The following is a 144,179-nucleotide window of genomic DNA, read 5'->3' as shown; positions in this document are numbered from 1 at the left end:
GGGTTAGGAGGCTAAATTTATCCTAGCCTTTTTACTCGTGTCCTGGGCAGTAGAAGACAGCTGAGCCCAGCCAGGACAATGATTGGACTGTTCCCTCACCTTGGGCACTGCCCTTGGTGGCTGAGATTTGATTGTAGGTGAGGGAGAGAGAAGATGGAGACAGACAAGGCTAGAAATGCAAGATGGCACTCAGGGTATGTCTACACTGCAATGTAAGCCCAGAGTTCATGGAACTCATGGTAGAAGACCCTGGGTTTGTTAACCTAGAGCTTGACAGTCTACACTCAGTTGTAACCCCAAGTTAGGAATTGTTGAACCTTGGGTCCCAACCTGAGGCTCCAGTATCCACACTAAATTATGTGGGCCCAAGTCTAGTCACCCATATCCCAGACTTTCTAGTGCCCTCCCAAAATTTTGCCACTCTAGCCCTTTGTTCATGATACAGTGTGGGAAAATATGACAGTCCACCAAACTTGACTGTCCAGAGGACAAAGAAACTCAGAACATGGGATTGTGGGATACTTTTGACAGACCCCCAAAGCATGAGTTCAGTGGGGCTATGTCCACTTCATAAAGCAGTAGGGCTGGAACCTTGAGTCCCAGCTTGATTCATGCTCGGAGCCACCACTGCAGATGCCAACTATTTTAACATAGTCACTCATCAGCCAGCGGGTAGCATTTGCACTACCATGCTAGCTGGAGCCACAGATCTGCTTGTAGAAGAAGAAAGTGTTTATTATATAGAACAGCCACTAGCAACAGACAAACTAACAGGTTACCACAGAGATTGAGTTCCAGCTTTGTCTCCTTTGTTCACCAGGGAATACACCTCTCGATAGCACACAGTGACATCTAGTGGCAAAAATATATCATTACACTGATTAGTGGTGATCTCTATACATCTTCTTACCAGTCCTATAACTTTAGCCAGCCCCACCCCAGTAATCTCTTTAAAAGTCACCGAGAAGAGGATTAGGGAAGACAAGAAATGCATGGCAGATTCCTCAAAAGGCAAAGTGGAGAAACTGGGAGCATCTGCTCAAAGTATTATGCCACAGTTTAGTCCTGCAGCAGAGCACTTTCATAAACACATTTTGATATTGAGCAAGGAAAATGACTGACTGAGAAAAAAGTCCTGTAAAATCAAGGTATAGAGAGTTCTTGTGTGAAGTACAAACCTGCCTGGCTTGAGATCAGAGGTGGGGCTTGAGTAAATCTCTTCTCCTCTCTCCTCCCTCCCCCCCAAAAAGTCATGTGAATTTTTGATGACAGCTGCACAAACATGACCTCTTATCACAGATTTCTCAATTAAAATCAGGCGGCCCTAATTTGAGGGGGAAAGAAACACAGCCCTGATGCTATGCACCTTGTTTTCAAAAGGAAGCAGTGTGAAGAGACACAGCAGTGGCCTTTTCACTTGTTTAAGGCTCCTCAAGACACTGATTTCCTGGCATCAGTGAATAGCTACTGCCCCCTGATGCCGAAGCTAAGCGGAAATTTGGTTTGATACAAGCAGGGCCAGTGTGAAAGGCCAGAAGGGAAGGAAAGAAAAGATTGGTCTTTCCGTCCATGCCACAGTGGCTGAGTTGAACTAATTAATCAGTGAGATGAACTGTTTGATCTAAAACTGGTCTGTGTCATTGAAAACTGGGAGCAGATTTACCTTAAAATTAATGGTGAAATTCTTCCCAGTACTTTCCAAACATTGGGGCTGTTGCCAGGAACCCAAAGAATGACTCTAATTTGAACATACAAGTGCCTACTGTAGTGTCCCTCCTGGTACAGCAGAGACTGGAGAATGTTCAAATGATCGTAAATGGGAATCTGTATTGAGACCGGTGGACGCATACATATCCTGTGAGTCTCACTGGCTTTCAAAGTTGCAGTTTAACTAAACATAATCTGTGCTACATAGAGTCACTATGACAGGCCTCCCTAAACTGGTGCCTGGATTAAACAGCGATGGAATGGACAACTGCTACAGTCGAGCCACAGACATATTTGTGTATAATACAGCTTTGGTAATGGCTCAAGAGAATTTGGAGTTCAGTTCAACATTCTGCAGCTGATCAGCTTTCTTCTCATCCTGCCATTATCAGATGAGTGTGAAATACAGGATTACAATCTGGCTTTAATGTGAGGTGTTTAAGTTAAAAAAAAACAGCTAGAAATCATGGACCAAAAAAACAGCTTTGCACGCAACTTTAGTTCCAACTTTGACTGCCTTGTTTACCAGGGTTCACACTGGGTATGTCCATGCTACAGCTGGACACGTGCCTCTCAGCTTGGATAGACAGACATATGCTAAAAATAGCAGCGTGGAGGTTGTGGCACGGGCTAGCCACTCACATACAAGACCCTCTGACCCATTGGATCTGTTCTCAGGTGACTAGCCTGTGCCACTGCCAGTGCCATAATGTTCAGACTACTATATTTAGCTTGTGTCTGTCTACCCAGAGTGGGCGGCAGATGCCCAGCTGCAGTGTGAACATATCTAATGTGGCTGGAACTCCATATAGCACACAGTGACATCTAACGGCTGGAAAATGTCCTGCAAGTAAATGCATCATTACAACCATGGGCTGCAGTGCAGGAGTCCAGAGGCCACATATGGGCACATATGGGCTGTGATATGTTGGAAGAGAGTAGGAAGCATGATGGAAATACTAGGCTGTATTCCGTTCACAGATGTCTGCACACGGGGAATGTCCCAAGATCCAAGTGCTGGGACAAGGCAAATGGTATTTAAATGGGTGTTAGATGTAAAATGTGCATTTGCTGCACATGGAGAGCCTGTCATGAAGGCCCAGCAAAAAAAATATCTGGAGGGGGTTTTATTGTTATTGGTTTATTATTATTATTATTTTATTTTACATTGCAGCAGCAAAACCAGCAAACTCCACGGCCTTAGTTGTGGATTACAGCTCCTCAAGCGATCCAAGTGCTAGCAACTATAAGGGGCAAATCTGAGACCTCATTTAGATAAGAGTGAGTGATGAAAGCCTGTGGAACTGGTATTGGCTAATATGCTGCCTCAGTCTTTCTCTGGGACCCCATCAATTTCTCTCGCCACTTCTTTGTGAGTGACGTGATTCTGGAGCCAATATGGGATGATATGAGACACTCCAGCCCATAGGCATGGGAACTTAGGGTCGGGGGGTGCTGCAGCATCCCCAGGCTGGAGGGGGGTGTGGGTAGGGGAGAGGGATAGCTCAGTGGTTTGAGTACTATTCTGCTAAACCCAGGGTTGTGAGTTCAATCCTTGAGGGGACCACTCAGGGATCTGGGGCAAAATCTGGGGCAAAATCAGTACTTGGTCCTGCTAGTGAAGGCAGGGTCCCTTCCAGCTCTATGAGATAGGTATATCTCCATATATTATAAGGGGTCTGGCTTTCAGCACCTCCCCTAGAAAAAGGGTTCTAGCACCACTGCTCTAGTCCTCTTGGGAATTTGAGTCCTGCAGGGTTTAGCCAACTATCTAATCACACAAACCCCTTGCCCTGCTCCCTCCATCACTTGTTCTCCCCCACCTTCACTGGGTGGGGGTTGGAGTGCAGGAGGGATTATGGGCTCTGGCAGGGAGATGCTTACCTTGGGCAGTGGCGCAACACAGCTAAGGCTGGTTCCCTTCTTTTCTCTGGCCCTATGCCACTCCTGGAAGCAACCCACATGTTGCTCCCCACCAGAAGAGGGGGTGTTGCGTGCTTCCTCCTCCCACAGGCACTGCCCCTTCAGCTCCCATTGGCCAGAAACTGTGCCCAATGGGAGCTGTGGAGTTGGCACTGGGGGCTCATAGACTCATAGGCTCTAGGACTGGAAGGGACCTCGAGAGGTCATCGAGTCCAGTCCCCTGCCCTCATGGAGATCCCCTTCTGCCCCCAAGTGTGGCATGGGGCCATGGCAGGCAGGGAGTTAGGACCTTTGGTGGCCTAAAATCTCCCGGGTTCGCTTCAGTAACCTCCAGGAGATAGGACCTGATTCCCAGCAAAACTGGGAGGGTTGGCAACCTTATATGGGGGAATCTAATTGACTGCCTTCTTCATGTGCCTGTCCTCTGGGGAAGAGCAGCCAGTCAGGGTTGCTGCAGGAGGCAGGCAGAGCTCTCTCCCCCATCCTGTAGGGGCCAGAGGACTTTTTGGGGTTAGAATAGGGGGGCGAGGGAGCAGAAAGAACCCAGCAACTCAAGATCAGTCTGCTCCTTGCTCCTCCACTCCCCCTGCAGCCCCATACCTGGTAGCAGGAGGGTGGGGACAAATCCCTGCACATATTCCCCACACACACATCCCTGTCTAGGAAGAGAGAGAACAGGACCCCGTGGCAACTGCTCCTCCTCCAGGCCTGGGAGTGGGAGTATGAAGACATTTGGAGCTACAGAAGAAGGAGGAGGAGGAAAGACTCAACCCCACAGTTTCATCTTTTGTAACCATCTCATGATTTGGGGGATCACTTCTGAACTTTGGGGGGTTGGCCATATTGAAATCTCCACATGGATTTCCTCACTGAGCTCCCCTTGCACAGTACCAACCAGTCACAGCTGCACCGAGGCTCCCTGAGGGGGTGAGGAGGGCATATAGAAAAGACAGTCCAGCCTGGGGTTGACTGGCTTCCACAGGGACTGGAGAGGGGATGATGCTCATAGTGCGGCACTGGCCCTGAGAGGGTTAAAACCAGCCTAGGGAGTCTGAGTGACAGGCAGCCAAAGGAAGGGCAACCAGGGAAACAGCCAATTAGGCATCAGCTACAGATAATTAGGGCGGTGGCTGGAGCAGCCAATCAGGGCCCAGTCAGCCCTTATAAAAGGAAGCTGCAGACCAGAGTGAGTGAGTCTATTGCAGGGAGCCCTATGGAGAAGACTAGTGTCCTAGAGGGCTCCTGGTGTGTTGCCAGGACTTACAGGAAGAGGGCAAAGGAGCTGGAGCCAGCGGCAGGAGCAGGAGGAACTGAAGGTGTTGGGAAGTGGCCTAGGAATTAGAGACTGTGAAAGGGAAGGAAAAGGCAGCAGGAAGCTGCTGGTTGGAGGGTCCCTGGGCCAGGGCCCAGAGTAGAGGGCAGGCCTGGGCCCCTCCCCACCCAGCTACTGAAGGAATAGCCCGGCTGGGGACTGCCAAGCTGCTGTGAGGAGTGGCTGGACTCTTGTTGGAGAAGACCCCTGGAATGGGGGGGAAACCAGATGGGGACACAGCCAGAAGGCTGTGCCATGAAGCAGATGCTGAGAGAAAGGAGCCGTAACAGGCCTGCAGGCAGAGGCAAGGACGGGAGAGCCACCACCACCCAAGGGTGCACCCACTGGGACTGAGCTAATTCCTGAAATGCCCAGCAGGAGGTGCCAGTGTGGTGAGTGGCTCCGTGACACCCATCTAACCCCAACACGATCTACTCCTGCCTCTAAGAGCCAATGCGCTCCTGTGGCCCAGCCAGACAAGTTCTCCCACGCAAACCCAAGCAGGGACATCCATGGATAGAGGGGTTAGATAGAGGGGTTCCCTTCCCACTCCGCTTTGATCCAGGTCAGAATTTATACTGGAATACAAGACAGGCGCATGGGGGAGCAAACCTGGCATTTCTACTTTGCATTTATTGAAGAGGAACTTAATGAGCCAATACTGCCATCTGCTGTCAAATGTGGAGAGCAGGATTATTTCACTGACTGAGGTTTTGGGGCAGGGTGCATTCATATTTTGTCATATTCACATTCTGGCCACACACAAATCAGTTGGACACGGGTCAGCAAACACTCAGGATCTGGGTTCCAGGACCCTGCTGGGGAGGAGGTCCAAGTCCAAGTCCCACTGTTACTTGGGTCCAAGCCCTGTCATTTTGCAGAGTGGATGCAGCTCGAGCTCCAGTCCCACATCAGGAGGTGTGTGTCGTGCAGTGTGGACACGTTAGCACAGTTGTGAGACCCGGCTCCAGCAACTGTAAACCAAGGCTTGCAATGCAGTGTGGACGCTCAAGTGTGGGCTTAGAAACACCGAGTCCACAAGCCCAGGTTCCACAGAGCTGAGTTTACAGTGCATGATAGATATATGCTCCTAATTCAACCTAGAAATTAACCATGTGATTTGCCGAAGGAATCTAAATCATAATGGCAAGGGAGATTCCTGAAAAAGTCGAACAATTCTTAAGAAAGAAAACAGTTCCCAATCCTGTAAAGCACATGCTTCACTCTGAACACCTGAACAACTGCAATGACATCAAGGGGACCAATCTCATGTTTATAGTTGGCACACACTTAATAGCATTGCTGGACCGGGGCCAGCGATAGATAATGCAACTCCACTGGTCCCCTTAAAAATATGTTACTTGTCTTTCCAGACAGCTTAGATCTGAAAAGAAGTTAGAATCAAGTAAAATTGATATTAATATTGGTAGTATTTCTCCAGTGTTTTGTATTCAATTGTGCTTAGCTTTAAGCTTTCACTACTATGATCCTCCAGAGACCCTAAAACAAATACTAAAATATACCGCACAGCTGGCCACAAACAGCACTTTGATCTGTGATCTTGCTGCAGTGATGTTCAGCTGGCTTGGGTGAATTTCTCCAGTCTCCCATGATATTGTGTCTTGGATAGGGAAAGAAAAACGCAGGCCCTGCAAGGGCTGGCACTGGGGTTCATTGGGTGGCATTTTTCTCAAAGCCCTAGTATACTAGTACCATCATGGGTTTCCACAAGTTCTGTAGCTCTGTGAGCCAGCCATCAGGGTGGAGAGGGAGGACAAATTTATGTAACACATGCAAAACAGTGGGCTACATTAGCACAGCATTTGGAGGTGTTGTGTTGTAAGACGTGCCATCTTTCAGAGAAGCTCTGAAACTGAGTTCTGACCACTTGTGCTCATCAAAGTGTTAGTGTTGCATTTAGAAATTTATCACACATCTCGTGGTATTCAGTGTTTTTTCTTAACGCCTCAGCTCCTGGAATCAGGTGATAATGTGAGCTGCTCAGCTTGCATGAAAAAGAAAAGTAAATTTCTAGCCCTCGTGGTTATGGAGAATGGCTTAAAAATGTGCCCTGCGGGCCCACTAAAGGCACAGAAATCAGAAGACAAATAAAAAGACTCATCTTGCGATCTATCAGTATTTTCTTGGAGCCTGACCTGTGATTTTTTTGAATGCTTGGGTTGGCAGTACTGGAGCTCCCATGACACTTTGCCCAAGAGTAGAGTCCTGGCCAAATCCCAGTTTGGATGATCCGACTCTATTTATTTAAAATCCTCTCTGGACTTTCGATTGAATATGGCATTCTTGACCACTGTTGTAAATTTCTTCAATGATGCTGTGCACTAGGCCAGAGCTTCTGCAGCCTAGCCTAGATAGTTTTATACTTGAGTGGTGGAGCATCGTTGTGTATCAACTTTGAAAAGCAGTTTGACATATTCCTCTGGATTCAGGCGCTCTTTAGGAGTATTTATTATTATTACGATCGCAGTGCTGATTAGCATTCGGGGCTATTACTGGAGAATGCCAGAGAATTTTTTCCCAGGATTTAAACTCGGCCACGGGGCCATTTTTCTACAGAAATAGCACCCTGGAGGGGGCTGTCATTTCTGGATGCTGATTAGCTTTTGCAAGGTTACAGCGAGCAAGACTGATTACCCTGTAGTGAGCTTGAGTTCATTCACCTAATCAGGCCAGCCCAGCGGGCGGGTGGTGGGGAGGGGGAGAGAATGTAACCCTACCTCACAGTTTGACAACTTGGACTATTCCGGAGTTTTTCTCACACCCACAAGCTGTAACAATTCATTATGTTTGATTTTCATTCTTCCAGCACCAGCCTTGGCTGGTCCTTCATTCACAGCTTGTTCTAGTGACATGCAATTACTCCCAGGACTCTCTTGGCTTCAGCAGACTCTGAGAGTCTTTGAATTTATGTATGCACCTATTTTATTTACCAATTAATCCTAAGAAATTAAGGCTCCTTCAAAAGATCTCATGTTAAGTACATGAAGCCAAGCTAAGAAAGCAGGGTGTCTGATCTGCCCTGCCCACTTCACAGATTGTTTGAGTTGGGGATGGGCAAACCAGACTTACTGAAGGCCGAGGCTAGAAATAAAGCAATAATCTTGTAGCTAAGGAACTCACCTTAAGAGATGTGGATTCCATTCCCTGCTCTGCTACCGCCTTCCTGTGTGGCTATGGGCATGTCACTTGAGCTCTTTGTTATGATGGAAGTTGGGTGAAATCAACTGCAAGCTGGTGAGTGTAACAGCCAAACTTCATTTAGGATAAATGTAAGAAGCAATGAAGTTCCTTGATGGAATAGATAACTGAAACAATAGGAGACACCTCCTCCACCCCTAACCCCCCCCCCAAAAAATAACCCATAGGCCACATGCAAGGCTAGAGTCAGAGTTCCTCCAGCATGTGGTCTGAGAGGTTTTCCTTGGGATCTGAATGTAAACATGGGGGCTGGGTATTGTTTGGTGGAACTGTGGCGGGAGGGAAGGGCAGGGGCACGTAGAATAGGTGGTAAGGAAGCCCCAGAAAAGCACTTGCAATGTGACCTTGAGAAAAATCTAATAGAGAGCTTTGGGGCAGATTGCTGGCCAGAAAGAGGCTTTGAAGAGAGGAACTGTCTCCTGCTGTGTTCAGGAAAACAGCACTTTGTACATTCTTTGTAAATAGGAATGCAGCAAAGAAATACCTGACTCCATCGTCAATTTCTGTCTAACAGGAACAACGTCCAACCCTCCATATACTGACTAACTTCTTGAGCCAAAAGATATAACACCTTTCTTGATACCCCATTTATAAAATCAGGATCATAACCTTTCCTTTGTCTTGTCTATTTAGATTGTAAGCTACTTGGAGCAGGGACTGTGTCTCAGTACATGCTTGTACAGTGCCTGATGTAAGGAGGCCCTGACCTTGGTTGGGGCCCCAGGTGCTACTGTGATTTCCTCACAAGTATGGCTGGGGCTGGAGTCAGTCCGACCATGCACCAGGACGCTTGAGTCCTCTTGCAAATGTCACCTCTGCCCTGGGGGGAAAAAACACTCTCATTGGCTGCCTTCTGCCATCTATCTAAAAGTCCAAGGGGAATTTTAGATAGATGAACAAGAGAGTGTTGCTTTGCTCACAGTTCCAAGCCTCTTTCCAGCCAGCACTCTGACCAAAAGCTCTCACTTGCTCATGTCCTGGGGACGGACAGCCAGTCAGGACTGCTGCAGGAAGCAGGTAGAGCCCTGTCCTCAGGAGCCAGGGGTGAGGAGAGAGCAGAAAGTGCCCCACAGCTCAAGATGGCTCCCCTTTCCTCCAGGGAGCAATAGGGTGGCTTTTCTGCTCCTGCCTCCACCCTCCTGCAGCACCTGGCCTGGGAAGGGAGGGGGTAGGGAGATGAATCCCTGCAGCTGCCCCCCCCCTGCCCTGTGTGTGTGTGTGAAGAAATCCAGGAGGAGCAACTGTGAGGCTGGGGTAGGGAGCAGAACTGATGTGGAGGCTGGGAGGAGTGCGTAATTAATTGCTGGCCGGGGGGAGAGGTGGATGAGGGGCTGGGGGACACACACAGAGAGTTAGTTAATTAAAGTGTTGGGCTCTGGGGAGAAGCTGGAAGCTCAGCACCATCCGGCAGCTAGTGGGAGCTTTTGATCTGGGAGCCAGAACTGCTATATTCAATGCAGTCAGGAGGGTGGCCAATACGAAATCTCTTTCACACACAGACACACTGTATTGGGGGCAGGGGGTGTTGAAAAATCAAAAGTCAGCCCCAAAACACAACTTCATCTTTTCAAAATCACAAGGGGTGGGAGGGTTTGGAGACAATCTCATGATTTTTGAACTTTGGGGGTTGGCCATCCAGAATACAGTTGATAAGCCTGATCCCAAAGGTATCGGCAAGAACCAGGAAGTTCAGTTTAAACCAATTTTATCTGTTGCATGAACCCTGCTCTTCTCCCTCCCTCCCCTCGCCCCCAGCTCTGTAGAACTGGGACTGAAAGTAGAGTGACCAGACAGCAAGTGTGAAAAATCAGGACAGGGTGGGGGGTAATAGGAACCTATGTAAGAAAAAGACCCAAAAATCGGGACTGTCCCTATAAAATCGAGACATCTGTCACCCTAACTGAAAGTTTCTGCGGGCTCACAAGGGGAACGCCGTTGACCAGATCAGATATTCTCTCCAGTAGAGGGCAGTGGTGCCCAGGCACGCTGCCGGCTAACACCTTGTCAAATTCTTTATGTAGGCACTCCAGACACTTGAAGGATATGTTTCTGAGCTGCAAAGCAAAGAGCTGGCCCCAGTAATGGTTACACGCTACGGGATGCTGCTAATATGTCATCAGTGGAGACTGAAGTGTCCTTCAGAACAGATGCTGCTTGGTGCGCCTTGTCACAGGTGACTGGGGTGCTGCTTGACGTAAGCCTGCCTGTGGGGTTGAGAAATGTTCATTTAGCATTCACAGCCTGCCTGCAAGTCTCTCTCCCTAATTAGGGGTGACATAGGAAACAACACGAAGCGTGCAGCCCTTTCAGTCTGATCAGCGCCAGGTTGGGGCCCCAGGTGCTACTGTGATTTCCTCACAAGTGTGGCCAGGGCTGGAGTCAGTCCGGCCATGCACCAGGACGCTTGAGTCCTCTTGCAAATGTCACCTCTGCCCTGGGGGGAAAAACACTCTCATTGGCTGCCTTCTGCCATCTATCTAAAAGTCCAAGGGGAATTTTAGATAGATGAACAAGAGAGTGTTGCTTTGCTCACAGTTCCAAGCCTCTTTCCAGCCAGCACTCTGACCAAAAGCTCTCACTTGCTCATGTCCTGGGGACGGACAGCCAGTCAGGACTGCTGCAGGAAGCAGACAGAACCCTGTCCTCAGGAGCCAGGGATGAGGAGAGAGCAGAAAGTGCCCCACAGCTCACAGAGGAATATGACGGAAGCAGAGATTTCAGGATCGGGCTGTCAAGAATCATTCCGCTAAGCACAAAGCAGAAGAGGAAGACCTGTCAGAGGGGATGATTAGCCAAGCCCAGCCATGCTGCTGGAGTGAAAAAAGTGCTGACATGCATTCCCCACCCACCCACCCCTTTTCCTAATGGGGGTTGTTCCTAAGCCGTCCCTCAGCTGAAACCCGTTTCATCCTCCCACTTTTGGGCACGTGCCCTATGATGAATCATGGCTTTTGGATGCAGAGGCCCCAGGCACCCTGCTACTGACCCACCCGGGAGCATAGTAGTGCCTGAGCATGTGGGGTCCCATACCCAGGGGTTTACATTGCGATGTGGGTTCCAACAACTTGAGATGTACTAGGTAGGAGGAGAGTAGATTAGGTATTCGGTTGTCAGGCAATCAGTCATCTTTGGCTGGGCATTTATTCACTTGCAGTAATATAAAGCAGAGAAGCTTTGCTGATTCTCGTTAGCATCTCTCTGGATAGTGATCCAGCCGGGATCCCTGGGAACACCAGTGTCTCTTGTTTGTTCCCCACACGTTCCTGTCACAGTTCACTCTAGCCTGCCTCTCCCACTCCCTGGCTTTGTTTATCATTATTTAACATTGATATTGCGATAGTGCCTAAAGGCCACAGCAGCCGGGATGGATTGAGCCAGGAGCTCACTACAGGCTGACTGGCTCTTTAAGGGGAGAAGGGTCCAGCCCCACCTGTAACACACTTAGTTCATCTGCCCCGGTGGAGGAAATGATCCAAATCACATGAGAGACGTGCAGCTAAACCAGGCCTTTCCTGGTGGAGAGAAGGCAGAAGGGGAGACTCCAAGTTCAAAGCCCTTGGAGTTGGTGCTTGGTAGTGTGGAAGAAGAGAAAGAACTGACAGGGATTTATAGGGGATCTTAATGCATGGCAGTCTCTGTTAGCAAGAGTTAGGCTAACTGTAACCCTAATAACACGAGATTTGTAGAAGCGAGGATTGTGTGAGGCGAGTGGAAAAGAACTGTGTGAGAAGTTGTTTCGACCTTGTGTAGATAATACGAAATGTAGACTGGAGTCTCTTAAGTGAGAAAAACAAGATATCAGGATGACCTATGTATAAACAAAATGCAGCTGTTGTTTATTATTGTCTGTAACAAAAGTATAAATGCTGCTGTAATTGTTTACCTGTTGAGAGACCTGTCTGGGACTGGGGCGACCCTGTGTCCTAGGGCACTCCCTCCCTCAATTGCAATTGCTTGAGAAATAATAAAGTATCTGACTCTGCTGCACCCAAACAAAAAGTGAGAACTGAGTTTTTCTCCAACAGTAGAGAGCAGGGAGAGGCGAAAAGGGAGCCCGGGGATGGGGAAAGCTGAGCACTGAGGGTGGGCTGAACAGAAGACAGACTAAGAGGGAAGGGCAGGAGTGGAAGACTCTGTTTGTTTTAGCCTTGGATGCTCTGGAAAGAGTGGGCTTTTTTTAATGAATGATTTAGCTGGAGGGCCATGTCACTGCAGCAGGCAGGCCAGGCTGGCAGGTCAGGAGATCTGACCTGAATGAGGAGAGACAGAGGCAGCCGCTAGGTAAGCAGTGCTGGACAGGGACAGGGTAGGCAGTGCTGTGCAAGCCTATCGTTACCCCTTTTGATCTGAGTGGCTAGTCAGGGCCCTGGGGATTTTCCAGTTGGGAGTAGAAACTGACAGTGGACTCCATAGTTTCTCTGAGGCAGCCTTCTTTATTTACAAGGAATGTATGAAGTCCTGTCTCTGCGAACGCAGGGCCGAGCATCTTGGCTTATAGCCCCAAGCTGCTTCAGCCAGCACCAGACCCAGCTGCCTTCTCCCTAGCTTCTTCCAGGATCATGCAGTCTAAAAGACAAGGTGGGAAGACACAATCAAATGGGCCGGGGCAGAGTTGACACAATGAGACAACAAATACGTTAACATGTGCACATTTTTTAGTCAGCCTGTTGTAGTGACGCTAGCCTCCATCTTGTCTTAACTCAGGCCCTGATCCTGAATGAGCTCCACACTGATTGACCCCTGCATTCCCATAGGACCCTGTAGACTGTGGTGGGGTTCTCCCACAGAGATGGCAGGATTGGGACAACCGGTTATAAGCTCTTCAGGGCAAGGATGGTCTCTGATTGTGTTTGTGCCCAGGACAATGAGGCACCTGAGTGGATTCTCTGGAAAACGAATAGTAAGTTTCAACCAGTATTGAACAGTCTGACTAAAGATGCGTCCCAGCTGAGTTGCTCAACTTTCACTTTGTTCTTGGTACATGCGATCTCATAATCTCTCTAGTTCCAGAGTCATCCATAGTCTTCCAGGAAAAAACAGGATCTGAAATTCGAATGTTTAACGCAAGCAGTCTTTTTAATTAATCCACCCCCCCCCAAAGATCTTCTTTCTATATCATAAAAAAGAGCTACAAATGCATTGTTTTTCCTTTATAGATTTCCCATCTAGGAAAAACCAGCAAGGAGGTTGAGTAGTGGCTAGTTCTTCTGTTTGCCTTGTGACTTCTTGACATTGTGTAACCCATCTCTCGGTGCTGGCTCAGTCCCTGTATGATGTGTATACAGGAGAGAGATTCCTTGCAGTCTTTGGACAGTTCTAAAGTTTCTGTCACCTGCACTCATTTCATGGTGTTGCTGGTAGTTGACCCTTCCTGGTGTGCTAAAGAAAAAGGCTATTTTAGCAGTGCCTCCAGTGAGACAAGGGGATAACCACACTGAGGCCGTGGGCACCGGACAGGAACTCAGAAATCATTCAGACTCACCCATGCAAACAAATTAAAACAAGAACTATAAACTCCTTGTAAAGATTTGACCACAGACACCTAGACAATCAGTAAAAATACCCACTGGTTAAAATGATTAGAAATATTCATATTGCTTTTGAATGACTAAAGGATATGCTGGCAAGTGTACCAGGTCATGTGACACACCCCGGATGTTCCTAAACAAAAGTGTCTCCCCTCATCAGCAGCAAAGAATCCTGTGGCACCTTATAGACTAACAGATGTTTTGGAGCATGAGCTTTCGTGGGTGAATACCCACTTCGTCGGATGCATGTAGTGGAAATTTCCAGGAGCAGGTATATATAGTTAGAAACTGGTTTTGTAATTGGCAAGCCATTCACAGTCTTTGTTAAATTTCCAGGGGCAGGTATATATCCCCTCATCAGTTCTGTCTGCCCCTAATGTCTCAGGTATCCAGGTGGTGCGCATGGAGAGACGTTGCTGGCCTGTAAGGAAATGCTGTTAAAAACACACTTTGTTATACTGGGAATTTGCAAGCAGGTCCCCCCTGGGGATTGCTGGAGCAGGACTAACCATTTGCCCGCTTCTGGGACGATGCTGACTGTGAAACCCTGACCGTGTCCTTCCCCCTTCATCTGTCACCAGTAATGGGGAATGCTGCATGGGGAATGGGGCAGAGTAGAATCCAGTTTAGTCACCTGTAGCTGGGTTGGCTCAGCAGGGCTTTGTTTGTGTCACTAAGTGAGCAGATGGGAGTGGAAGTCACATGTTTGAGCCAGATTTCATTCTCTGTTACACCAACCTGTAGTGACTCAGTTGACATCCACAGTACCAATTGCATGACAATCAATGCACAGAGACTTCACGGAGGCAATGATCTTGGTAGTTACGTGAAGTCAGTCCAGGAAAACACCACTGCACTCAGCATGCTGAATTCTAGTCTCATGCCGAGTTTATGCCAGAGCACTCCTGTTGGCTTGATGGAGTTAGACCTGATTTACGCTGGTGCAAAGAAGACCAGAATCAACCCCGATCAAGTTACTTCATATTTACGCTGATGCACAATAACTGAGATCAGAATGAGGCTTGCAGAGAGCAGAAAGAGGACGTTTTAATTGCATTCACTTCTCTGACATCAATGGAGCTATGACAAATTACCCCAGCTCAGGTTCTGACCAAAAGTATCTAGTGGCATTTAGTTCCTCTCTGAGTTTTTTTGGCCGTGGATAGCATTTTGCTAGTGACCATGATGATCTCCTGCAGGAAACATGCTGACCTTGCACTGCATGTGCCAGATGGACATGTCTGCGGACACACGCACAGGATGGGCCTGGAAAGATTGTCTTGCGTGCTGACTGTGCTGGCATTGCCTCTGACAATTAGCATGCCCTGAAGGGAGAGAGAGATTCTGGATGTCTTACAGGCACTTTACAGCCAGAAACATGATGCCCAAAGTTTGGGAGACACGCTGTGTTTCCAGGAATAATACCCTGGCAGGCACTTTCTGATTTCAATACCGGGCCATCCTGTACAGTGAGACTCTGGAGAAAACTTTGGCTCCTCTATGTAATGAGGGGAAACTAAGTGCTAATGGTGCTGCAGCCTTAATACCATGAAGCTTGATTGCTGTAATGCTCTCTCAGCTGGAGCTCACAGCAGGGATTCTCCTTGGCTTGAGCTACTATGACCAGGAATCACCCCACTCCCCCCATTTGATGCTGACTGCTGAGGAGGAGATGGATTGACTTAGAGCTGGCCCTGTTTCTTTTCATGGCCTTTCCTGGTGTAGGAAGGACCTGCTAGGGCATGTCCACCCAGCCCACAGCAGCGAGTGTCTCAGTCCAGTTTGACAGACTGGGGCTCGCACTAGTGCTCTAAAAAGAGCTGTGAAAAAGACCATGCTTTGAAGTTGTGACTCGGAGTGGGGCTCGGCTGTCTGTAGCCTATGGGAGCAGTGGGCTTCAGAGCCCGAGCTGCAACCTCAAAGCACTGTCTACACAGCTATTTTTAGAGCACCAGCAGGAGCCCCACAATCCCAAGGCTGTTGACCCAGGCTGGGAAACTTTCTGCCACAGGCCGTGTAGCTGTACCCCTACAGCCTTGGCTCGATGGCCCAAGCACCACCTGCTATTTAAGGATCCTAATGTAACCCCTCTAGGATGGAAGGCGGGTTTTTGTTCTGCTCTCTGATGACCACCTCAAGAGGGGCTGTGAGATAACCATCCATCCGCTGGATCATGGTGTACACGCAAGAGGTGTAGCCAGTCATGTGATGAATCCACGTGTGACTGACAAGCCCAATTCAAGAGCAACACTGCTTGTTACAAGTTTCCCAGATCCATGTATTGTCTGAGTTGTCCAAGATTATAGCACGCGGCTTTTTTCTTTCTTGCCTGGCTTCCATCCTCCCGGTTGACCAGGATTCAGTGTGCTCCTCACAGCTTTCTACATTGGCTTTGTATCATTTTTACACACATCGTGAGACCACCATTAAGGGTGACCCCACTTTCTAGAGCTGTCACGAACCTCACTGTACAAAATATTCGTAGGGATACAGCCTCCTTCCATTCTTCTGGCGTGACCAAGGGTCTCATCCTGCTAAATTACTATCCATTAAGACTGAGCTAAATCAGGGCCAGATGCTAAACTCAGCTGCACTGATGTCATTTCAGTTGGATCGCTAGGGATGGAAACTAAATTTACACCAGATCGGAATTTGATTTTACTCAAGCTAAGCTCCCAATGAGCAAAAGACTAAGAAAAAATGAAGGGTCAGATGAACTGCCCAACACTCCAAAAAAAAAAAAAACAAAGGAAAGAATTAATAATAATGTCTTAGGTAGAAGGTTAGATGTGCGGTTGTCCTGTTGGATTGTCCTGGCTATGCTGTCATTTGTAGATATGTTAGTTCTCAATACATTTATAAAGCCACTAATTATCACTGGAGCTATTTGCTGACGGTTCTGAAGTAGCTCCATAAGGAAGAGAAAGCCCATGTATTTGTTAGCCTATGGAAAATAATTGCCAGTCACTTAACCAAACATCCTTTACCCTGAAACATTTGTTCTTTAGCACTTTTTTAGCTGCACTATTTGAAATGCCACTTGCAATTTCCATACCCTCAAAGGTCTCTTTCTCTGCTGCCATGACGTGAGCTGAAAACCATTCTCCTCAAGAGGAGACAAATGTCCTGCCAGTTTTGCTGCTGTGAAAGGAGAGCAAATAATATTAAACATAGTTGTATTGGTTTAGCAAGACCTCACAGGGGCAGATCCACTGAAGTCAGTAGAGTCGGGCTGATTTCACCACTCCCGTGCCGGCCCTGTAACATTTGTGGCAATGTCTCACACCGTTGCACTAGGTGATGGTAGTTACATTACCCCCTCGCATGCTAGCTCTGTTAAACTTTTACTGTTTCCGGTGCCTGTAGCATTAACACGGATCACCATTCTCAGCCTCTGTTGATGCGGGGTGGGGCCCATGCCTTTGCTCAGGTAATTGACTCAGATGGTAATTTAATGTCAAGGCGAGCCAGGGAACGTGAGATAAATACTACCGCTGGGAAAGCCAACCTGTCAGACATCCCAGGTTAAGGTTCGCTGCTCAGTGTGTGCACAATAAGCTGTCTTTCTGGATGGGTGGCTTGGAATGGATTGGCAAGGTGGATGTAAGCAGTCAGAGCCGAAGCAAATGTGGAGCAAAACAAGTTCATGTCACACGCCCGGTGCTGGAGGAGGAGGGAAACTGGATTGCCTCATGGGCGTGCCACTGTTTTGCCGTGCCTCCCTCAGGGCACTCCGCCTCTGCATCAGGAACCAAAAGGAAACTGAGGTTATGGGAATACACAGTCCCAGAAGGAAACTCACAGGAGACTGGCGCAAGGTATTGTACACTTTTGAGGCATATTAACAATTCCTCTCTGGCTCAGGAAGGAACTTTGTGCACCACAATGCTACTGTCTTTGCACCTTGTGCTCCCCTGTTAACTAGGGTGACAGACAGCAAATGTGAAAAATCGGGACGGGGGTAGGGTAATAGTAGCTCATATAAGAAGAAGACCCAAAAATCAGGACTGTCCCTATAAAATCGGGACATCTGGTCACCCTGCCTGTTAACAGTGTAGGGTAACAGACAGGCCAATGTAAATCACTGTAGCAATGCTGATGTCAACTGAGAGCTGCCAGTTTTCACCAGCGGAGGGTCTCAGCCCTGTATATGTAGTTGAAAGTCATTATACTTCAGTGGGTTGGAATCTTTTGTAGCCTCTTTTGGATAATGGATTTGGTTGACGGTTTGTTTGGTTTTTGTTTTGGTTTGGTTTTTTGGGGGTGGGGGGTCTTTTCCTAGAAAGCCTTATACAAATGAGGCTTATTGGGGAAAAGTAATTGATTAGCAGCCTGCATTTCCAAGAAAACTATCCTCAAATCTCTAAGGGATCTTGAGATGTTAGCATATTGGCACAGAGTGGAGTAGCTGTGAGTCAGCCCATGGTGTAATGGGGATTGGGGATGAGGGGGGAGACAGAGCAAAGATCTGAAGAACTAAAGTGCTGCCAAAAATGGCTCCTTGTAGGGAGGAGAAGAGCAGGCAAGCTCTGCCTTGGCACGGCTCAGCTTCCCGGCAAGAAACACTTCCTTGAAACAAGCAACGGACCCATTTGCAATCAGATGAAACGCATTTCAAATAGCAACCTGACATTTCAGTGGAAGAGCATAGATTCCAAGAGTGTGTTCTCATTCTTCGGGGAGGGATCCTTCCAGAGCTGAGGGTCCCTGCAGGGGGTTAGCAAGCCTGGCCTTGCATCCCATTCCTTGAGCCAGCAGACTGCCATTTGCAACGTTTGGCTTGGGAAAAGCGTGCCTTGCTCTAGGGCTTTGGGGGGGGGGGTGAGTGGGCTACCCTTAGAGAGGGGTCACACCTGTAATGGAGCAACAGAAGAACCTTTCTTTTTAGGAAAGGGCTGATCCTGAGAGATGCTGAGCAGCTGGGCCCCACTCTGGGCCAATTCCTGACGTCTGTTGATTTGAGGGAGACTCTTGTTTTTATTTTGTGGTTTCTGTAGTGCCTTGCAGCCCTGCTCATGTGCTAGGCGCTGTAGGTACAGAATTTAATTCAATGGAAGCTGCAGCTGCTTGGCATGTCTCCAGATTAGGCGCTGATGCACAGCATAAGATAAATGGACCCAAATCTCATGCACAAGCGTGCACTACAGTTACTTGCTGGGGCCAGGAAGGAAATCCACCCACTTGGTTGATTGTCTAGCGTTGCCCAGTTAGCAAAGTGCATTCTGGAGCTGGAATGCTGTGTATTCAATGGGTATTGGGGCCAGGATACTGGCTCTCAGTGGCCTGCTTGGCCATAGCAGAGTCTGTGTGCCTGAAGACTACAGGCACCGTCCAGCCCTGGTATCCTCAGGCACAACTGTGCCAAAGCCAATTGAATGGTACCCGCTTATGTCGAGGCTGGATTTTGCCCTATGTGCTGAGAGGCTGGTTCTTTGGCGTTTAGAGTTGCCCAGAGTGCCGGGATCGTTGTTACTCACCTGGGGACTCTGAGACAGGATTTCTAATGAGCGTGTGCACGTGCGTGTGTGTGTGAATGTGCCTGGCAAGCGTGTGCCCACTGCACAATGTGTAGACTCAAGCAGGGGCTCTGTATTCAGGTGTGCACAAAAGTGTGCAGGCTCTATTGAGAATCCAAGCCTCTGTAGCAGTCTCTCTAGAGTCCATGGCAGAGCCGAACCCAGGGACTTCAGCACAAGACTCTTCTGTCTGCCATAAGGGAGCAGCTGCACGGTCAGGAATTCTTCAACAAACATCTGTTAGTCAGAAAAGGGGCAATTTGTCGGAAAAGAATCTTTTCCTCAGCAAGGGTCAGCTTTGACCACTTCCCCAGTCTGATTTTTTTTTCAAGTTTCAAAATTGTTTTAAAACGTCCCCCTTTGAAACCAAAAATTTCATTTTCAGGATCCAAAATGAGGTGTTTTTTTGTCACAGTGAAATTTAATTTATAGTAAAAAAAATGGGAAAGGCTGAAATGGGAATTAAACACTTGGATTGAGATTTTGCGGGTTTTTGTTTTGGGATGGGAAACACTTTGAAATCTTGAAAATCCTCATGGGACAGGAACAGCATCTCCCCCTGCACTCTCCGTTACTGGGCCAGAGCAGTAGACCCTTCTCATTCTATGCAGGCAAACCCCTTGCTGGGATAGGGTAAGTTTCAGGTCATCTTTTCTGCTGGGAGGGAAGCTTCCAAATCTGGAATAGTAACCAACTGGACCTCTTATTATTAAAACCTGCTGGGGACTGAGCTTCTGAAAACAAAGGTTGAGTTTCTTTTGGCTACAACCCCGCATTAGTATGTGAGCTCTGGCAACACACCTGACCCAGCACACTGCCATTTTATCCAAATCCCCCTGACCAGTCACAACCCAGACATGGGTTAGGTGGTATCCGTGTTACGTGACTTTGGAAGGAGGAGAAGTAGCCACTGGAGACTGGACTGACAGAGGAGTTTGGAGATCTTTGAACACTGGCATTTCGGTCATGGAGCTAATTGGAGGTGCCGGTGTTCAAGCCGGGGTGCACTGCTCCAGTGCCGCTCCTTTCTGACGTAGATGCAGCCTCTATACACTGTGGGTTAGTCCAGTGATGAGCTGCCAAAATCTTAACAATGGGTTCCCTATAAAAAGTTCTGATTTAAGGGGAGGGAGAGGTCGGGGTGGGGAGAGACATACCCGTTGGGCCAGGGGGCCCTGCAGGGCCTGAGGCAAATTGCCCCACTTGCCCCCCCGGCAACCCTAGAACTTGCAGCCCCCTCCCCCCTTACCTTGCCAGCAGCTCAAAGCAGCAGAACGACTCAGGAGCTCAGCTGAGCTGCCCAGCTGCTGGCCATGCTGCGGCTCTTCAGGGTGGGGGAAGCAGGGGAGGGCCCAGGGGAGACATTCTCATGGGGCCAGGGGCCCCTGCAGGGCCTGGGCCAATTGCCCCATTTGCCCCCTCTCCTCCCTTCTGGCCAGCCCTGGAGCTTGCAGCAGGACCCCCACACACACACCCTGCCGGGCCTCTCAAAAAGCGGCAGCAGGACGACTCCAGAGCTCAGCCGGGCTGCCCGGCTGATGCTGGCGGCTGGCCACGCTGCAGCTGGAGGGAAGCGGATGAAGGGCTGGGGGAGCCTCAGCCTCCCCAGCTGGGAATCCTGGGAGCAACAGGATGGTTTCGCCCACGAACTGGAGTTCTTTGCCCACCCGCTGACCCTTTAACAACCGGTTCTCCACGGAGGTCTAATTTTAGCAACTGGTTCTTGAGAACCTGTGGGAACTGGCTCCAGCTCGCCACTGGGTTAGTCCAGGCATAGCTACAGTGATGCAACCTCCCCTGCTCACCCTCTGCAGACAAGACCTTATTCTTAGCCAGTGAGGTGCTTGGGAAGAGATTTTGTTGCACTTTGAATCACCGCAGTGAAAATCTTCTGTGCACATGTAACCCAGTCTTGAGTGCATGTTACCTGGTGGCCCCTCTGTGCCTCATTTGCAGAGTTTTTACTGCCCTCCTTTGAGCGGCTTGGCTCTTTAGCTCAAGCTGTAACAGCTCACACTGACGCTCGGGAGGTCCCTGGCTCGCTCCATGATGTGTCAGCAAGGAAAGTGGCCCGGCTGTCTCACCAGCCCATGATGGCCTGGAGACTTCCCCATTGTGAAAAATCAAGCCAACATCTATGATAATGTGAGAGGGACCCAACCAGCAATTTACTCCCACATCTTTATGGTCTCATACTCTGGGAACTCCCAGCCCTCTTCGCTTCCTCCCTCCACTTCGAACCAACAGCACTGGGCAGCTCTTAAAGGGCTTCAGCTACATTCCTTATTTCTCCCTCCATGCCTACAGCTGGTGAAACCGAGGCAACCCATTTATGTGTCTCCCCCTTTGTCAGTGGCACAGCTGTTAGGAATCAGGACTGCTGAGGGCTGGTTTCCTGCTCTAGCCACTAGCCCTGCTCCCTCCCTTCATTCTCCTTGTATTGTTTGAGCAGCAGGCAGGCTGCAGCAGATGTTCCAGGGCAGTTCCAGAAGCTGGAGGATCCCAGCTGCTCTTTGAATGTGTTGGATTCCTTTAGTTCCTTTCTCCAGCAAAGAGGGCTACCCTGAAGACAATGGGAGCAGGAACCAGGTCCTGCTTGGCTTGAGATTGACAGGATACAGGGCTGCACACTCATAAATGCAGAAGTCCCGCATGCCAGTCAGGGTCCTGAGCTGCACCAGGTGGCCAGTGGCACTGACAGGATGTAGTGAAGGAACTGGAGATACCAGCTTGCCACACCTTAGAGCAATTACAGCTCCCTGACAAACCCAGGGTGATCTATGCCTGCTCCCCCTACCAACACCCAGAGACAGCTGCTTTCCCAGGTTCATTCCCCAGATCTTTGCAAGTCAGGCGAGTTAACTCCGACAGTGCCAAATATGTATGTGACAGGCTCCCTAGATAAGGCGATACAAATGCTACTCCCTCTGCCTTGCTATCCGCATTTAATTTAATTGATGGGAATGGAATTTAGAAGCTCATATTGAGTGGTCCAGGGTCGCTATGTGCTGTTTGATTTGACGTCAGGTAGCAGAATACAATAATAATTAAGAGCTTATATTTATATATATATATATGTATAGCAATTTTCCTTCTGAAAGATCAGGAAGCACCTTGCAAACTGTACAGAAATCATTTGAATAATAAAGCGTCATAATAATACTTTTCCCGCTGTCGAAATGCAGCTAGTTCTGGCGTGGAACGCTGCAGCTTTTGGCAAAACATGAAAACAGCACACAGCAGTTTAAGGCAGGAAAGAAGGCTGAATCTCAAACCTAATTTGTACTGCAAGGTGGAAGCAGGGAAAAGTAAACATGCAAATTGGCCAGGACGTATGGCCCTGCTGTGGAGAACAATGCCAGAGGATCTTTAATGACTGCAGGTAGTTAGGCCCTCTGGTTTGTGTCTCATTAACTTGGGTGAATTTGCCAACAAGACTTTTTGCTTATAAAGGGCCTGAAAGAAATTTGTTTATCTAAATAACAGGTGCTGGACTCTCATTCAATTCTACTTTCTGTTCTCGTCTTCGTGCACCAGGTGGCACTGTGCCATGTATGAATACGTGCTGGCGGCACTCAGGTACGTTTTTGTTTCACCTTCCAGTTATTTTAAAAAAGAAGTTGATGGGGTTTGTGGGTTTTTGTTTTTTTTTAATGCTAAATGTAGGTCCTGGACCCTATGTCACTGTGTCGCCACCCAGGAGCCTCCCAATGTAAGCGCCTCCCTGCCAGAGCTCGCTCCCCGACCCCCCTGAGCCCCCTCCCACACCCAAATTCCCTCCCAGAGCCTGCACCCCACATCCCTCCTGCACGCCAACCCCCTGCCACAGCCCGGGGCCCCCTCCCACACCCAAATTCCCTCCCAGAGCCTGCACCCCACATCCCTCCTGCACGCCAACCCCCTGCCACAGCCCGGGGCCCCCTCCCGCACCCAAACTCCTTCCCAGAGCCTGCAACCCCGCAAACAACCGCAGCATGTTTGGGTTTGTGTGATTAGACAGTTGGCAACCCTAGTCAGAACAGGCCTTGTACAATTTATTCTTTGTATGGGATGGCACCTCAGAGTGCGGAAAGTTGGTCCCTGCCCCAATCTAAGTATGTTGTGGGACGATCTAGTCCCATCATGTTGTAGGTTCAATTATATTTCCTCAGCCCATATTCTAACAGTAATTCCTGTTTGGTACCCATCAAAATAAATGTGATGTCCTAAGCCCATTTATTTGTTAATTTGAGGTTTTTCAAGTCCCTTTAATCCTGATTCCCTGAACTCATTTATGTGAGCCACCTTCCAAACCCTGTGAGAGTTTGCCCATCCTTAGCTTGGCAGATTACGAGGCAGGGCTGAGATGACTGACTCAGTACAGGACGCCTATGCATGCTGCAGACGGGGATCCATCAATTGCCAGTGTGCCAACAGTGTTATCTGCCACCCTGTGTTTCTCAATTTCGCCCACTGACACTCTCCTACTAACCCTGTTAATTATTAAAGGAGAATAATGAAGGTAAACGTGCATCAAAGTACAGTGTGAGAGAGAGACAATCAGCAGTTCATTTGCGGCCATGAGCCAGCCCACCCCGGCCACCACAGAGCCACCTGGCCAGCCTGGACGGAGAAACTTTGCCTTCGAGGTTGTGGACATCGTGGTTGTCATTGTTTATTTTGTCTTCGTCCTTGCCGTTGGGATATGGGTGAGTCCAGGAGATCAATGATTTGCTTCCATTAGGGGGCAGAAGACAGGCAGGGTGTGTAATCAGCTATGGGTGCAAAAATATCTGCTCATAATCAGCCTGCTTTTTGATTTGTACATAGCACTTATGCAGGGCCAGACAGTAGCAGGCCTTGACTGGTATGCTTGGGGATTGAGAGTAGGAACATTTTCCCTCACACTCCCATGCAGCTTCGATTCCATTCCTTGCAATGCCCTGAACAGCACTGAGGGAAGGGTAGTGCCACCAGAATTGCTAAGTATCCCATAATGCACTGGGGAGAAGGGGTGAGGCTCCCTGTGAAATGGCTGCAGAAAGGCAAGCTGGGAGACTTTCTTGGCTTAAGAGGGCGGATGAAGAGAAAAGGACAGAATTGGGCATTGGAAAATTTGGAAAGACAATTATTATTTGATCCCTATTTCCTGTGACCCAGCCTATTTGGAAGAGTGGCGTAGCAGCCTGGCTGGGAAGTTGTTTTGTTCTCATAACATGTGCACTCACTGGGAGGTTGTTAAATGGATTCAGAAGCCCCATCACCCAATCATAGGGCAGCTTCTATCGAAGCCAGGCAGCCAACATAGGAATGGGGAGAAGGAAAATGGAAGAGCTAGGCCATCACTCCGCACCCCCAGTCTCCAGTGCCCCATGCATCTGCTGCAAGCATGGACCAAAGCTTTTGACTCCTCCAAGCAGCAGGGCTGCTCCGTATTCTGGGTACCAAGATGCAGATGAGAGTGCTGCACAAATCAGAACAGAGCAACAACTCACAGCTGGTTGGTAACTTCTGGGTACAATGTCCTGACAAACTGAGGAGCTTTCCGACTTGCAAAGTAACAACCAGGCCCCCAAATCAGAAACCAGAGAGGCTTGTTAGCTCAGCATAGTGTTAATAATGAGCTAACAAGAAACACTCCCCTTTTCACTGGCCAGAAGCGTTGGCTGGGAACATGCAGGGAACAAGCTGTGTGTTTCTCCCATGCAATGGGAAACTCAGGAAGGATTGGTCCTCCTAAGGCTCTGTTCCACTCATAGTTCCCCCTAGAATGGGGCAACTCTTCACTGACCCGGTGCAATCCCATGTGCACACTGTGGTACACAGTCTGGGGTCTCTGACAAGGTGAGCACTTTAACATCCCTGGAATGGATGGGCTACAGCCCGAGGTTTCACCCCGCTGGACTTGCTGGAGCACGGTGCATTATTTCCCTGTTTTAACTATTGTCGCTGCACCTTGAGCGTCTGCAAAATGGTTTATTGAATCCTCCAGAAAGCATTGGATGACCTGGATACAGGGAGTTAGCCAAGTCTAGCAGCAGCTGGGAGGGCAGAACTGGGATGACTCCCAGCATGTTGCTGGCAAGACAACTGAAGAGCGGGGCCAGTGTGATGGGCGGGAACTCTGTGGGGGGAAAGCAATTAATGTGTTTTTCTGTTTTTCAGTCATCCATACGGGCAAGCCGAGGGACAGTTGGAGGGTATTTCCTGGCTGGACGGTCCATGACATGGTTGCCAGTGAGTCTGATGCTTCCACTTATTACTTAAAAATTGGGTTTCAAGCAAATCCAGGTACCTAATTGAAAGGTCTGGGGACAGGCACAGCAAGGCGGTACCCACTCCACACAACTCTAGCCAGGAGCCTGAGTCCTGAGCTACAGGGACCCCCAACCACAGAGTACCCTCCCCCCACAGCTCTGCCCAGGAGCCTAAGCCCTGAGCTACAGAGACCCCTACCTGGAGGAGACGGACTGTTCAGTCTCCCTGGTCTTTTCAGTTCTTAGCTTTTTTTGCTCAGGTCAGAGGCAATGGGTTACCTGGTGCTGTGGCTTCTATGGTGCAGCCTCACCTGCCCATTCAGAGCTGGATTTAGATCCTCCCCCTGTTCCCAACTCATTTCACATACCGCTTCAGAACAGCCATGGGAGCATTAAATGACTCAAGTCTGCACAATGCCGTAAAAATCAGGTAGAGACGACAAAGAAAACGATCGTATGGCAGAGCCCTTTGCCTCTACCCTCTCTGGGTGGGGGAAAGTCTACGCTATTGACTGTGTGAGGACTAAAACTCGGCTCCAAACCCAAAAATATAAATCTTCAAAATGATTCATGAGAAAAGAATAAAGCTCTTAAAGGGCACGCTTTCGTGGGAGTGAAAGTCACACCTAAAGATGTTTTAAAAGAATAAAGGGGTCACAGGAATAAATAGCCTTTTCATCCAATTGCAAAATATACAGCCATCTCTCTCTCCAGTGAGTCGCTGGTAACAGAATACAGTTTTCAACCAAAAACTTCTTTCTCTGTCTACACAGTGCCCATAAATCCTCTAGGCTAAGTTTTCAACCTCTTCTGTTGGAGAGGCGCACATATATATAACAGCTGTTATTGCTTTAATGTGCTTTGTGCTCCAATTTCTCCCAGGTGACATTTAGGGAAAAGCATAGGGAGTGTTTCTGTAACTACAGCGTGGAAGGTTTAAAAGATGTTGAAAGGAAACTGGCTTTTCCCAGGATCCCTACTCTTCTTATTTTTCCTTGCGTCTGGTGGCTGAGCTACTCCAGGAGGTAATATGGCCGAGTGGTTAGAACACATGATTGGATGCTACGTTCCAGTCTTGGCTCTCCTACTGATTCACTATCTGGCAAGTTGCTTAGGTCAAAAGCAGCCTCTGAGTTTGCCTGCTTCTGTTTTCTGGGCCCAACCTGAGATACTTTGGGCTTGATTCTCAGAGGCGCGGAGCCCCACTTGAGTCTAGTTATGACTGTTTTAGCACTGACGCCTGAGGAAACATATGATGCAATATGGGAGGAGGTCTGCTCTGCTGCTGAAGGTGCCATCGTCGGATCACTTGTGATAACTGAAGTAGCCTGGCACTCTTTGCAGGAGTTGGGAGGTTAATCCCAGCGTCCCAGCTAAATTCCAGTTTGGGTGGAAACATTCTGGCAACTTCATAATTTCAGCTTCGAGCTATAACACCCTAACAGGTTTGGTCATGAGAGAGGGTCTCTAAGGCAGGCCTCTCATGTGATACCACAGCAGCTGAGGCGCCAATAGCTCCTCCAGTTTAACCAAAAGGGTTGGCCAAACAGCATTGCCAGCTAATGACCCCCCCAACTTTGGAACTAATCTCCCCTCCTGATCTGACAGAGCCCCATATATGTGTACAGTATTTCCATCCCATAGCCAACAGCCTGAAGGTGGAAGAAAAATGGCAAACAACCGAAGAGGGCTCCTGAATCCAGATTAAGGCATTTAAATCAACCTGGCCGACCTTTTTCAGAGACTTAGAGGCCCTGAAGTTCCCATTGATTGAGGTCCCTTCCAACTCTGTGATATTCTATGACTCTGTGACTGAGGTGAGAGCTTCAGGTACCCTGCAGGTCACGTCTCATTTATTTAGATGTCTAAATATGCTCTTAGGAGCCTGATGGTAGGCAGCGAGATTTGAAGATTTTGGCCTATAGCTTTTGTTCCCTTTCACCAATATAAATCAGGAGTAACCAACTCCTCTGAAGTCTGGAGTCCTCTCTGTGTAAAAACCATGCTCCGTGAAGACAGTCAGGCGTACAGAACCTGCCTTTCCTCTATCACTGATTCTCGTCCCCTGCCCCCTGACGTATCTCCATTGAGTTTGATGAAGTTACTCATGATTTTACATTAGTGTGTAACACAGGGCATGAGCTCTCTCCCACTGAAGTTTTTCTCCATTGACTTTAATGGGAGTTGGAGTGGGGTCTGAGGATAAACCAGAGATGAGCAAACTACAGCCCGCCGGCCACATCTGCCCCTCCAGCCAATTTAATCTGGCCCTCGAGTTCCCGCTGGGGAGCAGGATCTGGGGTTTGCTTCACTTCAGCCAGGAGCAGGGTCAGGGGCTGCTCCGCATACGCAAGCCGCAGGTCCTGGAAGCAGCGGCATGTCCCCCCTCCGGCTTCTAGGTTTAGAGGCAGCCAGGGGGCTCCACACATTGCCCCCGCCCCAAGCGCTGTCCCCGCAGCTCCCATTGGCCAGGAACTGGGCCAATGGGAGCTGCAGGGGTGGCACCTGTGGACAGGACAGGACAGCATGCAGAACTGCTTGAGTGCGCCTCCGCATAAGAGCTGGAGGGGGGACACGCTGCTGCTTCTTGGAACTGATTGAGATAAGTGCTGCCCAGAGCCTGCACCCCAACCCCTGCCATGCCCCCAACCCCTGCCCCAGCCCTGATCCCCCTCCTGTGCCCTGAATTCGTCAGTCCTAGCCTGGAGCACCTTCCTGCACCCCAAACCCCTCATCCCGAGCCCCACCCCAGAGCCTGCACCCCCAGCCAGAGCCCTCTCCTGCACCCTGAACTCATCATTTCTGGCCTAACCCCAGAGCCCACACCCCCAGCCAGAGCCCTCACCTCCTACCCCAGCCCTGATTTACCTCCTGCCCTCTGAATCCCTTGGTCCCAGCCTGGAGCACCCTCCTACACCCCCGATCCCTCATCCCCAGCCCCACCTCAGAGCCTGCACCTCCAGCCAGAGCCCTCACCCCCTCCTGCACCCTAACCCCAATTTCGTGAACATTCATGGCCTGCCATACAACTTCCATACCCAGATATAGCCCTTGGGCCCAAAAAGTTTGCCCACCCCTGGGATAAGCCATAGATCCTGTGACAGACCCAGGCCAGTGGCATACAGGAGTCTGGTACAGGGCAAATATACTGGTTGCTGGATGAGTAGTTTTCTGTTCCCTGAGTGACCAGAGCAGGGGCTGCACTAGAGTAATCAGGAACCTGCTAGAACCAATTAAGGCAGACAGACTGATTAGATCACCTGCAGCCAATCAAGGCAGGCTAATCAGGGCACCTGGGTTTAAAAAGGAGCTCACTCCAGTCAGGTGAGGGGGAGCCAGAGGAGAGGAAGTGCATGTGAGGAGCTGGGAGCAAGAGGTGCAAGGAGCTGAGAGTGAGAGGCTGTGCTGCTGGAGGACTACGGAGTACAAGCGTTATCAGACACCAGGAGGAAGGTCCTGTGGTGAGGATAAAGAAGGTGTTTGGAGGAGGCCATGAGGAAGTAGCCCAGGGAGGTGTAGCTGTCATGCAGCTGTTACAGGAGGCACTATAGACAGCTGCAATCCACAGGGCCCTGGGCTGGAACCCGGAGTAGAGGGCGGGCCTGGGTTCCCCCCCTAAACCTCCCAACTCCTGATCAGACACAGGAGGAGTTGATCCAGACTGTGGGGAAGATCACTGAGGTAAACGAATCTCATAGACTCATAGACTCTAGGACTGGAAGGGACCTCGAGAGGTCATCGAGTCCAGTCCCCTGCCCTCATGGCAGGACCAAATACTGTCTAGACCATCCCTGATAGACATTTATCTAACCTACTCTTAAATATCTCCAGAGATGGAGATTCCTCAACTTCCCTAGGCAATCTATTCCAGTGTTTAACTACCCTGACAGTTAGGAACTTTTTCCTAATGTCCAACCTAAATCTCCCTTGCTGCAGTTTAAGCCCATTGCTTCTTGACCAATAAGCGCAGGACCCACCAAGGTAGAAGAGGAACTTTGTCACAACCCGTAAATAGAGTGGTGACAGGGGCCAAATGAGCACCCTCCCCATGGTCTCGTGATGGGCTGTGGAACTACAGACAACTATTTCCATTGCTTCAAGGTTACTTTTCTTGGCACATCTGTGTCCTCCTGGGCGTTGGACACAGGCACTACCAGAATAAATAATAAGGCCACTGTCTCACTGGTCTACACCTTCTGCGTTTCTTACATCTGTGTCCGATGCAGTCAGATGTGTGTCTTAGAGAAGGTATTTACATTTCTTGGGAATCAATATATTTACTCAAGATATGATTTCACATTACGCAGTCAGCCTTTTAATCAGTAGTTTACTGTATGGAGAAGTAGAGCTGGGTAGCAGTGTTAATTCTGACCACAGCTTCCAGCTTCATGCAATATTAATATTTTCACTTTCTCAGAAGGTGACAAACAGGTCAAACTCCATTACTCTTTGCTCAGAGCTCAGCAGTGGCACATTAGGAATCTGCTCTTCAGACAAGGACAAGGTGTGGTTGGAAAGCGAGCTTTCCGTAGGAGGGAAGCCAAAGCATTGGTAACGCACAGCTAGATTTATCCCTGGTGTATATCCATTGATGTTAGTGGCCACCTGGGATGAATTTGGCCTGTGTAGAGGTGTGGCAAATCTTTGTCCAAACAGAGAGTGATACATAGAGCCAGAGGTGCTTTATCTTGTGGGAAGAGCAGTGTACCTTGCTTTCATCTAGTTAAGGGATCACTGGACCATGCTAGGGGCAGTGTTAAAATTAACCCAACGTGTTAGCATTTTCCAGACTGCAGCAGTTTTCCATCTGTATGTGTTTGAACTCACATTTCTGCATGGGCTGCAGCTTTCCCAGGCTGACACGTTCTTTAAGATACATGCAATATTCTTTCCATGCAAGTGTTTCTTGAACAGCTCAAGGTCCAGGCTTGGAGTGTAAATATTTGCCTATAGAAAGACACTGGATTCTCTCAGGTTATAAATGCAAAAGTCCTTTTTTCCTTTTTGCTTGTCTTTACTTCCTGGCCACCCCAGAGGGAATACTGGCATGATAACTACTCAGGGAACAATTGTCCCCATTGAAATCAGTGAGAGTTTTGCCGTTCACTTCGGTGTAGACAGGATTTCACCTCCATTCCTACTTGCTCAGAAGTCAGTTGGAGTTTTCCTAAGGAAAAACTAGGCCCAGATGATCCTCAGCTGCCCCATAGATGGAGGGCACACTCTGGTTGAGGCTCCCTGCCATTCCTTCAACCACCTTCTTGGTGCCATCTCCTCCTTTCCCCCATCCTGGACCCTGCAATGGCCTCTGCGTGGGTTTGGGGGCCATGCAGGGACAGGGTGGAGATGGAGGGGACCTGTGGAGAGGTGACACATAATGTCATCCCTCCAGCCCGTTGGCGTTTAAGGCTGAAGCTGTCTTTGCACTTCATGGAATACCCGTAGATTGGAATAAGCCATAAAGAGGATCTGAAATAATTTACATATTTACAATACATAAATTTAAAAGGAAACAAGTGCTTGTTTCAAACAGGCCCCATCCTGAATCTGTGCTTGGAGCGCATCCATCTATTTTCCTATGTAACTGCTATGGTATCTCTCACTGGCGTATCTGAGCTCCTCAGAATTCATGAAGACAACTCCGCAGCGGTGTCTGTCAAAGGGAAATCGCCCACTGAAGTCAAGAACTGAATGAAAACTGACCAGATGAGGGCCGGCACCAGGGGGCAGACTCACATAGGTTAGATTACTTTAATAAGTCAAAACACGGTATCCTTTAAAAAAAAATCCACCAGACAACAGCTTCGGACATGACAGCAGGACAGGCCATAGGGAAGTGCTTTATGTTGCTTAGAAACTACTTGCAATGGCTCTCTACATTCTCTTTCTGTGCCGTGGGTTTCAGATTGGAGCCTCCTTGATGTCAAGCAATGTGGGCAGCGGCTTGTTCATCGGCCTAGCAGGCACAGGAGCAGCTGGGGGCCTCGCCGTCGGGGGCTTTGAGTGGAATGTAAGAATCCAGGCTGCTCTGGGATTACGGTTTACAAGGGACGGGGTGTGGGTTCCATGACTCTGTTATTAACAGTATTGTCCACCCCCTAGTGCTCACAACTCCTGAATCAGGCCCCCTAAAAATCACAAGATTGTCTTGAAAATCATAAGATTTAAAATATGTACATGTGATGGTTCTTTTTCTTTACCTGTTGCTTACTGGACCTTCAGGGAGTTCCCAGGTCACATTTTTAGACTGTGCTCTGCAGCCACAAAGATTAGAAACTGTGTTTTTAGAAAATAAAAGTTGAGATTTTCACATAGGAACAGGATTCCAGGACCTGGGGCTTTAGGGAAAACAACACATCTTGGAAAAGTAGGGTTGCCAACATTGTATTTCAGAATAAGTGTTCTTAGCACCTCATTTCCACCCTTCCTCTTGATATTAGTTAGTTTTATTTTAATTAATAATAAACAGTACTTGCCTACATTTGCCAGGGGTATTTATTCCTGCTTTTTGCAGTGCTCAGCAACTCCTGATCTTGTACAGAGATGAAAAAATAAGGGACATCCCTTGTAATAAGGTAGTAGTTCTCAACCAGGTGTCCAGGGCCCCCTGGGGAGGCATGAGCAGGTTTTAGGGGGCTGCCAAGCAGGGCCGGGATTAGACTCACTGGGGCCCAGGGCAGAAAGCAAAAGCCCCAAGATACAGGGCTGGGCCCCCACTGAAGTCCGGGGCTTCTCAAAGCCTGAGCATCTTAGTTTCATGGGGCCCCCTGTGGTGTGGGGCCTCAGGCAATTGCCCTGCTTGCTAACCCAGAACACTGGCCCTGGCTTGTATATGCAGAAAAACAGTTGTGGCACAGGTGAGCTGTGGACTTTTAATAGCATGTTGTGAGGGGGCTCAGAAAGAAAAAGGTTGCGAACCCCTGTAATAAAGGACTGTGGGCTACCCTACACACAAGACTCACCGTAAAGCCACAAGAGCTAGCAACACTGTAATAACATCTCAGGTTCCAAAATGTGTGTTTCTGTGTTCAACAACTTGGTGTGAATTGGGGCCTATTGAAATCAGTTGGAGGTTAGCCACTGACCCTTCTAAGAGCATGAACACTAGGTGTAGCACGTACAACTCAAGAGGAATTACTAGCTGCACTGGGTGTAAGTGAGTCTGGTGCTAGTTTTCCTGCAATACATATCCATTTGATAACTCAAAATCTCTGCTGTTCCATTCTAAGACCTCCCTTGAGTGGAGCCGGGTAATGGTGCCAATTTATCCCCAAGGGGCAAGTAGGAATCCATCCAAGATCAAATTTCTTGCATATATTTTCACTGCAGCTGGAATTTTCAAGGTGCCTACGGGAGTTGAGATTTAGGTCCCGTTGCCAATTCCAATTTGCACCAACAAGCCCTTTCAGCAGAACAGGGAGCCTATGTGTAGCCCGTGAGCCATTAGACATATTGAGATATTTTGATGATCACGGAGAGCAAACGTGACTCCACCAGTTTTAACATCTCCATTTTGGCCTGGGCTGGATTTTGGAGCAGCAGAGTGTGATGGGAGAGAGAACTTAAAACTCCTAAAAGACACTTCATGCAAAACAAACGATCCATTTCATGCTGGATCTGCATTGCCACTTGTTTTACCATGTGCAGGTGCAAATCCAGTTCAATCACACAGGAAGTTGTCCAAAAGTCCATCAGAGTCTTCCTGTTGCTTCTATTTCTGCTGCACAGAGAGATTCTGTTCATTCAGCATCCTCAGCTGCTAACCTAGTCATACTGTCCTGCAAAAATCATGAGATACTCGAAGGCTTCTCCAGAGCCAAGAGCCTGAAGGTCAGTTAGACCCTGATCCTCAAAGGTATTTAGGCTCCTAACTTCCTGGGCTTTGATCCTTGGCACGAATGGCAATGCCGCTGGTACCAAAGGTCACCAAATACTACATCTCCTTTTATAGATCTAGTGCAATGAAGTGGAATCTTGCCAAGGAGGCAAGGAAGTGGAACAGGATCTGACATCCTATAAAAAAGAGAGACGAGAGATCTCCACAGGCTTGTCACTGTACTGACAACAGTGTTCATCCTGTTCTCATTCACCCATCTACCACCTGGTCTTCCAACCATAACCCCCAAGTCCCAGGATTTTCCTGTCGGTATGGCAGAGCAATACTCTGCTTTAGTGATCCCATATTCCCATGCTATCTGACACTGTCCATGGCATGTACAGAGAATTTCCATTGTGCAGAGTCTATCGCATGTTTTTAATTGTGGCCTTTTCTTTTCCTTCCTCCCAATTGCCAGGCTACCTGGGCACTGCTGGCCCTCGGCTGGATTTTTGTGCCTGTTTACATTGCTGCAGGAGTTGTCACAATGCCTGAGTACCTGAAGAAGAGATTTGGAGGACAGAGGATTCAAATCTACATGTCCGTACTGTCCCTCATTCTCTATATTTTCACCAAGATATCAGTATGTATCCCATTGGAAAGCAACATTGTGTCTACACAATGTAGACAGACACAGAGTAATCACTCTGTGAACATTACAGTAACATGACAAATAATTAAGGAACACATTATGCACCCTAAATGCCCTCTTGCCTCCCCCTACTCCTCTCCATATATCAGACAAGTTCTTCAGCTGGTGTAAACTGGCTTAGCTCCATTGACTTCCATGTACACCATCTGATGATCTGATCCATTGCATCTCGTGTTGATTAAATTCTTTGCAAAAATAATCTTAGCATAATAGCATTTCTATGATTATTTTCTTTACTGAAATTTCTAATTTTAAGAATTGTATTTTAAGGAAACAACTAGTGTTATCTCTAGTCCCTCCATCTTCACAAATTGCTTCTATTGTTTCAATCTGTAAGATGAATGGGAAATGTATTCTACCTTAAGGCAAAGCATAGCGTTCTTAAAGCATTGTTAGTTGCAAGCCAGTAACATTATATGGCACATGAAGAAATGTCAGCTTCTGATGATTTGAATGCTGCAAAGAAAGGAGCATATTATCTGCTCAGTGTATTAATGGGAGTTACCTGTGCGCCCAGAGGGAGAATTATAGTGCAAAGTCTTAGGCACAGGAGATATTCATTAACCAGGGGACTAACTAGTTCAAAGGACTGATCATAGAATCATAGAATATCAGGGTTGGAAGGGACCTCAGGAGGGCATCTAGTCCAACCTCCTACTCAGAGCAGGACCAATTCCCAGCTAAATCATCCCAGCCAGGGCTTTGTCAAGCTGGGCCTTAAAAACCTCTAAGGAAGGAGATTCCACCACCTCCCTAGATAACTCATTCCAGTGCTTCACCACCCTCCTAGTGAAATAGTTTTTTCCTAATATCCAACCTAAGCCTCCCCCACTGCAACTTGATAATGGGAACTACAGCCTTTTGTCTCTAAGCCAATATCTCTAGGGACTGGTCTACACTGAGGAGGTGAGGGGAGATCGATCTAAGATACGCAACTTCACGTAGCTGAAGTCGAAGTATCTTAGTTCGACTTACCTGGCCGTCCTCACGGCAGCAAGTCGACTGCCGCGGCTCCCCCATCGACTCCGCTTACTCCTCCTGCCGAGGTGGAGTACGGGCATCAATTCGGGGATCGATTTATCGCATCTAGATAAGATGCGATAAATTGATCCCCGACAGATCAATTACTACACGCTGATCCCGTGGGTAGTGTAGATGTGGCCGAAATTTACTTCCAGCCCACATCTGTAGTGACTAAGACCTGGATCCTCACAGATCCTTCCGCCAGTGGAAGTTTGGAGCCTAAATACCTTTGAGAATCTGGGCCCAAATGCCCTTCAGGCATGATGACCTCTGGTCAGCTTCTGAAAGGAGTTGCTGGCACAGGAGGGTACCAGATATTGGGAGGGAGGGAGCCTACAGCTACTCAAGACTCAGCACAGCTACAAGGTGTCTCTTGGGGAAGCAGTATTTTTCAGTGCATTTCAGTTCAGTGGTCTGTGCTTAGTATTTACTGCTTATTCTCAGCGACCTCTCTTCTCAGGCTAATTCATACGTGTCTGACAGGTGTCTCTGGTTTAGCTTATTGGCCTTGGAGGTGTTTTCTCTAAGGTAACACCTTTGTTTTCAGAGTGCGTATTTAATGGCTGGCTTGACAGCAGGAGGTTTGGTTATGAGGGGGATTTTTCACGCGGCAGTTCCTGCTGGAAAGTAGGTTAATAACTTTGCTGCTCAGTTTCATAATCCTCCTGCTTGCCAGGAAGAGCGGAGAACTGAGTGAGTGATGGGGTCAAAGTGTGTGGATGCAGTTCTCTTTATATTTCCTGCTGGGAAGACAAAGCTCATACTCCTTTATGTACAGGAGGCTCTTCACTCTCCCTGCCCAACCCCCCGGGCTGTAAAGATCACGAGGTCTAATGGAAGCTGGATTTTAGGGAGATGATTTGGGGGCAGAGAGAAGCACTCTCTTTACCACTCCATTCTGTCTCGCTTTCCCGTGGATGGTGTCTGCATCTTTCCACATCCCAGGTTTACAGATTTCTTTTGGGTTGATTAATACAGAACGAAACCTCCTCACTTGTTATGTGCCACCTTCTGTATTTACAATGCATCCATCTCAATTTTAATGCTGCTATTTTTTCAGTGTGGCCTCGTTTACTATCCCCCTCAACGAAGTAAAACCCAGAGAACTTCTGCAGCTCTAGGTCAGATCTCCAACCTGCATAAATAGCCTAATGTTATTGAAGTTGTTAGAGCAACCCTGATCTGCGCCAGTGAGGAGCTGGCCAGGGTCCATTTTTAGATAGCCAGGTGGAAGCACAAGACATTGGCCACTCACTCATGGTCTTTCCAGCTGATAGTCCATCACTCTGACCATTAGGCCATGTAGTATCTGAAGCCCAGGGTGACACCAAGATGTTCTGTTTTAACAGATGCCAATGACCCCACCTACTAGAAAAGTGAGCTCAGACTAACCATTCACAACACCCACAGTGCTTGGGACCCTCCCTTGTTTCCCAGTCACTCGTGCTCTTGTCTGTGCATTCATCTCATTCCTCTTTCCAATGTCAGGAGCCTTTTCCCGCTGAGAGCACTGGGAGTTCTGACCCTGTCTGAATGAGGTGTCAATCACTTACATCCCTGGCAGGCTGCTCTAAGCTGTGCTGTAATGGCTTTTGCGAGCTACTGCAGGGATATAGAGTTGCTGAGGGACAGGCCTACCTGATCTCACCCTGGAAACCCCACCCCCACCCCACGCTAGGGATATTAACCTGATAGGGAGGGTTTATGCGTGTCTGGGGCCTGGCACATGTGGTGAGCCACAGTGCAACACCAAATCAGGCCCCATGCTCTTCACAGCCCAGTGCACCTTTTTGATCCTGTTGTGTCTGTCCTTTTCCCCTCTGTCTCCCCCTCCCTCGCTTTCATAGCATCCTCCCTTCTGGTTGCCCATCCAATGGGTTTTGAGCCTTCCAGTGGGCTGAAGATTATGTCAGAGACATGCTAATAAATGCAACCCACTAGAGACTCAAATTCTCCTTGCTCTTATTCCAGACAGATATTTTCTCTGGAGCGCTCTTCATCCAAGTCTCCCTGGGCTGGAACCTTTACCTGTCCACTGTGATCTTGCTAGCCGTGACAGCTGTCTACACTATAGCTGGTAATGATACTGCCTTAAAAGTAGCACACTAATTTGGAGTCTGGCAAAGACTCGCTTCCCCCAATGCATTTTACTTGTCTGCATTCTAGGGCCAGGCCAAAGCTCATTGAAGTTAATGGAAAGAATTCCATTGACTTTGAGCTTCGAATCGGGCTCCCTAGTAATGGAGCATCAGAGCAAAATACAAGGTGGGACAGATAGTTAAGCATAAGGGTTTCACACATGCTGTAGGACATTTTGAGTGGCCCGTTCTATAATGCAATCTACTTCTCTGGTAGAGTGCCCTTGTTTAGAGAAGGTGGTTTAAGCAGGTTTTGGTATATATCCTGGATTTTCTCTTTAGAGCAAATGCTGTGATAGCTGAGTGCCTGGCTGTAGACAACAGATTGATTGGCTTGTCTGGGGTGGTTGCTGGATCTGTGGAGGTAAACATGGGGATCTGTGGGTTTTTGGTATATAGTCTTTTGTAGGGTTCCACTTTTGACTAAACATGGACTTAACAGAGAGACTAGTTGTATGGCTTTTTACAACAATTTGTAACTCACCCTACTGCCTGGTAACCCTGAAGTGCCCACTTCATTTTAAGCAGTTTTCTATGGCACGTGTGAAACCTTTATGCTTAACAATCTGTCCCACCTTGTATTTAGCTTGGACTCTGGTTACCTTCTCCAGACCTGAGGAAGGGCTCTGAGAAGCTCGAAACCTTGTCCCTTCCACCAACAGAAGTTGGATGGATATTACCTCACCCATTTGGCTCACTCTTACTCTGTGGTTTGCCGTTCCTCCTACAGGTGGTTTAACCGCTGTGATGTATACAGATGTGCTGCAGACTGTGATCATGGTACTTGGGGCTTCGGTTCTTGCCTTTATAGGTAAGAGGAACAAGGGACTGTGTTACCTACAATCTGAGTCAAACAAGGTTCGAGATGTTGAGCAGTTGGAGCATTTTTTCCCTCTTTCAACAGAGGCCCATAATTTAATATTAATAACAGGATTCACAGCTATATTTGGCACCTGTCCCCATAAGCCAAGCTAGTTCCCCTCTTCCTTGTTTATTCCAAAGTGCTTATTTTAGTTGTGCAAGGTGCAGAATGCCTTTTGCTCCCTTTGGGAGTTGATGGAGCAGCTTGCTGGATCAGCTCCTAAGAGTCAAACTCTGCTCTTGTGCCCATAACTCCTCTGAGTTTCAGCCACCTCTACTGCTTTCCTCCAGTGGAGATACTCTGGATTTACAAGGGAATCATTGGGAACAAAAACGGACTCTTAGCACTTTGCTCTAAGCCTGCCTGCCAAACAGTAACCCAAATGCTGTCTCCTGTGGTTTCATGTTTTCCTACCGAGGCTCTTCCAGAAGGTTTTTATTAGTGACTCTGGGTTCTAGTGGCACTTTCTTGCCACTAGAACCCAGTAATGGTCATGAACCAGAACTCTGGTAATGATGCCACTGCTAAGGGAATTCTGTGGTGCTGGTGCTGTCTCACCCAGAATGCATTGCTGGGTGCAGAATTACATAGATTCCATTAGCATCCCAGTGTTTCTGGGTGCAGATCTGCTACCCCCAGCACACACACCAACTGGGCCACCAAAATCTAGGTGAGAGGACAGCAAGGAAGAGAGGAGGGGGGACAAAAGCAAGAAGGAGAGAGAACCAGATGGATGAACGACCTTGTAGCAGGGCATCAAACCTAAACCACTGGCTGCTTCCTTCTCAGGGTTTGAAAAAGTCGGCTGGTTTGAAGGACTTAAAGAGAAATACAACACCATGATACCCAGTGTCATAGTCCCAAACACCACCTGTCACCTCCCACGCGCTGATGCCTTCCACATGCTCAGGAACCCTGTCACTGGGGACATTCCTTGGCCTGGCCTTATCTTTGGCCTCTCTGTGCTGGCTACTTGGTGTTGGTGCACTGATCAGGTAAAGTCTCTTTTCTCTTTCTCTCTCTCTCCTTCCGCCTTTTATCTCAGGATCTTCCTTTCCAGGCTGCTGCACTGTTCGCAGAGTCAGTGAAATGATGAATGTGTGTGTCCATCTGTCTGTCTTTGGGGGGCCACTGCCTCTGCTCACTGGACTAGACCAGACCTGCTCATTCTTTCCACAGCTCCTGTTGCATTCAATGCTTCTGAGTATTGGGGGTGAGGGGCTTGTTTTGATAGTAGGGAGCAGCAGGGTGTGATGTTTTCCCCTATGTGCATAGCTGGCTGGTGAGCAAGTGGGGTCTCTTTATGAAGGTAGGCAGTTCTGAAGCCTCATTCTGAAAGCCAGGAGGTCTGTGTTCTGTTCCCGGCTCGGCCAATGATATGGCACATGACTCTGTGCAAGTCGCTTAAATCTCATCTATAACCCACTTTTTTTTGCACACATTCCTGCACACAAGGTGCGGTGGAAGCCCCAAGTATTGCACAGCGGCAGATCACCGCCAGTGTGCAGCCCTTCATCTGGTCACCAACTAGGAGCCTAGTGTGAAATGTACTGAGCAAATACAAAAAGCTAGGGTGGGCTCAGAGCACAGAGAAATGGGCCTCTTCTTTCGACAGCCTGGCTCTCAGTGTTCAAAGGTGGGAAATTCAGGTCTGCACATCGCAGTCCAGTGGGGGATTTTTAACAAAATGCCTTGTTGTTTTTCATTCCCTGCTCTGAGCTCTTGTCTGTGGTGCTGAGTGCATTGTTGAGCAGCGGCTGCGTTTCACCCTAGAGGTGGCTGCATTGCAGTAGTGGGTGAAGTGATGCCTGTAAAGGGCAAGAGAAAATTTCCTTGCTGCAGTCAGACCCTCGCTGGTGTCAGCAAGAGTGAACCATGCAACAGAGATCTGCAGTGCAGATCAGAGAGGAGAATTTTATCATGGGCTTGCAAAGTGCTTTGGGATCCGTTGAGATGAAAGTATCCTGCATTAGATGATGAGTCTGTTTTCTCTCTGCAGGTTTTTCTTTTAACTCTTTCCCTTTTAATACTGACTGCAGGTTATAGTCCAAAGGTCTCTCTCTGCCAAGAACCTCTCCCATGCCAAGGGTGGATCGGTGCTGGGGGGTTATTTGAAAATGCTCTCTATGTTTTTCATTGTCATGCCTGGTATGATCAGCAGAGCTCTTTACCCAGGTAAGCTGTTGTTCCTTACAGTTGGACTGTCGTGGATTGTGAATACAATTTCCTTGTGTCAGTGCAGACCTGCCAGAGCTCACCACTCTCGCTGCAGGGTTTATCTCCATACAGAGCTACTGGCAATTCAGATGGAGCTTCCCAGCCCCTGACTCCACTTCCAGGTTTGAGGTGCTGCTTTAGGACACCTGTGGCAGAAACCATTGGGACAGTTGCAAGGGATAGGTGTCAGAATATCATCTTGTAGACACTTCATGTATCTAATAGACAAAAGGGAGTAGGCTAGAGAGAAACATGGAGACGTAGGGTATGTTTAGACTGCACCCTAAGCCCAGGCTCTGACTCAGGTTTGAGCCCAACCTTCCCTTCCATCCACACACAAATCTGTCTGACTCAGGTCAGCAAGTACTCAGGACCCGGGTCCTATAAACTTGCTAGGTGGGTGGATCAGAGCCCAAATCCTGCCATGACTGGGGTCCCAGCCCTGTCATTTTGCAGTGTGGCAGCAGGTCAAGCCACAAACCCAAGCCAGAAGGTCTGCATAGTGCATTATGGACATGTCAGCACATCCAGCAATGGAAAGCCCAGGTTTACAATGCAGTGTGTATGCTCTAGCATGAGCTTGGAAACACCGAGTCCACAAGCCCAGATCCCACAGACCTGAGTTTACGGTGCAGTGTAGATAGGCCCATACAGACGCGAGGGACGGGTCTTTTAAGTCAGACATGGAATCTGGTTTGTTCCATTATGACGCTGATGTAATAGTAAAAATATTTCACCTGAGACACCCCTCTTCCCGCAACTTTGTCACGGGTTCTGCACAGAGCTGGCTTTATGAAGGGCAGGGCCCAATTTGAATACCTGGTGGTGGTCCAGGACTTTGGCAGCGGGGGGGTCCGCTCTGGGTCTTCCATGGCATCGAAGGACCGGCCGCCACCAAAATGCCACCGAAGACCCCTGGAGCGGGGCCCCTACCAGTGAAATGCCACCAAAGCCCCAGACTGCCGCCGGGTATTCAAATCATAAAGCCGGACTGCGGCCGAGTAAGTAAACAAAAAAAATTTAAAAGGTGCCTAAGGCACGGGGCTCTAGTGTGGGGCCCTCTTAGGCACAGGGCCTGATTCAGGTGAATTGGGCTAATGGGCCTAAAGCCGGCCCTGGTTCTGCACAGCAGGCAACTGCCAGGCTGAGATTCTGCTTGTGGAAAGAAGCAAGATCTCTTCTCCTCTCCGCCACCCAGAGCAAGCTGGGTTAGACCCAGCTGAGTCCTCAGATTCTCACCGTTGCTTCGGATCGGATTGCAGGGGGAGACAAGCAGGGCTGCAGAGCTTGTTTCCTCTGTCCCCCTCTAGTGATGGCTGGGCCACATAGGGAGATGGGTGAGCCTGCTGCAGCCTTAGCTAACAGCACTGGCTTGTTTAGCATAGGCAGTCAAGACTCATGTGTTTAGAACCTGAGGTCCCAGGTTCAGCCCCAGCTGCCACTGACCCATCTAATGGTGAAGTGTTCCATCTGCTCTGAACCAAGTTTGCAGTGTGTCATCACAAGGCTCCACCTTTATTTGCAGACCTGAAATTTTCTTTGGCTCCCATTGCAATAGCTTGGAAAACTGTGGTCTTGCACTTTTACTGCCTTATATTAAATATATAAGAGATCAAGAATCAGTTCCTTTAAGACAGTTTCCAATAGCTGGAGTAGATACGCCACAAAGGAGGTTTAAGCTGGCTGGTTCGGTTTCTAATCTTTCCTCTCTGCTACAGATGAAGTGGGATGTGTGGACCCGAAAGTCTGTGAAACCGTCTGCGGAGCTAAAGTGGGTTGTTCTAACATTGCCTATCCTAAGCTTGTAATGGGACTCATGCCTGTAGGTGAGATAGCTGTATTCTTAGGGGTGTGGGCTTGTACTAGCACTGAACAGCTGTGTCCTCAGAATGGAGTGGCCTTTGGAGCTATCCATGTGAGGAACTAATGTCCTTCAACTATCAGTTGGATTGGTAAACAAATTAAAAGATAGCAAAGTTTTCCTTCCGTTATGTAGCAGGCAAGCGTGTGTGTTTGACAAAGAAATGGATAAATAGAAGTAGCCGCACTGAATGGAAAACAATAAAGTATTTGCTATCGCAAAATATCAAAAGAAACGAAAAAAACCCAACATGTTTTTCCAAAAATGTTATGGAAATTTTCCAGTTTTTTCAGCCAAAGTTTTTAGTTTTCATGTTTTTAATTGAAACAGTAAAATTCTAAAGAAAAAAAATGTTCCTGGAGAATGTTTATTTTGAAAAAAGGACATTTTTTGGGGGGACGGGGAGGTAAGGATTTGACCTTAAATGTTGATTGGCTCTAAAAAGTCGAGATGGACCCAGACTAGAGCTGCAGATCCAAAGAGCTCTCTGGACTCTGTTTATGTTCATATGCAGCACCCGATGCAAGAGCTAAAAGACCAATAATCTGAACCAAATTTTCCTGCTGGTTTCCCAGGACTTCGGGGTTTGATGATAGCTGTGATGATGGCAGCCCTGATGAGTTCCCTCACCTCGATCTTCAACAGCAGCAGTACGCTCTTTGCCATAGATATCTGGCAGCGGCTCCGCAAGAAAGCCACAGAGCAGGAGCTCATGATTGTTGGCAGGTCCTCTCACTTCCTTATGGCTTCCCTGAGCGTTTTGGGCTGAGACCATTTGTTGTTGTTATTTTGATGGCAGGTCTTAAACGCTCCAAAATGTCCTTCTGGACTCTAGCATTCATAGATTCCAAGGCCAGGAGGAACCACTGTGAGCATTTCATCTGATCTCAGAGAACTGCCCTGAATCAATTCTTGTTTGAACTAGAGTGTATCTTTTAGAGGGAGGGGAAAAAACAGGTGAAATTAACATGCATGTTAATGAAAAAAGTAAAACCTGAGATGAGTTATGTTTTCCAACTGTAACTGGAGTAGATTCAGTTACATAGACAGGCTCAATTTGCCACTGACTTGGAGAGATTATTTCTTCTGTGGTCTCTAACTTTGTCATAGACTCCTGTCCTCAGCAGAGTCTATAGTGAAATCACAGCACCCTCTATTGACAGACTCCAATACTGCATTACACCAAGGCTGTAAAACACTTCCCTTCCCACTAACACTGTTAATAATAATCTGCACTTCCGTAGAGCCTTTTATCTGAAGTCACACATATTAAGTAAGCTTCAAAACATCCCTGTGAGTTAGGTGAAGGATAGAGAGGGGTGAAAGCATCAGCTGTTTAATAGTACACAGCAATACGGTACGTCGGCTCAAGGCAGAAATGGAGGAGGATATTGAATGCCGCTGAAACTTCTGTGGGAATTTTATTAAGTAGGAAGTAGTGACTTAGTTGGAATTTGGTGACGGCACTAAAGACCTCTACTCTTCTGAAAAGTGGCTATGGGATTTTAATGATCACAAGTTGTCAGGGTCTGTGTCTCATCCATGAGACAGTGCCTCCGGCAGTTTCCACTAAAAACATGTCGGGCTACTGGGGCAGTCATGATTCAGCTAGCCCTGAGATTGCCACGCACAGAGCCACCTGCACCCCTTCTTGCAGCGCTCTGGATTCTCCTTGGATCTCTCCCATTCAGGTCCTTACAAGGCCCCACACAGCTTAATTTGAGCACTTTGACCAGATCTCAGCGAAGGGTTGTTAGCTTAGGAGAATGAAATTTACTTCCTGCCCGGTTGCAAGGAAAAGCCTGTTCTAGATTTCACTTCAGATGAGGAATTCATTCAAGGTGCACAGTGGTTTGCCCTAGAATTCATTGAAAACACAAGGATGTGTCTCTTGATTGGGGATTGTGTTTCCAGGTGGATTCCGAAACATGCAGAGCTAATACTCTTTGTTCCAATCTCCGGTCTTCCAGAGTGTTTGTTCTCATCCTCATTGTCATCAGTATTCTCTGGATTCCCATCATTCAGATGTCCAATAGCGGCCAGCTCTTTGACTACATTCAGTCTATAACCAGTTATCTGGCCCCACCAATTACTGCCCTTTTCATCCTGGCAATCTTCTGCAAGAGGATCAATGAGCCTGTAAGTAAGGAATCAGTGACTGGGCCGGCCACCTCAGGGTGTGTGTGTGTGTGTGTGTGTGTGTGTGTGTGTGTGTGTGTGTGTGTGTGTGTGTGTGTGTGTGTGTGTGTGTGTGTGTGTGTGTGTGTGTGTGTGTGTGTTCTTAGTAAGCATTTGAGTGGATTATTGCATACCACTATCTGGAAAAATTAGAAATCAGAGGCGTTAGAACTGGTTCCAGTTGTTTGAGACTAACAATAAAATGATTTTAAACAGGAAATTTCACAGGACAGGATGGTTGGGGGACTGGGACTGGTCTATAGAACCTTTCATCTCCAGGTTACCTGTTCAAACCCACCGCAGCAAAGCTGTGACCATCACAAAGTGGCTTAGCGGCATGAGTTAGTGGGCCTTACCCCTGTTTCTATTGAATGGGTGTCAGCTTTGCCTAAACCATCACAACTGGGGCAAACTGGCAGCCTCCGCAGAGGGGTCATGGAAACTCAACTGGTTTCATACTCCTAGAAGTGGTCCCTCTAGGTCGGTGAGAGGCAAATGTGCACTCCCACTGTCTGTGCTGTAACTGCTCTACGTACAGAGAGGGCCTCAGGCCCAGGTACCCAGGTTCCTAACTTCCATAACTTTGAGGATCTGGCCTTAGTCTCTAGGAGACGGATCCTCAGCTGGTGTAACTTGTTTTGGCTCCACTGAAGTCTGTCCATCCAACACCTTTCATTAGCTCAAAATTCATGTATAAAACACCTACCACATTTGGCTTTCCTCCAGTCCAATATGCAGAGGTGGAGACCCAGACTTCTATCATTCCCCTGCATCTCTCTGTGCCCTCTTCTTTCCTCTGCCAGCGAGAAGGGGGAGCATCACTGGGGCTGTTTAATCCCATTGTTTTGAACCTTCCACTGGATGCTGGTTCTGCTCCTGACACAGGCTCAGCCTTTGAGGCAGGAGAAACCCCATAAGGGATTTCCGACCCTACTTCAGAACCTAGCTCAGTATCCCAATTATTTCTGGAAAATCAGACCTTTTTGCTAGACCCCTTGAAAACAAAGTGGCAGTGAAAAATGAACCCCCACTCCCTTTTCCAGTAAAAGCCCCATATGAAGCTCAAATGGTCTTTCTAACCTTTCTTATGGTTCTGTCTCTCTCCCTTTATGGTGTGGCCAGAAACAAATGTCTCCCCCCCTGGGAAGGACTACAGAGTCTTCAGAGGGCTTTTACCCCTTTCTCTGAAGCATGTGGGGTGGCCACTGTCTGAGACGTGCCGTTGGACTAGATGGACCAATAAGTCCCAATCCTGCAATGAGATGAACCTCAGTGGGACCTTTTGCCCACCGAGAGCCTCACTGAAATCAATGGAAGGACCTTAGCTCAGTCGGGTCTGATGTGTCTGTCTTGCAGTTAGAAGGGTGGGAATGAATAGATTACAAGTTCTGAGGCCCATTAAAGGTATCTAGCATGAATGAATTCCCGTCCCTTGCTGTCCTGCTCTGTTGACTCCATCCTGGAGAGAAGGGACCATTCCCAGAAAGAGACTCTAACCCCCCCACCCTCCCAGATGTTTTCTATGATCCCTCACTTCCTTATGCGTCTCTTCTCATGTTTTCTTTGCAGGGTGCTTTCTGGGGCCTCATGTTCGGGCTGGTAGTAGGTGGCATTCGAATGATCATGGAGTTTTCCTATGGTGCACCATCCTGTGGTGAGGAGGACCCAAGACCAGCTGTGCTAAAGGATGTGCACTACCTGTACTTTGCCCTCATTCTCTGCGTGCTCACGGGCATCGTCATTACCCTAATTAGTCTCTGCACTCCACCAATCCCAGAGGAAAAGGTAAGCAGCTCTACAGTTCAAACCTTTGAAGCACCTCTCCATCATAGGGTCCAAGAGGACTCCCTGATCTGTACGGCCCTATTGCTGAGATCTCAGGGCCTATAATGCACATCTACAAGGAAGCACCTTTCCCAAGCCCTTCTGTTTTCCAGGGCTCAGAGTGTTAACTCTGCTTGAGACTCAGTGAACTATTGAAATGGAGTGTGAGTTCCCATGCTGTGTGTACAGCTCTGCACACACACCACAGCACATCATATCTGGGAGAGAAGGAAAAGAAGTGTGTGGGGGAAAATCATATTACAGTGTGTTGTTGAGAAGGAATTAAATGGCTCTAATTGAAGCTTCTGTCCTATTTCAGCAAAGCCCCCATCAATCTTGCAAGCAAACAAGATTAATATCTTTGCAACACTGGCATTTAGAGAAATAACATTCCATCCCAATGTGATCTCAATTACATTTAACAACATAGTGTCATGGTACAGAAGAAAGCAACTTTCTTTTACTTACTGTATTAAAACAGAACTGTGCATAAAGGTTAAGGTTTTATTGAGTGGCAGCTTAAAGAGCTACTGTCAAGTAGTTTAGGATCTAAGGAGGTTTGGTTTACTGAGCGGTTGCATAAAAACTGGGGGCAGGAAAAGGAAAAAACCATCAGGTGCAACCATGTTCCATGAGTGTTTTTTTAAAAGAACTTCTGAATGGGGTATGGGATACACCTCTACCCCAATATAATGTGACCCGATATAACACAAATTCGAATGGAACGCAGTAAAGCAGTGCTCCGGGGGGGCGGGGCTGTGCGCTCTGGCGGATCAAAGCAAATTCGATATAACGCGGTTTCACCTATAACGTGGTAAGATTTTTTGGCTCCCGAGGACAGCATTATATCGGGGTAGATGTGTATACAGATTCTCTGGGCCACATGTAGCCCTGGTGGATCTCTGTTGACTTCAGTGGAGGGGATAGGTTTAAATCCAAGTGACTGAAATCACCAACATTACTCATGATTTAAATCAGCGGGCAAGAAACTTTGATTTAAATCATCACTTTTATTTGAGTCTTGCATTTATACGGTTTAGTTATTTTCCTGTTGAGTCTCATTGGTTGATAACCATTAAAACATGTCGATTTGCAACTAAACATTTCTTTTACATGAAATTTGGTTCTTTTTGCTAACCAGGAAGATGCACCAAACTTAAACAAGCTGTGATTATGTCATGTGACATTGCCCGCCATGACATTTTCTGCCATGGGGTTGGAACTCCCACCCAGCCCCGCCCACGCAGTTCCCAGCCCCCAAACTGGTGGGAGGACGCACAGCTGCCCAGCCATAGCCCATAAATCATAAAATCATAGAAGATTAGGGTTGGAAGAGACCTCAGGAGGTATCTAGTCCAACCCCCTGCTCAAAGCAGGACCAACCCCAACTAAATCATCCCAGCCAGGGCTTTGTCAAGCCAGGCCTTAAAAACCTCTAAGGAAGGAGATTCCACCACGTCACTAGGTAACCCATTCCAGTGCTTCACCACCCTCCTAGCGAAATAGTGTTTCCTAATATCCAACCTAAACCTTCGCCACTGCAACTTGAGACCATTACTCCTTGTTCTGTCATCTGCCACCAATGAGAATAGCCGAGCTCCACCCTCTTTGGAACCCCCTTCAGGTAGTTGAAGGCTGCTATCAAATCCCCCTTCACTCTTCTCTTCTGTAGACTAAATAAGCTGGCCAGGGACAGCGGCTGGGGGACTCTGCAGCTGCCAGCTGCCCAGGCGAGGGGACTCAGCAGCAGCCCAGGTCCAGGGGAACCCCAGAGTCCCCAGGCACCACATGGGTGGGGGACCCGGGAGCCCCAGTAGCAGTCGATACTGAACCCACCTCTCCCTTCTGTCAGGGATCTTTTTAGTGAAAGTCAGGGACAGATCACAGGCAGGTCATGGGCTGCCATTAATTTTTGTTTATTTCCCATGACCTGTCTCTGACTTTCACTAAAAAGATCCCTGACAGAAACTTAACCATAATTATATAGCTTAACGTGCATTTATTCAGTCTTAATTGTGACATTATGTTAGGAAATGAATTTTTTATTTACTAGATGACGATGAACTTTTTACTTGTGATTTGTATCAAACTCTATTTGGACGGAAATTCAAATTCAGTTAAAATGCTCCAAACCGACATTTTAAAATTTGTATTATGTTTATTATTAGATTCATTATTATATTTATTATTAAATAAAGCTACTTACTTTAAATGTGCTGGATATGTAAGAAAAATGTTTTATCAAAACATATTTTTTCATTTAAAACTAACTGCTTTATTCAACAAAGGCTGCATTATCTGTAATTAGTGAATTGAACTGATTATTTCTTGTCACCGTACCCTTTAAGATTTTAGAACTAGCCGATCTGGTCCTCTCACACCTCATTTTTATTCACTAGTTGAAAGAGGCACACAGGTTTTCAACTCCCATTGGGTTCTTAACTTTGATTAAATCAGTCACTGAACTGAGTTAGCTGAATAAACTAAAACAAAGAAAATAGCCTCTCTGTACTTGTAGAAAAGCCCACTGCTGTGAAAAGCTGGTTTAGCACTTCATACTCTTGTTCCAGGTTCCCAGCCAGTGACGGCCACCAGCTCGGTGGTTTGACGTTCTTTAAAAGTTGGCACCAAATATATACTACTCAATATTGTTATTTTTTGCATTTAATTTAAAAGTTTGAATAGATTCACAATAAATCTAGGCTTTAACAAAGGTTGTCATTATTTCAAATTCCATTTTAACTAGGTTGTTTTTTAAAATAAATAAATAAATAAATAAATATGCATTTAATTTAAATAAAAAAACAATTTAGAAAGTTGGATTTTTTAAAATATTTTTTAAAACATTGATTTTTATGCCTCCAGCCTGGCACGGGTTTGAACCAATGACCTTGTGATGAAAGTGCTTCATATCTCCTTACCAGGCCCTGTCATAGCATTCCCTCTCAGATCTGAACCTTAGAGTTCAGAAAATGAGATATTAGCACCTGAATCCTCTAAGCTTAATTACTAGCTTAGATCTGATAGCACTGCCACCACCCAAAAATATAGTGTTTTGGGGCACTCTGACCTCCCCAACCTTCCCTGGGGACCCCAAGAATCCAGATCCCTTGGGTTCTTAAAACAAGGAGAAATAAACCATTCCCTCACCTTTCCCCCTCCCAGAATTTCCCTCCCTGGGCTATCCTGAGAGATACTGATCCAACCTCTTAACTCATCATACAGAGAAGCATCTCCCTTCCCTTCCACAAAGAGGCAAACAGATTCAAGGAAAACAGAGAGAGATTCTATCTCTCCCCCTCTCCCGTCTCCCCCACCCATCCTGGTGAGTTCTCCCAATCCCCTGGAATAAAACAAGGGAAACAAGAACAAAAAATCAATCAGGTTCTCTAAAAAGAAATATTTTAATAAAAGAAAGGAAAAAGTAAAGAATTATCTCTGTAACTTCAAGATGTAAATATTACAGGGTCCTATAGCTTACAGACACCAGAAAGAGACTTTCCCCCCAGTACCAATACAAATCAAAATATTCCCAGCAACTACACATATAAAAGTTACCCAGCCAGATCCACAATTGCAAATAGAGTAAAACAATCAAAAAGCCTAAACCACCTCTTTTTACTTACTATTTGAAAAGAAACTTAGAGAGCCTGTAGTAATATCTGGTCTCTCTCAGACCCTCCAAGAGAAGAACACACAATGGACAAAGAACACACACAAAAGCTTCCCTCCACCCAAATTTAAAAGTATCTTGTCTTCTGATTGGTCTTCTGGTCAGGTGTCCAGTTCCCTGCTTGTAACCCTTTACAGGTAGAAGAGACATTAACCCTTAACAATCTGTTTATGACAGGCCCAACCCAGCTAGTATCATTGGGAGGCAGTGTGATCTATTAGCGAGAGCTCTGGTTGGGATTCAGGCCCCCCAGAGTTTTATTCCAGATGCTGAAATGGGCAACTCAAGTCTCAGCTCTGTGCCTCAATTTCCCCAGCTATAAAATGGGGATAATGCTACTCAGCTCCTTTGTAAAATGCATCGAGATCTACTGAGAAAAACTGCCAGATAAGAGCTAGGAATTATTATTATCCTGTCAAATAAACTAAACAAGACATGCCATCAACAAGCCCAAGAAAAATACTGAGGAGCCAGATCCTCAGCTGGTGCACATTGGTATAGCTGCAATGACTTAAAATACTAAGAACAGCTTTTCAGTGGAGCGATGCGGATTTACACCAGTGGAAGATGTAGCCCGGACATCTTTAACGACTCAATGCTTTATACATAGAAGGGGAAATAGCCGTTTGTAGCTGATGTTAGACAGGGCTGCCCAGGGGGAGGGAGGGGGGCAAGTGGGGCAATTTGTCCCAGGTCCTGGGTCCCGCAGGGGCCTCCACGAGACTATAGTGTTCTATAGTATTGGAACTTTTTTTTAATAGAAGGGGCCCCCGAAATTGCTTTGCCCCAGGCCCCCTGAATTCTCTAGGCAGCCCTGATATTAGAGTGGTACAGTTAATGTGCTGAGCTTTAAATGAATTACAATCCAAGAACTGCCAGCAGTAGCATTTCTCCCCGCTGTTTTGGACACTCTCCCATCTCTGTGGGTGATTGATGCTGTGCTGGGAAACAAATATGCAAAGAATTTGTTTGGTATGCTCCAGAGTTCATATGTCTTCATTCTAGGTAGTCAAGGGTTTGTGTCACGCCGTCCTTGAAAACCTTGCAAAAGAGCTTACAATTAAATTTGAGGCTGTGAAGCTGAAATGCAACTGTCAGGTGCCAGATGGCATTTTGGAACAGAAGGATTTATTCTCACTTTGCCTCGTCTCTCAAAGTCCCTTGGGCAAGGAGTACGGGGGAGGGGCCGCAGAGGGAAAGGAAGTGGTACAGTGACATGGCAACTGTTCTGCAAATGAACCAGGACACCTGGGCTGATCGCCTGCTACACTCCCAGGGCCTGTGCTTGTCTTGAGGCCTAGTGCACTAGGAACTTCAACTGGTCTGCTCCAGAGAATCAGATTAATACATTCGGTGGCATGTTTTCCAAAGTGCTGAGTTCCCACAGTGCCAGGTGCAACCAATGAGAGCTGGAAATGCTCCTCTCCTCGAAAATCAGACCTTCAAAGTGCGCAGAGGAGACACAGGCTCAGACTAAAGTTGGGGATCCAAATGCCCCCAGACTGGAGGTGTTCCAAATAGACCACCGGAGAAATTGAGCGAGAGATTCATAGGAGAACATGCTATCGCCCACTTGTTAGGGCACTCGCTTGAGAGACCTGGATTCAGGTCCCTGCTCTACCTTTGGCAGAGGAAGGATTTGAAGGCAGGTCTCCCCTGTCCTGGGTAAGTGAGTTAACCACTGGGTATAAGGCAGGCACTACCACCTCGTCCTCATTGTTCGTGAGAGAGGACTGACCGGGCTTAGGATTCACAACTGTGAACCTTCGTGGAGTTAGGCACCTAAGCGGAGGGAGACACCTCCTGGTAGGTGCCTAACTCCCTCTGAGGGGAGGAGCGTCAGTCAGGCCCCTCTCCTAAGCATTTCCTGTTGGCTAGCTCAGGCAGCTTCCCGTGCTGCAGTCGCGAAGCTCGGGGGGGAGCAGGGCAGCAGCGGCTCCTGCACTGAGCATCTTGGCACCTTAATTTTTACGCACCCGGCAGTGCACCAGGTCTTCAGCAGCAGTTTGGCAGCAGGCCCTCACTCGCTCCGAGTGTCTTCGGCGGCACTGAAGGAAATGCCGCCGAAGACCCGCAGACAGGGGCGACTCTAGGTATTTTGCCACCCCAAGCACAGTAGGCAGGCTGCCTTCGGCCCTTGCCTGCGGGAGGTCCCGGTCCAGTGGATTCGGTGGCACGCCTGCGGGAGGTCTGCAGAAGCCGCAGGACCAGGGGACCCTCCACAGGCATGCTGCTGAAGGCAACCTGCCTGCCGCCCTCACGGCGACTGGCAGAGCGTCCCCCGTGGCTTGCCACCCCAGGCACGTGCTTGGCGTGCTGGTGCCTGGAGCCGTCCCTGCCCGCGGAGCAAGTGAAGGGCCTGCCGCCAAAGACCCGGAGCGCCACCGGGTGAGTAAAAGCACCACCCCGTTAGTAAAAGCGCTACAGCGGGTGGCACCTTTTTTTTTTGATGCTCCCCTTGTTCCCGCCACCTGCCTATGCCACTGCAGTGCTGGCTTTTGTGAATCCCATTCTTAGGCACCTAACATCCTCCGTGCCTTGTGTGGGGAGCCCGAGCACCTAACATGGGGCTGCAGCTCCCACAAGGGGACAGGGGGCCTAAAAGTGAGGCAGTGCAACACTGAATCTAGGTCCACTGAGTGGATCTGGACCCTGCTCTTTGTGCAGTTGCCATGATAATAAAGCAAAGTGCTCGTTGTAGATCTACTGATCCATGCACTGCTTCCAATCAGAAATACCACCTGCCTTCAGCGGCTGCATTCCAGCTCTTCTGCTTCATCCAGTCCATTGAGTCAAATGCTGTCCTAAGGCACACAGAAATTATGCTGCTAAGTTTCCCCCATCAGCAGTTGTTTTTTTGCTTACTCCAAAATAGCTGTCCTGTTAGCCATGCGCTCCCCTTAGCAAATCTCTGCCGACTGCGCTTAATGAGATCACAGATCACGAGATATGCCATGGCTGTGTCCTTGGTTTGTCAGTGTTGAAGGCAGGCTGCTGCAGTTGTAGTTTTTAGGCCATTGCTGGGTGGGTAGGACACACGATAAGGCTTCTCCCCAACATACCAGCCCATCGACAAGCTCCTGAATGTAAAGGTGAGAGGGGGGAGGGAGATTTGGAGCACAAGGATGCAGGGGGGAAGGCATTTCACGGCAACTTGACTGAAGCTGAAAGGGAAGATTTTCAAGGTGCCTAATTCCAAATGACTGTCCGTGGGAGTTAGGCACTGAACTCCCATTAGTGACTTTGCAACTCTTGCCCCTTAAAAACTTGATTTCTGAAAGTAAAGGTTTTTGGGGGGGAGCACCTTGAGTATCTAGGCTCTGCTCTGTAATTCTCCCTTCCTTACCCTCTCTACTGAACTAGGTTTCCCCTCTTCCCAAAATTTGAGAATCACATTTCTCAAGCGTTCAGCACCAGCAGCTCTCCACAAAGCTCTGCCTTCATTTAGGCAGGGAGATAAAGGTCATGAGTGAAATTTTGACATCAAGGGCAAAACTTCTCTTGACTTCAGTGGGGTCAAGATCTCTCACACATGCACACATCCCCCCTCCATCCCAGGCTTTCAAAAGAGGTATCCAGCATAACCAGAGCTCAGCCAAAGGTAGGCTCTGAACTTCCACAGATTTAAATGAAAGTTAGGAGCCTACCTTTGAAGATCTGGGCCTTAACTCCCAGTCTACCAAATTTATTTGAAAATCTGGCCATATTTTGTGGCCTAAATTGGAATGGGCCTGTTTTGAAAATCAACAATTAATTCTGAGCTCTTAGGAAAATTCTGGCCTTAATACATTAATTCCAGGACAAACCTTATGCACAAGCAGCAATTTGTGTTTGGGGGGGGGGAGGAGTGGGGGTGAGGGGGCCTGCATAGTTTCTTGAATTTTTTTGTGCTCAGAAACTTTGCAACATTCCAGTAACATTTCCTCAGTGATTAAAAAAACAATCCTCAGTAAAGATGAGATCATCAAATCACAGTAATTTAGAAAATGTGGCAAGAAAGATTAGCCTTGCCTGATGCTCACCTTGGTTGAAAATGATTTAAATAAAGATATAAATCTTGTGGAACATGTTGTATCAGTTGGAAATTGCCATCTAGACTTCGCATGTTTAAAAAAAATCTACATTTAAACTGGTGATTCTGTGTGTGTAACTCAGTGGAGAACTTAATTTCCGTGGAGGCAGAGAGGAGACATCTGCTGTTGGGAGAAATGAGTGTCCTCTCCGGAGCAGTCTGGCAGAAGTGATGGTCTGAGGGGTGTGGCTGGCTAGTGTCAACCGCTCCTGGTGGCTTCTGTTGCCCTCTCACAAACACATGGGAATTCAGCAGATCAGAATTAACTTAGCCACCTCGCTCAGTAATGTTACGTGGGATGGGATGCCAGAGGAAAGCAGCAATTCCCTCCCTCCAGCACCTCAGGACAGAATGGGATGGAAATTGCAAGTGCAAACACCAACATTTCCCACCTCCAACTGGGAATAGGCTGTAGGGTATGACCATATAAACCATAGTGTGTTAATAGTTAAGGACCCAGGTCCATTAACATCCTAGCCCAGTTCAAGCCCACATTGTGCATTTCCCTGCAAGGGCCAGACTTTTGGACTCTTGTGCTTATACACGACACACAAGCCAGACGTCGTATCTCTTGCTACTAGCTCAGTGTTTTGGCCCGTCCTGGCATGGCCGTGTGCTTCAAAAGGGAGGGTGAATGAGAGCACACGTTTCTGGAGTCAGGAGAAGGCCACCCAGGCCTGCTGAAAGCCAGCGAGAAATGGGGCATTGGCAAGGCCTAGGCTGTGAGTATAAAACCTCCCAGCTTTTAATAAAAAGGAGAGATGGGCCAAGTCAATGGACATGCAAAGTGCCAGGCCAAGACGCCACTCTGTAAAGTTACAGTGATGATGCAGATTTCGCCTTCGTCTGCAATTGATTCCTACTGGCTAGTAGCACTTTTCCAGAACTTAGCACAAAATGCCAGGGTGCCTTGAATCCCGGGGGCATACTGGGCCTGGGTGGGTGCCACAGACAGTTAGGAAAGAGAGGACTCTTCCGCACCAAGTTGTCAAAGAGCAGTTGTAGCATCCTCTGTGACGCCAACACTGCCATCCTTTTGCTGGGGAATGGCCAGTGGACTTGCATAGTGCCAGGTCCATGGCCCTGCTGCCAACTTTCCCTGAGGCCTAGTGACAGATATGGCAATTTCCTACAACATCTCTGGAGATGTGACTGTATTACATTTGTGTATCGTTGTGGGCCAGGGACTATATATAATTCCATGGAAGGCAGGTGACTATAGCTCCTGCAGGAACTAAGGGGTGTGTGTGTGTGTGTGCGTGCGTGCGCACGCACACACACGTACACTGGGCAAGTTCACACAGGGAGAGATATCTTCTCCTGGGGAGGCTCACCTGTACTAGTTCAAACCGGATTTGCCAGAGGCCAACAGACTTGTGGCTAAATAGCCGGCATTTAAATGGACACGGGTCCTGCTTTCTGGTCCAGCAAATGGACCTTTTGTCCAAGGGCTGGGGAACCCCAAATCCTTAAGGAAGGGTTGGAAGCACTGATACCTGCCAGGACTTGGCGTGGGGGAGCTGATTGCTCAGTTTTCTAGCATGCGTGTACGTGCTTTTGTTTTTTCTAATATGATTTCGCTGTAACGCTTTCACCTTAAGAATAAAATCTGCTTGCTTAGAACAGGCTACATGGTAACTTATAACTGTGGGCATGTATGCTGTCCGTAAGCCTTCGAAGAGAAAGCTAAGTGCAGATGCTGGCCCGGTTTGCTAGTATTGTTTGCTGGGAATAACACAGTGTAGATAAGGAACTGTGCAGCTTGGAAAAGTCCCGATCAGGAGGGAGAGACAGAGACACGCAGGTCTCTGCCCAAGAGAGGTGATGGTGAGGGAGCCGCGTGCTCTTGCTGGACCATGGGGAATACAGGTGAAGGTGCCCTGAACTGTGCCACCTAGGCTATAACTTTATAATCTGCCTTGCATAAGGGACAGTGCGTAGCCTGAGCAGAGAGTAGATTGTGTTTCAGGCAGTCCCACTTCCTCCCCCATGCTTTCCCCTTGCTCTGGGGGAGGAATGCACATAGCCAGCAAGAAAGAGGAGGAGGCCAGGGCTGGCCCCATTCCCATCACAGCAGGGCGTATTGCGGCTGGAATCTATGCAGGGGATCTGAGGGACATTCTCTCTTTCTCTCCTGTGTGCCCCCAAAAAGGGCTGGAACAATCTAACCCTGAATGAACGTGATGTTGTCAAGATCTGTCTTGGCCCAGAGCCCTGGGTGTGGGAGGGGTTGAAGGTCCTGTCTCTGCCATGCCCTAGCCTGCTGTTGTTCCTTCTGTTGGTTGTTCCTTTGCTATAACCTTGAGTTTCTGGACCTTTGTGCCTAGGATTTGGGCTTGGTTTCTTTGATGGTGTTTCACTGTGAAACACCATTCCAAAGCAGCAGGAGTGAGGCTCCAGATCCTGCCGTTGTCCCTTTGCAGCTCTGTGGAGAGCCATCTGTTTGTGTGAGTGTGCTGGAAGCCTGCTTCATCAGCAGCTAATAACCTGTGATGTAGACCGTGATTTGGCAGATTGCAAGAGGGAGAGGGGGGAATCAGCAACTTAATTAATTAAAGGTGAATATTTCCCTGGCTTTAACTGGACCATATTTTTTAGGGAAGGGAGTGTGTGAGAAGGGGACACTATATATGACTACAAAGCATACTGGCCCTGCCTACAACTTCAACACGTACAGCTTTTAGGCCCCCAATCCAGAGCTCTGCCTTTACTGAGCCTGTAATTTCCCAAAGAGAGGAGCCTTCACACCCAGAAGTGTGCTAATCTCCAGATGATTAAAATGGCCCCAGCCAACAGAAAATATGAGAACTGTTGGAAACAAAGCAACACAGATTTTTGTGAGGTCAAATCCTCCCCATTCTAATCACGGCTCCCGTTTCCAGCCGCGTCACCAACACTGGTCTTGTTCTACGAACTGACAGCTCTTTAAATTGCTTTCCCTGTTTGTTTTGCATTGCTGCATCCAGCTGGCTAGCCTGACGTGGTGGACTAGACACAGCAGAGCTCCCGCAATTGATCTGGTGAGCTACAAGAGCGAGTCGGCGGAGGTAAATCCTTCAGTGGGCGAGAGTGATGGGGACGAGCCGACATGGGAGAACACGGATTCAGGGAGCAAAGAACATGGAGGTAGGTTAGCTGGGTCTTCCAAGTATGTGCATGTATGGGTATTGGGGACCTGGTCCAAGGCCTACCAGCATCCTTCCAATGACTTCAATGGCATCTGGCCCATGGATCTAACTATACCACATTTGTGGAGGTGACAGTTACATGCTAAATATTTATCTTCAACCACCGTACCTGCACTCTGCCTGCTACCCTGTCCCTCCTCGGATTTATTCTAACATCCCAACCCTCTGTATAGTTCCAGAGAGTTTCCATTTAAAACTAGAAAACAACCCAACTTTCCAGAGAAATGTTTCCTCTTTCTCTCCCTAAATGTGGGATTTCCTTCTCCCACATAGCCCCAGCCTCAAAGCCAGGTTCAGCAACAGCATTTTTAGACTTTAAAAGTATCCCAGCTTTAACTGCCTACATCATCCAGGCAAGCTGGATGCAGAAACTTCCCAGTAGATCCTGAGATATACCAGTGGTGGGGGCCAGATAAGCACCAAGATAGACCAACCAAGCACCTGCTTTTAAGTCCTAGATGGCCTGAGATATGGCCTTTAAAGTCAGGATATTTTTAGATGCAGACAAGCTATTTTTAGGTAATTTGTTGAAGTTTTTGGAGTGCCAGGACTTGGGGTACCAGGCTTCATCTGTGAGGTCCCATGGCCCCCCTGAAATAGCTCACCCCCCCAGTTGAGAACTGCTGAGCTAGACCATCCCAGACAAGTGTTTGTCTAACTTGCTGTTAAAAGCCTCCAATGATAGAGATTCCACAAGGTAATTTGTTCCAGTGCTTAACCAACTATTTAGCTTAAATAGCTCTTCACTCTCCCTGGTATGTACAGACAGTAATCACAGTACCTTTCATTCTTCTTTTTGCTAGGCTGTAAAAGCCACGCTTTTTCAGTCCCTTCTCATAAGATAGATCCTTCATTCCCCTGATCATCCTAGTAGCTCTTCTCTGCACCTGTGCCAGCTTTAATGAGTCTTTCTTGATCATGGGTGACCAGAATGGTGCACAGGATTCCAAATGAGGTCTTATCAGTGCCTTGTACAATGGCATTAACACTGCCCTGTCTCTCCTGGCAATGCCTCGCCTGGTACATCCTAGGATTGCATTGGTCTTTTTTGCACCTGCATCGCATTAGTGGCTCATAATCATCCTGTGATCAACCCCATATCCAGGTCATTCTTCTCCTCTATCACTTCCAACTGATGAGCCCCTAGTTTATATCAACAATTCTTATTATTAGACTCTAACTCTGCACTTTGTACTATAGAATTTCATCCCGTTTCTGTTACTTAAACCGTCAAGGTAATCCCAATCTTCCTGTCTAATATTCCGATCCGCCTCTGTATTGACAAGGCCTCCCAACTGTATCAGCAAATTCCATTAGCAGACTTCTAATTATTAGTTTATTAGAAAGAAAATAGCTCCCCACCCCTTCCCAGCATGGATGAAAACCATCCAAAATTTCAGGTGCACGTTTTGAACCTAACCCTCCTGAGTCCACAAAACTGGAGACCTCGCAAGATGGGAAGGCGCTCGTGAGATTTTCTGCATCTCCTTAGTCTAGACTGGCCATGCTTGAATTCATTCCCAATGCAGCCTCAGAATGAAGAGGTGAGAAACAACAACAAAAGTTTTCCTCCATTTTTTTTTTTAAATGGAGACAGTTGGGATTCAAGTTTAGTGTAATTGTACAGGCTGCTGATGTTGTTTCTTATCAAGTCTTATTATACCTGACCCAGCTCATCTTTTTATAGCCCGACGGCTTGGTAATTTGGTAATTAGCAGTGATGGGGAAGGAAATACAGAACAGCTTATGTAACAGTTTAATGAGGTTTTGGTAACATGTTTTTTCAAGCTTTTATGACATGCTACCTTTCAAAGCGTGGAAGGAACAGCCAGTGACAATTAGAAGACATAATGCACACAGCGCTTCACTCCTGATAAACAAGCCATGAGTTCTGTGTCGGAGACCATGAAATCCTACAGGTTTTGTGGAAGTTGGGCGGTGGAGAAATAGGAAGGGTTTTTATTCATTAAGCAATAAATGCTTCATATGTCAATCGACTGGGATGATTTAACCTCTTTGGAAGACAGATTTTTAGTTACATTTTAAGAATGCCTGGCTAAAGTAAGGCAGATTAGATTTGGGGCCTGAGTGCAGAGCTGGGATCCAGGGACATCTCAATCCTAAATTGTAGCTGGGCCACTAATTTAGGACAACTATTTTCCAAAGTGACCACTGGTTTTGGGTGCTCACGTTGTTATGCCTGATTGTCCAAGTAGCTGAGTGCCTGTAGCGCCTGGTCAGCTTCTGGGAGATATGGGCACACGGAGCTTCCGGAAATGGTTCAAGGAGCACATCCAAAATCGTAGGTGCGGAAAATCAGCAACCACTTTGGCAAATCACCTAACCTGAGTTTCTGTACGTTATACTCACTTGGCTACCTCCAGCCAGGGGCAAGGACTGATTCTTGCTTGCTCAGCACCTGGAACATGTCAAATGCTACCAATGTAACTTGCTTTGTTAAAGGTTCTTTCATCTGGGTTTCAGCTAGCTTAGCTGTGCTGTGAGGGTGGACTGGGCCGTGATGGTTAACCAGCTTAGCGGTTCATTTCCTCTGCAGCAGTAGCAAGGAGGTCTGGCTTTTGCTCTGTGCTCTTAGGAGAGAGCAACTTTTGAACCACAGTCACGGTCATTTTTGGACTATTAATTCCTCTGGTTGGGGTGAATCCTTTAATGCAGAGCCAGGGGTGCTGGAATGTCCCTAAAAGTGGGGGCAGGGTCCATGGACACCTGAACTGTGGCCCCGCCTCCTTACACTGCCCCTTTCCCCCCTGGGTCCCCACCCTCACGTTGCCCCTTCCATAGAGGCCCTGCCTTCACACCACCCCTTCCCTCAAGGCCCCACCCTCACACAGCCCCTTTCCCCCTGGGTCCCCACACTCGTGCCACCCATTCCCCCAAAACCCCATCCTCTTGCCACCTCTTTATCCAAGTTCCCACCCTCACGCTGCCCCGTCCTCCTGAGGCCCCACCCTTTTCAAGACCCCACCCTCTTGCCACTTCTTTCTCCTGAGGTCCCGCCCTCATACCACCCATTCCCCCCAAACCTCGCCCCCACTCCTCTTCACCCCCTCCCCCCGTCGCTCGCATTCACGGCCAGTAAAAAGTGGGAGGGCTTAGCCCCTGCGCAGAGCCGTTTCTGAGCTGCAGCCATTGGTTCCTGGACCGATCATCAGCTGAGAGGGTGAAGCATTTCCTTCCACTGAGGATGTGGCTCAGCGTGGCTGGTTTGCAGCCCGTATGCCTCAAGCAATACTGCTGCATGGGAGATGTGCAGACAGGTGACACGGTGTATTTAGGGTACGCAACAGCGGTGAGGAAAGCGGAATACCCCAGTGTTTAGAATATGGGACTAATTCCCCCTCTCTCTCTGTATTTCCTGCAGCAGCAAGCCCTCCTTGCTGGAGGAAGTTATACTTCTGGTTCTGCGGGATCTCCAGCAGCCCGGGACCCACACTGACCAAGGAAGAGAAAGCAGTCCTGGAAAGGAAACTCACCAGCATTGTGGAAAAGCCACTATCAAAGACTGTTTGCAACATTAATGCTATAATCCTGCTGGCTATTAACGTCTTTCTGTGGGGATACTTTGGCTGATACTTGGGCTGGCTTGGCTTTGAGTTAGAATATCGCAGTAATGCTTAGAGACGTCAAGCAGGTCAGGGCCACATTGTTCTAGGTGCCGTGCATACAGCAACTGGAAATCCCTGCCCCAAAGAGCCCACAATCTAGAAGACCAAACTTAGCGGGCAGGGCTAGCATAGTATTTACCAGAGAGGGTTTTTATCAGATAAAATAATGTTTTTTGTCACCAAGGGAAAAATTAGTTGGGCCTAGTTTATGATATTTTCTATTTTTAAAATTGTTTTATCATCACACACATCACACTTAGTTGTAGTTACATATTCAAATTGCATTACATAGTCAAATAAGGCACTAGATTAGGCGATTAATTTAGGGTTGTACAAATAAAAAAGGAAAACTGCAGTGAGCGGAATACTAATATATGTAATTATAATAGGGTCAGAATGTCTGTAAACAACTTAGTGTGGTATTTTCTCCAGGAAGTTATATAGGCCATGACGCCTTTCGATTTTCAACATTATATAACCCAAAGTCAAAAACACTCAGTAACAATAAGGCAGAGTTGTAGCCATGAAGCATTAAGCAATCAGAAGCATGCAGCGCTGTGGACAACCTGAACCTATTTCTCAGTTTTGAATGGATGTATCCAAAGTCTGAAAAGATTCACGCTATGCTTGCTGAATGTGCACCACCAGTTCTGTGAAGTCAGAGGGAATCTCGGCCTTCTTCAGATTTTTTCCACCATGTTAAAGTGGAAACTTTTTCCTTGATAGCGGATGAAAATGTCAGTTTTGGTTACAGTGAGCCTTCTCTGTTAAATGCAAGTAAATATGGCAGAAAGTCGGGATTTTTGCTCAGCAGCTACTGTTTGCAATTTCTTCTTGTTCCAATGACACACTTCTTGCCTGCGTATTTTGGATGAAGGAGGTCGGCCAACATTTGCAATTGCCTCATGAACTCTCTTTGGTACATCTGTTTTATGTGGGGCAAGATCTTCATTTATCAGTAAATCCAACCATCCGTCTCATGCACCATAAGTCCTTTTTAAAGTATGTCAGGTGCCACAGAAACTGAATTGAATTGAGTGATCAAATTACACCTCTACCTCAATGTAACGTGACCCAATATAACATGAATTTGGATCTAGTGCGATAAAGCAGCGCTCGGGGGGGGTAGGGGGGGACTGCGCACTTCAATGGATCAAAGTAAGTTCGATATAATGTGGTATCACCAATAACACGGTAAGATTTTTTTGGCTCCTGAGGACAGCGTTATATCAAGGTAGAGGTGTATTTGCTTCTTGGTAAATTCTTTGCTTATTAATTACACTGACCACTCTATCTTTAAATTCCACCACTTGATCACTCATAATCCTGACATAATGGGGCCAATTTTCGAATATATGTTTCCAAGCATGTTGTTTGACTGTTCCATTGTGTTACCAGAGATTTGGGGATTTACAGAACTTGACAGTCTTTTAACCAGGCTCCAGGTGATTATGAAAATACTTTTGTAAATCGACCATGTTTCATCAAAGCATTTGGCGTAAGGGCTTGTCCAGATAGATTGAGCCAATGTGATGCACATCAATATGTAGCCAAAGTGTGGTTATCTTGTTCCAAATCACTGTCCATACTTGGCAGTGTTTTCTCATTGTCTGCCAAGTAACTCTTAACACAGCCGTACCGTTCATTGCTGATGTCTTGGCTTCTCTTGTCCGTGTACACAATACTTTCCAGTCTTACTGCTTCTAGTATCAACTGCTGATACACAAACCAGTCAGCTATCACTGGGACAATGTGCACATTACGCCAGCCATCTCATATTCATGGACCTGCTTTTCCATATCATTTGTTGTGTGCTTCCACCTTTAAGCCATCAGCAACTGCATCTTACCATTTACCTGCCGTGTAGCCTGGCCTTAGGCAGCTGATCAGTGCTTGAAAAAATTGGCTGTTCAGTAATTGAAAAGGAAATATTACAGCCATAAAGCAGTTCTGCAGTTTTCAGGGCTACCTTTTGTTTCAGTTCTGGCTTTTTTTTGTGCCAAACATATGCATGTGTGATTGAAAAACGGTGACACTTCCGCTTCATTGTCTTTGGCTGATATGGGGCTGCCTTTCTCTTGCTGCTCTTGTCAATGGCAATGCAGTATTATCAGTACCTTCTGTGGTTAGATGTTGATAGATGTTTGGCTGTGTGTGTGGTCGCTCTGTGTGCTGCCCCAGCCTTGCGCAGACAGCGGGCATGGCTGACCTCGAGCGAACCGCCCAATGACCACAAGAGCTGTTAAGGGATGAAGGCACCCAGGCAGCTTTATTATCAATGAAGCATGGTATTAGTATCCCTCAGACTTTACTGGACCACTAATACATGTATACCCATGACAATGGACCAGCTCAGTGAACGGCGGGACTTTCCATTCCTGTGCCAGACAAAAATATGCCCTCTGAGAAACATCTTTATACCCTGATACAAACAAGTTACATACTGCCCTTCTGACATAGTTAGTTACTGCCCCCTGACGTGGCAGTTTTTACCCATTACCTTGTAGATATTGGTTCAATCAAAACATTTCTATTACGTACTGTCATCCTGACCTTATCTTTTGGGAGGGGTCAGTGTGTGCCTGTTATCCTTGGGGAATGTTTTTGTACCATCCTTGATATCAGGATGTTCTGGTACCACTTGATATCGGGCTGTGTTTGCATGAGTTCACTGTGACTAGCACTTCTTAGGAATGTGTATTTCTACAATATCAGCCCTGTTCTTGCCAGATTCTGAGAGCAGGTCCTGTCTCATACCAGGCCTCGATCGCAGGCTCTCTTCCTACTACACATACATCTCCAGAGTCTGATTCTAATATGCACCTATATTGTTGGGGCAATGAATGTGGCAGGCCTGATGTGAGTTACAGTATTGGGGGGCGGGGGGCTCAGCCAGCTGGTATTGTGGGGCTTCCGGGGAGAGGGGTCACACTCTTGTCTAGGGCTGCATCATTACTTAATTACCAACATGTTCTATTGGAAATAACGGTGCTTTAAAAATTAAGAGGGTTTTTAGAGTCCGTTTCCAGTTGCTGTCAGCACTGTGATAGTGAATGAAGTGACTTATCTGGCCTCACAGCTAAACATTCTGCAACCAGTGTGATCTAACCAGAGCCTGGGCCAATTCTCAGCCAGACAGTATCCTGCGCTGCCATACTTATCACAGACAGGTGGCTCAGGGCCTGGGCTTTTCATATGAAAATGAGCATATTTCTCTGCAGCTGGTGAGCCAGTGTGCGATGCTTGCTCTGTGGAATGGGCTTTGCCGCTCACTGGGCATCTGCACAGCCAGAATTCCCACTGGGGAATCAGGACCATCCGCTGCGGGACTCTAGCATTGTGATGTCCTCCTAGCGTCTGAGTGCCAGGTCTCTCTATGTTAGGGCCAGGGACCACTGGTGCCAAGAAGCCCGTACTATCCCTCTCAGTCGTACTAGGCGCTGGTTGGAACATGCCATCCTTACCAGTGTCAGCATTACCGTGCAATGGAGTGTTTTCTTTTCCTACCTTATCTGGTTTCTCTGGGGCTGGTACATAGAGTACTAGCCCTAGTCTGAGCTCAGACAAAGGCAAGGTAACATGGCTGGGGTTCAGATATGACCACATAAGGAGTCAGTGATGAATGTAGAAAGACTTTTACAAACCTGTCCCACGTTTTCTTAAATTGCACAAGACAATTCCCAAGCGTGTCTTTCACTGGGGTCGTGATTATTCGGTGGGAGTAAATATGATTGGGAAGCAATAGAGATTCTCAGACTCACCACAAGCCCAGGTGACATTCCGACATGGAGGAGTTCTGCCTCTCAGAACATTGTATGTCCAAGAAAACAGAGATGCTTTTACGCTGTGATAGATGAAGACATACAAGCGCTTACACTTCTGGGGCAGGCATTGGTGGGTGCTTTTTGTGCTCTACACGTCGAGGCTAGCACACAGGACAGTGTGTTTGCGAATACTGAGATCTGAGCTATTTTTACCTAGGCGCTGGTAGCTCAGCTGGTGCAAATTGGTAAAGCTCCTCTACCATCAATGGAGCTATGTGGATTTAACACCAGTCATGGATCTGGCCCAAGCAGTTGTTTTGCAGCATGGTGCCCAGATGAAGCCTGTGGGTGCTTCAGAAACACTTTAACAGAGAACTGCTCCAGGATAGAGAATAATAAAATTGGACCGTTGTATGTAACGTGTTCACGGGGCAGAGGAAAGGGGTAATGGCGAAAAAGGAGAGATGGAAAATACACACAGATCCACCTATGAATGGGTAAACCTGTTATCGTCCATGCCAGCATTTCTCACAGAATAACTTGTCTGCATTGCAAGGCCTCGTACATCCTTGTTGCCTGTGATAAATGGCAGTATCCTAACAAGACTGCATTGCATTCAGAATTGTAATTGATACACAAGTCCATTGGCAGCAGACATTATTAATGATGCCAATGCGTATTTTCTTATTTATCACCCCGCCTCGGCTTGTGTCTATCAGCAAATGATTATCATTCATTTTCCTGACAAATCTATCAAGATCATTCATGATTGTGCAGCAAAGGAGCGTCTTTTAAACAAAGATTAATGACTTGGCGGTTTGGCTGGCTGAGCAAAAGGAAATGAAATTAACAATGAACTCTACAAACATGTCACCACTTTAATTTACCAGAAAATATTTTAAAATGGTATTTAAAAATGTTCGCTATGATAGGCACATTTTTTTAATAAAAAAAGGAAACTCCATAAATTTTAAGGAGATGGCTAGCAAGTTAGCAAACATGAAGCCATCTTTACTCTAGTTCTTTGCCTAGATTTTCTAAGAGACAGAAAGATCTTCTCCCATGGGTCTCCCCTCAAGTCACTCTACACAGACAATCTTATGAAGAACCTTGGGATGAACTCCGGCAAGGGGTGACAGATGAGGATCAAAAAAGCATTTAATGAAGCCAGCCAGAGCTCAAAGCCCTTTGCATCACTTAGGTGCCACAAAGGCGCCAGCATTCAGCTGTAAGCGGACATCAGAAAATTCCCTGGCCTAGAGGAATGGCGTGCTGCCGCGAAGCCGCTGGAGGCATCAGGACCATGGCAGGAAAGGGAGGGCCATGGTGGGGGAAAAGAGCGGCTGTGGCAAGCAGAATCTCATCCCGGCTATCCTCCAATAGCCTACTAGAGGCTCTAAAAGAAAAGGAAGTCCTATGCAGCTGGATTAGTGTTTGCATTTTCCTTTCCTCCACGTTCTCTTTTAGATCGCTGAGATGAAAGGTTAAAAAACTTTGGCCAGCCAATTTGTGAGAGGCCGGCTCCTGCAAACACATGTGCTTCAGTTCCCACTGAAGAGGATTACTTAAATGCTTGAATGCTGATCACATACATGTGGGACTTCTTTTTTATGGTGCCCAAGTAAGGACTCTATGATTTGGGTCATAAAAGACCCATACGACCAAACCAAACAAATGTTTCCTGGTTTACAGGAAGGAGTAGTGTAATTACAAATCCAGTGCCTCTTTGATGTCATCACAAAATGGCTGCACATTAGCAGCTCCCATGGGAACATGAGCATATGTGACTAATATTATTTAGCACTTATGCACTGCTTTACCTCTCCAAACCACTGTACCAACATTACAGCTAAGGCATCAAGTTGCCAGCTTGGTAACATTTAAAAACCAGACACTCCAGCAGAGGTGCTGGAACCTCCCCTGTTCCATCTCTTTGCCCTGAGGTGCCACTCCTGCCCCACCTATCCCCCCCAAAGCCCCTCCTCTGCCCCCCCTGAGGCCCCATCCCACCTATTTCCCCCTCACGAGCCCCACCACCTGAGGTTGTTTATGGGCATGACCCAAGACAATTAAGGCGGGATGCAAGGAGGGCCAGCTGGCTCTCTTTGGCCTTTGAGGGGGGGGGTGCATGCTGCCAAATGCAACTGTGTCCATGGGCCTCTTCCCTGCCAACGCAGGCTTGCCATTGGTAGATCAGTTGCCCAGCTCTGCCCAGAAACTTCAGAGTCCCAGCAATGGGGCTGCCACAGCTGCCCGTCTGACTATTCTCCTTTCTAACAGCTCTTCATGGCGGGAAGCCACATAAGGACATGAGTAACTTTACTCACACAAGTAGTCCCCTATAACCATCTGTGCCTGTGTCTTCAGGATTAGGGCCCTTAAGTTAACCCTATTACTAGCTTTAACAATGCTCCATCCTTGCTGTCCCTGCCCTGAAGGAAGGTGGGGAACTATTTTCATCCTCACAGTGGAAAGCAAACTCTTTGCCACTGGCCCATGTATTCCTGTACCAGCGGCTCTAGGGTTTGGTTAAAACAATTTTGTATTATGTATTGGCAAGTGTGTCTCATTCAGAAAATAATAGAAAACCAGCCTTCCTTGTGAGTATGCACCTTAGCTCACTGAGGCACCTGCTTAGCACCACTGTTGTAAACCCAAGTCAAAAAAATAGGGTTTTTTTTGCTGACCTCCAGCTGCTGCAGTTGCAAAGTGATTACATGGTCACAAGAGGCGTTCGGCATGTGCTTTGCTGTAGCGGAGAAGGGCAGCAAAACACGCACCACCTCAGCTGGCTGGCGTTTAATGGGCCATTTTATCTCTACAGCACGATGCGTATGCTTCCATCTTCAGGGGAAATCTGGAAAAACACCAACCCATCCTTGCCTGGCTACAGAACAAAAAAGAAAAGTGATCTGGACCCACTAGCAGACCTTGAGGGTCAGTCCTGGTTGTGGCTGCAACCACAGTGAGCCAAGAGACTTAAAAATACCAGCAATCCCATGTGTCAGTTACTGCGGTACTTTAACGTGGTAGGCTAAAAGTGAGAGAGCACCACGTTAGGTGCAGAGTTAAGGGTTATTGTCCAGCTTAACTGTGCACCCATTATACAGCTAAATATTTGAGCTGATTGAAAAATTAACCTGAACACAGTTCCCCATAATACATTATTTTAACTCATCATTTGCTGTTTTGCAGAGGGTCAAATATTTTGGTGTATTTCACATTTTAGAGGGTACAAGGCCCTGCTCACCCAGTGTTTTTTCTTCTCTGGGCCCCGCTGTGTGTCCATCACTCGCCAAGGTGTCTAAGGCAATAGAGGTTGCAGCTATGAGCATTCTGTAAGCAGACTTGTTAAAGCTTTTAGAATGCAATAGCTTTTGCCATATTTCTAATAGCCTCCTTAATGCCGGCCTACAGCAGCAATCAAGGGCAGTGCTTATTATACATTTCATGAAGATCAGCTCCTTCGATTGGCCCTCCTATTCACCAAAGAAGTTATAAGACTCTGAAAATGTTGTTAGCAGCTCATTGAAATACTGAAAGTAATAGAACTGTGGCTGTACTAGACTATTAAGGCTGCTGGTTCAAATTTTCCAAAGAACTCAGTACAGTGCGTGCCAAATTCTTTAGAAAATCTGCTCCAGTTGTAAGTACCAAGTATTTGAAATTCCGTCCCCCACTGAAGAAGCTCCAGTTGTCATGCTGCATAATCCCTATTGAGAAAACAACAGATACCATCTCACTTTAACTAGTCTGTGCAGAAATGGATCATGTAACATGCAGTCAGGAGCCAAATACGAAATCTGAACAGCGGTAAACGGTGCCGGAGGGCACAATTTGCCCACGTGCAGAGGCTCAGAGGTTTCTGCACTGTTCAGAACCTACTCAAGCGAGACTCAAGTGCTGCTGCCTGCAAGGACAGGGAGGAATTTCATCCTAGAGCGTGTGCATGTGCGTTTCAGGCTGCAGTCATCTGTAAGTGACTGGTTTTAGGGTAGTAAAAACATCATTTGATTGAGGTGGCAGTGGCCAACTCAAGCCTGGTATATGAATGAACAGAAAGTACAGTTTGCATCTTCTCCTTAACTTGACCGTTATCCACACAGAAAAATCCTTGTGGGTGGCTGGCTGACACACACGTGAGCATTAGGCAGAGCGTGAATAAGTTCACCATGTTACCCATTAACAAGGTATCCATAGTGTGGACATGGCACTGCAACAACCCTTGAGGCAGTCCTCCAATGCCTTCCCAGATTTTCTACAGGCCCCCACAACCCTATGGTATTTTATTGTTAACTAACTGCTCCCTGCTGCTTGATGGGAAGCCATCCACCACTGCATATAGGCCTATTCTTCTCAGTGTCCATGTCTTCATGCAGCTTCCATGCATCAATTAGACTCATTCCTCCCTGGTACAGAACTCCTGTTTTTGGAGAATGCCCCTGCCCCACTGTGACAGCTCAAGCATGATGCCAGATGGCCAGGACCGGAAACCAGGGTACTTGTGGGTCTCTGGAGCAATGTAAGCAGGGCCCATGGTTTCAGGAGCAAGAACCAAAATGCCAGGCTGTATGATATTTCTCAAACTGCCTGAGCACAGGCTCCATTAAAACAGGACCTCAGCGCCAGGAGAAACACAAAGGGACTAAGATGGCAGTGGATCACAAGCTGGAACATGCCAAGCCAGAACTAGCTTATCTGAGGCATTGCCAGGTTCATGCCATTTCCACCCAGGTTCCCCAGAAGGGCCAGACAAGTTCACTCACAATACACTGCAAAAGTACTGGCAGAGAGGCACAGTTTATTGAAGTGCTACGAACCAAGGGATGTGTCCCCAGCTACCTTAGTGCCACATGTAAGCAAACAGAGCACCGCTATGGGCACAAGACATTTCAGCAGTCCATCTCCTGCAGTCAGCTATTACCCTGTAGCGTGGCCGCAACCTTGCCTGATAGGCTAATATGAGGACTAAACACAACAGTAGAGTCTGCATTGTGGTCACTCCCTCGATGTTAGGGGCAGATTCTTCTGACCACCTTCTGGACTTGGCATAAAGACAGCTTATTTTGAAGAGAAACGTGTAATTTTTATTGTAGCCGTTAAAAAAAACAAACAGCATTGTTGAAAATGTTCACGTGTGAGTTGCACGAGGCATATTCAATTTAGTAGGAGAGACTCAGACTTGTATCAGTGCAAGAGTTCACATCAATTTGAAGAAAAAAATTCCGCTGGAAGCACGGGCAAGTAACAGTGTCACTTTTTTCATTAACCTACAGGCACTGTCTCTGTAGGTGTGCAGCCATAAGAAAGATTACTGCTATAATTTTGTCTGGTCCCCAGGGGAAAAGGTTTCGAGAACTTTAAAGATTACTAAACAAGACTTAAACTGGAGGTAGTTTCAGTTTACTTTCAGATTTCAAAATCAAATCGCAGCTAGACCCACATCAAAGCAGAAATGTCAGTAGTTTTGCTTTGTTCTTAGACGCTGTAAAACCTACAACCGCCATAAATCAGATTCCCTCATCTAGAAGAACTGAATGCCAAGTCAACAGCTTTTTAAAAAGCTTATTCTTCAGGAAAGAGTATGGCAATAAAGTCCATGGGGCAGATTCTTCTGTCATTTATGCAAGCTCTACATGGGTGTAACTCTGTTGGCTTCAGTGGAATTAGGCCTGACTTACATCACTGTAAACAGGAGCAGAATCAGTGAGCTTTCACTCAAGCCCTCATTTATCCCATCAGAACAGAAGGGAAGCACTTTTTCAAAGCCAATGCTCCCCACGCTTGCTGCTTTGTCACATCACTGAATCTTGGGAGGTGGGGCTTGATATTTGGCTCCTCTTCTCTGAATATGTTATGCAGAAGCTAAAATGCTTGGGTTAATTTCTAAAGGCCAGAATTAAACGGAACAGAGCAAGAAAGCTCATCAGTGGATGTAACTTATGGATTCACAGCCTGTAAGAGCGGTAAGCCAAGGTTGTATGGCGGGAATGGATTGCTTATCAAGTGGAAGATGAAGGTTTTCTTACAGGATGAGACAATCGAACCCATGGGGATGAAGGACTGCTCTCCAGTTGCAGACATTTAATGGGGAAATGTAGCTTTCATGAAGACAGAAGACACCAAAGCAACGCCTCGTACCTTTACCCATGTGCTGCAAAACTCAGCTTTTGTACTTTTACGTCGTTATTCAATGACAGTAGTATCTTCATCTCCAGCATTTAATTTCTGATGCAACATTGGGCTGCACTGCAACATTAGTATATTTTATATACTCTGCACAAGCCACAATTAAATGAAATCCTCATACAATTTTTTTTTTTATTTTGATTGGCCAGGTTACCATAAATTTATAAGGCAAGTCATTAGAGTATAATTCAGGGTTTTCTTTCCCCTGCTATTTTATCTCCTGACAAGTTTTACAAAAGAGAAGAATGGAATCTAGCTTAGTTGCACTACATCCAAGATGCTGCCTACACAAATGCCAGAGAGAGACGCTAAATGAACCCCAGAACATATGGCGCTCTGCTGACAGAGCTCAGAAACTGGTTCTGCATGAGCAACACGGAACATCTTGAAACGTACGAGACATGTGTGTTTTAGGAAGAAGATTGAAGTGTTTCATAATAAAACAGGACAAAGTGAAATACAAGCGCTGTATAAAATTTTAATTAAAAACTGGTTTTACCCTTCAACGTGCATATACAATATGCTTCACAGATGGATTTCATATTTAAGTATTATCCAAACCAAAAACGTAAATGAGACAAATAAAGCCTTCAAAAAATGGCACAGAGGCTAAAATGTATGTAAACACTCCATGATTGTGGTGAAAACAAGGCAGGCAGGGAAAGCAACATTCTGTCAAGTGTTTACTACTGGAGTGCTGAATGAACCAGTTCACAGAGCTATCGCCTTTGAAAGAACACATTGAGCTCAAAGTCCAAAAAATTCCAGTTGGTTTAATGATCTAAACATAAGCATCCAATCTACAAAAGTTCGGTGAACTGGATATTGCCTGTGTTACTTTCAAGTGATTTATTTAAATGACTATTTTATAAACCCCTCATCCGTGGCATCTGGGTGCGCTGATGCATATGGAAAGCAACACATTAAACTGCCCCCAACAGACTGACCAAAGATCTCCTCCTTTTGTGTCACCTCAACGCATTCTAAGAAAAGCCTCCCCAGCAATTCCACAGAGTTAAGTAAAAGCCTGACCAACGAACAGCACTCCACCCTATGCCCTAAAAGGTGGCAAACTCTGAGGAACAAAGAGAAAGTTCTAAAACCAAAGACTCTCCAAAACATGTCGGACTCTAGACCTAAAAGCTTTCAAAGCTAGGGACCATAGCAAGAGTAGCTCAGCTGATAGCAGCCGTCATAATGGAGCATCATGGGGAAAGTGGTTTCAGATGGCTAGGTCCCACAGCTCTGTTAGATCAAAACCAACCATCCTGACTGGATGGGAATCCACAGCAGAAAGCTTGCATGACCTCTGAAGTTGATATGCCAAAGGTAAGGTTTACATTTCCTACAGGTTTTCATCCAGAAAATTATTCTGGATTTCAAAATAGGTTTCCCTCACAAAGCAAGCACATGAAACTACAAGGGTGGTAGGTGATTAGGGTGCGTTTGTTATGGGACATAGGACTTGGTCTAAAAAGGCTTCCCTCTTTACTGCATCATCTCCATCAGCGAGGTAGTTAATTCAAGTCATCCCCAAAGGCTGGCTTCTAGTGGTTTTATTGCTGTAGAAGAGCTTGGTCACTGACTTCTAAAAAGTTTCAAGGTTTTCCCCATAAACTTTTTAGAGAAAAAAAAGCTCAAAAGTCCCTGTCACACTCCACAGCTAATTCCAACTTTTAAATCTTCTCAATAATAATCTCTGATAAATTTTATCTCTTAGTCAGGCAAGTAAACTCATACGGTCTTAATTAAGACAGTTGTCAGACTTCACGTGATCCAAAGACTTTCTATTAGATTATTGTATTTATATACTGAGGCCACTGGCAAAATTTTGTTTTGCACAGTTCAGTGTTGCTAAAATAACATCAAGTTTAGGATTTAGGAAGACGAAGATTATACAGTGATAGAATGACTCGCCACCTTCCACTCTAGGTGCAAGGCACATTTTGACCTTGACTCTACTAAGATAAATTAATAGCACAGCATACGTATGCATATGTATATACACATAGATGAAGTATAAGAACCTGTATAGTGTAGAAGAGACTCCAGTAGCAACAATGCAGGATTAGAGATGCAGGGTCAAAACCTAAACCAATGAGGTTGGCTAGGATTTTTATTATAATGATTAGACTCTAAGCCACAAGCTGTCAGAGTTGTATATTCTCTTTCTCAATGGACTCAGCCAGATTTAACATCAGGCTCCCATCTCAACAAGAATAGTGCTTGTTTAATTTTGAGAGTTACATGATTAAAAAAAGAAAGAAAATGGGAAATCTACAGTAAAGCCCTTTTTATCGAATAAGAGATGGGACTTGGTGAGGTTCCCCCCACCTCCCCATAATAAATCACTTCTGTAACAAATTCTATCTCAGGATCTTTAAGCACTTTTCCCTGTGTAGCAGAGGTATAGTCTCCCTATTTTATGGATAGGGTAACAAAGGCACAAGGAGGCAGAGTGTTTCACCACAGACTTCCCGAGTCTTCTTGCTCCCAGTTCTATAACCTAACCACAAGGAGAGATTACTCACCTTGTGCAGTGTCTGGAGTTCTTGGAGATGGAGCACCCCGGGGACACATTTCAGATCCGAATGCGCTCTGTGCCTTTATCGGAGAAGTGCCTGTTCATCCAACGCATGCGCCCTGTGTCCGAGCTTATATAGGGCTGAGTGGGCAAACTGCCTTCTGTACTACAAAGTCCCACAAAGGAAACTCTGAAGCAGGAGGGCGATTAGTGGAGCTCTCATAGGGGACACACATTTCAAAGAACTCTAGTTATTGCACATGGTACGTAACTTCTTCTCCTTCATGGAGTAGTGTCTTATGGGTGCTCCGCTTCAGGTGACTTGCTAGCCATAACCCTTTAAGGAAGCAGAAGGTTCATAACAAGAGTTCAGCACTGAAGAAAGGACTGGGTTGTCTACTGTAGCATCTGATCTTACAGCATGACCCAAAGCACAATGGTTGGGAAAAGCAAGTACTGAGGTCCACATTGAAGTGCTGCAGATTTCCACAACTGTAACGACCTCCAGCAGGGCTACAGTTGTAGACTGTGACTGAGTAGAATGTGCAGTTCCTTGTAGGAGAGGTTGGAGATCAGCCAAACTGTAACAGGTAAGAATACATTCAGAGATCCATTTAGAGTCACTGCATGGAGATGGTGGATCCCCTAGGCCTGTCTGCAATGACAGCAAAAGTCTAGGGGATTTCCTGAATGGTTCATGGTTCAGTTTTGTCCAAGTAAAAGGTCAATGCCCTTTTAACATCTAGTGTATGGAAGGTGGCTTTGGGTATTGTCTTATGCAGCTTTGGAAAGAAAACTGGAAGGTGAATAGTCTGGTTAATGTGAAAAACTCAGAAGAAACCTTAGGTAAAAGTTTTTGATGGGGTTGTAATGATACCTTGCCCTTGAAGAACACAGAAAATGGAGGGCCTGCCATTAGAGTCCCAATCTCCCCAACCCTTCAAGCAAAAGTGATGGCCACCAAAAAGGACATCTTCATAGGCAAATGTAACGGAGAGCATGTAGCTAGTGGCTCAGCGGGCTGTTCCATGAGACAGTTAAGGACAAGACTGAGATCCTAAAGCAGAACAGATCACTAATTTACAGAAAAAGTTTTGTAAGACCTTTCAGGAACCTCCTTGTGGTTAGATGTGTGAAAAATGAGAAACCTTCTACTGGTGAGCAGAAAGTTGTTATTGATTCTAAGCGAACCTCGATGGAACTCTCAGATAGATCTCATACCTTCAGTTCCAACAGGTAAATACAAGACTGTGGAAAGAGATGACTGGACAGGTGAGTGATGAAAGTGGTTACATCAAAGACTATACCTTCTCTATTTCTGGAGATAAGTGCATCTTGTAGATTTTTTCCTGCTACTTAACAGTATAGGTTGTACTCCTGATGAACAGGACACCTCTAATCCCAAGAATCATTGAGGAACCGTGCCTGGAGTTGCAGAACATTCAGACTGGGGAAAAGTGTTTGACCTGCATTTTGAAACAATAGTTGAGAACTGAGGGCAAGAGGTGAGTTCGATGAGGTAAGGAAGCCAAACCTGCCTTGGCCAAGTTGGTGCAATCAAAATGTCCCTGGCGTGGTCCTGTTCATGCTGAAAACCTTTAAAAGCAGTGGAAACAGTGGATAAGCATCAATAAGACCCTTTGTTCATGTAATGAGAAAGGTGGTTGCTAGAGATAAAGGCTTGAGTCCTCCTCTGGAGCTAATTTTTTTGCACTCCGTGTTGGCTGCAGTGGTGCAAAAGTCAACCTCTTGAAACCCCCAAATTAGGAATATTTTGTAGAGACTCACAAGTCCAACTCCCATTCACAATTTAGGATAAAATGTCTGCTGACATCATTTGCCATGGTGTTTTGTATACCTGGGAAGTAAGAAGCTGAAATATCTGGTTGACTATTTACCAATTCCAAATCTTTATCACTTCGGTGCAGAGCGAGAGGGAACACGCTCCCCAATGACAAATAATATAATACATACAAGAGATGTTGTCCATCATGATCTTGATTGACTTGTTTTTGATTAGGGGAAGAAAGTGGCGGCAAACATTTCTGACCACCCTCAATTCCAGGAGATTCATGTGCAAGCACTGTTCTTGTTGTGACCGTTTGCCTTGGGACACATGAGGACTCAAATGTGCTCTCCAGCCCAAGAGAGAAGAGTCCGATGTTATTATGACCATAGGAGGATGCTGGATGAACAGGATTCTTGCACAAACCTTGCAAGGATCCTTCCACCAGGTGAATGGCTGAGTATCATTTCAGACTCTTTGTTGAATATATATGCTGCTCTGAGAGTCACTCCTGGACACACTGAAGATGTAACCTAGTGTTCTATGTTACAAAAACACAAGCTACCTGATGACCCAGAAGCTGCAGTCATGTTCTAGCTGGTATTTGAGGCCTGAACTGCATTCTTTGGATAGAGTGAGGAACCCGTCGGGAGACTTGCTCATCACCGAACCCAAAAACACTGCTATAAAAAAAATATATGCTGTATAGGGGTCAAGGCCATTTCTCAATATTTATTTGTAGGCCTACATTGTGGAAAAGTGAAATTGTTGTTTAAACTGCTGACAACACCTCCTGATAAGACTGCCCTTCGAGGAGCCAGTCGCCGAGGCACAGACAGACTTATTCCTAGATGATGCAGGTAGCGGCTACAACCACCATTATTTTTGAGAAAAACATTGGGGCGGAAGAATGGCTGAAGGGTAGGAATTGTTGGTGAATGACTATGAAATGAAGAAATCTTTTGAGAGAGGAATAAATTGCACGACGTAAGTAAGCATCTTTGAGGTCAAGAGTTGCAAACCAGTCCCTGGATTTGGGGGAGGAAATTATAGCTACTACGAACATCATTTTGAATTTCAGATGTCTTGACGTATTTAATCAATTGTTTGAGATCTACTTTTGGCCTCCAACCCGTTTTCCTTGGGTAACGGAATATACCTTTGACAAAGCCCTTGTCCTTTGGGCTGAAGTGGAACTGGTTTTATAGCCCTTTGACTTCACAGCGATGTGATCTCATGTCAGCAATTGATCGTGAGAAGGTCCCTGAAGAAAGAAGGAAAAGGCAGGTGGAAGGGGAGGATGGAGATAAATTGGATCATATAACCAGAAGTAACAGCGACTGATACCCCTTTGTCTGATCCATGGGAGACAGTAACCTGTTGGTATAGCAAGAGACAGTGTCCAAATTAAGGGAAAAGGGTGGAATAGTGTAGCCAAGAAACCCTATCAGGTGGTTCAAACTCCCAACCAAACCCACAAAAAGTGAAGTTTGGGAAATGTTGACGGGCTCGGATGAAGTATTCAAGTTAGTCACTGGCTCCTTTTTAGAAAATCTTGACCTCTTAGCCAGCAGTTCAGATGGTCTACGGAGAGTGGAACATTAAGCAAGATGGGATCTTTGCACGGACTGAGTCCTGTTGAATTTCTTTTTATTTGCAGGCATGTACATTTCCAGGAACTTAAGTGTAGACCTAGAGTCATTTAGGGAATGAGGTGAGCTGCCTGTGTAGTCTGCACATCACTACTGCAGTGGAAATAGACCTGGATGCAGTGTTGACCACATCAAGTAAAGCCTGCAAAGATGTCTTTGCCACGAGCTGACCCTCCTTTATTATGGTGCTATACGGAAAACGTCTCATAATTCAGGTAGTTACATTTCAACATCGGTGCTTGGTGATTCACAATCCCAAACTGTAATGTTGCCAAAGAGTAGCTTTTCTGACCAAAAAACTCCAGCCACTTCTGGCCCTTGTTATACGGGGTAGCTTTAGAAATATGCTGACTTCTCCTTTCATTAACTGTGTCCATGACTAGACAATTTGATGCCGGATGTGAAAACAAAAACTCAGAATCCCTGGCTGGGAAGGTAGAATTTTTTTACTGGCATCCTTGCATGTAGGAGGTGCCACTGCTGGAGTTTTCCAGATGGTCTGGGGTGGCTCAAGGACAGCATCATTAATTGGCAGCGCCGCCTGTGCTGAAGAAGTCTGCAATATGGCCAGGAGCTTGTGAAGGGAAGGTGGGTGAGAAAGGACCGAAGGCGCTGCACTCACACAGCCCTATATAGCCTCAGAATGGGGCATGTGGATGTGTAGGATGCAGGCGAAGTCTGAATGGGCACTGCTACCAAAAAATCTCTGATCAGAGGCACGGGTGCACGTGCACCTGAAGTGAGGCATCCACAGGGACACACCTCAAAGAAGACTAGCTTCTTTTAACAGATTTCTTAGTTTTCTGGTGACTCACCGAAAACTTCAAGTGAAGAAATCTTGAAGAGCTAGTCTATAAAAACCCAAAATACATACAGTACAGAGAACCTGGAGCACTTTCCTCATCAAATGAGTTTAAAGAAGTTCAAATTTTGAGCCTAAAAATTCTCAGTGTCTTCATTATCTGAGGTGTTCCACATCGTCCGCTCCATCTGACATTCTCAAGGGACCAAGCCAGCGCTTCTATCCTTCTAGCTGGGAAGCTAGATAATGCTGATCCTTAAAGAGCTTGACACTTCCACTTGTTAATAACTACAAGGCAATGCTGAGGGATTTTTAAAGTGACTGCTATTTAGCAAAGAGCCTGACTTGTGATTGCGACCCACTGTTTGTATTTGCACAAACTAAGTTTCTGCCCCAGTGGGAGTTGAGACAAAGGTAGCCTCAGTTTGACTTACTAAAAGAAAAGTGATTAAAATATTATGCTGATTACATTTTGTGTCACACACAATACCAAAAAGGCAAATAAAGTCTGGTTAGAATACTCCTGGGCTATGACAGTTCAGGGGAGGAAAAAAAGAAATAAAGAAGACTAATGCAATAAACTCTAATTCTCTCTTAATCTATCCCATTATTTCTAGATTTGAGTAGGCAGTTTTCCTTTAGAAGGCAAAATGGTAGTGGTGGAATTATGCCATCCTGCTGTCACTAACACACCACTTTGTGGATGGCAAAGATAAGGATTGAGCAAGAAAATGCTATTTAAAGCTTTGCTCAGGAACCTAGAAATTTGCATTTGATAGAAGGGATTTAAATTGTATTAGAAGGCAAGGTGCACGAAACAATCGCAGTTTATTACTATGTTGGTTCACTGCCTGAAACTATACTTATCGCATACTGCAGTAGCAGAGGAGAATCAGTCTTCTTTGCACTTGAGCTATATGCATATTAATAGAAGGTTAGCCAAGCACACGAACAGGAGAGGGGGCCAAACACTTGTTTTAAAAGTGGCTTGCAGATTTCAAATGGACAGAGCTGTGTAACTTGACTCTTAAGTCACATTTTGCATACAAGTTTCCCCCTAACAACAGAAATGGACTCCAATACAGGGTTTGGAAGAAAACCCTTAGCTATGTCATGGAGTACGTATTACAAGCACAATCCTGCTATCAGAGAGGTGGTTAGCTGATATTGATGATACTAGCTGATTCTAAGAGGCAGAACATCTACACATGATAGGAGCGGGGCCAAAGCGTGGCCATACAATTTATAGCGCAAGTTATATTATATAGCAAAACTTCATATGGAGAATATTCCTATCCAGTAAAATTCAAATATGAACGCTTCTTTTCCTTTCCCATTCTTCCTAAAGGAAGCCCAGACTAAGCAAGCCTGTAGGTTCCCCCAAAATTTAAAGAACCAGGATTGCCACCTGTCAATCAAGCTAAAATGGAACTTAAATTACAGCCTCGTCTTTCTCACCAAACTCCTGCCCCTTTAGCCCACACTTTCTTTCTATCCTCCAACTCATTATCCTGACTTCTCATGGTGGGTCTCTCTCCCGTCTTCCCCTATTCCTCAATTTTCTGGCTGCAAATGTGGGGCTGGGGTCACCAGTCTCACACACAAGGACATGGCAACTCTGTATGTTCAGCACCTCCTATGTGTTTAATTGGGCTCAAATCAGTAACTAACTGGCTGAACCACCAGAGATGGGTAGTGGTGAGTAGCACTCCTATATCATGGAGAGAGAATGGGCCTAGGTGCAAAACAAAGGATAGCAGGTGATATCCAAAATATTCGCAGTCCCTACACCACAATTACCCCTTTCCTGCTGAGACTGTGAAGGATGCTTGCGGCTGCTAAAAAATTTTAGACAACAGTCAAGGTAAGGCACACAGAGTGTGTGCATACACAGCACATGCTTCATGTCCTGCAGGTCTAGCATGCCTAGGGCAAACACCAGCTTTGCTCTGGTTACCTGAACAGTAGTAAAGTGTATGCTTACAGTTTTCACTTAGCTATGACACTTGGTTCAGGCCAGGAGGGTGTACTGAACAAGGAGGCGTTGACTGCATGGGCAGGAAGACAGGACTCATGACTGAGTGCTCATTCACATCAGGAAAACATTTCAACTTGCACTTGCAATGTAGATTTTGGTTGGGTAACACTAAGTCACATGCTGCAGAGAGCCAATCAAATTCTGCCTTGGCTTTTCATGATGGTCTTCCTGGTTTCTTCCTGCCATCTTTTCATTGGTCAATTTTATCTATTAAGAAACTATTGTAGTACAGACCAATAGGGACCAGAGCCACAGAAAAGCAGCCCACTTTAATGGTTGAGCACAGGGCTAGGACCCAGAAACTTGTACATTCTAAACCCTGCTGTGCTGGTGAGTACCAAGCTTTGGATAAGTCTGTGCTGTACATGTCCAGCTCTAAAAAGCAACTTAATAATGCTCCTCTACATTATAGGATGTTGTGAGGATTAAATAACTGGTTAATCTTTGTTTTGCACTCTGAAAATCTAAAGCACTGCAATGGCCAAGCATGACCAAGGCCAGGAACATGGAGCTGTTAATCCAGCAATTGGTTTAGCTGTTACCAGGAGCAGAAATGCCTGTATTCAGTACATTTCCTTCAAAAGCCCCCTTTCCTGGAGCTGCGCTGCACAGCTTTTCAGTGCGTTCTCCACCTGACTTACTCGTTCACAGGCTGCTTCCTTAAATCAATTAGGTGATCTTAGTATTAAAGCATGGATTGCAGTAAGCCAACATTTAGTCTATCCCCGTATGTTGGCAGGTTACAGTCCTAGATTTCTGCCATCTATACAACTAGTTTTATCCTTTGTCCAAAAGGAAGATATAAGATGGCACCAGTGTAACTGAATCTGTCCCCGCTGCCTGCTTCTGTGGTGAATGCGCCAGGATACACATTTCCTTTTGAAATGGGAGAAACAAGCAGGAGATGGACATGCTTGCCCTTTTAAATCACTCAGATGGGCAGCTTGCCCTGGTCTGTTAATGTGGGAGCTGTTCAATGTGAGGCTGAAAAGGTTCCCTCTCCAGGGAGAGCATCTAACTACTGCCAAACATTTGGTGGCCTTTAACGAAAAGATGCAATTTCTGCCAATACATCCCCAGCAGGCTAGTAAGGATGGGCTCCAAACATGGTGGGATTGTGATGCAGGGACTTCATAATGCTTGCATGGGGCATCTGGCTCTAGCTGACGAGCTCCAAAAGTGATCCTGGAAACTTGTAGAGATCATTACATTGGGATGCATGAAAAAGAAGAAGAGATGCTTTCTTACAATATATAGATAGTTATTTTCAAAAGAGCTTGACATTAATAGAAATGTCATGGCTGAGAGTGCTGAGAAACACTTTAAACACAGCTACAAGAGTTAACTATCAGAATTTTTCCCTTCTCCATTTCTACACCTGGAATGAGCAGACATTATCCTTCTAAAAAAATCCCTCCAAATAGATAGTATCGTACTATGATCATCTCACTAGCTCTTTAAACACTGGGGCAGGTTTCACTTTCAACCACCTATATTTAAATTGCTAATAACTAAAACAGAGCTGGCTGCAATCAAAGCCTGCACTGATGATGGATAGGAAGATCCACTTTACTCAGTGCCTGCTTCAGAACTGAAAAGGACAAAGAAGGGGTGGGTGAAATAGCACCATCCTAGCTTCTTAAGGGAACAATGCACCTGTTTAACTTTAATTGTTTCGGACTTTCTTTTTATTTTAAGATTTTGCTTTTGGGGTCCCAGCCTCAAAGCCCCACTAGCCCATAACAGTTCTTCCCAGTGAACATTCCCTGTTAAAAAATAGAGTACAAATATTTGTTACACAAAAATAATTCTCATTAAAAATAGTAACCTTGTGCACTGTACATTTCTGTTTGTATTGCTATCAGGAATGTATTTTTCTTTTTGAAATGGTGCCACAAGCTTTTTTGTACATGTTTCTGTATATTTTCTCCAGGCTGTCTTCAAAGACAGCTCTGTGGGGTTTTCCTTTGTACACAGCTGCACGGTTGGACCAATATTCACCATTATCCAAGTGAACGGTGGTGTTCTGCTGAGCTGATGAACTGTCAATATAAGCAAAGCCAAAAATGATCAGTCTGAGGAGAGGAGGAAACATGAGTCTGAAAATGTAGCGTGAACTCAGATACAGTGCTGAGAAATAGTGACATTTTACAAGTAGAAATATAATTATACCGCAATTATTCTAAGAAACAGAAGCCCATGTTATTAAAATACAGAAGACTTCATGTAACCAAGTACACTTTATAAATACCTCTGCAATAGAGGCAGAATTCATTTTGGAACAGAATGTGGTTGCTTTACAGTATTTTGATTGGCAGTGTGACTAGGCATTGAGCCCTATGCAGCAGCTACATAGGATGCGTGTCTCCTTTGAAGGTCAAAATGTAACTATAAGCAGCTATTTCAATATGAAGACAATCTATTCAAGGTAAATTAAATGACTGCAGTTGCAGCTATAATGTGTTCTATCCTCACCATCTCAGGTTAAAAATATATTTTACCAAATACATGATGATATAATGGCAATGGAATGTTACTTGTTTCTTCCCATTATGTGTCAGTGTTTTAATATTTGTAAGAAAAGATTTTCATATACCAGTAGCTTCCAGAATTCATTTTCCTAGAACCATCAAGTAGAATTTATCCTCTGAAAGTCTTCATTACCAAGCACTGACAGATTTTAATGCACTTATATATCTGAGCTTCATGGATTGTTTGCTTTATGTTAGGACCTTTGAAATAAACGATTGCATTATAATACACCCAACCAGTTTGATTTTATATTATATTATATTTGAAATTAGATCATCAAAAATTAAAAAGGTAACGATCAGTTCTGGGGTAAATTTTTCAAACACATCTAAATGAGTTAGATGTTTTTGAAATGTTTACCCCTGTTCTCTAAAGGTTCAGATCCCAACCCTACCATCTTCTGGATGGGAAAATAAACTGGGCATGTGAAGTTTACTGGTGGCCATTTTTGCCTGAAAAATAGAAGTAAGATTTGATTTTACAGGTACATTTCAAAAATGTGTTGCTTATGCATATATTGATCAAGTCACGTCACACCACTCCAGCAGAGTGACAGAATTTCCAGGTCTTAATATTCTGTCTTGAAGTTAATGTGTATTAAACAATGAGTGAACCAACATATGTGACATTATTCGTGAGGGTATTTTTAGCTAGCTACAGCATCTTGTACTGGAGGTTTCCACTGAAAGGTACACTTAAAACAATGGGAATGAGGTGGGGAAAGATGAGAGATTTAGGGCCAGATCGCTAAACCCTGGTCTCACTTTTTGCGCATGATAAACCGAAGGTATCATCTTCCACTTACAATTATACGCTGGGGCACAAACAATGTAATTTGGAAGCCAGTCTACATGCTATAGAAACAGGGAGTTGGGTGAAAAATGGTACCAGCTGTGCCCACAATTGTGGGCACAAGGCTGAAAATGCATAAAAGCCATCTTGACACTTAATCCCCTCCACAAAAACAGGCCCAGGTATTTTAAATCAATTGACTATTTGCAGTAAATTAAACATACCTTTCCTTACCATCCAGGTAGAACTGCACTTTACAGCTTTGACTTGTAAGAAACCAACACACAAGGACTGTCAATCAACAAGGGATCCTCATAGTCCCGTTTTGAATTTGAACAGTTCTATAGAATTGGAGGCCTCCAGGATTTGGGGCTAGATCAAGATACCAGATCTGTATTTTCTTTTCCACAGCCCATCCTACTATCTACCCTCCCGAAGAAAAGTCACAGACCGCAGCCCAGCAAATAAATATCCTATTAGGACAATGCATCCACCTTCATGTATACAACTCAAGCAACACTTCTACTTCCTTATTTAGACAGATTGCTCCCTATAGTCTGTATCTGCACTTCCTTCTACTAAAAATGTAATTTGGGCCAGAAAAACTAAAGTTCCTCACGTTCCTCCGTTCAAAAACCATCACAGTGTCAAACATGGCCGACTCGCCAAGAATGAAAGTAAAGTCGGCAAATTCCATATCAAGGTCATGACAAAGCCTTAAAGCTTGTCTATTTTTGGTACATTTCCATTAGTCGCTCCTTGCTCATGAGATATTCAGCATTGGTATGGACAAAGACAGCCATATTACAGAAAAGCCAGTCTCCTGTCTTAACTGGAAACCATCCTGACAATCTGAGCTAAGTGACCTGGGAATTAAACACACAAATCATTAATAGCAGGATTTCTGCACACAACTCCCCACTCTGAAATACTTGTCATGTGCTTTTATGCCCTCATACATCTCCTTCAGGAGTCCCAGAAGTTCTTTTCAGAGTGAACCATACACTAAATATTTCACACAACATGGACTTTTTCCATATTCTCAGTGGTTTTCAATCATCTACTTTACTGCAAACATTTTGTCGGCAGTACCATGTCCTCCTCTGAACTCTGTCTCTGTCCTTGTATCCTGTTGACAAGAACTGTGCAAACCCTGAGCAGTCAGATCATCCTTGAGTTCTTATGTCTCCTTTGCCTTTTGTGGAGTGGAATTAATGTTGCCAGTGTCTAACCCCAAGACGCAGTACTTTCCCAACCTGAGTGCCTCATTTCATATCCCGTCATTCCTTGATGCTGTAGTACTGGCATTATTTCCACCCCCCCTCCAAAGCTTGAAGTTTCAATACCAATCTTAAAGTCTCAAAGCTGCCTCAATACAGAGATGTGTGTACACAAACACACAGATACTTTGTTTGCTTCAACTGTCAGGGCAAGCAAACATAAGTGATACTGCCACTCCTTTATCTTAAGTATAGAAGTATTACCAACAACTTACATAGCAATTTCTCTAAAACTTAATAAAGAGAAAAGTGCTCTTTGACAGAAGCGAGTATGACTGTATTTGTAACCCTTAGTTACACCCTAACTGCAGAAATTAAAATGTAGGGTTTTTTTAAACAAATGTCAATAGCAAACCACTAAATCTTACAAGTGCACTACACTGCACAATATGAATGTTCTTCCTGTCTGCACATACGACGACGACTTGGCAGTCATTGTGAAAGTTTGCATCACATTTAAGTGTCAAAACATAGCTATTTTAGGTCAAATCTGCCTAGATTTAGCACTGCAATTCTGGAGGGTTTTTTTTCTTTTTAAAAACAAAAAGCAAAGGTACATAGATCTAATCCTGTTTGATATGTACATAGTGCCTTTCATCCTCAGAAATCCCAAAATGTTTCACAAATTACCACCAACACCCTTTCCTCACCCCTCCACCTCCGCAACTGCAACCATTTCTAGGTCACAGGATGGCAATGAACCAATGCACTATGAGTGGGAATGCTGGAGCAAGAGCTTCTTCAGATGAAGAGTACCAGAAGATACTAAGCCAATGTAAATTAAATAGGACCTTAGTTTTTGAGGTCTCATCTGAAATACATACACTAAACTACCTAATACTGTGTTTAATCCACCCTATCACAGATGAAGCATACAGAGTACGACAATCTTAAATTAAAAAAAAAAAATCCTCTCTCAGTTACATGCCTGGGAAAAGTTGTCTAGCTACTAAGCATCAATTTTCACATTTCTATAATTTAAAAGATAACCAAATACTTTTTTAAAAAATGGAAAATTTGCTCTCTGGCTGAGATTATAAAATCCAAATTACTGCCTAAGGATCATTTTTATGACCATGTACATCCTGAAAATAGGGATTAATGAAGGTTAGACTGACAGTGTCAGTCATAGCAGTATGGAAGACACAATGATAATTAACTGCATTTTGCTTTTAGGTAAAAAATCTTAGTAGGACTAACTCAGAGAAGCATTTGGCCATTTTACAGCATAATGCATAATTTAAAATAGAAAATGAATTATTTAAGTATCCATTTTGCAGCTAGATATGAGCAATGTGGTGTACATGTTGTTTCTATACCAATTACCAGACAGGACAGCATATATAGTAGTAACCAAACTTCACACCTGCTCTGTAGTTCACTGCCACATAATGAGTCTTTACACGAAACGTCTCTTGTCTTACTTGAGTCTCCTTTTGATGAGTTACTCTCATCCTAAAAAACAGAAATCAAATTCTCATTAGCCCGGTTTCTGATTACAATAGTTTCATTTAGAAATAGTTTCCTTTCATTTAGTAAATGACTATGAAACTGCTTACATTTCTCGAGGGAGAGAAAGGAAAAGGTGTAATGAACCAAATACTACTTATGATTAGTTTTAATTAAAATCACTGGAACTCAGCTAATAATTTTCAGGTAATAAACTGGAAAGAATTTCTAGGAGTTGTACATCCAAGGGCCTGTGCAGATGATGCTAGTCACTCATGCTTACTATACACACACAGGGCTGAGTGCTAGGAAGCATGCTGGTGGCAGCACTGCATTTGTATCTTGCAGAAGGGGTATGTGGGGTTCAGGAGAAGGGTATGTCTTTAGTTTAATGGACGTCAAGGTAACTATGATGTATTTACTAGGGTGACCAGATGTCCTGATTTTATAGGGACAGTCCCGATATTTGGATTTTGTTTTGTTTTTTTTATTAAATATGGGCTCCTATTACCCCCCACCCCGTCCCAATATTTCACACTTGCTATCTGATCACCCTAGTATTTACTGACTCTGTAGAGAAAGTCTTAAAAAGTAACTACTTAGGATTCTCCATCTTCCGAGTGCTTAACAAACATTAAATAATTAGTCCCCTGTGCAAAAGGTAAGTAGCATAATACCCACTAGAAGTCAGTAGAACAACCAAGACTAGAAGGTAGGAATCCCTTTGTGACAGGTGGGGTGCTACTTAGAACTGGGATACCACTGGCCTGCCTGACCCACCAGTCTGGGTTCCCACTCCGCTGTATTGTTGGGCAGCCTGCCAAGCCCTTCCTCAGGCTTCAGACTGAACTTTACTAGCACATGTACAGGTAGGGACATACCCAAGTGCAGCTTCACACAGCTGCAGGGGAAGGCTCAGCTAAGGAACCGCCCAGTACTCAAGTGCACCCCACTCCACTCTAGAGGGTAAATCCAAAATTATACCATCATGCGCTGCACAGAGATTCAAACACCGTAAGCTCATGAAATTCACCCCCTCCCTCAACGTGGAGAGGAATGTATACAGCTTTCTGCCCCACCGTTATGTTTTCCACTCACTGGTCTTAGACAAAACAAAAGAAGTTTATTAACTACAAAAGATAGTTTTTAAGTGATTACAAGAGAAAGCAAACAGATCAAAGCAAATTACCTAGTAAATAAAACAAACACACAATCTAAGATTAATATACTAAAGAAATTGGAGATGTGTAGCAAATTCTCACCCTAAATGTTGTTTTAGGCAGATTGCAGAGTGTCTTGAAGGCAAGCTGCACTTGCTTGCAACTTAAAACTCCAGTTATTCCTTGCACAGGCTAGACAGCCCTCTAGCCTGTGTTCAGCCCCTCTCCCCCAGCTCAGTCTTTTTGTTTCTTAGGTGTCATCTTGGGCAGTCATCTTGGGCGGGGAGCCAATGAAGAAGGAACCACGATGATGTCACTCCCCTGCCTTAAACAGTTTTAACATATGGTGGGAACCCTTTGTCACCCAGTTTGATTCCCATGCCCGGTCAGTGGAAAAACACTAGTATTATCATGGAGTCCAGTATCAGGTGACTTAGTCACATGCGCCTGTAGGACCCCACAGCCATGATTCACAGGCTGTTTGCAGTGTCCCCAGGAAGGCTTCCCCTTCTAAAACCTATTGTTCTCCCTAATGGTCCTTCCCAACCAGCCATCTAGACTGATTGCATTCTGCCTAATAGGCATTCCCCAGGTGCAAACACCATTTGTAATAGATGCAAAAACAATATTCCTAACTTCAGATACAAAAATGATACATGCCTACAAATAGGATGATCTTATTCAGTAAATCATAACTTTTTCAATGATACATTACATGACCTATCTTGTATAAAATAGGTCAGTTATGCCATAATCATAACGATATCTTTATGAAGAATATGGGGGTGTAGTGTCACACCCTTCCCTTGCTTACCTACACCTACTGTGTAGGTATAGAATAAAGGACTGTACAGAGACGAAGCTAGAAGATATTTTCAGCAGAAGCCAACTGCTGCGAGGATTAGTGAACAATTACCTTTCACGTATTCCGTTAATATAATCAAATTGGTCCAGAACGCAAAATTGGGAAATAGGACAATGAATATAAATGAAAAGAGAAATAAAATGGAGAGCAAGCTGAATGGCCTAGGACTGTGGAAAGGCTAACGCTATTTATCACGGAAAAATAGAAGGTAATGAGGGTGCATGTGTAAACAGGAAATCTGACTCTGCCCTCAGCAGGCACACCCTACAAAGCACCGAGCAGAAGGAATCAGGTGCAGTTATAAAACCTGAAATGTTTGCCAGAACCAAATTAAATTTTGGAAGGCATAAGATGATGCCTCAAATGTAAACAGGAAGCTGCTGTCCATAGTGCTGTTTGAATAACTGAGTTCTTAGTTTGCTAGTAGGTCCAAAAAAGAAAAACAAAACAAATCAAATAAATATTCATAGAAGCAGGGACTGGAACACCCAAGTGAGAGCTGTAACCACTAGGATTATAGTTTAGAGTTGTTCTCACTCCCTCTGGCCCAACAGATATACTATGTGGAACAGCTTCAACAGGAGATGACTGAGAGCCCCACCCAGAATACTTTACAGCCTGGTGATTAAGGCATTCACCTGGAAAGTGGGAGACCTGAGTCGTCCTTCCAGAGTGGGGATTTGAACCAGAGTCTCCTAGGTGCCTGCTCTAACCACTGAGCTACTCCGTATAAGTGGGACATGACCATTGCCTCCTCCTCCGTTTTGTGAATGGTGCCTATGTCTCCTGGTGAAGCCAGCCCCCACCCTCTAGTCTAAATATTTCATTTCAATTAAGCCAAAATAGTTCATTTCAACACTTTGTTTTTTTCTTGTTCTCAACTGAAACAATTTGCCAAAAATCAACAAATCCGCAAAATGTTTTGGTCCACCTAAATCTCCGTGTTTTGGCGAAAGAGCATCAGATTAAATACTTCGCCCAGCTCTAGTTTTTCACACGTTATAATTAGAGCCGTAGTAGCCCGCTTTGGAATATTCTTCAGAGTTTTGGTTACGGTATTTTAAGAAGGCACTACAGATATAAGCACTAGCAAAACACAGTTGGCTGATGTTGCACTTGATCTCAAGGACTGTGGTTATTTGGAAAGGTTAGAGACATTAAGCCCTTGCTCTCTGGAATAACAGGAATTAGAGACCCTTCCGTAAATATAACAAATCTGGACAGAAGTGGAGACCTGAGCCAAGACCTCCATTTCCTGTATGCTAATTTGCTTGCTGTATTATTATCTTGTCCTCCCCTCCTCATTTGCCTCACCTACCTGTTGCCTCCTATCACAACCTAGATTTTGAGTTCTCTAGGACAAGAAGTGTCTTTCTACTGAGTGTTATAGAGCACCCTGAATTATGGTGCCTCAGGTAATAGTGCAACACAAATTAATGATACATAATAAATGTCAAAAAGCAATTCTCTGCTTATTTAAGTGAAGAAAGGTGATGTGAACATGAATAAAGAGAATAAGAAGCAGTGCTTTTATCTGAAAGCCAGTCAGTTATAAGTGCACCAAAAATAAAAGATCCCATCCTGCCTGATGTCCTGCCTTCCTGTTTGTTCCCACTGGGTCTCACTCCCACCTGCCTTCCTAAATGCGATAGTCTTTTTGGACAGGGAGAGTGGGGTCACAGAGACTTGCCTTACCATTGTTCAACACAGCCTGTGCTAGTCCATCCACTCACCTGCAGAACTAGCAACGTCTGCTAAAACCAAAGCAGCACATCCTGTCAAGTCTGGGTGAGCATGTGAGGGAGAAATGGCTCAATATGGTGGTAAGAGACAGGAAACCCCTTGTGCAGAGACAGCTCAGGAGTGGTATGAGGCTTTATTTTTGTGTTCTCAAATGGTGACTTTTCAAGATAGGGCCAGTGGAAAAGGGGAGATTGGAGGAAAAGATTCACATTTCCCCATTTGCAGTTCCTCTAATAGTTAAAAGTAATTTATGGCTTCATGGGAAGACAATGTAGCCGGTCATCAGACTGTTTTAGCAAACGAGTAAATCCTTTTATCTTAGGGTACGTCTACACTACAGGATTATTCCAATTTTACAAAAACCGGTTTTGTAAAACAGATTGTATAAAGTCGAGTGCACGCGGCCACACAAAGCACAATAATTCGGTGGTGTGCGTCCATGTACCGAGGCAAGTGTCGATTTCTGGAGCGTTGCACGGTGGGTAGCTATCCCGTAGCTATCCCATAGTTCCCGCAGTCTCCCCTGCCCATTGGAATGCTGGGTTGAGATCCCAATGCATGATGGTGCAAAAACAGTGTCGCAGGTGATTCTGGGTAAATGTCGTCACTCATTCCTTCCTCCGTGAAAGCAACGGCAGACAATCATTTCGCGCCCTTTTTCCCTGGATTGCCCTGGCAGACGCCATAGCATGGCAACCATGGAGCCCATTTTGCCTTTTGTCACTGTCACCATATGTGAAATGGATGCCACTGACAGAGGCGGTACTGCAGCGCTACACAGCAGCATTCATTTGCTTTTGCAAGATAGCAGAGACGGTTATCAGTTGTTCTGTACTGTCTGCTGTTGTCATGGGTGCTCCTGGCTGACCTTCACTGAGGTAGGCCGGAGGCACAAAGACAAAAATGGGAATGACTCCCCGGGTCATTCCCTCCTTTATGTTGTATCTAAAAATAGAGTCAGTCCTGCCTAGAATACAGAGCAAGTGTACTAGAGAACCAGTGTACCAGACAGCACAGCCGCTCCGTGTCAGATCCCACAGAAATGATGAGTTGCATGACATTCTAGGGGATAGTCCTGCAACAACCCCACCCGTGCTTCCCTCCTCCCCCAACCCTCCTGGGCTACCATTGCAGGGTCCCCTTATTTGTGTGACAAAGTAATAAAGAATGCAGGAATAAGAGACACTGACTTTTCAGTGAGATAAAATGAGGGGGAGGCAGCCTCCAGCTGCTATGACAGTCCAGGCAGGACATTAAATGGTGGGGGGAGAGGAGCCCAGCATCCCGCTTCTATGATAGTCTAGGCAGTACAGAATCTTTTCTTTAGACATGAAAAGGGGGGGCTGATGGAGCTCATCCCCCAGTTGCTATGATGAGGACGGTTACCAGTCGTTCTGTACCATCTGCCGGGAATAACCGGGAGTCATTCCTATTTTTACCCAGGCGCCCCTGGCTGACCTCACCTGAGGCCAGCCAGGAGCACTCACAGGTTGATGATGAAGACGGATATCAGTCATACTGTACTGTCTGCCATCGGGAAGGGGATGCTGATGTTCAGCGCTGCAGCACCCCGTCTACCAGCAGCATGCAGTAGACATAGGATGACATTGAAAAAAGTCAAGAAACAATTTTTTTCCCTTTTCTTTCATGGCGGGGGAGGGGGAGTAAATTGACGAGATATACCCTGAACCATCCCAGACAATGTGTTTGAGCCTACAGGCATTGGGAGCTCAGCCAAGAATGCAAATACTTTTCAGAGACTGCAGGGACTGTGGGATAGCTGGAGTCCTCAGTCCCCCCACCTTTCTTCCATGAGCATCCATTTGATTTTTCGGCTTTCTGTTAAGCTTGTCACACAGCACTGTGCTGTGGACTCTGTATCATAGCCTGGAGATTTTTTTCAAATGCTTTGGCATTTCGTCTTCTGTAACGGAGCTGTGATAGAACAGATTTGTCTCCCCATACAGCGATCAGATCCAGTATCTCCTGTACAGTCCATGCTGGAGCTCTTTTTGGATTTGGGACTGCATCGCCACCCGTGCTGATCAGAGCTCCAAGCTGGGCAAACAGGAAATGCAATTCAAAAGTTCGCGGGGCTTTTCCTGTCTACCTGGCCAGTGCATCCGAGTTCAGATTGCTTTCCAGAGCGGTCACAATGGTGAACTGTGGGATACCGCCCAGAGGCCAATACCGTCGATTTGCGGCCACACTAACCCTAATCCGACATGGCAATACCGATTTCAGCGCTACTCCTCTTGTCGGGGAGGAGTACCGAAATCCGTTTAAATAGCCCTTTATATCAATATTAAGGGCCTCATTGTGTGGACGGGTGCAGGGTTAAATCAGTTTAACGCTGCTAAATTCGGTTTAAACGCGTAGCATAGACCAGGCCTTAGAGTCATGGTCTGGCGTTCAGGAGATACAGTCAAGGACTATTGGAGCTGGTTTAGGCTGTGCAAACTTTCATTATATATAGGTGCTAGACCGTCACAAAATTCAATTTACCATCCTAAATTCATTGGCACATCAGAAGAGACTGACCTGAGCTGTACCTGCTTTTCAGTGCCTAGAACACAGAAAAATGTTACAAACATCTTGTATTTAACAGGCCGCAGGGCACCTCACACAAGGTCATGAAATTCATGTACAATTTAGGGAAGGTACAGCATCTTCACTTACATTTAGTCAAACAGTCTTAACGCCCCCCCAACCCCGCAAAGTCTCTCTAATAGCTTTGAAAAATAGCCAACAGTTGACAGAAAAATCAGATTGGGAGACTAGGTTCTCATACCTGAATATGAATGGGTGGGTACAAACATATGAATTATATGAATTTTAGTTACCGTCTATACTGTAAATCTGGGGATTCAGACTGAATATTTTTCATTTGACAAGAATTTCAGTCTGTGCGTACGTCTAGTTTTGTAAATAAACTCGTAGATTAATAATTTGGAAAGTCAAAATTGTTGTCCTTCCTCCAAAAGAGAAGTCACAGGAGCTCATGGATGTGATTTTAAGCTAATCAGTAAGAATTCATTCTCATCCCGTCATGTAAAGAAGTCATATATAGCACCATTAGTGTCAAACTGTACCTTTCAGTCAATATGAAAATCCAACAGTCTAAAGTCAGAGCAGGTACAATATAGCACACAGCTGGTAGAAGGCGCTAAAGATACACTTCACAGAACAAGTATCGCTCTCAGAGGGTATGTCTACACTACAATTAAACACCCATGGCTGGCCCATGCCTGCTGATTTGGGCTAAGGGACTGAGTCACACAATCCAGAGCCAGCAGGTGCTGAGCCACATGGTCCGAAGCCACTAAGCACAGGCCAACTGGCAGTGTAGATGTGCCCAGAGAGGCTGCATGAAACTTGGGAGTGCGATGCCGGGGAAACATGAAAAGAGCATGGGAAAAGGAGACCAGGGAGAGTTAAACAGGAAGTATGGCAGAACATAATGAGGAGGCTGGGTTGGGGGTAGAGATGAGGGAAAGTATAAAGGTAGAGTGGAGCTATGGAGAGCTCTGACAACATGCGGATCTTAGATACATTTTGGATGCACTAAAAAAGGAAGAGAAGAGGGGAAGGCCAATGAGGAACAGTAACCTAGAGAGGAAGTTACTAGAGCATGGACTATCACCTTGGCAGTGGGTGTGAAAAGAAGAGACTAATTTTGGAAGTATTGTAAAAAAGGAAATGACAAGTTTTGGCAATGGTTTGGCCATGATGGAAGAATCAAAGACTAATCAAAAATGACACTAGGCATGAGAGCCTGTAATACAGGAAAAATAGTGGTGGCATGAACCAATTCAGGAAAAGGCAAAGACAATGGGGGGTAGAAGAACAGCCAAGACTGGGTTCACTATCGTGAATCAGAGGTAGCAGCATGGTGCAGAATTGGAAGTAACGATAAGAAGCAGAGAAGTAGATTTATGGATAACTACTACTGTAAAGATAGTTATGGATGAGATGACCCAGAGAGAGTGGGAGGATAAGAGCCAAGAATGGAGTCCCAGGAACTCTGACAAAGAGGGAGAGGAGGAGAAGATAGTGCCATAGACTACAGAGCTAATTAGAAAGGAAGGAGAAAAACCAAGACACGATACATTGAATTGGAAGACCAGGGACAAGGAGGCGTTATCAGTCCTTTCAAAGGTGAAGAGAGAGCTAAAACCATTAGATCTTGCCAAGATATTATCATGGGTTTCTTTAGCAAGAGTGGTTTTGCCACTTGACTCTACAGAAAGTTAGTCTACAAGGTGTCAAAGAGAGAGTTGGAAGGAAGGAATTGTCCATATCATCAAGAGAGGAGGGAAAGTATGATACAGTACTTGGAATTCAGTAAGATTTTCATGATGGGAGAAAAACATTAATATTAATATTAATATTGAGAGAATGTAGAGGATAAAGATGAGGGAAGGAAGGAGGCTTGTTTTCATGTTCAGTGACAAAAAAAAGTGTGATAGAACCAACATCTCAAATCAACCTTTGAAAGGACTGATAACGCCTCCTTGTCCCTGGTCTTCCAATTCAGTGTACTGTGTCTTGGTTTTTTCCATACTCCATTAATCTATCCATACACACAGTGAAACCTGCGTACGGGTATAATTGCTATTTGTGCCAGAGTGCTGAAGATGTATTTGTGAAGTTCTCAGTAAAGAATGGTTTACGATTTAGTAAAGAATGGTTTACAGTGCTGCAGTAAGCTGGTCTGGCATATAACATGCTTTGCTCACCCTCAGCTATGTTGCATGCACAGGTGGAGCGACAAGAGAAGTCTGTGCTTTGGAGATAAGAGATCTCACGAAGGGAAACTTCTCTACAGTATTCACCCCATACAATGGCAGAGCTTCAAGAAGGGAATTATTGGACTAAATGGAACATCACAAAAGCGTTAACAGATTGTCATACTGTTTAACCTGTCAACAGAGCACAAAAGGACATAGATGAACTAAAACAACTTGAAACTTCTGGAAATAGGTTCAGACTAAAGAGATTTCTGGCTACATAGATTTGAGGTTTTTTTAAGTGCAGTTCTACTCTAAAGAGTGTTATGAAAAAAGAAGAGAGTCCTTCTTGTCTTTGGATAGGGTGGCACAACTAGTTAGGAGATCAGTTTCTATTCCCAGGTGTGCCACTGACCTACTGGGTGACCTGAGCAACTCACTTCACCATTCTGCACCTCAGTTTCCCCCTCTCTAACACTAGCTCTCTTTCGTAAACCCTTTAAGTTCCATGGATGAAAACACTTAAGTATGATCACTACTGTGTAGATCTGTTCCAATTTGAGTTTTACTAGTGTTTTTACTCTCATTACTGCTGACTATCCAACACAGCTATAGGAGAGTGACTTGGATTCCAGCCTAGGTTACAGATCAGCAGCACTGTTAATTGCATTTCAGCTACAGAATTATTGTTGGGGGACCATGAGCCAGAATGAACACATATTGACTTTCAGATTCCAGGTTGAGTTAGGCAATTATGATAAAACCTTTTTACTTGTAAATTGATTTGACCTAGAGTCACCAAGACACAAAAATGGAATCTCAGTATGCCAATTTTACAAAATCATTTTCAGAGCAGAATTGTTTTTATGGCTGTAGAAGCTTAACTTTTTAAAAAATCTCTGTCTATGTTTCCAGGACTCAGACACACTGGAATATTGGTTCACTTAACTGACTACACATGCCCTTAAGTTCTAACTGAGAGAAGAATGAAATATGCTGATCTAGGGCATAAACTTCTTATTTACATAAATAGCACACTCTTCCTCCACCATTCATAGAAGGTCAGGTAATGAAGAAAAAATAACATGCATCTGAGGAATAAAGATACCTGTACAAAACAGCTGAATACAGCATCTCCGGCTAGGTGACATTCAGGCACTTGGGAATTAAGCTTTCTGAAGTCACATAACACATTTCTACTAAGTTTATTTTAAATTGGAGCAGGAGAGAGAAATGTAAAGATTAACACAATGTCACTATCCCGCAATGCTCTGTGGAGGGAGTTACCCACAACCTCATCCATAAAGGCTGCCTAGTGCCTGCCACACTGTCCATGACTTCCACAGAAAAGAAACCCTTTATTACACAAAACCTATAGGAGGCACACTTTTTTCCTTAAATATTTTGTGGCAAATAATGTTTTTAGCTTGTAAACATAAAACTTACAAATGTTAGCCTTTGCCTCGCACTGTGTGTCCTTAAAATGTTTTTCACTCGTTTATGGATCTCTTCTCCATTTGCTGGTGTAGACCAACCAAAGTTAAATCTGTAGGAAAGGGGGGAAAAAATAAGAAATATCCTTAGTTTAAAGACGGCCACACTTTTTCCTGTGAAGTTTTTTTAAATTAAGAAACACAAATTATTACTTTCTATTTGGAATGTATAGACAGTTAAAGTTCAATCCTCTCCTCCTCCTCTGAGATAGAGCTAAAGTAGTGATACTCAGACCTTGGTGGTATTCAGGAGCCAAATTAGCCATCAACATTACCCAAAAGAGCCATAGAAGTGTGAATTCATTGTTTCATTTACTATATATTCATATTTAAGCAGTACAACAGGGGAAATACTTGGCATATTATATATAAGTATGTATATATATATATACACACACACACACACACACACACACCCTCTACCCCTATATATCGTGACCTGATATAACACAAACTTGGATATAACATGGTAAAGCAGCGCTCTGGGGGGAGGGAAGGGGCTGGGCTGCACACTCCAGCAGATCAAAGCAAGTTTGATATAATGCGGTTTCACCTATAACACGGTAAGATTTTTTGGCTCCCGAGGACAGCTTTATATCAGGGTAGAGGTGTATATAATATTCTCACAGCAAAATGACTGACCAAGTATTATTATTTTATCAACTGCAATCAGTTAATAACATAGAAAAAGCATCCTGATTGCTTAATAACTTAGATTGGTTAATAATTAAATCACACAGCGTTTTGATATCGTGTGCTGCAACGAGCCACTTGCAGCTCCTGAGCCTCAGTCTGAGTATCACTGAGCTAAAGAACCCTTTCGAAGGAGGGCATTGGGAAAATATAGCCACAATTTCAAAAATGTACTTTTAACAGTTTTTCTGTGTGTAATTTCCTCAATTTTTAAAATAGCCAACTAAAAAAAACCCAGGATTCTACCATGTTGCATCATATTAGCAGGGATGGAACCTTTAGATCCATTACACAGTCCTCTGCTGCTTGAGCTAATGGAGTAACTGATAGCAACAGTAGGTGTCAACCTCTGTGTGGACCAGCAGGAGAGCGGTATGGGACCTTTGCCAGCAGGTTTCACAGATCTCTCCTCCCAAGCCGTCACCTGCCCAGCCAGCTCCACCTTCCCCCTTTCCAGCTCCATGTCTGAGCTCTCTCTCTGCTCCCCACACAGTAGCTCCCAGTCCCTACTCTCAGGCTCCTCATTCCATCAGTCTTCCCCATGCCTCCTCCCCCATTACTTTCCCCAGCATCCACCCACACTGACTCCTAGCTCCAGTCTCTTTGTCCAGCAAGTCCCAGTTTAAGAAGTCTCTACTGAGCATGTGTGCAATTTTTCAATGGCTTACAAATTGGCCAAATTTGGGGCGATTTTAATGTGGACAACACAGGGCCATAACCTGAGAAATTTCAGGTCCCTGCTCAAAAGCAGAGAGATGCTAGAGCTGTTTAAAGAAAAGGGCACTTGAATTCTTAAACATGGATAAAATGTACCTTTCACTAGCCTCTCTCTCAGAACCGAGAGAATCATTTTGGCTGAAATTTTCAAAACCAAAATCAGCCTGAGGCACACACCCAGCATGGAAAATTTCAGCCCAAACAGTTGAATTCTGGTAAAGTTATAAATTACTGAAAATAGTGTCTTATGGGACATGTTGGGCAACCTTAATAATAAGCAGGGCTACCAGCCCAGCCTATAATTATTATTGATTACTCAGGCACAGTTGCTGACCAAGAGTTTGCAAAGAAGGAAGGATGATGATTAAATATGTTTATAAAAACACCCAAAAGGTATTTCCAGGGCAGGTGGAGCTTGTCACCCTTGGTAGGCAGCTTTACCTAGGAGAAGGGAAACTCCAATTTCAAGCCAAAGGTCGCAGGTTTGGATAGCTGACCTACAACGCTTATCCAGCAGACAAGCTCATGTGAACTGACATCTATGTCAAGTACCCCAGAGAGCTAAGATGTTCCCTGCAAGCTATGTACAGAACCCTTGTTTGACTACTGTAACTGGGAAAAGGCTGCTAAAAAGTTAAAGCAGCAAGCGAGTAAGCAGACGTGCAAATTGGAACATAGAACAGTCACTGGAGGAAATCTGGAACTATGAGAGGTCTGAAAATGAGGCGAATGTTAACATGATATGTATACAAGAGATCATAGGGAAAGTTGTAGATGCCAAGATGCTGGTGGATGGTTACAAAATTCATTACTCAGGGAATTAAACTTCCTGAAATAGTGTTGGAAGTTGTTCCAGATGAAACCATTCACAGGCATATGATAGAGATTACCAGAAGGTTGGACTGACTAATGGATGTTAAATTGTGTTGGGAAGATGTCATTATCTATATTAAGTTGATGTGCACCACAGTTAGGAGAGGATCAAAGGAGAAGTTTCTTGATAAGTTGCTGTGCCTTATTGGAAACATACCACCCAATGAGAAAACATTTACTGAAACAGATCTAAAATGCACACATTTGAACTGACAAGGCTGGATATGAAGCAAGCCATAAGGCACTGAAACCATGAACTTTTAAGGGAGGAAAAGGTTCTACAGACTTGTCTAGCATTGGAATTGGTGACTGCACTTGCAGAAGAGGGAAAGCCATTTCACAATTTGTGCCAGTGGAGGATAAGTCCCAAAATGATTTCTTAGATAGATCACAAATAATGGTAAGGTAATACCCAGAGGGCGCACTGTCAGACAGCACAGACTTCTCCTTATGGACTCCAGAAGGCAGAAATGTCTGAGCCCCCTGGACACCAGCAAGGCCTAAATGATGCCAATTTAAAGATGGGAATGAGAAAACCTTCAAACAAAGAGTAATGCATAGACTTCCTGACTACACACCGGGATGGGTGGAGGACAACTGATTCCAATGAAAGCAAACTGTTAGAAATGGCACATGAAGTCCTAGAAATGATGAAACCAATGCCAAAAAGGATATGAAGGGAGATTTGGGTGGTGGACTCCTCAAGTTAAAGAATCTTTTGGGGGTGAAAAAGAGTAACCTTCAAAAACAAAATGTTTGGTCAGTGGCTTGAGGAGAGATAAGATGGCATACATGGAGGCAAACAAAGCAGCCAAACAAGTCTTGTGGGGGCTAAAAGTGTGGCCTGTGATGTGTGATATAACCAACTAGGAGGACATGAGGGAGAAAAGATCATCAAAAGACCTGCCAAGGCAAGAGAGAAAATGTTGAGAGACGTGAACAAGTTTGCTTACACTAGAAATGAATAATTCTCCATTTATTTGCAATATTCCTTAATCAACAAAGTTTGGAGTGATTACTGTGAAAGAGTGATGAATGAGGAGAACCCAAGGGAGGAACTAAGAACATGTATGCTGAATCGGGGCCTGATAGATTGCATACAGAAGGAAGAGGCTACAGAGGCCCTTAAGAAAATGAAAAAGGGCAAAGTACTTGGGCCAGATGAAGTATTAGTGGGTGAGATGAATCACTGGGAAATGGGAAAGTATCTTATACATTTGTTTAATTATATTCTTAAGAAAGGGAAAATGCTGGATGAATGGCGTGAAAGCTTTGAGGTGCCTATTTTTAAACATAAAGGAGATATTACATTGTGTGCTAATTATCAACCAATTAAGCGGATATCACCTGCTGTGAAAGTATGGAAGAAGATTATTGAAAAGTGTCTATGTGGAATGCTTGAAATTTGGAAGGATCAGGCTGGATTCATGCCAGGAAGGAGCACAATTGATGCCATATGTGCACTATGAATCCCCACGGAGAAGTTCAGAGAAAAAAAGATGGCAATTGAGTCTGGTCTTGGCGTATAATCATGTACTATAAGAAACAGTTCGGTATAGTGTGTAAAAGAAGGGTGTCCCAGAAGGATATCCTGTCTTATCCAGGATACGTATGACAGAGTGACTACCATAGTCAAATTGAATGGGGCCACAGTAGAGATTTTCCAGTAAATGTTGGCCTATGACACAGGTCAGTTTTGAGCCCCTTTTTGTTTGTGGTTGTCACAGATGTGACAAGTGAGAATATACAAAGGGAGGTGCCTTGGAACCTGCTGTTTGCTGATGACTTGGTGATATATGTGAAAGATTGAGAGACTCTGCAAGCCAGCTCTGAACAATGGCAACATGTTTGAGTGTTGCACTTCAAGTGAATGTTGGTAAGATCAAGGCTAGGATAATTTCTGGTGAGTCCTCCTCCTTCAAAGATTATATATGCAGAGAGCTTAGAAGAGGGAAAGTGATTAAATATCTAGGATCAATGGCTCATGATAACACAAAAACCAGGGGTCACCCCATGGAATTAATAGGCAGCAGCTTTAAAACAAACAAAAGAAAGTAATTTTTCACACAATGCAGAGTAAACCTGGGGAACTCAATGCCAGTGGATGTTGTGAAGGCTAAAACTATAACAGGGTTCAAAAAAGAATTAGACAAGTTCCTGGAGGACTGGTGCATCAGTGGCTATTAGACAAGATGGTCAGGGAGACAAGCCCATGCTCTGAGTGTCCCTAGCCTCTGACTGCCAAATGCTGGGAATGAAAAATGGGATGGAACACTCCATGACTGCCTGTTCTGTTCATTCCCTCTGAAGCACCTGGCACTGGCTACTGTTGGAAAACAGGAGAGTGGGCTAGCTGGACCATTGGTCTGACCCCAGTACGGTCGTTCCTAGGATGATGATTCCCCCCTGAGTAATGCCTGCCACTACCCTAAAGCTCTGTGGTGCAAGTGGCAGCAGCTGACCTCAATGATGTTAAAAGGCAGAGTATCTAAAACTGTAATTCGATTCATCTTAACATATGGAACAGAGACCCGACCAGCCACAAGAAAGGAAATCAGTATGCTCTCCACCACAGAAATTAAGACACTGAGATGGTCAAAGACAGAACAAGAAACAATGGTCTCAAGTTACAGTGAGGGAGGTCTAGGTTGGATATTAGGAAAATCTATTTCACAAGCAGGGTGGTGAAGCACTGGAATGGGTTACTTAGTGGAATCTCCATCCTTAGAGGTTAAGGCCCCGCTTGACAAAGCTTTGGCTGGGATGATTTAGTTGGTGTTGGTCCTGCTTTGAACAGGGGATTGGATCGGATGACCTCCTGAGGTCTCTTCCAATCCTAAGATTCTATGAAATGGTTGGACATTCTATGAAAGGAAACAAAATGAGGTTGTAAGGAGCCTAATGTGGGGTTTCTCCAAGAGAAGACAAGTTGAGGGAGACTGTCTACATTGGTATGGGCATATCAAGCAGAGATCAGACAGCTACATCAGTAGGATGGCTCTTTCAGGGTTCTGCACAGATGATGATCCAGGGGAAGACTATAGGCACTGCACATTGACCAGATATCAACAGACCTCAGAAAGGCCAATCTGCACAACAGCCTCATGTATGATCATGAGTTCTGGAAGAAGACTCAAAACCGTCAACCCCCAAAAGGGAAGTGGCGAGAAAGATGACAATGAGAGTTTAGATCACATCAGAAGCTTTAGGTTCTCATGCTTCAGAGAATAACCAACCTTTAACTGAGCAACTCCAAATACGGGCAGGTTATTCCATAAGTGTTCTACTTCAAGATTCCTGTTCTTTCCTCCATTTTACCCGTTCTATACTATTCATTATTTGATATGCCTCCATATCTTCCCTGTAAACAGTCCCAATCTTTTCAACCTATCCTCCTACAGAATATTTCCATGCATCTAAATCATTTGTCATCCATTTTTGACCCCCTCCTGTTTCTATCATCTCCCTTTGGAGAGAGAATGCATAGAATTCACACAGTCATCCAGGTGAGGGTTATCACTGATTTATATATCGGCATATTTTCAGATTCCTTATATAGTTTAAGATTTTGTTTGCTCTTTGACCATCACTGAGAAGATTTTTTTTCATTAAGCCAGACAATGTCTTTTTCTGGAATGGTTACAGTGACTTTAAAACCTAGCAGTGTGTATGAGTAGTCCAAATGACTCTTTTGTTCTTCAAAAAGAATCTAAAAACAAAACAAATCTTGTCAGAGTAACAGATTTTCAATAACCATTCTTAGAAAAAGGCAGAATGGGCTGTTGACTTTTCTTAATTGATCTGACATCAGAGAAATTATGAGTGAGAGGGCTAGATTCTGCATTTTCGTCATATAACTGAATTAGGTCTGAACATTAGAAGGAATACATTGTATTATTATCCAATAAATTGCTAGAAACCTGCAGCTCTGCTGAAATGCTCTGACATTAGAGCAGGTAAGAATGAAATAAACTTCCTCCTTCCCCCACCCCAGGAAAAAAAAAAAAAGAAGAGCAGGGTTAGTAATGTGATCTTCCAACTTCTGGTCACTAATTTCAAACCCTAGCACTGGGTAAATTGGTGCTGAACTTGTGCATGTAAAAAATGTAGATTTGCAAGCAATTCAAGTGTGCCAGCTCCTATTGCCACAAATGAAACAGTCCATGAGAGCATGGCACTGTGTCTCATGTATGCAGCAATTTCAGTTTGTCAGATTTGCTTGTGTTGTTTAATACTGGAAACAGAGGTCAGACATGTTGCTGTAATTTATAGTATTTGCTTTTTTGAAATAGGAAATAAAGTGGCTAAAGTTTGTTTGGAGGATTTCAAAGCACTGTTACTGATTTTATGTTTATAAATATCCATTGGGGTCAGATGCTTTATCTTGGAAAATATAAAACCATATTTGCTATTTTAGTCACACACATGAGATGTATCCATATACCATAGCAGAAGACTATGTATTTAGTGCAAAAGCTATATGCATTTCGTCAGTGGCATTACTGAACAATCCACTAGTCTGCACTGTGGTATAAGAAATGTTTGTTGATCACATAAGCCCTGAACTTAATTTACAAAAATCAAAACCTTAAGTATGATTAAAACAGTATCAGCTCCTTTTTAATTAGTTTTGCCAGTATCTTTACTGTCTAATTTCAGTAATAACTATAAAGCCTAATCCACATTTTAAGTCAATGTTAATATTTACACCAATCAACTCATCCAAAAATAAAATGATGCCAGAAAATGTAACACCCATAATCTAAATTGAAACCATCTAATATGTGATAAGTCCTATTGGAGATATTTATAAAATGGCTTTCAGAGCACAGCTTCTTAAAATATAAATAAAGGATTTTCAGTTGAACAAAACCACTATAATGCATTTTAAAAACCACTAGCTACTTATTTATGTGAATAAGGTGTCAGTATTCTATTGCAATGTTGGAGGAAAAGTCATTTCATTTCAATGGCTGTTTGCCCTGATAAACTTCTATAGCTGTATTTTGTCATACTTCCAATTTTCCCTGGGACTTGCAAACATTCTGCAGTTACATCAGTTTAAATTGTTTATTGATTCCAATAGATTGTATAAACACTTTGAAAGTATAGCTCACTGACCTAGAAAAAGCCAGATCAGAGAAGTTCTCATCATTCATTTCAAAGATGCTATGTCAAGTATGATCTAAGGTACAAAACTATTTTCCCTTGGAATGTGACTAAAGACATTTATTTTCTTTTATGAGGTAAGGATTTTTTTTAAAGTCATGCTAACAGACAACATTTACCTTAGCTCAAAAAAAGTATCAAGTCTGGGTGTTATAATACAGATGAATACAATTCTCAGACATCCACTAGGATGGAAACAGACTACTAGAAATTCAAACAGATGTGTGTATACTATTTAAACACCAGCTTACAATGCTCAACTTATAATAAATAGGTATTTTCAAATATCAGACAATCCAAACATTCATTTGCACATAGCAAGAAAACCTACACCATCTTGGATAACAGAGTTAACGCAAGCTTACTGCAAAACGTTGCATCAGGTATAACCCGTTCCCCACCAGCACACCTTCCAACTGTGTGTGTAAATGTGTGCATGTGGCCTCCATGAAGAATTTATCAACTTCAAAGCAGAAACTTCATGCTGAGAAGAAACTACATGGAAGGACAAACAATCACAGAACAGAAATCAATAAAGTACTGTAGTAGCAGATTCACAATTGGAGAGCTCTATTGCAAGACAGAAAAGAAAAAAAAAAGAATAACTCCTTAGATAACTATAACCAGACAAGCAGCTAAAAGAATCGTTGAGAAACTACCCATGTAACATGAGATCAGATCATCCAGAAAAACAAAATACAGGTATACTTAATTCTAAAATAGATAGAACTTGGATACTTTGTATCTTTGCAGTACTCATGGTAACCAGAAGAAATACTTTATTCCCAGTTAAAGGATAGGAAGTGGCTACTTACCAAAAATAACCTGTTCTCAGCATGTATTGCCAACACAGAGAGATGCTGTAAGGATTGGTCTTACTGGCATAATTATGTCAGTAAGAGGTGTGATTTTTTTTTGCTGACATGGCAGTAAAAGCCCTCCTGTAGATATAGCTATACCAATAAAAGCTATATGGTTTATAGTACATAGCTGATTTCAGTTTCCAAATCACAAGAAACTATACTGGTATAAGCACCTTTATACTGATATCGCTGCTCCCAGATTATACTGATTTTGCTGGTTTAACTGTGAAGGAATAGCTACAACGACCACATTTTTTTTAAAGTGTAGACAAGTACTAAAACTCATACTATGGCAGTACATAATTGTTTTCAGCAGTAGCTGGTGGGTGCATTCAATTCCTCGAGTGCTAAATTCTGTAGACAGGGAATGCATCATCCCTTCTAATGGTCCCTCAGTTCCTTTCCACCCCTAGAAGCCCTGTACAGAGCTGGGCTCTGAACCAGAAAAGAGGTAGCTCTATGGAGGCACACAGAGAACAGGAGCTCTTGCTGATAAATTTGTTAGTCTCTAAGGTGCTACAAGGACTCCTGTTCTTTTTACGGAAACAGACTAACGCGGCTCCTACTCTGAAACTTGCTGAGAAGTAAACTTGTTTAATTTAAAGCATGAAGGCTAGCCAATCACCTTCTAAGGAGGGGAGTCTTAAATAATGTCCTTTAATACCATCATTTGCTCTGGCTGCGGTGTCAAGAGAACAGTGATTCATAGGTGTGAACTGACCTCTAGGTAGCAGTCCCACAAATTTCATATAAGGGTACACTGCATGTATACACCATCAACTTTGGAATGCCCTTGTTGATCGAACCCTTAAGAATTCAGGCACACTTGGTACATATATCATAACTGGATGCATTTTCTTATCCATTGTGACAGTCTTTGAGCTCAGGTGGTTGATCCTCAAATTCTTCTCCAGAGACCATAAATTGTCTGACTTCTGAAATGGCTTAGTCCTGTTTAAGTAGAAGCCAGTGCTCTTGACATCCATGGTGTTCAACTTCACCTCCTCAGCATCATTATGGGGCATTGTGAAAGAGACAGACAGAGATATCAGTGATTGAGATGAAAAGTCAGATATAAATTAGTCTAGATTAGGGTAAAGTAGTGGAATACGGTATAAGGTGATAGATCATCAAGGCCTGTAACTCAAACCCTCCTGGCCAAGTCAACTGTGACAAAATAGGAGATCTTCACTGAAAAGCAATGATGAGAGCAAGACCCTAAAAGCTCAAACATCCTCCCATGAGTTTACTTAATACCAAGTCCCAAAGTTGAGTAGGTTCCTGAATAGGACTGTACAAGTTTGTATGACTTTTAAAGAAGTTTTTCACCGGAGAACAGACAAAGCCAGAGCACCTTTTCACAGGATTAGGTTCAGGGCCAACATAAGCAGTAATAGCAGATGGAAACTGCAGATGCTTACCTAAGAACAGCTTTGATAACAGAGAGAGAAGAAAGTCTAAATAAATTGGAACTGGACAGGAAACCAGATCACAGCCTCTATGGTGAGCAAACTTTTAAAAACAGTTATATTTACCAGCATTCGGCTTTCTAGTGGAGGAGGCTTTCTGGACTCCATTTTAAGACATCTTTATAACATGAGACGAAGGACCTTGAAGTCCAGATGCATTACCCTGCTGGGACAGGGGATCTTGACTCAGGGAGAGAGTGAATAAACAACCTAGGGACAAAGCTAGAAGCCAAGAACCTGGGATGAAAGCATGACTCCATTGAAATCGAAGGCAAAACTTCCATAGATTTCAATGGAGCCAGGACATACATGATCAACTGGACCCATATTGGATTAACTAAGATCATCCAACTCTATGCTGCCAAAACTTTCCCAGTACTCTGGAAATGAGAGAAAACAGAAGAAAGGAGGAAAAGGAGACTCTCTTGGCAATGCAAAAGAAAGGAGTCCTACACATAGATCTTTGACTGTTCTCAAGCAAAACCTGATTGTGGTTTGTTGTTCTGACTTGTAGCAAATGAATCCATGTTCCAGCGTTCCCCCCCTGGCAGGAATCACACACGCACCTGAGGGCAGGAGTGACCACTCATGATGCTCCACACCTTTCAGACTGAAAATAGCAGTTAGGGAGTTTTCACACCTGCCAGTTGTAGGTGTAAAAAAGGATTACTTCAAACTGGATGCATGATTCTCAAGCCCAATTTGTCTCTCAGCACACCAGAAATGACCAAGTATCATGACTGTGCATTCTTTTCTCAAGCTCCAACCAAAGAACTTAGATCTTTAGCTGGTGAACCCATTTCAATGCTTGTAAAGGAATCCCAAACAAGGGGATGATTTCACTTGAGATTTGCATCAGGCTTTATCATCTAGCAAGGCTTAGCTGCCAAATTACTTGTGCTTGGGGAGATGGTGGTGCAGGGGGAAGAGTGATACTTTCATAGGAGAAAACCACCTGGACATGCACGCTACTGGAGCCTCTTTCAAAAGCAAGTTCTGGACCAAAGTCTTACAATGCTTTTGGGCCCTTTTCGAGACTCACAGCCTTTAGCGAAGTGGTAGTCAATAGGCAGACTGCAGGCCAAATCCAGACTGCCAAGTACTTTTGAGTGGACCCCCAAAATTTGTTCGTTTACTTATTATCATTTTTTAATTATTATTTTCTCTGGAGTCTGGACCTTGACTATACCTTGACAAAAAATAATGGTCTATCCCTGCTTAGTGGAATGCACTTCCCCAAGGTATAAAGGGCACATTACAGATCTATATAAAGCAGATCTGAGGAAAGAACACCACCTCTTAAACCAGAGGTGGGCCAACTATGGCTCGCGAAACCCTCCTGCCCTTCCCCTGATCTCCTGGCCTGGGAGGCTAGCCCCCGGCCCCTCCCCTACAGCCTCAGCTCACTGTGCTGGCAGCACTATGCTCTGGGCCACAGGGCTGTGAGCTCCTGGGGCAGCGCAGCTGCAGAGCCGTGGTCTCACCCGGTCTCTGTGCTGCGCGGTGGTGTGGCTGACTCCAGCAGGGCGGCGCCACTCCCTGTCCTGGTGCTCTGGGCAGCATGGCTGTAACGGCGCCAGCCACCGGTGCTCCGGGCGGCGTGGCTGTAGCGGCACCAGCCACCGGTGCTCCAGGCAGTGCGGTAAGGGGGCACGGAGTGGAGGGATTAGATAGAGGGAAGGGGAGTTTGGGGTGGTGGTGGTCAGGGAGCAGAGGTGTAGATAGGGGTCGGGGCAGTCAGAGGGCAGGGAACAGGGGGGGTTGAATGGGGGCAGAGGTTCCAGGGGAGCAGTCAGGAAAGAGTGGGGGTTGGAATGGGACAGCAAGGGGGGCAGTCGGGGGCAGGAGTTCTGGGGGTGATCGGGGACTGGGTGGGGTGGATGGGGCAGAATTCCAGGGGAGGGAGGCAGTCAAGAATGAGAGGGGGGGTTGGATAGGGCAGCAGGGGGCAGTCGCGGGCTGAGGGGTCTGAGGACAGTCAGAGACAGGGGACAAGTGGGCTGGATGGGGCTGGAGTCGGGGGGGGCATCAGGGGGCGAGAAGCGGGGGAGTTAGATAGGGGTGGTAGCTGGGCCATGCCTGGCACAGCCTCCCCTAACTGGCCCACCATACAATTTCAGAAACCCGATGTGGCCCTCAGGTCAAGTTTGCCCACTCCTGTCTTAAACCCATTGTCTTAGACCTCTCTAAGACAATGACACAAAGCGACCTAAAAATTGAGAAAAATAAAACAGACAAAACTTTAAAATAACAAGCACACTTTTCAGCCTTAGCCCAACAATCTAACTATTTACTATTTGATTTATTTATCAAATAGAAAAAGGGAGCAGTTTTACGACCACTCTGGCTGGCAGGCAGGAACCGAGGGACTATTAGAAAGGGCCCAGTATTTATATCGTTGGGCTATGCAATGCAGGATTCATGGGAATTATGCAAACCCTCTCCCCACCCCTTCCCATATTTTGCTCGAAAAGGTTCTGGGACTGCATAGTTATGCAAGAAACAGGAACAGTGGGGCTCTGGGGAAGTAATATCATGAAGGATACTCACTTCACACCAATTTAGCAAAGTTTTGCTATTGCTATGTGCTGACTAGCACTATATAGCCTAGGCTCCATTCTTGTCTAGAGTATTGTGTTATGCTTTCAGCAATACTGACGTTCGACAGAGTTAGGTGATTTAAACAATGGTATTTATACATTTCGAAAAGCTGACCCTGGCTACATGTTTGCCAACTTCAATGTAACTTATAGTAATATTTCTTTTAAAACCTTAGTATGTTTAGCATACTAATATTAAGGTCAGATTTAGACTACGTTTTCATTGCTCCTGCCTCTTTGCTTTCTTAGTTTATGATGTTGCTCCTGCCAAAAGATTTCTTTTAAACATTTACATTTTTAAAAAGTCTTGGATCTCAAGTAAGGAAACAGTGGTATTTATTAACAACACTGGTCCCCTCTACTGATAGGAATGGAACACGACATCATTGGACACAATTCTGAATCTCTGCTGGGGAAAGACCTGTAAAGTGAAACAGCAAGATGTTGACCTGATTTTGAGCTGGACTGGCAAAGCTGAGTACCATGCAAAAAAAAAGCTAAAGGTTGATTTCAAAGTGTTGCTCTCTCCTGTCTACTGCCTGTGAAAGACCCACACAAAAGAATAGGGGGTAAAATCGGTTAGGGTGGCATAGTGACCTTAATTACACACAGAGAGTTATCAAATAAACAAGGAGAAAAAAGAGAAACATTAACACACATACACATTCATCTCTCAGTTACAGTATTCAGGACGCTGTAAAAGTGTCCAGGTAGAGGTCAATAAGTAAGGAGACACCAACTAAACTCTCACAAGGATTTTAAATCCAGCCCACATATGCCCCACTAAAACTATATTGGTACATATTTTAAAAAGAAAACCCTAAAGTAAAGTTTCTATATATACAAAGAAGCTGTAATTGTATAGATATAAAAACAAACAATATGGGGTTGAAAAACAATCAGAAGTAAAAAGTTGAAAACACCTTCAGAATACTTTACCAATGCAATCACCACATTTAAGTTCCTGATTTTTAAGTTAGTCTTTGGAATATTAGCATTTTGCTTGAGATATATAATAGACTTCAGAGTCAAAACTTGGACTGAGTTGTACCAAATATTCAAAACATGCAATTGGAGAAGAGATCTTTATTGCCGTGATTTTGGGACCCGTGTCAGTTGGGCTGTACTAACGCAGATGAGAGAAGATTGACACTCTAAGTTTTGTACGTGTGATCCTATGACAACAGTTCAAATGACTACATAAAGTAACAGGAAATCCACAGTCATTTTAGCCTGTATAACCCCAAACAGTCAACCTACAGTTATGCAAACATAACTGTTATTCACTATTGCAATTCTCTAAAATTTCACAGACAACAAATGAAAACAAGCCTTTACCTTTCTCTAAGAGTAAGAACGGTTTAGTACAGGACTTGTGGAATGTTTCTGCAATGAGGAGGGTGCTGAACGTATTAATGAACTAGCAGAATGAAATTGCCTAGCAGCAGTACCCGAGATCGGGTGCTCATCACAGCTGTCAGAAGAGCCATCTAAGTCTTTCCCATGATGAGACCTGATAATCTGTCAGAGAAAAAACAGCAGCAGAACTTCAAACAATATATAAGAAGTGCCTTGGATATGCCTGTGCATAAGCTAACAGGGAGCAGAGATGTACACTTTCCACTTTTTTCGGTATGTAAACAAGTTTAAAAATTAGACTTGTCTGTATTAAGCAATACTCATAGACAATTATTTACAGAGATTTGCATATAACATACGATGGGAACGGCAGCACCCCCCATAATTAAGATTGCATTCTATGCTAACCCCCTGTTTCAGTCACTGATATCTTTTGAAGTTTTCACCTTTCGGGCTGAAAATTTTCCAGGATTGGTTTCTGCAACAGGGACTTTTTAGTCTCAGGAAAAGCTCTTCAGCTATATTGGATTATCAAACAAGATGATGGTCCAGAGGGAGACAACATTTTCCCCATTATAAAAGAATTTTTTGCAGTTTTTTTGGATCAGCTACAGAGCTGAAAAAAATTAGAGGCAAAAATCTGAAACAGCCCTCACTGAAGAAAGTGCCTTGCAGGTTCTAGTGAAAAGAGACTTTGGAGATTTCCACTGGAAGTAGTTCTCTATTTGCCCAAGTTATGAGCCTTTAAAAAGCTGAATATACACCCATACAGTGCATTTGCATGGGTTTTTTTCTCTAAGCTTGTAAAATGCTAAGGCAAGTTACACCTTGCACACTTGAGTAATGGGGTTTGCTGCTAATGAAAATGTGTAAGCAATGCAACGGATTAGAAGGGTTGCTATATTCCTTAAATTTCACGAAAGGTGTCCCACTGTGACAAACCTTTACTATTCTGCCTCTTGATCCAGCATCTCACTCCCTGCTGGTCCCATCAACTAGGGCCAAATTCTTGATCTCTAGATACTGCTTCAGCCCCATAAGGGAGATCTTTGGACATGGCAGAGACACCAAAAAAGGCTCCATGACAAATATGTGGGGCAGAGACACCAAAAAAGGCTCCATGACAAATATGTGGGGAGGATAAGGATGTACGTTTTCCAGCTATGGGGAACAGGCACGTCTCATCTTGTTTGCCATGCCCACTTATACAAAAATAGCATTTTAGAATCAAAATTCAATCTGTTCTCATATATTCCTACAAAGAGATTCATCATAGCCTTATTCAAATGTAACCTTGACTAAAGCTTTAAGCCATTGGCCCTTTAAAGCTTCCTGTCTCCTGTGGGAGAAAAAAAATTGATTTCTTATTTTACACCACGCACGTACAGGAACTCAATATTCCATGGGATTCTTCATGCTAGGCAGGAAACCCTCTGAAAGGCAGGACTGTATCTGACCCCACGTACAAGACAATATTTGAAGGTGAACTTTAACCAAAGTTTAATGCCCCAGTCACACCGCACAGACCTAAATTAACAAATAAAAGCAGGAGAGTCCTAACATTTTGGCCCCATGAGCTAATTCACCTAATAATTTTAAAAGAGGCAGCTGATGTTTGCTACAAAATTAGAATTCCGTCAAATGTAATCTTCAGATTAAACACACAGACAAACAGCCATGCCCAAATATCATCTGCTTTATTAAATTTAATAATGATTTCCCCTTAACAGCTACATTACACCATAGTAATTCTCAGGTCCTCTTCCTCTACACAATAACAACATCTAGTTTAGAGCTATACAATTATTTTTAGCATCATAAAACGTATATTCCCTTTTGCCTGTATTTTTTTTTTGGAACCAGGAATGCTTTAAAGGCATCAGGAGAGTGATGAATTTAATCTGTATCTGTGTTATCTATGTGTTCCAAACAATGACTGCCGCTAGTATCTTCTTCCCCATTTGAGAAAAATGGATCTGAATTAAAACATCCATCATAAAAGCATATTTAGAAGCTCTCTGTACAGTTTATCACTTATCACTATGGAACAATCCAGAAGCAGCGCAATAGATTAGATTTACATGCTACATAAAACTGCAGTCCTACGTAGTGAAAGTTGAGAGGCTGGCAAGAATGTTTGGCCTGAACCAAAGTTTTATCCTTTTCATTCGCTTTCCTTCTCCCTCCCTGCAACATCTCTCTTGCCAGCCATTAGGAAATCTAATAGGGCACACGCACAATAATTAACGGTCTACAGTCTGCTAATAAAATTTCCAGGGTATTTCAGGAAAAACAAAAATTAGGAAAAAAAGGATAAACAAGTTACATCTCATTTCACACGTCTATCAGGTGGGTGAGATAAACAAGCCCCTCCATCCCAACTGAGAACATGTGAAAAGCAGCTAGCTGAGAAAGGAAAGACAAAACTTGAGAATAAACACAAGAGCCAAACATTTGAAGTAACAAAACAAAACAAAAAACAAAACAATGTGGGCCCGGCTCTCATTTACACCAATGCTTTGGTGATACAAGAGATCCTCTTGAAGCGAATGTAAATATAGTTTCGTACCCACTTTAAAGCGCCTTGACTCACTCTGGCATCATAAAGTGAAAGTGACTTTACTATAAATAAAAATTGGGTTCTATAACTGCAGAACATGATTATTTACTATGAGTTTATGTCCATAGTGTTAACAGTTTGTTTGTGCAGAATGTTTTGACAACGCTTTATAGTACAATTAAAAAAACTGTATCTATATTTAAGTAATGGTCCAATATACAGCAACAAACAACGAGATGAAGAAGTTGAATACTTGATTTCACTCAGGCACCTTCAACAGAAATCCCACATGCTTTTCTATTCCACACAATCCAAAACACAGACAAATTCACATACAATTTTATTTGCTTTACTTACTTTAGTATGCTTGGGTCTATAGCTGCCAAGAAGAGAAGGATCTGGAAAAAAGTGATCCCCAGCAGAATTTTTAAACAAGTTTTGGGACTATAGGTCTAGAAGTTACATGCAGTTTAGGAAATATTTTTTAAAAGTATTTCCCAAAAATCACTTATAACTCACTTTTCAGACAGTAGCCAAAGCAATTTACTGTTGTTGTATATTTACATGCATTTACATTCTTCAGATGCAATTTACATGCATCTGAAGAAGTGGTTTTTTTACCCACGAAAGCTTATGCCCAAATAAATCTGTTAGTCTTTAAGGTGCCACTGGACTCCTCGTTTTTTTTATGGATACAGACTAACACGACTACCCCTCTGATACGTAATATTTTGAATTACACAATATAATGTCACGGCCATTAGTGTTTTAGGGTTTCAGTTTCTTCATCTGACAACAATAACTTCAGGTTTGACTGCAGCCTAAGGCTATGTCTACACTAGAGACCTTACAGTGGCACAGCTGTACCGATGCAGCTGCGCTGCTGTAAAATCTCTCACTATCTGCGTTATGCCAATGAGAGAGAGCTGTCCTGCAGACATAACTAAACCACCCCCAATGAGCAGCGGTAGCTACGTCGGTGGGAGAAGTTCTCCTGCTGACATAGTGCTGTGCACCGTACCATTTATGCCACAGAAACTTATGCTCAGAGGGGTGATTTTTCCACACCCAAGTGACATACGTTTTGCCAACGTAAGTGGCGGAGTAGGCATGGCCTAAGTTAATGGGAACTAATCACAGAGGATGAGTACAGTTTTGTGAGTGGACTGAAGTGGTTTATATTGTTATTCATTGCTTAAACCAATGTAAAGTAAAACCATAACCAGAATATGGACCATATTTTCTACTACCCTATAATAAGCCACTTTGAAAAGGATGTCAAATTTCCACCCTAAAAGTTCCAGTTCCACAGGACTGGAAACGTCCCAACTATTCTCATTCTGTGCTGCTATGCCTCGAATGGGGTTGGTGGATAGCACCTACAAGGTAAAAGTGAGTTCACCTAATAGTATCTAATGCGTAGTAGTTCTGTGCAACTTTAGATATCCAGAGAGCAGAACAAACAGAAAGGCGATACAATTCTATCTACAGATACGTGCACAGGAATCCCACTGATATCAATGGCTCCCAAGTTTTGATACAATGTGTTTATATCTAAAAGAGGCCATATATTTGGGATCCTTCAGGATGAAAGCTTCTCTCTAAAGCACTGGGCCAAACCCTTCTTTAATTAAAAGCACCATAATATCTGTAGAGGCAATTTTTCAATCACCGTCTCTGATTCTGCAGGCACAAAATGATGGAATTTAGTATCTAATTTGGGGGTGCAACCAAGTAACCAACATTTCTAAATCCCCTCCTAGAAAGCAGACAGGACCTCCAGTTTTTAGTCTCATTCAAAAGATCAATATATACCGGCAGTAAACTGCGTGGACTCAGTTAGGTACTTCCAGAGGACTGAGCTGTCATTTCTGCTATTAGAACATTTGATTTCAGGAATCTGTATTTTTCAGAAGTCTGATCCTTGTAACTGTTACACCCCAGTACATAGGCAGGGGGTTGCTCTCTACCAGTGAATCTTAAGACTGTTAGAAGTGACAACTCTTTTCTGAGGTAGATTTCAGCCTCCTAGTGACTAGCCTGAGACCACTGACTCATTTCATACAAGTGTGTGATGCCTATAAGGTGGTAATGTGGCTTTGATATTATCAAACTGCAACAGATTCAAGTTTATGACCCTGAGGTGCAAAGCTTTGCATCCCCAATGTCTACATCTGGAGCCTCCAGTCCTTCCACTATGGGCAAACTGCAAAGTACCTTTAATTGATAATGAATTGCAATGAAGGTATACGAGTGAGGAGTCACAATAAAATGTAAACAGAAGTACACCTAAATACCAATGAAGTTCACTACAATTCATGCTATCATACACGAGGAATACTGAACAAATTAAACCATGTTTTAAAGTACCACCTTCCCTAGTTTTATTTGAGACAGACAGGGAATCTCCAAGTCTGTGGAAATATACTGTATGGAAGGAGGATTCAACATAGCTCTCCACTAAAGGATTCTAACTTTAATCCATGGATTACTGCAAGCAACAAAGCAAATAATCCATGTTGTGCATATAGGAAATAAGAAATCAGAAGCTAAATAAAATGTCTGTAAGAAGACCAGTATTTTTCAGTGCATATGAAGATACATAATTATTGTCCCTGCCCAGTACACCAACCCTGTAGACTAACAGTAGCATGCCGGGTGTACTGAAATTCAGAGGAAAGCATTAGAGGGGCTTCAGCAGCTAGGCCTTGTAGGCGCTAGCCCTGGTGGGTCTCAATAACCAATCACACACATGGCTAAGTGAAAGGGTATTTTACTTTGGCTGGCAGGAAAGGGAAAGGTTGCAGATATCCTAAATACAGAGGCTTAAAGTAGTAACAGTTCAAAGTGAGTATTAGGGATTTTTGTTCGGGTTGTCAGGGCTCCTCAGGCCTCATGCTTGGGAGTGCCCTCTCCAGTGTCATCTTTGTTCAAGCAAATAGGCATTTGCAGGTTTCCAAGCCAGGGTCAGTTAGCGTCTCTCAGCAGGTTCTCCGTGCCTTGTTCCTTGCTAGCCTAGGCTGTACTTTACCAATGCACCAGCCTATGTTGGGGGACACTATTTTCAGATGATACAGAACTAAGGCCCCAATCACTGGAGTAATTAGATACCTTACGCCACGTTTTTTATAACAGTAGTTTCATTCATCCCAGCGTCCTGGCTAAATCCTAGGAAGAAAGGACAGTCTTTCCACACTAAGGGGTTAAAAAGCCTAACCTGCTGTATGGAACAGGAGTATCTAACTTGAGATACAAATGTCAATACTTACTATAAGATACCCTGGACCAACCTTCTCGCCCACTGTCTCTGGTAGGACGCCAAGTATGATCATCAACAGTGGGGCTCGGATGTTCAATCTGGAGCCAAAACATTGTTAAAACATTTAGTGTTGGAGATAAACTTTTTGTACTGCCACACACACACAAATTAAATTACCTTTCCTTCTCCTGTATGTCCAGCTCTGCTCTTTTCTGGATCAAATTATAAATTTAAGATTTTTGATGATAATATTTAGGAAGTTATTCTCAGAATGTTGTCTGTGTAAATGTAGTATTATTACATATACACAGACAATAATGTAAGAACATAGTTATAAAAACCCTTGGATGAGAAATTATAAAGCAAACCAGAAAGGAGGTGAGAGGGTGACACGCAGCAGAACAAGACGTAACTTATTGTCTTATATATTGATGCAAATCCACTAGAACCTTCTTACAGTACCTCAAAGTAACCAATAAATACAAGTTCTTGTTTTGAACTTTGCCAAACATTCAGCTTTGTTACAGTCTGCTACAGGCACCAGTTACATAACAGACAAAAAGGAAAGGCCTTCCTTTATGCATTCGCTACAAATTAGGTATCTAATATTTACCAGAAATAGTTCAGATCTCACCAAGATATTTAAAGCATTGCTCTTCTTTCTAATTAAAGCATAACGTTTAAGCAAGTTCAAATTTTGATCTTAATGTAGCACACCGAATTCCCAGCCCAAGAAGACCTCAGCATTAAAGATACCCATAAGGAGTGTTATCACATCAGAAAGGCAATGGAAGTCTGGGTGTGGTACATTAAAAGAATGCAGCAGATACACATTTTCTTTTTGTGGAAGAGGCCCAAAAGTAGTCAGTAATCAGAATCAGCAATTGTCATGTAAAGGTGCTGTAATTATACTGTGAACATCACCTATAGATGAGAAACAGAAGAACTGACTAATTTGAGTTAAAAGAAAAAATAATATCCATGGGAGTATGATAAGTGGTAGAATGAAGATTAATGGTTGCTTAAGGCTCATCTGAATTTCTAAAGGGTATCTAGGAGTAAAAGAAAAAACTTGTAAGTGAATTCCAGAGTTTGACAACATATGCTAATGAATTAATTAGTAATAAGCTAAAAAGAAGGAATAATCAGAGAAGTAACTAAAATAATCAGGTAATGTGGCAGATAAGATCGCTGGAATTGCACGCAAGCCCTGATATCATAGCACAGAAACAAAAGAGCCCCATTTCTCTCTCTCTCTGCAATCTTTCAAGGTTGAATTCTTATGGTAGATGTTTATAGTGATCGTGGGAAATATTAAGAAAAAAGAAAATTAACAAAGTACATATCAAACAACATGATCCCTCAAGATGTTAAGCACTCTGGCCCCAATCCAGCAAAGTACTTAAGAACATGCTTGGCTTTAAGCAAGAGTAGTCCTGTTGACTTCAGCAGGATGACCCACATATTTAAAGTTAAGCACATGCATAAGTGCTTTGCTAGATCAGGGTCAGAATGCTCAGGAACTTGAAGGATTAAGTCTATATTTTAGTAAAGGGACAATTTCAAAGACAAGATGATAATGTAAAGAAAAGGTACAAAGGAGGAAGTCTGACTTTTCAGAAAGTCACTGCACTCTTTTCAAATCCTATTCAGCCACTTTTAATACTAATACCAATTACTTCCAACTTGAATTATGCACCTATTATGCTGTCCAGTGTGCTAGGAGAAAAAGAATGGGCACTCAGAATTTAAACATGGTATTCATGAAAGAGTTTGATCCTTGTCAGTTACCAACTTTGACAAAAGGACTTTTATTCTAGTTAATTTTACATTTAAAATCACTATGTAGCAGGCTGTTTAGGAGAAAAAAAAAGATTTTTCATATAAACTAGGATTTGGGGAGTAATATTTAGCAGAAGAATAATGTTTGATCTGAGCTTAAATGGGAAACACTTTGCAGAGAATACATACATGTCTAACTACAAATGGAGGTTTATCGGTTTCTCTTCTGAATTCAAAAGGCCCTAGATTTAAATGGGCCAGTCGTTGTCTGGCTTCTTCCGATAGCTCACACATTCGTCTTTTTGTGTATGGAGATGGAGATCGTGATTTAGAAGCTATTGTGGGCTGCTCATAGTTCTTTGTTGCTAAGCAGTGTCGGTTTTTCTCAGGTGAAGAGGTGTTTTTCTTTGGTGACCTTGTTTGTAATCTTCCATTTGGAGCTGAATGATGCACCCGATCCAAATTATCCTAAAGTGAAAAGAGAAATTATGTAGCTTGACAGCATGCCGAGCAAAGATTGCTACTGATAATACAACAAACAAACATCTGCAAAGCGGGAACCAACATCTCCGACAGAAATAGACGTATGTCGTTCAAGTTACCCTAACAAAACTATAATCACACAGCAATTTAGAAAAAAACAGAGATGGTCCTTTTAAAATAATGTGCTTAAAACCAGGAGGAGGATAAAATTCACATTGTTAAATGTCAGACTTTAAGGTTAAGTGCCTGATATTTATCCAATTAGCTTGCTCACACAGTTGGTGCTTAAGACACTATATAAAATTAAGTTGAATTATGTCACTTTAGTTCATTTAATGACAACTCTGCCTAGCATATATGATTAAAAGTTTACAGATTCGAAAATGTATTTGTTCAACTTGCTACCATCTTTTTTTGTAAAATATTTTCAAGGTTTTTACCTTTCTGAGTGTAAGGTTAAATAAATCTGCCTATTTTTAAAAAATAGGAGATGGCAACAGCCTGAATTCTTGTTTATGGTTAATTTATATGCATTTTAGAAGCTGACCAAAGATTCATAATTAGCTAACTGCTTTGAAAAATGCATTTTCTTGAAAGATGGGGAATTTACTGGAGTATTTTGTTAAAGAAAAGGCTATTGGCAAAAAGTTATAATAATACAACTTTAAGGACCCACTTTCCAGTGTTCCTCTTCAGTTATGCCAATAATATAATGCAAATGCAAAACCAAAACATTTGCCTGTAAAAATGGCATTTTTTGCACCCACAAATACAGGGTCTGGAGGCAAAGTTTGGAGACTATTTAAAATTCCAGCATAAGAGTCTAGCTCAGAGTTGACACAAGCTTTAAAAATACTACATTGTGCACATGCATGGTATATTAACAAGCCACAATTCTTCTGTAACCAGCAACACCAAACTAAGAGTTATTTAGTTTGACTAAGAGCCAGCCCTAACTATTAACTTCTTCACCTACCAGTTTAAAAGTCAACTGTCAAGATTAATACTTTCAGTACTGAAGTTTAATTTGAAATACATTATCACTCTTTTGTAATTTCAGCACAAAGTCATCTTTCAGCTGCCTCTACAAGCTTTATAGTTTGACACACACTAGAAAAAAAGGCTACACTTTGAACGCTTCCTCAATGGCACATTTTGGCTTTGATGTCATAGTATAATGAACTGGAATTTCAGGTAAAGTTTGGCTCCAAATACCTTATTTTATTGGTATTTAATTTTGTATATTTTTTATGACTTGCCTTTGGAAATTACTTTTCCTTTTACCAGATATTCTTCTGGTGCATATGTAATGCAACTGAACTACATCAGTGCATAAGAACTGAAAACAGAAATTGACTAGAGTAACTGGGCTGTATTCAATGCTTATTGCTCGACTTTCCACCTGTACTCACAGTTACGTGTTTAAGACTATATATGTTAAGAATCTCAGGTACCTTTTAGTACATTAAAAATCTCAAGAACATGCTATATACATTTCAGAAAAACACCAGTATGACAGCATCTCTTTAAGTGACAATGTCAACTTGATTTTTTTTTAGGTTTATCAGTTTAGAAGCATTCAGTTTTCTAACAGAATGTGCTTTTGAAAAAAAAAAATCCTCCTTTAAAAATCTTGATAAGGCTTTTTTAATTTTGCTCCCCTACTTAAGGATAGACCCAACATCATCATCACCACCCAAAAATTCACAGGCTACCCCTTTCCCTATCCATGCACATTCCTGCCTACCGCCTGTTCATTTTTAGTTTTGCTGTCATTATTACTAATAAACACCATTTTGAACAACGTGGAAAAGACATCATTTGAGTGTTTAAGACAGGAAGCCCAACAGAGGCTCAAAACAGTGAAACTGACTATACACAAAATACTGTCAAGCATACAAAGTAAACAAATTGAGGAAAAAGAGTTTCCTCCAGTCTGTTCAGTTAGGGCATCTAAAGCATGACTTGTCAATCAAATATCACTGTTTCATAATTTCCAGATGGATAAGTTGATGGTCGCCTTTTAAAATGAAGTCTTCATCTCCATTACAAAAAATAATTTCTCAAGATAATTACAGTTATACTTATGTATAGATTTGTTTTGTTTTTAATAATTTGTCATCTCCAGGTTCACTCTGCTACTGTTAGATAATGACAAGAAGGCATCTTCTCAACTCCACACACACCAGGGACTGGCACCTCAGCTGATCACAGGATATGGCAGCTGTTAATTGTTTCCTATTCGAGGAACTCTCAGCACCTACTGTCAAGCACCTAGCCTTCTCTTTACTCATGCTTGATTAAAAATTTAATCAAGTTGTCAAGCACCTCTGACAACTGTTTTACCCAAAACAAAAGGATGAAAAAGTTTGTAGGGAGTAGCACATGCAAACATTTGACAGCATAGCTGTCAATTTAAATCTGGATATTAAATCACAAACAGTTAAATTATGCTAACCTGTACATGAATCCTTCCTGAACTTAACAGGCTTTCTGTAATAAGGGAGCTGGTAGAAAATCTCAATTTTGGTGCAATTCCCTGGAAGAGACACAATAATTGAACATCAAGCTCCAACTAAAGATAAAGGGTATCAAAGAAATAAATGTCACCTAATATAACAAACCATTCCTAATTTTAAACCGTTTCCTTTGTTAATTTCAGCCTTTAATAAAGATAATTAGAAAAGACAGAACAGCAATGGTAAATGTCAAGAAGATAACATTTGCATTTCTGACAATTCAATTACAGATGATTACATTGCTTTTGTACAACAATTAAGATCTGACTTTTATTTCAATATATTTCTTTGTCAAAAGCTGTTTTAAAGATTTTTCATGTCATGTTACATCATCAATAAGAATTCAAAGTAATGCTTTGCAAGTTTTCATTCCTGCCGACTTTGCAAACTTATTTAAAAACACATTATTACTTGTGGTTTCTATAGCTTATGGTAAACTAATGTTTTTCTGTTTACTATATGTGAACTTTTGGTATTCACTGACTGTGTATAATGTTAGTAAAAAACGTATACAGAATTAAGGGCCATATCATGTTCTGCAGATCAAGGGACAGAGGGATCCATCTATACATGCATTTTTCTCAGCTGTGCAGAAGAGAGCTAGGGGTTGGCTATCCCTAGGGAACCTCATCCCCAGCCCCTCCAAGCACCACACCTCTATCCATGTGCAGATCCCCAGACCTGCAGAGCACACTGGGGTCTAGGTATCTGAATATGGAAATGGGAGGGGCAAGGGAGACAGGAGGGTGAGGGCTGGGACATTCTGCAGGACAGCCTGGGGGTCCTGGGCACTACCACAGGTGGTAGAGAAGGTGCACTACCATGGAAAGACAGAGGGGCTTTGGATTCAGTATTGAGGCAAAGGACCTCTTCCCCAATAGATCTCCAAGATCATCTGAGATTTCAAGGTAGCCTTCTTCTATCGTGAACCCTGCTTCTGACACCCTAAAAATTATGGGGGAACTCCATGAGTGAGACTTTTCTCTGCCCCTTCTTCCCCCATGCTTATGCCACTGATTTCCCTACCCTCCACAAGATGGCATGATCTGGCCCCAAGGTAGAGTACTAAAATCAGAAGTACAAGAGACAAAAAAGCCCAACGTGATCTTCATTACCTTTAGCTGTGACAATCATCAGAGCGCTGGATGGTGACAAATTCAATCTAGTGGTTAATTTTAGTGAAAAAGTCAAACCACAGGATATAAAACACATCTTAAAGCTGACCTTCTTTAATCAGCACTCATTTTTATTATCTACATGAATTATCAACTGCCTAAACAGAAGAAAATTAGAATTAATACATCTCCTATGAAAGTCTCAGTAGAGTGCCTACTGTTCTTAAAGAGACCAAGAATTGTTACAGAAACTTTAGATATTTGTTCAACAGAGAAACAGTTTCTTGAGAGCGCGTTTCGATGAACACCTAGGTATCATGGCAACGGATGCCTCAGAAAACCCAACAGACTAGCAGCAAGAGAGGACAAAGAGTCTCAACTCCTTTGTTCTACTCACTACTCTGCCACTGGCTTGAGGGTGTAGGCATCCTTGTGCAAATTACTCAGCCTCTCTGTGCCAACTGTTTACCCAGCTGTCAAATGGGTATAAAATCAACTAGATCAAGGGAACACCGTAAAGCTAGTTAATGCTTATAAAGGACTTTGGAAACATCAGATAACAGATTTGAAACCTGTTAGTGGTAAGAGGGAAAGCAGTCTGTGGTTTTTTGTTTTTTTTTTAAAAATAGCAGCTCCCCAATTGGGACCCTAATGAAAGATACTGGAGGGGAGAAAAGGTCTGTTTAAGTGATGCTGCAAATATTTCACAGAGGGAGAAGATAGTACATTATATAGGCAGTCACAATCAGAGCAGGTTAATCATGTTCTTAGAGGTAAGGTCTGCACAGAAATGTTGAAGAGTCAGCAAAAGCATGAGCAGGACAACACCGCAGCAGGAAAAAAGAAATAAAATTGTTCTGAGAGAACTCCAAGAATGCCTTGTATTCTTATTGTGTGTTCTGAGCCTTGTAAGACATTTAGCTACAGACATTATCAGCCAACTGCCAGCTTTCTGGAGGAGTCCTGATTTCTAATCTTGGGATTCTTTCCAACTGGCAGATTAGTAGTGCTAATCAGACACTGCTTGTCACTGCCTAGCTGAAGTCCAGAACAGTAAACTTTGCTTTTGCTACCTTTAATTTTAACACAAGAAAAAAAGTTACTTGGCATCAAAGCACTATTGTAGCACAGTTATCAGTCAAATATACTGTGACATTGCACTCCATATGTTTTATGGAAATATGCTTATGAGTGTGAATATGACATAACTGGAATATGCTTTATGCAAAAGGTCTCTTGTGAGGTATCATAACAAAGGTTATAAACTACTGAATATATTCCTCCTATTTGTATGCCTGTATCATTCTTGTATCTAAAGCTAGAAATATGAAGTATAACTCTGAGGTCCTATTGTAATTATGCAAAGTGTGGGCCACTAATGGTGTTTTAGAATCTTGATGGCTCCCCTTGACTAGGGCAACTGGTTCTAAATGGCTTATTTACCTGCAAGCCTTCCTGTGTAGTGTGGGCCAACCCAGGAAGAATGGAGACTAAGGGTCTTACACTGACATGTGACCATGTCACCTGATAATGAAATCCATCTTAGGCCCCGTCCAGACTAGGTATTAAAATCGATTTTAGATACGCAACTTCAGCTACGGGAATAACGTAGCTGAAGTCGAATTTCTAAAATCGAGGTACTCACCCGTCTGGACGGCGCGGCATCGATGTCCGCGGCTCTCCGTGTCGATTTCAGAACTCCGTTCGGGTTGATGGAGTTCCGGAATCGATGTAAGTGCGCTCGGGGATCGATACATCGCGTCCAGACTAGACGCGATATATTGATCCCCGAGCAATCGATTTTAACCCGCCGATGCCGCGGGTTAGTCTGGACGTGGGCTTAAATCTGGTACTTTTTCATTTAGTAGGAGGGGTGGGGACCCAGAGAGACAAAAGATTCCTGCTTTGTGCTAAAGCTATAAAAGGGGGTGGAGCAGGACAAAGGGGGCTGCCAATCATGAGAAAACCCCTGCTTACCACTCGAGATGTCTGCTGGAACTAACAAGCACTGTACTTGGGGAAAGGATTGGGCCCAGACTAGGAAGGAGTCTAGCCTGTGAAAGAAGCTTACCGGAACATCTCTGAGGGTGAGATATTACCTGTAATCATTTTTTAATGTATTAGGCTTAAACTTGCATGTTTTTGCTTTATTTTGCTTGATGACCTACTTTGTTCTGCCTGTTATTACTTGAAACCACTTAAATCCTACTTTTTATAATTAATAAAATCATTTTTGTTTATTGATAAGCCCAGAGTAAGTGATTAATATCTGGGGGAGCAAACAGCTGTGCATCTCTCTCTATCAGTGTTACACAGGGCGGACAATTTATGAATTTATCCTGTATAAATTTAATTTGGGGTTTGGATCCCATTGGGAGCTGGGTGTCTGGTGCTGCAGACAAGTAACCTGCTGAGCTGTTTTTAGTTAAAGTCTGCAGCTTTGGGGGTGTGGCCCAGACCCTAGGTCTGTGTTGCAGCAGGCTAGTGTGTTCGGCTGAACAAGGCAGGGTTCTAGAGTCCCAAGCTGGCAGGAAAAAAGGACTCACCGGATATGCTGAAATTATCTCTGACAGTCCCAAGGGGATCTCTGTGACCAAACTAGTCACATATACTTATTATGGCAGCATGTTATAACTGTTCTTGAGGGAAGAACTCAATTGACTAGTGTGGAAATTAGGTGAGTGCTTTTGGTTCTCAAGATGGTGATTAATATTTTACCATTTGCAATAAAATTTACATACATTGATTGCTGCCCACCGGAATAGCAAGTATATCTTACTGGTGCAGCTTAGGAACACCTTTCACTCAAGAGGGAAGAGAGCAGAGGAGCGGGGCAGAAGCACCCATCATTCCAAACCTCAGGAATCTGAAGCCGTTTAGAGAGTAGAGGGAGACCTACCCAAAAGGAAACACAGCTGGTATGATGGGGATCTCGGAAGGACCATTTGAGACCCTTTCATCTTGGTTTGGAAGGGGAGGCTGTTTCCCTCATGGCTGCCCAAACCATCAGCGAGAGAAAGGAGATGCAAATTGTTTAAATTATTCTTGGGGTACAGTCATTACCCTCATTATCCTTCTAAACCATTCCATATTTCTGGGAGGGAGGAGGTACATATGCTTCTGCAGGAACAGATTTCACCATCTAAACTGCTCCACATACTTTCCTGGGCATGAGAGAGACTGGAGCACCTTTTTCTATTCCATCATTCTAGTCTTTCCAGGGCTGCCACAGCTTCATTGTACAGCTGCCAATGCTCTAGCTGGCTCTTCTCAACACCTCAACAAGAATCAAAGGCCCTAAAGTACAGCTGAACTACCATGTTCATTACAGTGATTGTTGCAAAAAGTCAACTATCTGGACACTTGTATCACAAAGAGGTAGACAGCCTTTCAAAATGAATACAAATAAAAATGCCTTTGATTTACCATAAAGAATTTGGGGAGACATGAACTAGCTTTTCAATGGAATTAAAGAATTCCAAATTTTAATTAAAAAATTCTAATAAGCTTCATATTTAATACTATTCCACCATCAAATATTTACTGCAAGTCCTAAACAGCAATGTATAATAAGACTATATTTTCTTTGGGAAAAAAACAACCTTCCTATTAGAACCTTACTATTAGAAGTTACCCTAATGCAGTATGATTTGCTTTTATATTGTATCTATCATCAAACTAAATATATTTGATAATATGCACATAGAATGCTAAAAAAAAGGTATGTATAGAGCAGTTACTGGGGAATCTTCCAAAACAAGGTGCACCTGTGTATTGAATTTTGACATAAAAACACTCCTGGTCCAGATCTGGATTGGTTATAAGCAGGCTTCAAATTGCATCACATGATGTTACAATTTTGTGGTACAGGAGAAATTGCTTACACACACCTATTTGGATTCCAGCTCACTCAACTAAATGTTCATTTAAACAAAGTTCATTCAAATACAACCTATCATCATAAGCCCATCTCTGCTACTCAAGTCATTTAAATGAAGTATGCTCAGACTCCAGTGTGAAACTGCAGAACTGGAATTAATTTCAAACTGGACACCATCAAATTAGGCCTGAATAAAGACTGGGAGTGGATGAGTCATTACAAAACGCAATTTTACCATATAAATTTCCCCCTACTGTTACTCACACCTTCTTGTCAACTGTTTGAAATGGGCCGCCCTCATTACCATTACAAAAGTGATTTTAGACTCCTCGGTATTCCACTGTTAATTGAATTGTCTCATTACGCTGACCCCCCAACATGATAAAGCGACTCATCTTTTCATGTCGCATGTGTGTGTGGGTGGATGGGTGGGTGTGTGTGTACGTACACACAGACACACCCCTGCTACTGTATTTTCCACTCTATGCACCTGATGAAGTGGGTTCTAGCCCACGAAAGCGTATGCCCAAATAAATGTGTTAGTCTCTAAGGTGACACAAGGACTCCTCGTTGTTTTCGTTGACACAGACTAACACAGCTATCACTCTGAAACTTGTCACCTCTATTTGAAACTGACAAGGTGATTTTTAGATTGTCCTTATGAGGCACAGTGTACCAGCTGCAAGCCATTTTTGACCTTTAATCATGAATTTAAGAAATTCAGTAGTAACTGACAGGTCAATTGAGCCCCAAATCATCCCAATCTCAGTGTTCTCTCGCTTTAATGATATTTCCTTTAAAGTTGCTTTCAGAACTATCCCGTTCCCACCTGAGAATCATCAGCTTTAAACGCCTACCAAGGTGCAGACTGAGACCAAACTTATTTTCGTTTAGTGTACATTTGAGCCCGCAACTATAAAAGATCAATGCTAATTCATTCTATTCACTTTGCCAATCACCCCTCAGTTATTATGGCTTTTTTGAAAGCCTAAAAGTGGCTAATTTCTAAAATGGCCTGGCCAGTCAATGTGAATGGAGGCTAAAGAGAGTTTGACAAGTTCTAGAAGGGACAACCAAAGCCATAACAGCATCTAAATATAGGTTATGATGATTATTCATTCTTATTTTGTGAGATCTCTTAAGCCCCAATGAGTGCTGAAGACGCACTGCACGCAGCATTGTACGAACAGATGGATCAATAGACCTTGACCCTGAGGGTTTCCAGTGTAACTGGAGCCAAAATGTAACAAAAAGAGTAAGTGGGGGAGAAAGTTACAAAAATAAGATTGCTCTGTTGCATAGTTCAACTGGCTGTACAATTTGATGGTTCCTGCTGGCAGTAAATCTAGCTTCCCTCCCACTGGTGAAAAGAAGAAATAAAGGCTATGGTACTACATATCAAATCAATCTAGAAACTAACTTGTTCACAAGTATCGTTTGCACATCAAGTTAAAATAACATTTCCAGCAGACATATTCTATCTTCACAAAGCTCAGCCTTGGATTAGGACTTGTCATTTCAGGTATTGAATTAACTGTCAAAAGTAATCACTTTTGGCTTGAGGTAGTTCACAAAGCTGTTCCTGTGAAACATACTGTATCATACATACAATACACCGTATGCACTTACTGTAAAACTAGAAGACCGCTTCATTAAAACTTCACGATCTGAACCATGGTGCCCACGAGTAAGCTTAGGATCAGGGAAAAGGAAATCTCTTGTATTTTCTTCATAAGTGGCTAGAATTTCTCCCACTATAAAGGAAATATGTATTGGGAAACAGTTATACAGTGTAGAGAAACATGCACAAGACTATGCTGAAACTAGTATAACTTTTTACCTTTAAAAATTAAGAGTAAACTCTTATTACACTAGGCCATAAGACCACTGACTAAAGTGGGACTATGCCCGATAGCAAGAATGCACAGGATTGGGCCTTTAAGCACCTTTTACTCAATACTGTACCAAATTTACGTAAAGTAGACTGCCTTTGTTGCACTTAGAGACATGTAAAAGGTTTGCCTACAACATTTCTTCAATTTTTTTCCTTCTTCCTCTCCTATGTGCAGACAACAGTTTTCTAACAGTAGCCAACATCTGTTATTCTGTATTATAGAACTATTATACAGATTTAGCCAGTTGCCAGAAAGGAATTTAGGTACAAGCAAAGAGAGTATTTCAAGATCCTCAAATCTTATTCTATTTTCTTCAAAGAAAAAACACGAGATAGATTATATACAACTTTCAAGTTGTTCTACCACAGTGACTTTTCCAAACGTCCATTATAAGCGATCTCAGAGCCCCTGAAATTAACCCTCTCCTTCAAAAATCTCCTATGCTCCCACAATAACAAAATCCACACTCAGTTTATTTCATTGTATAAATATCCCAGTGAGCCACTGAGAGAAATAAGTATTTTCTTGCTTGCTCTGGTGTTATTAAGGACCTGTAACTATGGGTGCTTTTAATTCCACAGTTCTCAAACAAGTCCTCCTTCAAACTCTATTTTACTTCCAATAAAATGCACATTTATACTATCCATGGAAACATTTGAATTTCATTAAGATAGATTTCTTTATAAATCACATAAACCTATAACAGAAATATGACTAATCATTATTATCTTCACCTCTCCCCAGAGACCTGTAATATTTATAGCATGGATAAGGATTTTTCCCAGTGGTCACCATTAAAAGAAAAGTGTCACTTTGAGAACAAGATTATGCACTTTGAAACTTCACAGGCAGACACACCACAAGTGAATTTTGATGCCTTTAATAAGTGTGCATTGAGTGATTTCGGTTTATTTTCAATTTTTGAAGTATTATCACTTTCGTAAGCCTGAGAATGGAACATTTCAATATTAGCTTTATTCTCTTTCAAAAATGAGATCCTCTTGATCTATTAACATTTTATATTCAGAGGACTATTTGTTGAAGAGCTTTCTACATGGTTTGTATGTTGAGAAAAATGATTGTACCTCCTCATGGAAATTCACCTATTGAACTGCATAATTTATGAAAAGATTGATACAATACCTGGAGGAACAAGCTGTATTAGTTCAAGTACTGCTGTGTCAACTAGAAAGGAAAAAAAGTTTTTTCATAAGTCAAAAAATAAACTATGATCAGAAGTAATTTTAATATGCAAAGTAAAAGAGCAACCCATTCACTGATTTAACCATCTCGACAATGTATGGGCTAATGTAATAAATACAATTATGATGTACCAAAAGCAGATTATGAACACTTCATATGAATACTACAAACCTAGGCTAACACAATGGAGTCTTTAGGCATTACCATAATGCAAATAATAAATTATTGGCTCAAGCTTATAACAGACACTGTCAAGTTTGGCAGCACATGGATTCAATCCTTTGAAGAGACTACAGAGAAGCCACGATGTTTGGATCCTGTTTCGGACTATAATTCTCACAATGTTTAAAGGGACCTAGATTTGGAGTTTTAGTTCAGGCACAATACTATTTTAATATGATTCATCATGCTGAACGTATGGCAGCACTGCTCATTGTGGAGTCACTCTGTTTAAAAAAAAAATCACAATCATTTGATAAGGTAAAATGCTCATTGAAGTTCGAAGTATTTGAACTCAGCTTGCTATATAGGGTCAGTTTGTTGAGTCCATGAAGTCTTTGTATATGAACAAGCTACATTTTCAACTGTTTTAAATTTTACTCTCTTGAATACACTAGAAGAAATGTATAATTTAGAGATTTCTGGAAGTGACCTCTTATTTATCTGTATTCCTGGTAAGTTATTACTATCAAAAGAAGCCATCGCATCCTCTAAAACTTTCTTAGGCTAACATTTGAAGGATCACACTTTGAGCAATGACTATTTCATTGAATGATCACACATATTTGTAGCAGATCATTCTTAAGCAACTAGTGTTTCAAAGAGATAGTAAGAATGTTTTCCTGTTCCCAATCTAACCCCTCAACTCTCAAAAGTATCTTTAGATTCCATATTATTAATATGATATCAGCCACCAAGGGCTAGATCCACAAAGGGATCCAGGTGTCTAAATGCCATTTTAGGCACCCAAGTTTCAAACTTTAGATCCTCTAAACCCCTGCTCAGTGGCCACATAATCCCATAGGAACCTAAATTAACCAGACTCCAAAGTTTCCACCAGTAAAGTCCCTTAAGCATTTAAATTTGTGACTGTGGGCATGAGCAAAAGTGTTTAAATCCTGACACTGCTGAGCTGCTCGGAACCCAGCTCAGGTAGGGCTCTCAATCTCTTCTGTTAAAGCTGTTCTAATTTGTATGAAATACTTAAATATCCCTTGAAGCAGGGACTGGACCAGAGTCTCACAGAGAGAGCACTAACCACTAGGAGACAGAGTCTCTCTCTTTTTCTTTTGCCCCATGATTATTTTTAAGGGACTGAACTCCCCACTGCATTCTGTCTAGAGTCCAAGCGCCAAACTCGTGGCCATGAATTCTGATGGGAAGCACAATGCCTACATATTAGGCACCATAATACTGAGCCTAAGTCCTCTTTCTGAGGATCTAGCCCTAGGTACATACAATATAATATATATTAAAAGCAAAACCTACATTGAAGTAGCTCAACAAGTTTTCCAGGATCAACTACATCAGTAAATACCTAAAACAAAAGATTAAAAACAATGTAATGGACATTTGATCAGAAATAACAGATGTGCTTAGAGAAAACTAAAGTTTGCCTTTGATTGATTATTGCAAACCGTACTATTCCCCATAGGGAAAAAAGAACAGAAAACTGAAATTATAACCTGGCACTGAGACAGAATCTATTTCTTAGAAAGACGGCACTTTTGGTCAGCTGATTTCTAACCATTTCAAGACTCTTCCTCTCCATCTAAATTACGTGAGCTACCATAGATAAAGAGGCAATCACATGAACATGCAAGTGCAGTCTGCACAAATTTCAGCAATATAAAAGACAAATAGCTAAACTTGTTAGAAACGTTCATTTTTCATCTTTAACTGAAAAAGATTAAAGGGTCAATGTCAGCTTTAATTATTGGGTTTTCTACACTGAGCAATCCCACAATTTTCTTAGATATTTGAAAATAGAATTATTCTCCCTTTTGTTTTGTCTTCTTTCCATTTGTATAATGTTGATAATTCTTCTGGCACTTGTAACTGAACTTAAAATAACGTGACACATTTCCATTACATTCTTGTTTGTGCATAACTATTACTGATCATGTCAGTACCACCCTGGGAATACCGTTCATTCACTAACTACTGTTGGAAAGCCAGAAAGGGCAGCTCTCTACAACATTTCTTCAAGTCCTGCTAAAATAGTGACTAGTTTATTATAATTTCTAGGGGGAAATAGATTAATAAGTTACAGTTAAACTGCAGAAGAAGAACTCCGCTGAACAGTTGCAAAGTATGCCTAAATTGTACTCTATTGACAATACGCTAAGTTCTCGTCTTCAGAATATGGACAGAAACATTACAGTATCTTTCAATGAGATTTTTAAACAAACATCACACCCAATTAGAGGGCAAACAGTCATTTTAGCTGAAGACAGTAGCGTTCAAAGTTCAGCAGCTGGCAGTCTTCCCACTGATTCAGTACTGAGTCACTGCCTCAGCGTGCTGTTGAGGGAGATCCTACTGCTGGAGGTACCAAACTTCTGAAGATGTAAATGTAGAGAGCCTGAATACCTCAAGCTATTACATGACACTATTTGTAAGAGCCTGGATGTTATTCCCAGCGCTCTGGCTAAATTCCCCCTTAAGAAACTGCACTCTATAAATACACCTAGATTTCTCCCTCAGTTTCAGTTGAATACAGTAATCAGCACTTTCTGTCCTAAGTTGTTTTGTACTCTAGTTGTGCACTGCTAAATAGCTGCTATGTTCCATTTCCACCTTGCCTTTCAGTGATGGGTGAAATTATCCCTCTCCATGCCTTACCTATCTCATAAAGGTGTTGTTAAGGCTTAATCAGTCAGTCTTTGAAAGTGCTTTGGGATACTTGGATGAAAAGCACTAGAGACATGCAAAGTATGGTTATTCATCAGTAGTCAAAAACCGGAATCATATTTGTAAGGTACAGAATTTCATTATTCCTATGGCACTCACAATGAAACTAGTAGGGTCACAGAAGAGGTGATAGGTGACGGTAAATTACAAGGCTATAGTGCCATCAAGGGGGCTCTTGCAACATCAAACCAGGAAAGAACTGCTCATATGGAGAGAGCTGTCTGCCACCAGAAAGCCCAAGCTCATATTCCATCTTTTTACTACCAATTGTTTTATAATCTAACTTTGTGATTTTTAATTTTCATTCTTCTCCCTATTCCCTACTTTTATTTTCCATTTTGACCTACATTTAAGAAGCATAATACTTGGCAGGAACTAAGAGGAACTATTGGGGGGGGGGAAAAAAGGTCATTTTGTAAAAGAAGAATGAACAAAAACCTAAAAATCCTCATGATATACTATGGTCATATGCTCACAAATTTATTTTAAAATTACCATATCTATACTGAAAAAACAAATGTCTTTTGTGTTGAAGAGCTGCTGAAATTAGCAGTAATACAATATCATTTTCAGTGTGATCATTTGTGTTTGGGGATTCTGGTTCTTTGTTTTTTAAATGCTCATGTCCGATGTTAGGATCATACCTTTTCAAATACTAGTTTCTCTTCTAAGAAGAGTGGAAATGCTGCAGGGACACATTGAGTCCTTTTGTACTGTCCAAACACACAGGCGCTGAGATAGAGTTCACTTTTGTCTTTCAGCAATACTCCAGGGCAAGTTATCTGGAAGAACAACATATTTATTATATAAACTTGAGCTTCAGCGTTAGAATTAATGGTCATATTTGGGAGAAAAAATAGAATGGGCTGAGATGAAAATAGTTGTTTGCTTGGGAACCATATGGTAACATATTTCAGTGGCACACCCTCCTTTTCTAAAGTAATTCTAGCCGTACTTACTTATAGTAAGGCAAATACTTATAGTTTTAAAATATTTAGGACTAAGTTCTCCCCTAGCGTAAGCAGTTAACTTCAGCCAGAGCTGAACCAGACTCCCCAATCTTAAGGTCACACTTTATAATAGCTGCTGGGTTCACGATCCACATAATTTAATCACTAAGGGTTATACTGAGCAAACAATGACACACGAGATATACAAAACACGTCCCAAGAGCCAAAAGCTGTCCAAGTCCTAAAATGTAGCCTCCTGGCAGTGAGAACTCAGCTGATGAACTGGTAGTTTTTATTGCTCGTGAACTAATTCAATCTGCCTAAGAAAGGTACATTTGTTTTAGGGTTGGATTTTTTTTTTCTTCACATTTATGTAAGCGTATGTGGGAATTAGGTGTAGCTCTTGGTCTCCTGGAAAGGTGCCAGTGCAATTCCTGATGTTGCAAAGTTTGGGTACCACCAGGGCCGTCCAGAGCAGGGGGGGGCAGGGTAAGTGGGGGGCAATTTGCAGGGGCCCCCACGAGAGTTTTTCAGGGCCCTTCACTCCCTATGGGGCCCCCAGAAAACTCTCACGGTGCCCGGGCCCCCCGGAGCTTCTTCCACTCCAGGTCTTCCGCGGCAATTTGGCGGCGGGGGGTCCTTCTGCTCCAGGACCCACCGCCAAAGTGCCCCAAAGACCCGTGGCAGGGGGTCCTTCCGCCCCGGGCCCCACCGTGGAAGTAACGGGTCTTCAGTGGCAATTCAGCGGCAGGGGTCCCCCGCTGCCAAAGACCCCAGGCCCCCCAAATCCTCTGGGCAGCCCAGGGTACCGCAGGAGTACCAAAGGGAGACTGGACTTTTTTACTAGAGCAAGACTCCTGGACATTGCTGGTGGGTGGTCACTGCATTGTCTTTCACATCTATTTCTAACTCATAAATTTAGTTCTCTGGATAGTGAGAATCTCATACATTTTTTCAAGCTGTGATGTACATGACACAATTCTCAGCTGTTCTCTCACATTAAGAACACACACAAATCTCTTCCCTAGAGCTATATGTTATTTTCTCCAATTCTGATGGTTCTGCTGTGTGATCCAGCTAAAGAATTCCCAGTCACCTTTCGCTTCAGTTTATGCTGCTCCCATATTATCACAGTATTATAAATGTGAGGTTGCCTCTTGCAACACAAGGTTGCAGGAGAAGCAGTGCTCAGATTTTCAATTGCCAGCTAGAGGAGAAAGGGACCAGAGTGACAGGAATGAAGTGAGGTATGTTTACTACAGTTCTCCTTCTTTAGATGAACATTTTGCATGAGAAATGCCTACTGGACCTAAAGAAAGATCCTTCACATATCACAGAAAAATAATCCCTGAATGAAAGAAGTTATGGAGGCTAAATCCAAAGGATCTGTGCAGTGCTTAATTAGTAATGAAAGAGGTACCAGGGCTCAAGCAATTTTTTTTTACATTCATAACTGACGCTGCCAGCCCAGATGTGCTGGGGCTACGAACGGCCAATCCTAAAGGCACCGGGGGCTCACCCTGACACAAATTAAGCATTGGATTTGTGGAATTTAATGGGGACCTATGGTCTAAACAAGAAAGCCTGTTAAAACATATATTAACTAAGCAAACGGTTTCCCCCTCCAAGAGTTATTATCTCTGATGAAAGGCACCAGGTTAATAGTCCTAAAGATTGACACATACCTGCCAAGTATTACACCTCTTGCATGAAACTCATGCACACATAAGTATGAATGCGAGAGAGATTTCCCCATGCAACCCCTTGTAGCCTAGGGGAAGATTCCCTGAACTACAAACTAAGAGACAATGAGTTTGTCTCAGCTCTTCAACTGAACGCTCTTAATATTTCTGTGCACTTCACAACCCTTCTAACCAAGGCCTCATATCTTTACCTTAGAGGAGGCAGTGAGCATTCCCCCATTTTACAGATAAGACAAAAGAAAGCTTGAAGGTCAGTGAAGGCAGAGCTGAGAACAGAATCCAAGTCTCCAGTCCAACAGACTCAAGTTTCATCCAGTTTCCCATTTTGCCTTGACAGAAAAATGAAGTTCTTCCCAGATCATTGTTCAGGTATGCTGGGAGCTTGCACTTCTGCTGCCCTCTAGACAAACTAAGGGCTTCATTTAGCAGAGCTGCAAAAGCACAAAATCTACAATTTTTAAAGCCAATTTATGGATATATACCAGTGAAGTACAAATATACATTTTAACTCACTAAATAATTTCCATAACGTGTCACACGGAGCTGCACAGACCTTGACAACTATGCTGAAGCCCCTATTTGATTGCATTTCTTAAGGCCAATGGACAGTTTTACTCTATGCTTTGTGATATGCTATGTACAAATATGGTAATATTATCCCCAAGACAAGTACAGTTAGGGGAGCAGCAGTGCTATCCCCAAACTGATCTCAGAACAGACCTGGAGGGACTACCGGTAAAGATACAGTAACAAACTAGATCAGCATCCTTGCTCATTCAATTTGTGTCTTCTGTGCCAAGCTTACCAAAAATGTGTGGCCACAGTGGTCTTGTGATGCAATAAGCATCCAATGAGAAATGGAATGAGACCCACCAAACTCATTTCATATAAGGGGACAGCATTTTATAATGAACCATGATCTGCTTTCAAGGGGAGTCCTGCTCTTTGAGTTTACATGCAGTTTTAGGACTGTGGTGTGTGTGTATTTAACTAACTCCAGACTCAGGGCTTCACAAATCCACTTGCCTACTAACAAATAAGATGCTCTCAGTGTCAAGGACAAACAATGTCCATCAACTCCTACAGAGTTTTCACTTACAATAAGGTGTCAGCCAATACGGTTGCAAAGGTAACCTTCCAAATGTGAATGGAACGTAAGCAGGTGCAACACTAACTTCCTTAGCCTGCAGACACACAGCTCTAGTAATTCAGCATGTTGCTGCAGGTAAGAACTCTCTAGTTGGCAGCGAAATGAAGAATCAGGTGAATTTCACTTGGCGGCTGCTTGGGAAGGGTAGCATCAAAGACAGGCACTGGAGCTATTCTCTAGGAAGGCGCATTCAGAAAAGAGGCTGGTGGACATAACTAAAAGGCCTCCTTTGATTGCAACCCGGGACTTGAGAGTGGGAAGAGTAGCCAATATCCCTAAGTGCAGCAGCCAGAGGCGAGGGAGTAGGGGCTACCCTTCCGCACACCCCATTACAGCACCCAGAACCCAGGCTTCAAGGAAGAACCCAGAGAAAATACTAGTTCTTCTTTCCAGCAGCCAAAAAGGGCTTTTGGGGGAGAATGGGGGAAAGGTCATCTTTAATCAGACAGCCATAGATACAGGCTGATATGAAACTTACCAAGCTGTCATCTCTGAACAACTGAAGGAAAACTGGTATCCTCCCCATCCTTCATCTCATAATAAGTGCATGGTCATGCGGCTGTTTAGAGCAAACATGCAATGGCCAGCAGTAGAACAAATCAGAAACCAAAAACACCAGCTCCGTTTCCATCGTAGGCTCTCACTGACAATGTGAGGACAATGCATTTTCATATTTTAGATGGCATCCAGGATTTTTCTCTGTGCCAAGTGCATTCAGGAAGCAGTGGGCTAAAATAACCTATCTAAGATCTAAGCAAGATCTAAGATCTAAGCAAGCACTGACCATGCAGAGTCAACCATAATGCCAACCTCACTTTGCCAGCTGGCACCGCAAGGCGTCTCCAGAGGTGTACAAAGTATGGTTGGGGATCATGGGAGGAGAGGGTTACCTTGAGTAAGTCAGAATACAGGTATGCTACTTTGAGCCGCCTCACTTGGCTGTGGTCACCTCCCTTTCGGGTCAGGACCCCAGTTTGAGAAAGGCTGGTCTCCCCTGTGAAGTCTGGGTAATAGTGGGTAAAAGCACACAACAGGCCGGATCTCACGGGGGGGGAGACCGGGTTCCTGAATTTGGTAGGGCCCTAGCCATGAGAAATACCAGCAGACTAAACTAATTCACCCCCCGCCCCCGGTCTGCGCGGGTTTCACCCCCGAGGAAGACTCTGACCCTCGGGCCCAGGGGGCCGGGCAAGGCGAAGGCGGCCAGAGCAGGAGGCTGAAACTAACGGCGCCGCAGCCCATCACCAGAGGGACACGGGGCCTTTGAACCCGCCGCCCTGCTAGGATGGCGGCCCAGGCGCTGCCCCGGGCGGGGGGGCTCGAACCACAGCCCCGGTCACCGAGCAGCTCGGCGGCAGAGCCCGGCCGGTCGGAGGGCGACGAGCGCCGGACTCCATCTCCTGCGGCGCGCGGCCGCGGCCTGCCCGTGCCTCAGTTTCCCCGCTGGGCAGCAGCGGCACATCCGGGGCCGCAGCGCGGGGTCCCGCTGGGGGCAGGCGCCCAGCCCGGCCCGGCCCGGCCCGGCCTCCCCCCGCCACTCACCGAGCGGAGCTCCAGCTCCAGGGCGCAGACCAGCGCCTTCCGCGGCATTGGGGACCGGGGGGGCAGGGCGGCTCTGGGCCCGCACAGGACGCGCCGCGCCGCGCCGCGCCGCTAGCTCAGCCCCACCCGCAAGGAACGACGCCGTCGTCGTGGCAACCGGAACGTTTCCGGACTCTACCATGTGACCAGGGCGGGGGCGCGGCTAATGCCATGACGTTAGCGCCACGTGCCGTGGAAGACCGAGCAAAGCCCTCGGCAGTTATGCGCATGCGCGATAGGCGGAGCCCAGTAGTACTAGCGCTCGGGGGGCGGGACGCGTCCCTCCAGCCCCTCCCGCACCGGGCGCCCGTCTGCAGCCCCCGGGGAGACCTCTCCACGCACCGTCCCGTCGCTGCGCTGCTGCGAGCCGGCCCCTCCCACAGCGCCCCTCCCCACGCTGCACCCCGTGGCCCTGCAGAGCCCTCACCGCCCATCCTGCGCCCCACAGCGCCCCAAGCCCCTGCACCCCACAGACCGCCCCTCCCAACCCTGCGCCCCACCGCCGTGATCCCCACCCTGCAGCACCCACTGCCCACAAACCGCCCCTCCCCCACCGCCGTGATCCCCACCCTGCAGCACCCACTGCCCACAAACCGCCCCTCCCCCACCGCCGTGATCCCCACCCTGCAGCACCCACTGCCCACAAACCGCCCCTCCCCCACCGCCGTGATCCCCACCCTGCAGCACCCACTGCCCACAAACCGCCCCTCCCCCACCGCCGTGATCCCCACCCTGCAGCACCCCACTGCCCACAAACCACCCCTCCCCCACCGCCGTGATCCCCACCCTGCAGCACCCCACTGCCCACAAACTGCCCCTCCCAAACCTATACTCCACCGCTGTGATCCCCACCCTGCAGCACCCACTGCCCACAAACCGCCCCTCCCCTCCCTCTGTGATCCCCACCCTGCAGCACCCACTGCCCGCAAACTGCCCCTGCCAACCCTACACCCCACCGCTGTGATCCCCACCCTACAGTACCCACTACCCACAAACTGCCACTGCCAACCCTACACCCCACCGCTGTGATCCCCACCCTGCAGCACCCACTGCCCACAAACCTCCCCTCCCCTCCTGCTGTGATCCCCACCCTGCAGCACCCACAGTCCACAAACCGCCCCTCCCCCCACCGCTGTGATCCCCACCCTGCAGCACCCCACTGCCCACAAACCGCCCCTCCCGTCACCGCTGTGATCCTCCCCTGCAGCACCCCATTGCCCACATACCACCCCTCTTCCCCACTGTTCACATAGGGCCCTGCATCTCACTGCTGCAATCTCCACCCTGCACCCACGCAGCGCCCTGCCTGCCCACAAACCACCCCTCCCAAACCTGTACTCCAGAGCTGTGATCCCTACCCTGCAGCACTCCACTGCCCCCACACACCCCTTAGAATCATAGAATATCAGGGTTGGAAGGGACCTCAGGAGGTATCTAGTCCACCCCTGCTCAAAGTAGGACCAATCCCCAACTAAATCATCCTAGCGAGAGCTTTGTCAAGCCTGGCCTTAAAAACCTCTAAGGAAGGAGATTCTACCACCTCCCTAGGTAACTCATTCCAGTGCTTCACCACCCTCCTAGTGAAAAAGTTTTTCCTAATAGCCAATCTAAACCTTCCTCACTCCAATTTGAGACTATTATTCCTTGTTCTGTCATTTGATACCAGTGAGAACAGTCTAGATCTCACACACACCCCCCACCCCAGTCCACACACACACCCTCACCACCCTGCATCTCACTGCTGCAATTCCCATCCTGCAGCCACACACCTCCTCAAGCCTGTCTCAGCCTGGAAAGTCCCCACTCCTGCACCCTACGGGTATCTGAGTCCTACTGAAGAAGCAATTTTCCTCCTCCTCCCATTTAGCTGGAGCGATGAGAGCCATTTGGATCTTTCAGTCATGATCTGGTCCAATGACTGCACTATAGACCCAAGCAGCTCTGTTAGATAGGCTTTTAGGGAAAGAAACCCCTCTATCAGCACAAACATTTACTGATTAGCAACACTGGTGACCAGAGGTACAAGAAATACATGCTAGTTTCAAGGATTCAAGGTTTAAAAGAATAAAAGCTTCCCCTAGTATGGAAGTGCCTCTTCAACTCTGAATTCCTTTGCTTCTGCAGGCATTAATCTTCTCTTAGCATTATTTCCACTCAGTTTTATGGAGGTGAATAAAGAGGTCTGGGTGGCTGCCTTGCATAATATTGATTTTTTGCACTCAGCTCCATCTAAATGATCAAGAACGCAGTGCACCTTCTGCTGCTGCTCCCCGTATTTGGGCAATGTACAGAGAAAGTGAAAATCCTGGCAACAGGGAAGTAAATGGGAGAATTCGTCCTCCTGATTCTGCTTTCACTTCTACCAGTGAGAATCTGAGTAACCACTAAATGAATTGGAGTTACACCAGTACCAGACAAACATGAAGAGAATCGTGACCCTATTTTCTTCAGTGGGAGCAGGATCAGGCTTTAGATCTGTTGCGGCAGGACATTTTCAAGACTCTTCATTTAGTCCTGCTGATGGGGCTTCAGGGATCCAGAAATGTGGGGAAGGGAAGAAATCACATACATAAAGCAGTAGATGATAGTGTGGTGATTAAAGTCTAGGAAGTATCCTGCATTAGAGAGAGGCAGAGTGATAGTTTAGATCAGAGAGCAATTGTGCCTTGATCCAATTATTTTCCATTTCATTTAATTTGTCTCTACCTTTAAAGCCTCTATATTGACAGAGCAGCATAAAAGAGCCTTAACTTAACTAAGAATTGGGCCTCTCTTCTCTTGGGATGTCATCACTGAGAGTAATTGCCCTAACAATAATTGTGGAAAGTTCAATGAAAACATCTGCTCTACGTGCAGTCTGGGAGCAGGGCAACAAAAAAATTGCTAGGCCTAGAAAGATTTCCATATGAAAAGCAACAAAAGTTTAGGACTCATTTTATAGAGAGTAAGAATACAAGGTAATCTGAAAATTAAAAGGCAACCTGTTCAAAACTTATAAAAGAAAGTGCTTTATAAAGACACAATTAACCCGTGGAACTCACTGCTACAATAAATTAATGAGGCAAAGATCTTTGGAGGATTTGGAAAGCTAGATATTTATATGAACAATAGGAATACCTGCAGCTGGGGCAGTGATTGTCTTTGTTCTGTGTTAATACAACACCTAGCACAGTGGGGTCCTGGTCCACGACTAGTGGACCTAAGCACAATAGCAATGCAAATAAATAAATTATAATACATAAAGGGATGTGCTCATGCTACAATACCAGACTTAGGGTTAGTAAGAAACTTCTCTCATAGGCATCTTATTGCATAGTTCTAGCGGTTTAATATTTGCCTCAGAAATTTCTGAAACCGACCACTGTGTGAGAGAGGATACTGAACTCAATGGACCTCTTGTCTTATCTACTAGAACAGTACCTGTGTTCACATCTCATTTCTATCTTGATTCATTACTGGGATAACGGTACCTTGCATAGTGCAGTCATATGGCGAAATTCTGCTTAGTCCAAGGGAGCTCCCAGAAAAAGCTAATGTTAAACAATCCCTACAAGTGGTGGAGTAAAGCAGAGAGAATTTTGTAATGCAAGAGATTCTAATGGGATCAAGGAGAAGCAAAGTAAATTGTGTTATCACAGGCCTGGTCTACATTGAGGGCGAGGGATTGGTCTAAGATAGCAACTTCAGCTACAAGAATAGCGTAGCTGAAGTCGATGTATCTTAGATCGACTTACCTCCCGTCCTCACGGTGCGGGATCAATGGCCGCGGCTCCCCCGTCGACTCTGCTTCCACCTCTGGCCCTGGTGGAATTCCGGAGTTGACGGGGTCGCGGCTCCCCCGTCGACTCTGCTTCCACCTCTGGCCCTGGTGGAATTCCGGAGTTGACGGTGTCGCGGCTCCCCCGTCGACTCTGCTTCCACCTCTCGCCCTGGTGGAATTCTGGAGTTGATGGGGAGCGCGTTCAGGGATTGATTTATCACATCTAGATGAGACACAATAAATTGATCCCCAATAGCTTGATCGCTACCCGCCGATCCGGTGGGTAGTGTGGACGTACCAACAGAAACATATGCCAGGGAAGATAGAATGATAGGCTATAGATGAGGATGGAGATTACCTGAGAGTATCAGAAGACTTCACAAAAACGTATTTTCATATAATCTTTCTCCTTCAAAGCAAAAGGAGAAAGCTCCCCACATGTTAGTGTTCATTAATAGCCATTGCTTTAGATTAAGGCCACATTTGTTTAGTTAATTTCATCCCAATGCCATGTATTGCATTCATCTTGAGCCTTCCTTGTCTACAGGGACAGAACCAGGCAAAGCTATTGGACTCCAAAATCAACTTGCTGTACCTTAAAAATCATTATGGGCAAAAGTCCCCATGGACTTTGTCACTCTCTCCATTCTATACCAAGCAAGAGTCTCTGCTCTCTGTTCCTCTCCAATCTCACTACACTCTGTTAGAGAGAGCTTTCTCGTATGGAGCACTCACCACCTGGAACAAGCCTGACTACGGGTATGTCTACACTACCGGCCGGGTCAGCGGGCAGCGATTGATACAGCGGGGATTGCTTTATTGTGTCTAGTCTAGATGCAATAAATCGACCCCTTAGTGCTCTCTGGTCGACTCCTGTACTCCACCTCCGCGAGAGGTACAGGCGGAGTCGACGGGGGAGTGGCAGCAATCAACTCACCACAGTGAAAACACCACAGTAAGTCGATCTAAGTACATTGACTTCAGCTACATTATTCATGTAGATGAAGTTGCGTAACTTAGATCTATCCCCCCAGTGTAGACCAGCCCACAATCTCAGATGTTTCTTCTTGCTTTTTTACAGCCTCTCTTTCAGTTCTGATTGGCGAAGTGATCTCTATTCTGCTATTAAGCAGATACTGACTTTGGCTGAAGTGAATATCAAGCTTTGACTTTTGAAGTAAATTGTAACTGAAGTAAAGCCAAGGTTATATTTTCATGGAGGGACAACATATCTCGATAGTCAGCGTATGCATTGATACCTACATTCTGCATGTCTTCAACAATTGCATCATTACAGTGACATTTCAGAGTACAGTGACATTTCAGTTTCTCCATTGAAATGAACAGTCTAAGAGAGGAGAAGAAATGGATGGATCTATTTTAACATGATTTCATTACTTAACATTTATTCCAGATCTCAGTGTTATTGGCCTTGGGTGAAGTAAACTATTGAAAATTACTCAATCATTTTTCACTCAGTCACAAACCAGGCACAGTTTTATGAAGTGCATGTACCAATAGTCATCAGTTAGGCCCTGGTTCTGGAAAACAACCCTTACTTAGATCACCACTTAAGGGGGATATGATAGAGGTCTATAAAATCATGAATGATGTGGAGAAAGGGAAAAGAGAAGTGTTATTTACCATTCATATAAACACAAGAACCAGGGGTCACCCAACGAAATGAATAGGCAGGAGGTTTAGAACAAACGAAAGGAAGTACTTCCTCACACCACATGCAGTCAACATGTGGAACTTGGCAGAAGATGTCGTGAAGGCCAAAAGTATAACTGGGTTAAAGAAAGAATTAAATACATTTTAGCCAAGATTATGAGGGACACAACCTCATGCTCTCGTCCCTACATCTCAGACAGCCAGCTGGACCACTGGTCTGACCCAGCATGGTCATTCTTATGTAAGGTGTAACAGAAACAGTTCAAAACAATCACCAGGGGCCCAAAATAAAGCCCATCGCCACAACACAAACATTTTTATTTAGTTCTAGCATCTTCTGTTCAACCACAGCACTTCTTCCCTCCCAATCTCTTCTCACAGCCACTGCTCCTCGTTGAAACTGAGCCCTCCAACTCTGACCTTCAGGGCTAAACTTAGTCAGGGTTTCTCTCAGGACCCTCCTCCTCACTGGGGTCTGGCATCCAAATTACCCTGATGACAAAGTCCTTCCTGCAGCAGCTTCACTCACTCCCTGCAATTTCCGGAGCTTGCACCCTTTGCAGCTTCCTGCTGCTCTTTATAGGGAATCACCTACTCCAACCCAGGTGTAATCAGAGTTGTCTAGCCCCAAGGCCTCCAGCTCTTCAGAGGCAGGCCAGCCTGTAGCAGTCTTCTGGTTTTTTGTTTTGTTTTTTTTCTTGGATGGCTCCCATCAAAGTACTGATCTATCTGGTAAGTTTTGATGAGACCATAGCCACTGGAGGAATAGGTCAGTTGTGCAAATCAGAACTCAGTGGTACTAATCGGAACCTTGCCATATGACTGAATGTCAGACACATTGGTCCATATTCATCCTGCAGGTCATTCCAGTGAAGTCAACCCTTGCACAGCTACAAACAGTACATTCATTCCTTCTCTGGCATATGAAGGATGATTTTACACACCGAAAAGGTCACATCTGCTCCCTTTAATCAGTTCAAAACAGGTGACACTTTTTCATAGGTTATGTAAAAAATGCAATTAGAATTCTCCTATGTAGAGACACTGCACAAGTGAAGTTTCAGCCTGAAACAAAATTCTTCCAACCAAGTTATAAACCCCTGAAATTGGGGGTTTATAATGGGACTGCTGATAGACCCTTAACAATAGCCGTGTGAATTGAGCTGCTACAATTAATGATACTTCAGGAAGATTTATGGTCCTTAGACAGGGATAAAACAGAAATATCATTTCTCCTCTTTGCCTCCCATCATTTTATTCTCTATGAAATTTTATGTGAAATAAGTCAAATGAAAAATGTAAGCTCTTAATCTTTTCCAAGAGTCCCGTCTCTCACTTGATGAACACTTTTGTCAAATAAATTAGGGGGTTTTATTTCTCATATATGTACTGCTTTGTATTTGAAAAAGCAACGCAAAGAACAGTGTCAGGCTGGCAAAGTGACTCCAGATGATTGTGGTGGAGGAACTAGAAAGTAGCACTTGAAAGTGGAATTTCATTGTTGTACCACCCCAATGCCAATGATCCCGATTTGGCAATAACTCAGTGTAAATGGCTGGGAAGGGTAGAAAATGGAATGGATGTTGTTCTGCTAGCATATAAAGAGCTGGACAATAAAGTACTGTATTTTAGGGCTTCTGCTAAGAAAAGTGTGCAGTGATGTCTCTGTCCACAACAACAATAGCTAAGTGGCCAGTCAGGGAAACTAAAAGAGGCGACTTGATTATAGTGTATTAGTTCCTGTGCAGGAAAAAAAAATGAGTTACTAAAAGGCTCTTTAATCTAGTGAAGAAAGGCATAATAAGAACCAATGGCAGGAAGCTGAAGCCAGACAAATTCACATTAGAAACAGGCACACGTTTTTAACAGGGAGGGTTTTTACCCACTGGAACAAACTCCCCAAGGAACTGGTGGATTCTCTATTTCATAAATTCTAAGGTCAGAAGGGACCATTGTGATCATCTAGTCTGACCTCCTGCATAACACAGGCCAGAGAACTTCCTTACATTAATTCCTACAGCAGATCTTCTAGAAAAAAAAACGGTCTGTGATGGAGAATCCGCCACGCCCTTTTGTAAATGGTTCCAATAATTAATTACTCTCACCATTACAAATGTATGCCTTGTTTCCAGTCTGAATTTGTCTAGTTTGAACGTCCAGCCATTGGATCATGATGTCTTCCAATCAAGACTGGCTGCCTTTTCAGAAGATATGCTTTAAGTCAAAACACAAGTTGTACTTTAGTCAGACACAAGTTATTGAGCTGAATGCAGGATTATCTGGGGGAAATGTAACGGCCTGTGATATACAGGAAGGCAGACTAGATGATATAATGGTCCCTTCAGGCCTTAAACTCTATGAATCTATGAAGTATGTTAATAAAATGCAGTAATAAAAGATGGAGAGTTGTGCAGAGGCTAACGTAGTTGGGGGCTGGGAGTCGAGAATTTTTGGTTTCTGTTCCTGAGTTGCTGAGAGTGATTTTGGGTAAGCCACTTAGCCTCTGTGTGCCTCAATATTTATCTAATTCACGTGGCACCTTGTGACTTTTTTTTTTTTTTTTTTTTAAAAAGCCAGTG

The 144,179-nt window shown here is 44.4% G+C and overlaps 2 protein-coding genes across 10 annotated transcripts; one reads left to right on the top strand and one right to left on the bottom strand.

Moving 5' to 3' along the window:
* Positions 1–17,434: 17,434 nt before the first annotated feature.
* SLC5A9 (solute carrier family 5 member 9) lies at positions 17,435–61,742 on the top strand. Of its 5 annotated transcripts, none has more exons than XM_030573781.1 (16): positions 17,435–17,507; positions 22,692–22,784; positions 23,694–23,893; positions 25,350–25,421; positions 31,347–31,451; positions 33,736–33,900; positions 36,964–37,069; positions 37,861–37,941; positions 38,782–38,987; positions 40,032–40,167; positions 41,928–42,035; positions 42,646–42,796; positions 44,041–44,209; positions 45,818–46,033; positions 56,784–56,943; positions 60,391–61,742. In XM_030573781.1, the coding sequence occupies exons 3-16, from the start codon at positions 23,765–23,767 to the stop codon at positions 60,594–60,596; spliced, it is 2,010 nt and encodes a 669-aa protein (XP_030429641.1). In that variant the 5' UTR covers positions 17,435–17,507; positions 22,692–22,784; positions 23,694–23,764; the 3' UTR covers positions 60,597–61,742. The 5 variants fall into 5 exon arrangements, with proteins under 5 accessions (XP_030429641.1, XP_030429638.1, XP_030429642.1 ...); XM_030573778.1 differs by having other exon boundaries at positions 60,388–61,742; XM_030573780.1 differs by having other exon boundaries at positions 17,443–17,507; positions 22,743–22,784; positions 60,388–61,742.
* A 9,588-nt stretch (positions 61,743–71,330) lies between these two features.
* On the bottom strand, positions 71,331–136,241 carry SPATA6 (spermatogenesis associated 6). 5 transcript variants are annotated; one of them, XM_030572731.1, is made up of 12 exons: positions 136,128–136,241; positions 131,427–131,564; positions 129,358–129,406; positions 127,810–127,851; positions 126,401–126,525; positions 119,716–119,796; positions 116,964–117,242; positions 115,003–115,090; positions 112,091–112,131; positions 85,357–85,445; positions 81,215–81,428; positions 71,331–80,578 (listed from the first exon to the last, which is right to left on the bottom strand). In XM_030572731.1, the coding sequence occupies exons 1-11, from the start codon at positions 136,173–136,175 to the stop codon at positions 81,248–81,250; spliced, it is 1,161 nt and encodes a 386-aa protein (XP_030428591.1). In that variant the 5' UTR covers positions 136,176–136,241; the 3' UTR covers positions 71,331–80,578; positions 81,215–81,247. The 5 variants fall into 5 exon arrangements, with proteins under 5 accessions (XP_030428591.1, XP_030428590.1, XP_030428593.1 ...); XM_030572730.1 differs by having other exon boundaries at positions 71,331–81,428; XM_030572732.1 differs by lacking the exons at positions 71,331–80,578; positions 81,215–81,428; positions 85,357–85,445 and adding exons at positions 95,397–95,483; positions 109,153–109,335.
* Between the last annotated feature and the right edge of the window lie 7,938 nt (positions 136,242–144,179).

This window comes from Gopherus evgoodei, chromosome 8, assembly GCF_007399415.2.
Source record: "Gopherus evgoodei ecotype Sinaloan lineage chromosome 8, rGopEvg1_v1.p, whole genome shotgun sequence".
NCBI classification, from domain to species: Eukaryota; Metazoa; Chordata; order Testudines; family Testudinidae; genus Gopherus; species Gopherus evgoodei.
This window is presented reverse-complemented; position numbering and strand designations above follow the sequence as displayed.

Coding starts and splice junctions, on each gene's coding strand:
- SLC5A9 (XM_030573778.1), top strand. CDS start 23,765: ATGAGCCAGCCCACCCCGGCCACCACAGAGCCACCTGGCCAGCCTGGA. Junction 25,422..31,346: donor GGTCCATGACATGGTTGCCA/GTGAGTCTGATG, acceptor CGTGGGTTTCAG/ATTGGAGCCTCCTTGATGTC. Junction 37,942..38,781: donor TTCGGTTCTTGCCTTTATAG/GTAAGAGGAACA, acceptor CTTCCTTCTCAG/GGTTTGAAAAAGTCGGCTGG.
- SPATA6 (XM_030572730.1), bottom strand. CDS start 136,175: ATGCCGCGGAAGGCGCTGGTCTGCGCCCTGGAGCTGGAGCTCCGCTCG. Junction 115,091..116,963: donor CTCCATTTGTAGTTAGACAT/GTATGTATTCTC, acceptor TTTTGGCTCCAG/ATTGAACATCCGAGCCCCAC. Junction 81,429..85,356: donor GGCAGTGAACTACAGAGCAG/GTGTGAAGTTTG, acceptor TTATATTGACAG/TTCATCAGCTCAGCAGAACA.